A 144,179-nucleotide genomic window follows, 5' to 3' on the forward strand; every position below is an offset into this window, starting at 1 on the left:
AGTGATGAGGGACCAGAAGGCTAGCTGAGGACAAGCACAAGCTGACACCTTGCACCCTCCCCTCCACGCCCCTACCCCACTCCTGGGTGGAATGTGTGGGACATTCTTCCGGGAATCTCCCGTCTTATGTTAATACCTTGCTAGACTGGAAAAACAACCTTAACTTGACAAAAGAGAGGCCTCTGCTATCTGGTATCTTGTAGGTCTTCTTTAGCATATGCAAATTCTATATTGAAACCTCCCTTTTTCCTTACCTCCCACAACCCCATAGTATATAATCAGCCACGCCTCACAACCCCGGGTTGTGGGCAGCAGCTCTTCCTGCCCCGATCCTGTCTCAATGCTTTAATAAACCACCATTTTGCACCAAAAATGTCTCAAGAATCCTTTCTTGGTCATCGGCTCTGGACCTCACACCACCGAACCTCACTTATATTCTAAAACTTCATCACTAGTGTTGGGTCGGTGGCTCTGGGAATGCAGGAGGAACAATAGAAATGACCACCGGGCCGCCATCTTCCAGCCCCCTCCTCCCCCTTCCTCAACCCTTGACTCTCCCACCAAAAGGATGTATGCCCAGGTCACGTCATAGGTAACCCGATACCTATGGAGGAAACAGAAGTATCAGGAACCCCCACCCCATACCCTCTGATCACCAAATACCCTACCATATATGGATGTGAGCCCATGCCCTGCCTTGGCCAGATAAAAGACCCCTGCCAACTCCATCCCAGTGTGACTTCCCCGACTCCCCTTTCCAGAGTCGCAGAACCTCACCCGAGGGTACCCACCTCCTCCTTGCGCGACTTTCCTGGCTCCCATTCTCCTGAGCCCTGAAACTTTGCCGGAGAGTGCCTTTAATAAATCTTACCTTGTGCCTACCTTACCTGGTGTTGAGTTTATCTCGCCTATAAAACCTTACAACTAGTACCCATGAATGTGACCTTATTTAGAAATAGGGTTTTTGTAGACATAAGCAAGTTAAGATGAAGTCTTAAGAGGCGAGGAAGCATTCTGTCTTAGAGCCTTCACAGATAGAATGAATGGTACTGCAGAAAACGTGATTTCAAATATCTAACATCCCGATAAGACTGTATATACATTTCTATTCTTTAAAGCCATCAGCTGTTGGTGGAAACTTGTTATGGAAATTCTAAGAATCTGACATAATGACCATGCCTGCATTGCTTAGATTTGTAAAATTCTGTCTTATGTTAGAGTCACCAACCTCAGTAATTCCCTAGAGCCATAATGTGGGAGAGATCAGAGCCAAAACAGGTATTAGAGATGCCTGCTTTGTGAACTAACAATTGCTGTTGTCATATTCTGTGTCCTGGCATGTTCATAATGAAATCAGCACGTAAGAACCCAGAATCCAAGGATGGCAGACAGATTTCATTTTGACTGTCTAGTATCGTGTTGCATAAGATTCTGAAGATGCCTCTGAGCCCTTCATGCCATTTATTCAACAATTATTTATAGAATGCCTGTTATGCGACTACACCGGGTAATATTTTGGGTCCTAGAAATCCACTAAACACAAAAGAGCAAATTCAGCAATCTCTGTCTCCAAAGAACTGGCAATTCAAAGAGAACTGTGATGCATTCAAGACGTCACCCATAAACAGGGGAGGGAGGAACTGAAGCAGGTTCTCTTATACCTGCTGTCCTTCCAGATTGGATCTGATCATAGCATTGGCTTTTCTAGCAGTTCCCACAATATTGTGTATCTCTTCTTTGGAACTTACATAAACAACTCATTCCACTCATGTCTATTGGCAGCTCTTTCTTATTACAGTGTTGAAAGAACACAGTACTGCCAGACCCATTTGGTGAGGGGGGCTGAGTAAGTTTCACTGGTAGACCAAACAGACTGCTAAAGCTCAGGGGGAGAGTTGAAGACATTTCTCCTGCCTGAATCAGAGTCTCAAGAAATTCTGACTGGGCATCAATAAGGAAAGAACTTAATTCTTCATGAGACAGTAAAGCTAGATATTGGGAGATGTTACAGACAAGTAATACAATAGCTGAGGATAGTTTGTCCGGAATAAAGCTGGTGTAGGGTTGGATGTCTTTAGCCAAACTTCTGAGAGATAGTAGAAAAAAATGTAAGCTAATTTAAAGACTTAACCACTCCAGTATGCAAATACAAATCTCTCTCTCTCACACACACAGGCACACACACACACATTCAATTTGAAAGGTTAACTTAAAGTGTTCCCTTGATCCCAATCAAGCCAGTTCTAAAATTTGGTGAGAGTCAGGAATGGACTGGAAGCAGATGCTCTGTAGCCAATCTGTTTTCCAGATTAATCAAACTTCATCGTCTGTGACAATCCTAAATTCTCCAGGCTGTGTAGAGCAGCCATTTTGATATCAACATGATATCTCAGTTCCTGTTACACCACATCCTCTGACCATACCTGAGGTCTCTTTTCAGTTACTTCAAGAAAACTCATTTTCTTCACTGTAACTCAATTGCAAAAAGAGGAAATGGATTGTAATTTTGGCTGGAGACTGAGGAAATCTGGGGTCATTATGGTAGTCTCAGCGGGATACTTAGGTTCAAGGCAAGGTATGGCTTCAGTGTGGTTTTCCTGATAAATATTTTTTGGCAAATATTCTATTCTCCAACAGCTGGTAATCTGAGGAATATGAATCTTGGAGTTATTGATTTGATATTTGGTAATTACAGGACTGTGCAAATTTGACCTCTCTGGCTTGTGACATCAGTCAAGTCATTTAAAGCTACTGAAATCCTCCGGTCCTAAAACCATTACAGAGACCTCCAAGTGTGTTTAATCCCACTGCAGAGTTAGTGGGAGGAAAGTTGCCCCTACGTGACCTGAAAGTCCTTCTCAACTTTATAATGTGTTTTTGTGTGAAAAGGTCCTGAGGTCAGCCTAACCAGTGACACTGGGCACTGACTCTCATTAAGATCTTAGAGTATGAAATTGTCCAGTCAAACAATTGGTGACATCTGCATATACTAATTTATGGCTATTAAAAAAAAGAGTACGCACTTTCCCTTTGGCCACATAACCAATGGCACAAAGTAAGCTCTAAGGCAGGCTAGCAACATACTTCCCAATTCTCTCGAAAGGCAAGTCCCTTCTAGGTTCTTGTATAAAGGGAAATGTAAGTCCACAGACTCTCATTTTCTCTTAGGACTTTAACTTATTTATGACTAAATTACTGGGTGACCTATTAGAGGTATTTAAGTTTGGTATTTGCAGGATAAGTTACTGATGCCTGGGCATACTGAACATTTAAATTCAGTATCCTACTCTGAGGACCAGCTGACATGTTATGCTGTCTAACATGGTAGATTCTGACTATTTTGTTCATATGCATAATTTGAATGCCAGAACTCAGGAACTGATATAACACTGTGTTAAAACAGACTTCATTTTTAGATGTTGTTCATTTTGTCTTTCCATTCTAACTTATTATCATTTTAGCTACACTATTATCTGTCTGTCTAATTATTGTGGTCCTGTGGTAAGTGCTGTATATAGTGTGTGGTGATGCATATGGACATCAACAGTATTTTTGGCCTGTGGCCCACAATTTCTGTAATACTGGACTGTTATGTGCGTGTTATGTGGTTTCACTATGAAGCATCCATTCTACCATTTCTAAAATCAGAGTGCACCCTCTCTCTCTCCGTGTCTGTGGTGTGCATGTTTGTTTGTGCGCGCGCGCGCGCGTGTGTGTGTGTGTGTGTATCTGTGTACTTACTTATATAGTAGTACTTCTTTGTCTTCACCTAGTTCTTTTCTCCTTTGGGAAGTGGGAAATAGGTGGGGTGAGGGGCATGGTATGGGATTTTGGGTCCAGCCAAGGAAGGACACATTGAAGTCTGAGATATAATGGTATGGACTTGCATATAATGAAATAGAACAAGGTAGATATAATGTAGATTCATAAAAAAATGATACACTCAAGTTTAACATTTTAAGTCACACCATCTTTATAATGATATTAAAATGACTTCAACATTATCTTCCTTTGTAGAAATTTTCTACAAACATAAAGTAAGTATATTTATTTACCCTCTTCTCCCCTTATGTGAGGTATGCTCCTTCACAGAGATATTTTTAAAGAGACCACGATATGATCGACAAACAAGAAAACATTACTTGATGTAATCACATGCATATACATAAATGTATTATTTGTACAGTATCTTATTTTCAATGCATCCTATTTGCCCCATTAGAAAGAGACAGGGCGAATCCTCATCTCAATTATATTTGACCCTCAAAGTCACCTACCTGACAAATCATCCAACTGGAAAAAAATGGCCAAGTTTTCTGAATAAGCAAAGTTGGTACCTAATCTTTAAAAATTCCTTGATAATAGAAAAAAAATCCCTTTAGCAGTTGAATCCTTATTGGGGAAAGGAGGCAACTTCATATTTTACTTTTCAGTCAAGAGACTCAGCTTGTCACACATCATCCCACCACACAAAACATAATCATGTACAATATACTGTGACAGGTGTTTTTGAACATCTAGACTCTCAAATTAGAGTTGTACAGGCTACATGATGATATTGAGAACAAACACTTGTTCTTGTGGGAATGCATTTAATCACGCTGATGTACTTTACCATCTATTTAGAAATCTGAAATCACTCAGTGGTTGAGCTGCCACAAAAATTACTTTTAGACACAATACTTGTAAATGAATCATAGCTATGGTCTCCCTGTCACCTGCTACATATATCAGTAATGGAGTAAGAGACACAGCGACAGCATTCCACTGTAATGGGTTCTAAACAGTAAATGCACTTTTAGCATCAATCTATTTATTGAAGTAAGTAGCTGGGGAGAGATTTTTCTGGCATAAAATGTAAGTTCATGCATAAGTCAAGCACACATTATTTTTAGTTTAACTGGAACTAAAAAAGATATGTGCTCTAGAAGAGATTCCCTTTATCTTTTATTTTCTCTAATTAGTTTTGAAATGTCAATACAAAAATAAATCTCTCCATCTTTTTCCTCCATGTTGACAGGATTCTAAGGGAGGATGTTTCGATGCAGACAGCATACTAACACAGCAAGAGTCACTAAACACACAATGCCATTGCTCCCTTTATATCTGTATTCCTCATTTCTTCATGATCTGTCTCCAAAAAGTACCTATTTTAAATGAACTAAAATCAACTCTAATCACACTTTCACTTTTGAAATCTTCAGTATTTTTACATTGCTCTGTAGCTGATGTACACATTGCTCTGTAGCTGATGTAAAATAGTTTTATGAATATACAGATCTATGACCCTGGCTGGTTTATAAATTTTGTATATTTGTAATCATTACCATAGGATCGGATGAGGTTGGCACATCTCTCAAGCTAATGCTTCTTGGGGTTTGGTCTCAAAATTACATATGGGTCTGGTTATAAGGCAGATTCCTGAGCCACACCAGACCCACTGAGTTAGGCCATCTAAAGGACAGGGCCAAGTCATGTGCATTTTAGCCAACATCCCAGATGATTTTCATGACCATTACTATTTGAGAACTGCTGCTCTAGTCAGATGCAGGTTTCATCTTGATATATATCAACAGAGAGTAAGTTGTTTTAGAGGAAGGTAACTGGCACTTATTGTCTTCCATAGAGTATAGGTTACATCATGTAAGTTGCACACCAGTATTTGCAAGAGATATTATCCATATTTTACCAAAGAGGACTTGGAGCCTCAGACACAAATGCATTTAGAAAGATGAACTTATTAATAAATGGTGCTGAGAAACTGAGCAGTCATTTGAAAAATATAAAATTTGATCCACACATGAGTGAACGCGAAGAAAATTACAGACCTAATATAGAGAATGAAACTACACAAATGCTAGAAGAAAAAAGTGACCGAATTTCCCTTTACTCTTATTGTAGAAGTCTTTCTAATTATGCCTTAAAATCTCAAGGGAATGAAGGAAACAATTAATAAATTATACAACAACAACAAATACTTGTACAGGGAGAAAAACCACATCGTAATCCAAGCCAAAAGAGAACCGATGATACACTAAGAGAAAATATTTTCAACAAATATCACAGACCAAGGACTAACATCAGCAATGTACAAAGAACTCTTAAAACATGAAGGACAAACAAATAAAAAAAAAAAAAAACAGGAAAATGGAAAAAAAGATATAGAAGACAGTTTACAGGAAAAAAGGACATAAAATGGTCCTTAAGCATATCAAAAGGTGCTCAAAATCACTAACAAATAAATAAAAAATAAAATACTGAGATAATATTTCTTGCCTATCAGATCAGCAACTATTAGAACATAGGAAAACACATTCATGTGGCGAGACTTGGCGGGGGGGGGGAACTCTCATACACTGCTGATGCAAATGTAAACTGGTACAACCACTCTAGAAGAAGTTAGCAATTTCTAACAAAGTTACACATGCATTTGCCTTTGAGGAAGGGATCCTATGTCTAGGAATTGACACCTCTAAAACACAAAAATACACATGTACAGAGTGAGTCATTGTTGCATTGCTTGCAGTGCAAAATGTTGGAGACATTCAAAATCTCTACATAAAGGAGAGTGGTTCAGTAAATCATAGGATACCATGCAGCTGTAATAAAAAGGCCAAAAGAGTTATTTATGAACTGAAATGGAATCATTTCTAGGATATAACATTAAATATAAAAAAGCAAAATGCAAAATATCTATGCAATGCTATCTTATACAAGAAATGGGGTATGAGATAAAATTTATTTATCTGTTCATCTGTGCAAAACAGATACAGGAAGGATAAAACAAAAACTAATGAGACAGGTTACCTACAAAGGGTGGATGGGAACAGGGTAGAAAGAATGGGAGAAGTGAAACAGGAAAGAGGGGTGATCAGAGTGACAAGGTTCTGGGTGTACCCTTTCATAAACTTCTGACTTTTAGAACCATGGTAAAACATTACCATGTTATATACTAAATATTAATTTATTTTACTAATTTACTACTACAACTACTAAATTACTACTGTTTACTAATATTAAATATTAATTTATTTTAATTTTATTTAAAAAAAAATAAATTCATCTATATTGTGAAAGCAACCCCAAGTGGAATATGAGCAGTAACAAATATATCCAACTGTAATACAAACCAACACCATAATCACATGAAAGGGGTAGGGGAAAGGGACCTAAGTAACTGTAAAACAATATTTTCACAGTAATTCTAAGCCTAAGGACAAAAGGAACTATACAAATACAGTACTCCAGCTAGCAAATTTTTTTCACAGGATTACGGGTTAGAAATCTAAAACTAGGGGTACCTGGGTGGCTCAGCCAGTTAATCATCTGACTCTTGATTTTGGCTCAGATCATGATCTCAGGTGCATGGGATCGAGTCCTGCATGGGGCTCTGCGTTGTATGTGAAGTTTGCTTGGGATTCTCTCTCTCCTTCTCTTTCCTCCCCTACCTTCTTGCTCTCTCACATACTCTCTCTCTCTCTCTAAAAACAAACAAAACAAAAAAGAAGAAGAAGAAGAAGAAAGAGGAAAGAAATTCTAAAACTGTATGTATTTTAGGACTGAGAAAATACATAAATATATAACTATATTCTGGATAATAAAATCTGGGTTTCTCTCAGTGGAGAAAGGAATTGCAAAGAAGGAAAGGAGGAAGGCTAGAATAAATCCTGTGGTGTTGTTTTGGAATTGGATGAGGTATCATTTGTAAACTTATGGGTACAAACACACACACACACACACACACACACACACACACACATACACAGATGGATATCAAGTATCTTTACATATATTTATTAGCTCACTAAAAAGCTCTAGAAGCAATGAGATTCATAATAATGAGTACCTAGAAAAAATTCAATTCTTGGGTGCCTGGGTGGCTCAGTGGGTTAAGCCGCTGCCTTCGGCTCAGGTCATGATCTCAGGGTCCTGGGATCGAGTCCCGCATCGGGCTCTCTGCTCAGCAGGGATCCTGCTTCCCTCTCTCTCTCTCTCTCTCTGCCTGCCTCTCCATCTACTTGTGATCTCTCTCTGTCAAATAAATAAATAAATAAAATCTTAAAAAAAATTGTATAGAAAAAATTCAATTCTTGAAAAAATTCAATATCCATCATGATTAAAAAACTAAATTCCCATAGCAAACTGAGGAAAAAATAAGATGTCCTTAATTGGACAAAGATTGTCTGTAAACACCTATAACATACATTATTCCTAATAGTTAAAATAATGAAAGTTTCTCTTTCAAGATAGAACTTCTTGGGGTGCTTGGGTGGCTCAGTGGGTTAAAGCCTCTGCCTTCGGCTCCGGTCACGATCCCAGGGTCCTGGGATCGAGCCCCACATCGGGCTCTCTGCTCAGCAGGCAGCCTGATTCCTCCTCTCTTTCTCTCTCTCTCTCTCCCTCTGCCTGCCTCTCTGCCTACTTGTGATCTCTGGCTGTCAAAAAAAAAAAAAAAAAAGAAAAGAAAAGAAAAGATAGAACATCTTGCATTAAGACTTCTATTTCACATGTCATTGGAAGTCCTAGATGATGTTGTAAAGGTAAGAAAAGTATTATAAGGATTAAGAAGGAAGAATAAAAATTATTATTTATAAATACATGGTTTTGTAAATTAAAAAAAATCTAAAGGAACCAAAAGACATAAAGGGAGAAATTGACAGTTAATACAATAACAGTAGAGGACTTTAACACCCCACTTACATCATGGATAAATCATCTAGACATAAAATCAACAAGGAAATAGCAGTTTTGAATGACACGGTAGACCAGATGGACCTAACAGATATGTACAGAACATTCCATTCAAACTCAACAGAATACACATTCTTTTCAAGTGCACATGAAACATTCTCCAAGACAAATCACATGTTAGACCACAAAACAAGTCTCAGTAAATTTAAGAAGATTGAAATCATACCAAGAATCTTTTCTCACCACAAATGTATGAAATTAGAAATCAATGAAAAAAAATAATCTAAAGGAATCTAAAGTTACATTCTTAGAATTAAAAAGACAGCTGAGCAAGGTTGCAGGATAGAAAGGAAATATACATCAATTAATTTTCTTTCTAAATGACAAAATATTAAAAGTAAAATTTAAATAGAAAAAGCATTTACAACATTATAAATTCAAATAACTAGGGAAAAAAATCCATAGAAGTATGTTTAAAACTTCTGTACATACAATTTCAAAATTTTATGAGATAATCCTTATAAGATCAATACTTAGAAATAAATCTGCCAAAGCATATGCCAGACTTTCATAGAGATGATTATAAAACTTGCCAAAAAACAAAACCTAAATAAATAATTGATAAATATATTTTGTTTCTATATTAATCTAGAAATCCAATGCAATCCTCATGAAAGTCCCAGCAGAATTTTTGTTAGAACTTGAAAATCTATTTCTAAAATGTAAACGCAACAACAGGTGAAGAGCAAAGCCCTTCTTGAAGGACAAGGTGGAGGACTTGGTCTACTGGATGTTGTCTTTGTCCCTTTGCGCTGCTGTTAACAGAGCACCACAGACAGGAGAGCTTATAAAGAACAGAAGTAGGGGCACCTGGGTGGCTCAGTGGGTTAAAGCCTCTGCCTTCAGCTCAAGTCATGATCCCAGGGTCCTGGGATGCTGGGATCCTGGGATAGAGCCCCGCATCAGACTCTCTGCTCAGCAGGGAACCTGCTTCCCCTCCTTCTCTCTCTGCCTGCCTCTCTGCCTACTTGTGATCTGTCTGTCAAATAAATAAATAAAATCTTAAAAAAAAAAAAAGAACAGAAATATATTTCTCACAATTCTGGAGACTGACAGCTGAGATGAATATGCCAGCATAGTTGGGCGGGGGCCCTCTTCAGGCTGTAGACTACTTGTTGTAACCTCATATAGAGCTACAAGAAACAGAGCTGGGGCATTCTGTGGGATCTTTTATAAGAACACTGATCTGTTCATGAGGGCTCCATTCTTATGACCTAATCACCTCCCAAAGGCTCCGCCTAGTAATACCATCACCTTTGGGGATTAGGATATGAATTTGTGAGGCAGTGGGGAGGAGAAGAGAGGGGAGACAGAATCATTCAAACCATACCAAATGTCAAGATTCCTATAAATCTATAGCTTGTAATGTTGCATTTCTTGACCTGTATATAATGACTACATGAATACTTAAAATATACATTACCCTATTCATTTAGGTTTACTCCCTTGATTTTGGAACACTTTCTCCTGAGTTACATTTCACCATAAAAGGGATATCTGAACAAGAGGATTAAAAAAGAAGGTTCCCACTTTTTGTGGGTTTCATTCTACCATTCCAACCAAGATTTATTCATGGGTATTAAGTATTTGGACTGCAAATGTCTGAAAGCCATGTAATATGTGATTTGCTCAGTGGTATTTTGGCTAAATGCTCCTTGACCTGAGTAGACTTAGCTATAGAAATCTTAAGTATAGCAACATTATCTTGTAAGAATAGATTATGTAAAAACTAGGACTTTTACTAAAATCTCTCTTTCATATACAGATTGGGTCTGGTCCTTGAATTCAATTAAGTAACTACTGTTTATCAGAAAGCCTATTTAAACACGTCAGAGGTAGTAAATACTGTCATTTTTTGGCTGAACAAAAGATTTCCTAAGTAATAATGGGAGGGAAAACAATCTAGAAAAATACTTTGTCTATAATTGTCTATTTTAAAGAGAAAGTAGGTTTATTAAAAAGCCAAATAGCATGATCCTTTTACCAGAACATTTTTCTGCAGGTTTTTTGTTTTTTTCCAATGTTAGTAAAAGTGTGTTGATATCTAGGTTTGGTGCTTTCTCTTTAAACCTTTTAGCCTCTAGATTTGTTTCCAGGAAAACATATCCCATATGTTTCTCAAAGTGCTTTGGTAGCCTGCCCTCTCTTTCATTTTATCTTCCTCAATCACAATGATCTCTGCTTCTACATTCTCCTTCAGATTTTTCTTCTCATCTTCTATGGTTTCCTCCCTAGTTTTCTGAGGCCTCAGAAAACTCTGGGGGTTGGAAAAGAGTAAGATGGAGGTGAAATAAAAATCAAGTGATTATAGAAGGTAAAACCAAGAAAGATAAAAGAGAAGAGACATGGAAAGTTTAGTCTTGGTTAGGGAAGATGGAAGAGGAAGGAGAAACTCAAAGATAGTTTGAGGGAAATGAAATTTACCCAAGAGGTTTAACTGGGGTACAATCATCTATGCTCCATTCATCCAAATATAACTGACAATACCAATTAGATTGTCCTTCAACATATATCAGTCTTGGTATAAATGGATTGAATCTGAGTAATAGCCATTTTCCCCAACTTTAGGTTTATCATTTTAAAGAAAATGGTTTCAGAAGGGTGGGAACTAATACTGCATTTTCCTCCTGGATAAGATAAGGAATTCAAGATGGAGTTTCAGAGCATCCTTAGAAAACCAGAAAGGGCCAGTGTTTTCCCTATTATGTGGTTCCCCAGAGAAGAGGAGGGCCCTTAAAGTTACTTTGGAAATTTGAAATGGTCCATGATGATGACCTTTTCTAAATCAAAAAGCAACCAACACACAGAATTTTATTTCACCACAAAGGATACTTGACATTTTCTGAAACTTTTCTAAACCTACCCCCAATACTTCACTGTACATCATCAATGTACAAGAGAAAAATAAAGCTGAGTTTCAAAGCACAAATGTTTTAGAGAAAAATAGCTGTTGTCAAATGTAATTTTGTCTCCATGAATGAAATCAGGAACTTTCATTGTTAACAAGTTCCTACATCCACATGTCAACACCGTATCACCTGCTCCGGAAATGGAATATTCATACACACCATGCAAATGGCTTATCATGCTAGCAGATGTATTGCCAGAATATTGGCAATGGGAGGCATGTTAAGGAGACGCTCACTGAACCCTTTTTAATTTTTGAGAAAATGATATTGGGGAGTGAGGATCAAAATTATGATACTGATGCACATTTATTGTTTACTGTGTGCCACCAGTTTAAGTGTCTTAATTTATATTTAATTTGTTCCTCATAACAACACAATGAGGTAGGTACTACTAATACTCCCAATTTACCTTTTATAAGTAAGAAACTAGAGAAGGAGGTACTACGTAGGTAAATAATACTCTATTCTAATGTCAAATTGAAGTTACAGTTCATTGAGAAGATCCTCGCAGTATTTAAAAACCAGCTACTTTTTGTCAGTCACTGGATTAAAGCACTAAAAATGAAAGGGAAGACAAAAGACCTCAAAGAGCTTCAGTCGAGGGGCTAAAGGTAGTCAATTAAAGAAGCAATAATGTAAAACATTTTAGGAACCATACAATATGTGACATTTTGTGGGTACTTACTTTGCTCAATAGGATGTTTTCAAGGTGCGTCCGTGTTGTAGCATAAAACATTACTTCAATCCTTGTTATGCCTAAATAATATTCCACTGTTTGGGTATCTCACATGTTGCTTATCCATTCATCAGTTGATACGGAGTTCTAAACTCTGTAGAAGTACAGGGAGACTACACAGTAAGCAAAGAGCAGTCATATGTAACCCTGGTAGGAAAGAGTCAGTGCTAGGGAACAAGGCTGGGTACAACTCATTCACAGAACTGAAATCCAGAGCCCTGATTATTGGGCCAGGCTTCTTTTCAATACCTTAGACTGTATGTACTGCCTTGATGTACCTCCATTAGGAAAAGGCCCATCAGCCATTGCTACGGTCTACCTGCACTATTCTGTTTGGTTAGCACACAGTTATAGCCAACGTTGATGGTGTCCCAGCAAACAGAGTGCTTATGTACTTCAAGGTGGGTATTAGTTTCATTGCTTGGGGTACATCATCAGCGCTTAACCCAAAACTTGACTTTGCAAATTGAAGCACACGTATATTATGTCCATGATAATTATTAAAACATGACCCACATTAAGGGATATCTATTGACAGAGGGTAAAGCCAGCCCTAAATTAGGATAACGTATGCATTCTTAATTTAATTAATTCAATCCACAACTCCCAAATAATATGGGTCAGATGGTAAAACCCAATGAAAGACCCAGGCCTGTTTCCCTTATGTTAGAGCACGTTGGAGGACTACTAAGAATCATAACTGACCACTCAGTAAGGAGGCTATTCTCAAAAAGGGGGATAGGGACAAGCATTGGAGAGTATTAGAAGAAATTAGAACCCTCCTTCATTACTGGAGGAAACAGAAAATCAGGCCGTTGCTTTGGATTTTATTTATTTATGCTAGAGAGAGATCAAGAGGAGGTAGGGTCAGAAGGAGGACAGACTGCCTGGGATTCAATGTGGGGCTTGATCCTGGCACACTGGGATCATGACCTGAGCCAAAGGCAGACACTTAACCAAATGAGCCACCCAGGCACCCCTGGGTGGTTGCTTTGGAAAACAATTCTGGGTAGTTTCTCAAAAAGCAAAACATACAGTTACCTATGGTCTAGCAATTCCACTCCTAAGTACCCAAGATAATTAAAAATGTACATCCATACAAAAATCTGAACATGAGTATTCATGGTAGCATTACTCATAAGTGCCCAAAATGGAAACAAGTGTCTATCAACTGATGAATGGATTAGCAACATGTGAGATACCCACACAGTGGAATATTATTTAGGCATAACAAGGATTGAAGTAATGTTTTATGCTACAACACGGACGCACCTTGAAAACATCCTATTGAGCAAAGTAAGTACCCACAAAATGTCACATATTGTATGGTTCCTTGTATGTGAAATGTCTACCATGGGTAAAGCCATAGAGATGGAGAGCAGATTAGGAGTTGAAGAGTCTGGGGGAGGGAAGGAAAGGAGGGTGACTGCTAAGGGGCATAGACTTTTTGAGGGGGGTGGTGATGGAATATTCTAAAACAAGGGGCACAACACTGGCAATATATGAAAAGGGTCCCCACCAAATTGTACACTTAAAAAGGTTAAATTTTACAGTATATGAATTATACGTCAATAAAACTACTACCTAAACAATTATATCTAAGGATGCAATTTATAGAGAAGACATGAATATTAATATTAATATTTTCCTATATTTCTATCCACCCAAAACAAAGTATAAATTTGAGGAAAAGGTGAGCTAATTCAAGCCTCAATTACTCTTAGCATAAATATGCATCTACTTTTTGCAAGCATGTATTTTTCCATTCCACTGACCCTGTTCTCCACCTCATTTCCATTCGTGTAAATAAAGTGAGCGAACACCACTTTTCATTCTGACCTGGTGCTTTGGACTTTGGAATCTCTATCCATGCTCTCCTTGCAATTCTTCTCCCTGGCTCCACATTCTCAAACAACTCTTCCCAGTCTTTTGCGACTCAGAACATCCTTCTTCCGGGCTTGGTCCCGAGAACACTCGCCAAAGTCCAGCTACCACTCACAATATTGAAACCCCAAACACTTGAAGCATGTCTTCGCACTGAGCTGCTTCTACTTCTCTGACAAGAGGCCTGCTTGTCAGCATTTACCGTTGTCTGGCTGTTGACCTGCATAATTTCCACTCTTCTTGGTTGGATGGGCCTGGAGTTGTTAACCAAACAAAAGAAACCTGGTTCCTAAGCCTGGAAAGACTAAAGCTGTTCACCAACTGCTTCCTGTTTGCCCAGCTCAGTGTGGGCAGAGGGTAGGGCTGGGCCTCATTCTGCTTACGTCTGTTTGTACAGAAGATGAGGAAGGCTTTCTGCGTCTTGTTTTCCCAGACACACTCACTCAGAACTGCTTTTGGGATCCATCTGTGGTAAAATCTGTGAATGTGCTATGCACAATTACACAAGCAAACACAATGTCCCAAGACAAATATGCCCTATTAGTAAGCAGGCCAGAATTGAAGTAAAAACAGGTGTTTCCTATATTGGGTCTGATTGCCTACATGTGTGGCTACTATGAAATTATTTCTTAATTACTTTGAAGGGTTAGCTCTGGCAGGGAGGCAGAGAGGAAACTCCACAGGAATCCTGAGGGCTCTTTGGTCCTATGCCGAATCAAAGCTTAAGCAGCTGAATCCTATAATTACCTAATTTTTTTTTTAAAGAGCCATCATGGCCCATTTTTCTTGAAGCCAGCAAATTATATATTTCAACTACTATATTAAGTTTCCTCTTGGTATTATTTCTAGATGGTCATAGGTTTTTAAACTCAGTTACCCTTTTCATATGGACCTCACCTGACTCTGTGCCACAGGGGTAATATGCAAAATGCTCTTGAACTTGTGATCTATGTCATAAGTCCATAAGAGAAATGAATTCTATAAAAAGAGAGTATAAGGAGGCATTCTGCCATGTTTGTATTGCCAACACTAGACCATCCCAATCAGCCCCAGAAAGCAACCATTTACTGCTGATATGTAGGAAAGATGGATGATTTTATTCATCTCTCAACCTCAGTATTTTCTATGGATAAAGCAGAAGAGACAATGTGGGAGCCAGAACTCTCCATCAAGGGGACTAATTCTATAAAGCACAGGAACACCAAGAGATATATATATCTTACATATACTTGTACGTGTATATACATATCCCAGAATTCTAATAAGCCTGACAATCTAGAAGAAGCCATGCCAGAATTTTTAAAGGAAGTTGCAAAAATCAGGTACTTTGACAGTGCAAAGATAGCCGACAGTCTTGCAGCAATGGCAGAGAAAGGAAAATGTAAAAAGCAGTGGCAAGAGTTTGCCACTCAAGAGCACCTGAGGAGATCAGGTGCTTTCCAAATATTCTGTTTTTATTTAATTTCCATGGTGACAGCCCTGCCATGTGGAGGTAATGTTGAATCACGCTATGGAGAGAGTGGGGGAAGAGTGAAAAACATTACAGAAGGATTTCTTTCTGGAATGATTATATGAAATCAGGAGCTTAAGTGGCAGTCTTCATGAATTCAATCAGCAAATACTCAGGACTGCTTACCACATGTTCCAACAAAGAGATGAAATTCCCATCCTCACAGAGCTGACCTAGGAGTGTTAGCACATAGAAGGTGTTTCTAGCCAGATAATGGGATGAAATCACTAAGCTTTGTATCTGGGATATTTGCTTTACATGGGATATATATTCTTGGCTGATGTTGGGCAGGAAGGCCCTTGTTAAGTTGCCTGGATTTGCATTCTAAGGGGAAAGTTTCTACAGAAGGCGAGATGCTCTTTAGTTGTTATAACTAAGGAGTAGATAAATTACATTGTATTTCCTCAAATGAAACTCTTTTAATGGCTAGAACCATGATGTCCAGGTTTATTATCTGTATCTTTTTATAAATAGCTTGATCTTATTTCTGGAGATTATTTATACTTCGTCTACAATGAAAATCATTTATTGGTCACTCTGTGATCGCACCTACTTACTGAGAATGAGGCTTATATGAGTAATTGTTTAAATGTACAATTTCTTTTCTACAGAAAATAATTTTCCACTTCTGTTTATTCTTTATAGAAGAAGTTGGAGACAGATTTTCCTTGCAAATGAGCTGGGGAAGAGCCTTGTCCAAGGTCTGCTGCAGGATGACCTAAGACCCTGCCTGTTCTTTTTTGATTTTCAGTTAGCTTTCTTGCCCTATCCTTATATTATTATTTAACATGTATTATTGACATATGCCTGTATTATTAGATTTTTATTATCTTTATTTCAATGACTCAGTCTTTAGCCTAAATTCATTTTAGACAATTTATATCACCATGGTAAATGGAAGGTTAGAATCAATTGTCATAAATAGAGGATCCCCCCATCCCCCCAAAAATATTCTCTTGCTTGCCAAAACCTCTGAGAGAAATGCCTGCTTTCACTTTATTGGCAAAAGAGATTAGTAGGAGTTTTTAGAAGCATACAACCACCAAACTGAGCCATTCTTCTTGATGGTTGCTGTAGGATAGAAAAGGGAATACATCTCGGTTCAAGATTCCACATTACTTAATTCAGGGTTTGGTGAACCACCTCAAATCCTTTTAACTGTCACTGGTGAAACACTTGCGAGATAGGAAGAAATTTTCAAAGAAACAATGTCTGTTTGGGTTATCAAAGAGGGGGGCTAGATCTTCCAGTGTTTTCTGGGTCCTCTTAAGCTCAGCACAAACTGAGTGCAAGAGAGACAGCCCATCAGTGCCAGCTTGATGTCGATAACCACAACTGCTTTCCCCCCTTTGGCAGACATCTGCAAATCTGTTATTTTGATTACAAAGATTCAGGCACAGTGAGATGGCTGAACTCCGAGACAATAAAATCATAGTGCTGGGACTACTGACAGTGAATCACCAACATCTCTTCTGGGTTATATATAACTACCTAAAAGTAGCAATATAGCATTTTAAAAGGGGAATTAACTTTAAACCTAGGTTCAAATCTAAGCTTAGGTAAACTCACTAGTTTCAGACCTTGGCTAGGTTGTTTATGTATTTTCAGTGCCACTCGGAGGTGCCACGGCCCATCTGATGTGTAATAGGGCCAGAATCATCATCAAACCTTGCTTTTGGGAAAGGGTCTGGTGTCCTTGTCTGTTAAAAAGGGTCTCATAACACCTTTCCCATAGGAATGTTGTCAGGAGTAGTAAGGTAACATATACAATATGGCCATCACATAGTAGGGTCTCAATAATTTGGAGATGTTTTTGAAGATAACACAGATAGGCTACAAGAGTTCTAAGGCCTGAGATTTTATTACCGTCGAGAAGTAAAAAATTGCTTTTGGAGGATTAGCCGAAGTCAAAAAGTAATTTCTGTGGATACAGATTAGAGAAAAATATTGAGGGACTAATTCAGGCATTCCAGATTTAAAAATCTGCTCATTAGAACTAACCAAGGCTAGTTTGCATTGGCTTGTTTTTGTCTTGATTCATCTGAATAATTCTGAAATTCTTTCTTTTGCAGCATGGATATAGCACTAGCATGGAGCACAGACACACCACTTTGCTCATCCTAATTTCAAGGATATTTTTGCGTATGGAAAAAGACTTATTTTTAGCTTTAAGGTTTTTACTTGATGCCAAAGCATTTCTTCTGACTATGTCAATATACCAAACTTCTGATTGAGTTATGTTACCTGAAAGGTCAATGAATATACCCCATGTACACTCTGGAAACAATTACCCATGCCAACTTCAGCTAAAACTTTGCCCAGACCATCATCGTTAATAGAAAAACCACATGTGGGTCTCTTCCAACAGTGCTTTATTGGTGATGCTCAAAATATCTCCCGTAGCTACATTGGTATACTATTGTGATATACCCAGGATCATTTTCCTTTTTACATTGTTCCACTCTTGATTTCATAAAGAAATTTTATTCCCCGACATAGAGTTACAATTCACAGTTTCCTTTGCTTACAGTCCTCTTTCGAAGTACTCTGTTAAGTTTCATCACACATACGTAGTGGCAAAATAAAGTTAATCTGGAAAATAATTTTCCCGGCCAATTGCTTGCTTATATCTTTTCCCTGAGTCCAATAACTCTGCTTTGAGTCAATGCCAATAGGATTCCAAATTGGATCTGTGCATACACGTGGACGTGAAAACTAACAGAAAAGCAAATATTCAGTTGGCATTTGTAAATAGCTGTTTCTGCTGTGTTTTGAGATTCGGAAACAATATCTTTGAGGGTTTATTTTTCATTGTAGTTTGTAGACCTATTTTTTTTTTTTTTTTTTTTTGGTCTTCATTCTTCCTTAGCTGAAATAAACAGGTTCTTTTTTTTTTTTTTCTTTTCTTTATAACTGTTGAGGGTCCCATTTGTTCATTGGCTAAAGTCACTCCTTAGCTACTTGGGGTTTCTCTGACAGGATTTCTAGGAAGACATCCATTCCTTGGTTTCTTTCACTTATTCATTCATTCAACAGACATTAAGAAGTAGATAGTGGTAAGCACTGGGTTAGATTTTTGGAGGTAATATGTGCATGGTAGGGAGTACACAAAGATGTTTAAGACTAAGTCCCTTGGGGGCACCTGGGTGGCTCAGTGGGTTAAGCCTCTGCCTTCGGCTCGCGTCCTGTTCCTGTGGTCCTGGGATCGAGCCCCACATCGGGCTCTTTTCTTGTTGGGGAGCCTGCTTTCTCCTCTCTCTCTCTCTGTCTGCCTCTCTGCCTGCTTGTGATCTCTGTCAAATAAATAAATAAAATCTTAAAAAAAAAAAAGACTAAGTTCCTACATTCCAGAGGCTTACAATCTAAAATTATGTAGAGGGATGTCTGGGTGTCTCAGTTGGTTAAAGCATCTGCATTTGGCTCAGGTTATGATCCCGGGGCCCTGGGATCCCTTACAATGGGCTCCCTGTTTCTCCCTCTGCCTGCTGTTCCCCCTGCTTGTGCTCTCTCTCTCTCAAATAAATACATAAAAGCTTTAAAATAAAACTAAAATAAAATTATTTAGAATTCATATAAGCAATTAAATACATACCAAAGAGGGAAGTGATAGAGGCACTAGAGCTGCAGGGAAAGACTGGAAGAATCACAGGAGAGGACAGAGGTCAGATTTTAGAGAATTGGCAGAACATCATGTAAATGAACATGGTGTAGGAGGAGGGCATCCCAGCAAGAGACAATTTTATTAACATAAACTCACTCAATTTAGTCAGATTCAACATTATTGACTGAGCAACTGCTAAGGAGAAGATATCTGGGATTCAGAGAGAGAAAAATATGGATACTAGGTGGGTAGGGTGTGGTAAAATAGATAACGGGGATTAAGAGTACTCTGTGATCAGCACTGAGTAATGTATAGAATTGTTGAACCAAATTGTGCCCTGAAACTAACCTAACACTGTATATTAACTATAATTTAATAAAAAAAATTAAAATATTTTAAAAAGAACTTAATATAAAGCAGTTCTAGATTGGTAATTCTATATGACCTCCCATAGGAAAAATAAAAAAAAAGGAATATGAAGTAATCCCTGCCCATAAGAATGACCAGTCCAGAAGGTCCAGATCTAAATAACAGAAGTCCCAGGAAAAGAGAACAAATAATATTAATGGCATGGAAATGAGTTTATTATTTTTTGTTTGCTTGTTAAGATTTTACTATTTGTCAGAGAAAGAGAGAGAGTGCAAGCAGGGCGAGGGGCAGACAGAGGGAGCACAGGCTCTCCCCTGAACAGAGAGCCTGACGCAGGACTCGATCCCAGGACCCAAGAATCATGACCTGAGCCGGAGGCAGGTGTTTTACGGACTGAGCCACACAGGCATTCCAGGAAATGAGTTTCTAAGCTGTCCTTCAGATTTCCTGAAAGACATAAGTTTCCAGATTGAAAGATAAACTGAATGTCCAGCACTATGCATGGAAATAGACCTGCACTGAGGTACATCACTGTGAAGTTTTAGGACATTGGGGATAATTTTAAAAAGGAAATTTAAGACCCCCAGAAAGAAAATAAAGAAAACAGGAATCATATTAACTTTGAACTTCTCCACAAAACTTCTGAAAGCGGAAAGACAATGAAGCAATGTTTACAATATTCCACGAAAGATTATTTTTCCAAAAGGTAGTTTTAAATGGAACTAAACTGTCAGTCCAGCATGAGGGTAGATCTGCATTCGCAGATAGGTGCACTTTTTCAGGACTCTGTTGAAAGAAGCGCTCTATAAAAACAAGAGGCCAAAAGAATCAGGATCCAGAAAAGTGGTTCCAACTCAAGAGGGTGGTGAAGAGAGTCCCCGATAATGATGAAGGTACCCACAGTTGCACCAGGCATGAAGGACAGAATCCTGTCCAGACAGGCCAGGCCAGAAGGCTCTGGGAGAATGGACCCAGGAAGATAAGACTGATGGATTAGTTGGTGTATTTGGACATAACAAGAGGAGAATTTAGAGATGAAATGATGATAAATACATAGAAAAGTAACCAAAGAACACACATGACAAAGTGCATAAGAAGGAAAAGATTGGGGCGCCCGGATGGCTCAGTGGGTTAAAGCCTCTGCCTTCGGCTCAGGTCATGATCCCAGAGTCCTGGGATCGAGTCCTACATCGGGCTCTCTGCTCAGCAGGGAGCCTGCTTCCTTCTCTCTCTCTCTGCCTACTTGTGATCTCTTTCTCTGTCAAATAAATAAATAAAATATTTTTTAAAAAGAAGGGAAAGATTATCATGGTAGATAACATGCCTCAGGGGTGAAGAGACTTGACTTAGTCCAATCATGCAAAGTAATCATGAGTATATGTTCAAATAGGATCATGACATAATTACACAAAGAGAAAGAAGTAACCGTGCATGGCTAGGGTACAGTGGTGGTTGAAGAGATAGACATTTTTAGGCCAGATGATGCTTAAAACTGAAAAACATCATGAAAACAGAAATTATTATTTAGAGATATGGAAATAAAATGAAGGTAAAATACTAAAAGCTGAGATGTAGAAAGGGTTGTCTTGGAGGAGATAGAAGTTGGATAGACTGAGGAGGGCTGTTCAGGATAAGCCTAGCAGAAGTAGTTGATCTAACTATGTATACAACTTGCTATAAATAAGACATCAGATTTTTTTTTTAAAGACTTTATTTATTTGACAGAGACAGCCAGAGAGGGAACAAAAGCAGGGCGAGTGGGAGAGGAAAAAAGCAGGCTTCTTGCTGAGCAGGGAGCCTGATGCAGGGCTTGATCCCAGGACCCTGGAGTCATGACCTGAGCAGAAGGCAAAAGCTTAACCCACGGAACCACTCAGGCGCCCCAAGACATCAGATATTTTTAAAGGTACTATTTTTCTTCATGATTTATCTGAAGAGCCTAGGTCTACGGAATAGTTGCATTTTTTAAGTGATAGATAATCCAATTCAGCAGCAAAGAGGAAGTCTGTGAAGGTCTCTGCTGACCCACATTATCTGATCAGTGATATGACCTTTGTGTCCCTGTGTCTTAATATGAGTATTATATTATTCACATTATATATGTCTTATATTATTAATATGGTTATAATAATATTCACATTAATATGTCTTAATGTGAATACAATAACCGGCTAGTTAGTTTCTGGATTGATCCTGCTGGAGGGGACTGTGTAGCAGAAATATCCACAGTGCGTAGAATTCACGTAAAGATGTAACGGTCAGTACAGGACGGGCAAACGGTTTGTATACCAGCTCGCACAGTACTTGGTCCTTGATTAAAGCATAATAAACATTTGTTGAATGAATAAATGAACAAATGAATGAATGAATTATAGCCAGTTGCTTTTTGCACAGCTGACAGGTCTGCATAGACAAGAGTAAAATATGTGGTTACTTGCTTGCACTTCTTTAAATCCAGTCAGGCAGGGACTTGGATACACTCAAAAGCCCAAGGGAAATAATTAGAAACATTTTGTGCACAAATTCTCCTGTTCCTTTTGGAATTAAACCTAGGCCTTTAAGATTTATAGCCCACACACCAGTTAAGACATGTGGCAGGAAGTAGAGCAGTAGTTTTCAGAATGACTTTCTTTATAAAGGCACTCTGATTCCACAAAAATATTCGAGAGAGTTGTTCTAGGCTGATTCCGGGCCCTGCATCTCTGCAGTCAGAGACTTTTTTTTTTAAATCTTTTTTTTTAATATATGAGAGTTCCATCCAAAATAACATCTCTACCACTTAAGATGTTCGAAAACCACTGAAGTAGGAATGTGCTGCTCTAATAGAATGGTGTTCTACTTCTTGTTGAATGTTTTTTGGAGAGACTGGAAAGGATATGGGACCTCACCACACAATGGCCAGCATTTGAGCCACTTGAATTAGAATCTCAAAGGACAAGATACCTCCACTGACATCTAGGTTTTATATACATGTGTGCATTCACACACACACACACACACACACACACACACACACGTCCCTGATGAGGCACTCCATAGATAAAATACACTTTATTTAACAGAAAAATAATGTAATTTCCATCATAAACCCACATATCCTTTTAAAAGCAGAAAACTTGATAACATTTTACCAAGTAAACTCAGTAAAATTATTGCTTAGTTTTTTAAAATTTCAAACTCAGGCAAGGTATAAGATTCTGCCCTTCATTTTCTTCTCTAAATACCATTCAAATTTCAAAGAGGGCTTGTGCCAGTGTAGGTGTGCGTGTGTGTCGAGTGTAAATGGTCAAGGGCATTCTTTGCTCTCTGCTGGCGTCAGCGGTAATTTAAATTGCCTCGTCCACCTTTTGGAAGCTGCTCCTTATTCCCACTACCTCTTCTACTGCCGGAGGTCTTAACAGGAGTTCAAGTTTCTTAGAGTCTCTGGTGCAGTCTACTACGTCCAACCCCTGGGGGCTGCACGCTCAGCCGTCACCATATTAAATGGAAGTCCAAGAGAAACGCCAAGGTATCTCATGTTTTCTTATGCCTTGGCTCACTTTATTTTTTTTTTCACTTTAAAAAAAATTTTTTTTATTCTTTTTTATTTTTTTATTTTATTTATTTTTTAAAATCATTTTTAAAAATTTATTTTCAACATAACAGTATTCATTGTTTTTGTACCACACACTTTAATTTTTCTTCTCTCCTCACTGTCCTATGAAATGCATGTATGTACAAGGGTGCCACCACCCTGAATTCTCAAATGGGAATCCGGTATTATTCCTGGTCATGCCCAGGTTGGTCCAGATCTCTGTCCAGGTCCGTTATTTAGCCAACATGCACCTGAATGACCATTTGGATTGACCGGGCATCTCTTCTAACTGGCTAATATTTGTGCCCTTCTGGTTGTTAGATATTAGAATGCTGACTCTACTCTCAAATCCCCCAAATGACAGGAATCTCAGTCACCCAAGCTGAAGTCCCACGTCCATATACTGCTGTTGCTCTTTCTTCAGGGTGACATGTTCCCCTAGTCTAGGCAAACTTCAGCTAGTCTCCAGAACAGGACACGGTGACTCCTCACCTATTCTCTTTCCATTCTACCGTTTATGGTACAAACTTTAGGCCTTACTTCCTAGGGAGCTTGGCCTCCTGCAGATCAAAAGAAACTGAATCTTGAATATCAATACCCTTGACTTCATAGATTACCTTCTCTGCAGTGAGGTTTACATTTTATTTTATTTTATTATTATTTTTTTATTTCTTAAGTAATCTTTATGCCCAACGTGGAGCTCAAACTCCAACCTCGAGATAAAGAATCGCACAGTCTACCAGCTAAACCGTCTAGGTCCCCCTAAACTTTATTTATTTTTTTTAAAGATTTTTATTTATTTATTTGACAGACAGAGATCACAAGTAGGCAGAGAGGCAGAGAGAGAGGGGGAAGCAGGCTCCCTGTGAAGCAGAGAGCCCGATGCGGGGCTCGATCCCAGGACTCTGGGATCATGACCTGAGCTGAAGGCAGAGGCTTAACCCACTGAGCCACCCAGGTGCCCCTAGAGAGGACAATCTAGAGGAACAGAGAAACTGGTAATACTGTGTCTAGTACCCCAGAGCACCCTCAAGGAGAGCTAGTGACATGTACTAAATGCGTATACATGGGAGATTCCCAAATTCAGGTGTAGAATAAAGTATATCATATAAGTGTCTCACAAAAAGCATCTCTGGACCCAGAACCTGGACAAAGGCAGATGTCAGGATTACTAAACTACAGCATTTTTACCTTACATGATAGAATGAAATGTTTTTGGGGAATGAAACAGCCTGAAGAGCAGGAAAGAAACCAAGACTGACTGACCACTCTTTGCCCTGGGCCCCTTGGACTTGTCAAGGTTTCTCACCTTCTCAAGCTGCTGACCGCTGCTCTGTCCCTGGAGGAAGAAAAGGAACACTAGAGGCTATGCTTGGTCAGAGGGATCCTTGTCAATATTGTTCTCATACTGTTTTGATGTGTGGGGTAGCTTGTGGATAGAACGTACTGGTGCCTGTGAGTTCTATTTCTGTCATTTTTGACCCCGGTTCCAGTTTCCTCAAATCTGGACCAAAGATGTTGTGACCTTGAGCAAATTTCTTAATCTCTCTGAGCCTGTTTCCTTATCTATAAAATGGATAAAATAGTAGCTTCTTCACAGAATTTTGTGTGTGTGAGAGAGAGAAATTACATGGAAAACTCCATTATGGTCCTTAGCAGAATGGTGAGGATGGAAAAAGCTCTTTGTTAGCTACTATGATTAATGTTATTAACCTGCCACTTTCCACGAGGAAATCAATATGTTTCCAGGTCAATAACAGTATTCATTGGCATAATTTTTAACAATTGAAAAGTTTTCTATTATATGAGTGCCCTATGGTTTATTTAACCAATCAAATATTGGGGGTCATTTAGATTGTGCCTACTTATTTGGCTATCATACTTCCAAGTAAAGGGAGCGGATTAAATTTTTTTTTAAGATTTTATTTATTTATTTGACAGACAGAGATCACAAGTAGGCAGAGAGGCAGGCAGAGAGAGAGGAGGAAGCAGGCTCCCTGCTGAGCAGAGAGCCGGATGCGGGGCTCGATCCCAGGACCCTGGGATCATGGCCTGAGCTGAAGGCAGAGGCTTCAACCCACTGAGCCACCCAGGCGCCCCCGGATTAAATTTTTGTGCCTATACTTACTCCTTCCCAAAATCTCTCAAAAACTACAGTGAAGGGATTTCTTAAAAACATAAACTCAAGCACAGGGAAAACAGAAGTGGAAACAATAGCAAGAAAATTGTGGAAGCAGAAAAACAGTTTAGCAGACCTAAGAAAATGGAATTTATTTTAAAGAATAGCTCTAAAAGAGCTGGTTTTTGCTAATAAGGGAAAAGCTGTGTGAATGAGGAGCCCAGTGGAAGAGTCAGGTTGTAAAGAGAATAGGCAGCCAGCATGGGTGTAGAGTCACCTCAGGCTCAAGGGCTCACACTTGACTGAGCCTTAATTGTTTCACTTTCATCACCTCCAAATCCACCTCAGGCCCCTGAACAATTGTTACGAACGTACCTACTTCATATGTACTGGACCATACCTGCTTGATATGGTACCAAGAGCAGATGATCCAGGCTTTTTTCGCACTTAAAAAAAATATATTTATTTATTTGAGAGAGAGAGAGAGAGAGGGAGAGTGTGTAACCATAAGCATGAGCGGGATGGGGAGAGAGACAGACAGAGAGGAAATAGCAGGCTCCCCACTGGACAGGGAGCCCGATGTGGGGCTTGATCCCAGGACCCTGAGATCATGACCCAAGCTGAAGGCAGACACCTAACCCATTAAGCCACCCAGGTGCCCCTCACTTTCTTTTTTTCAAGATGGATGTATATGTGTTCTTACACAACTGAAAATCTATTGCTTTTACACATGACAACTTGAGTCAGTTTAAGACTCTCTCTGTTTTATTTTTTGTTGTTGTTGATTAGTAATGCAACATATTTCTTTATGAATTTTTCCTTTTTAACCTTTGGACCCCTTTCACCTGTTTCTCCTACCCTCCGCCTGCACCTCTGCCAACCACCAAACTGTTCTGTGTATCTTTTAGCTTGTTTTTGTTGCTGTTTTGTTTTCAGAATCCACATATGAGAGAGATTGTACAGTCTTATAATTCTCAGATTTATTTTACTTAGCATAGTGCCCTCAAGGTCCATCCATATGGACACACTAGCAAGATTTCATTATTCTGTATGGCTAAATAATATTCCACAGTATATATACTACAATTTCTTTATCCATTCACTCATTGATGGTCACTTAGACTATTGTGCCCATTATTACAATATGTAAATTATAAATAATGTTATTGTAAATAACGCTACAACAAACATGGGGATTCATGTATCTTTTCAAGTTAGTATTTTCATTTTCTTTGATTAAATACCCAGAAGTAGAATTGCTAGATCATATGGTTTTATATTTAATTTTTTGAGGAAATTTTCACAGTGGGTGCATCAATTTAGATCCCGATGAACAGTGCATGAGGGTTCCCTTTTTTTCCACATTCTTGCCAATACTTGTTATTTGTTCCCTGTTTGATAACAGCCATCCTAATAGGTATGACACAATCTTTCATTGTGGGTTTGGTTTGCATTTCCTTGATAATTAATTATGTTGAGCAATTTTCATATACCTGTTGGCCATCTGTGTGTCTCCTTTGGCAAAATGTCTCTTTGGATCCTCTGCCCATTTTTTAATCAGATTAGTTTTAATTGTTGTTGCTGTTGTTGTTGTTTGGTTTTACTATTGAATTGCATTAGTTCTTTATATATTTTGGATATAAGCCCTTTATCAGATATATGATTTGCAAATATCTTCTCCCATTCTACAAGTTGCCTTTTCATTTTGTTAATGGTTTCCTTTGCCATGCAGAAGGTTTTTGTATGATATAGTCCACTTATTTATTTTTGTTAATATTGCTTTTGCTGTCAAATTCAAAAAATTTCACTAAGATTTATGTCAAGGAGCTTTTTGCCTATATTTTTGTTCAGGAGTTTTAAGGTTTCAGGTTTTACATTCAAGTCCTTAATTCTTTATTTTTTTAAAAGATGATATTGGCTTTATTCAATGATTCATGTATCGAGCAGCATCCCATCTAACAGAAAAGGGTTCTGAGGAACTATACAAAATGAAAGAATTTTACAGCCAGAAGGAAGAAGCCTTTAATTCCTTTTGAGTTAATTTTTTGTGTATGGTATAAGACAGTGGTTAAGTTTCATTCTTTTGCATGTAGCTGTTCAGTTTCTCCAACACAATTTATTGAAGAGATTGTCCTTTCTCCATTGTATATTCTTGACTCCTGTGTTGTAAATTAATTGACCATATGTGTATGTGTTTATTCCTGTCTCTCTATTCTGTTCCATTAACCTTTGGTCTGTCTTTATTTCAATACCATGCTGTTATAGCTTTGTACTATAGTGTGAAGTCAGGACATGTGATGCCTCCAGTGCTGTTTTTCTTTCTCTATATTTCTTTCTCTATATTTCTCTATATTTCTTTCTCTCTTTTTCTTTTGCTATAGCTATTTGGGCTTTTTTGATGATACCATACAAATTTTAGGATTATTTAATTTCCTTGAAAAATTGCAACAGAAATTTGATAGGGATTGCATTGAATCTACAGATTGCTTAGGGCAGTAGGGACACTTTAACAATTTTTATTCTTTTGATCCATGAGCATGGCATATCTTTCCATGTATTTAGGTCTTCTTCAGTTTCTTTCATTAATGTCTTGTAGTTTTCAATAGACAAGTCTTTCACCTCCTCAGTTAAATTTATTCTCAAGTATTTTATTCTTTTTGATGCAATTGTAAATGGAATTGTTTTCTTGATTTCTCTTTCTGATAGTTTATTATTGGTGTATAGAAATGCAACAGATTTTCATGTATTGATTTTGTATCAATCTTACTGGATTCATTTTTTAGTCCTAAGGGTTTTTGATGGAGTCTTAAGGGTTTTCTATTGTTATTATAATCAATTTCTGTAAACAGTAACAATTTAACTTCTTCCTTTCCAATATAATGCCTTTTCTTTCTCTACCTTTCTTTTTTCCTTCCTCCCTCCTTCCCTTCCCTTCCTTTCCCTACCCCTTCCCTCCCCTCCCTTCCCTTCCCTTTCCTCCCCTCTCTCTCCCTCCCTCTGTTCCTTCCCTAAGAGAGGGAAGTTCTGGCTTGAACTTCCAATACCATGTTGAAATAAAGTGGTGAGAGTAGGTATACTTGTTTTTTCTTGATCTTAGATGAAAGCCTTCCAGCTTTTCATGATTGAGAATGATATTAGCTATGGCTTTGTCATATATGACTTTTTTCTTATGTTGAGGTATTCCCTCAACAATACCTCAAGTATTGGTATTTCCCTCTATACCAACTTTGTTTAGAGATTTTATCATAAATGGGTGCTGATTTTTATCAAATTTTTTTTCTGCATCTGTTGAGATGACCATATGATTTTTATCCTTAATGTTGTTAATATGGCATATCACATTGACTGATTTGTGAATGTTGCATCACTGGAATAAAATTTAAATAAATAAATAAACAAATAATTTTTAAAAGATTTTATTTATTTATTTGTCAGAGAGAGTGAGCACAGGCAGACAGAGTGGCAGGCAGAGGCAGAGGAGAAGCAGACTCCCTGCTGAGCAAGGAGCCTGATGTGGGACTCGATCCCAGGATGCTGGGATCATGACCTGAGCCGAAGGCAGCCGCTTAACCAACTGAGCCACCCAGGCATCCCTGGTGTATAACCTTTTTAATCTATTATTAAATTTGAGTTGTTAATATCTTGTTGAGGATTTTTGCATCTTTGTTCAGCATGTATATTCACCTGTAATTTTCTTTTCTTATGATGTGTTTATCTGGTATTGATATCAAGATCATTCTGGTCTCCTAAAATGAGTTTGAAAGAGTTCTCTTCGATTCTATTGTTTGGAAGAGCATAAGAAAGACTGGTACTAATTATTCTTTGAAAGCTTTGTAGAATTTACCAGTGAAGTCATCTGGTCCTGGGCTTCTTTTGTTAGGAGGTTTTTGATTATGGATTCAATCTCCCTACTAGTAATCAGTCTATTCATTTTTGTGTATTTCATTATGATTTAGTCTTAGAAGATTGTATGTTTCCAGGAATTTATCCATTTCTTCTAGGTTATTCAATTTGTTGGCATATAATTTTTCATAGTAGTGTTATGATCCTCTGTATTTTTTGTGGTGTCAGTTGTAATGTCTCACCTTTTATTACTGATTTCATTTATCATGGTCTTTTTTTTTTTCTTCTTGATGAGTCTGACTAAAGATTTATCAATTTTATTTATTTGTCCAAAGAGCCAGTTCTTAGATTCATTGATCTTTTTTTTGAAGTCTATTTCATTTATTTCCATTCTGATCTTTTTATTTCCTTCCTCCTACTAACGTTGAGCTTTGCTTTTTTTTGTTTTGTTTTGTTTTGTTTTTCCTTTTGTAGTTCCTTTAGCTATAAAGTTGGGTTGTTTATTTGGGACTTTTGTTGTTTGTTCAGGTAGGTATTTATTGCTGCAAACTTCCCCCTTAGAACTACCTTTCCCTGCATTCCATGTTTTTTTTTATTAAAGATTTTATTTCTTTATTTGACAGAGATCACAACTAAGCAGAGAGGCAGGCAGAGAGAGAGGAAGGGAAGCAGGCTCCCTGCTGAGCAGAGAGCCTGATGTGGGGCTCGATCCCAGGACCCTGGGATCATGACCTGAGCCGATGGCAGAGGCTTAACCTACTGAGCCACCCAGGCACCCCTCCACAAATTTTGATATGTTATATTTCCATTTTTGTATTTCTATCAAGATATTTTTGATTTCTCTTTTGGTTGCTTCTTTGACTCACTTTTTTTTTTTTAGTAACGTTGTTTAATCCTCACATATTTGTGAATTTTCCAGTTTTGTTCATATAATTAATTTCTTTTAAGGATTTTATTTATTTATGTATTTATGTATTTAAAGAGACAGACAGACAGAGAGAGAGTGAGCGAACAGGGGATGGGTAGAGGCAGAGAGAAAGAATCCCAAGCAGACTCACACTCCCAACATGGGGCTCAGTCCCACAATCCTGCGATCATGACCTGAGCTGAAATCAAGAGTTGATCTCCCAACAGACTGACCAGGGACCTCCATATAATTGTTTTTGGATTTCATACAATTATGGTAAAAAAAAAAAGATGCTTGATGTGATTTCAGTCCTCTTAAACTTTTTGAGTCTTATTTTGTGGCCCAACATGTGATCTACTCTGAAAAAGTTCCATGTACACTTGAGAAGAACGTGTGTTCTGTTGCTTTTAGACGTAATGTTCTGCATAGATCTATTAAGTCTTTCTGGTCTAATGTGTCATTTAAGGCTGGTGTTTCCTTATTGGTTTTCTGTCGGATAATCTATCTATTGATGTAAGTGGGATATTAAAATCCTCCACTATTACTGTATTTCTATTTATTTCTCCTTCTAAATCCGTTAATATTGCTTTACATATTTAGGTGTTCCAGTGGTGGATGTGTAAATATTTACAAATGTTACAGCCTCTTGTTGGACCGACCCCTTTATCTTTATGTGACACCCATCTTGGTCTCTTATTCCTGTCTTGTTTTAAAGTCTATTTTGTCTAAGTACAGATACTCCAGCTTTCTTTTGGTTTCCATCTGCATGGAATCTCTTTTTTCATCCCTTTACTTTCAGTCTGTATGTGTTCTTAACGCCTGAAGCAAGTCTCTTAGAGGCAGCAATACGGATGGATCTTTTTTTTTTAATTTTATTTTTAATAAACATATAATATATTTTTATCCCCAGGGGTACAGGTCTGTGAATCGCCAGGTTTACACACTTCACAGCACTCACCATAGCACATACCCTCCCCAATGTCCATAACCCCACCCCCCCTCTCCCAACCCCCCTCCCCCCAGCAACCCTCAGTTTGTTTTGTGAGATTGAGAGTCACTTATGGTTTGTCTCCCTCCCAATCCCATCTTGTTTCATTTACTCCTCTCCTACCCCCTTAACCCCCCATGTTGCATCTCCTCTCCCTCATATCAGGGAGATCATATGATAGTTATCTTTCTCTGATTGACTTATTTTGCTAAGCATGATACCCTCTAGTTCCATCCACGTCATCGCAAATGGCAAGATTTCATTTCTTTTGATGGCTGCATAGTATTCCATTGTGTATATATACCACCTCATCTTTATCCATTCGTCTGTTGATGGACATCTAGGTTCTTTCCATAGTTTGGCTATTGTAGACATTGCTGCTATAAACATTCGGGTACACGTGCCCCTTCGGATCACTACGTTTGTATCTTTAGGGTAAATACCCAGTAGTGCAATTGCTGGGTCATAGGGTAGTTCTATTTTCAACATTTTGAGGAACCTCCATGCTGTTTTCCAGAGTGGTTGCACCAGCTTGCATTCCCACCAACAGTGTAGGAGGGCTCCCCTTTCTCTGCATCCTTGCCAGCATCTGTCATTTCCTGACTTGTTAATTTTACCCATTCTGACTGGTGTGAGGTGATATCTCATTGTGGTTTTGATTTGTATTTCCCTGATGCCGAGTGATATGGAGCACTTTTTCATGTGTCTGTTGGCCATCTGGATGTCTTCTTTGCAGAAATGTCTGTTCATGTCTTCTGCCCATTTCTTGATTGGATTATTTGTTCTTTGGGTGTTGAGTTTGCTAAGTTCTTTATAGATTTTGGACACTAGCCCTTTATCTGATATGTCATTTGCAAATATCTTCTCCCATTCTGTCAGTTGTCTTTTGGTTTTGTGAACTGTTTCCTTTGCTGTGCAAAAGCTTTTGATCTTGATAAAATCCCAATCGTTCATTTTTGCCCTTGCTTCCCTTGCCTTTGGCGATGTTCCTAGGAAGATGTTGCTGCGGCTGAGGTCAAAGAGGTTGCTGCCTGTGTTCTCCTCAAGGATTTTGATGGATTCCTTTCTCACATTGAGGTCCTTCATCCATTTTGAGTCTATTTTCGTGTGTGGTGTAAGGAAATGATCCAATTTCATTTTTCTACATGTGGCTCTCCAATTTTCCCAACATCATTTATTGAAGAGGCTGTCTTTTTTCCATTGGACATTCTTTCCTGCTTTGTCGAAGATTAGTTGACCATAGAGTTGAGGGTCTATTTCTGGGCTCTCTATTCTGTTCCATTGATCTATGTGTCTGTTTTTGTGCTAGTACCATGCTGTCTTGATGATGACAGCTTTGTAATAGAGCTTGAAGTCCAGAATTGTGATGCCACCAACTTTGGCTTTCTTTTTCAATATTCCTTTGGCTATTCGAGGTCTTTTCTGGTTCCATATAAATTTTAGGATTATTTGTTCCATTTCTTTGAAAAAAATGGATGGTACTTTGATAGGAATTGCATTAAATGTGTAGATTGCTTTAGGTAGCATAGACATTTTCACAATATTTATTCTTCCAATCCAGGAGCATGGAACATTTTTCCATTTCTTTGTGTCTTCCTCAATTTCTTTCATGAGTACTTTATAGTTTTCTGAGTATAGATTCTTAGCCTCTTGGTTTAGGTTTATTCCTAGGTATCTTATAGTTTTGGGTGCAATTGTAAATGGGATTGACTCCCTAATTTCTCTTTCTTCTGTCTTGTTGTTGGTATAAAGAAATGCAACTGATTTCTGTGCATTGATTTTATATCCTGACACATTACTGAATTCCTGTACAAGTTCTAGCAGTTTTGGAGTGGAGTCTTTTGGGTTTTCCACATATAGTATCATATCATCTGCAAAGGGTGATAGTTTGACTTCTTCTTTGCCGATTTGGATGCCTTTAATTTCCTTTTGTTGTCTGATTGCTGAGGCTAGGACTTCTAGTACTATGTTGAATAGCAGTGGTGATAATGGACATCCCTGCCGTGTTCCTGACCTTAGCGGAAAAGCTTTCAGTTTTTCTCCATTGAGAATGATATTTGCGGTGGGTTTTTCATAGATGGCTTTGATAATATTGAAGTATGTACCCTCTATCCCTACTCTTTGAAGAGTTTTGATCAGGAAGGGATGCTGTACTTTGTCAAATGCTTTTTCAGCATCTATGGAGAGTGTCATATGGTTCTTGTTCTTTCTTTTATTAATGTGTTGTATCACACTGATTGATTTGCAGATGTTGAACCAACCTTGCAGCCCTGGAATAAATCCCACTTGGTCGTGGTGAATAATCCTTTTAATGTACTGTTGAATCCTATTGGCTAGTATTTTGGTGAGAATTTTTGCATCTGTGTTCATCAAGGATATTGGTCTGTAGTTCTCTTTTTTGATGGGATCCTTGTCTGGTTTGGGGATCAAGGTGATGCTGGCCTCATAAAATGAGTTTGGAAGTTTTCCTTCCATTTCTATTTTTTGGAACAGTTTCAGGAGAATAGGAATTAGTTCTTCTTCAAATGATTGGTAGAATTCCCCCGGGAAGCCGTCTGGCCCTGGGCTTTTGTTTGTTTGGAGGTTTTTGATGACTGTTTCAGTCTCCTTACTGGATATGGGTCTGTTCAGGCTTTCTATTTCTTCCTGGTTCAGTTGTGGTAGTTTATATGTCTCTAGGAATGCATCCATTTCTTCCAGATTGTCAAATTTGTTGGCGTAGAGTTGCTCATAGTATGTTCTTATAATTACCTGTATTTCTTTGGTGTTAGTTGTGATCTCTCCTCTTTCATTCCTGATTTTATTTATTTGGGTCCTTTCTCTTTTCTTTTTGATAAGTCTGGCCAGGGGTTTATCAATCTTGTTAATTCCTTCAAAGAACCAGCTCCTAGTTTCGTTGATTTGTTCTGTTGTTTTTTTGGTTTCTATTTCATTGATTTCTGCTCTGATCTTTATGATTTCTCTTCTCCTGCCGGGTTTAGGGTTTCTTTCTTGTTCTTTCTCCAGCTCCTTTAGGTGTAGGGTTAGGTTGTGTACCTGAGACCTTTCTTGTTTCTTGAGAAAGGCTTGTACCGCTATATATTTTCCTCTCAGGACTGCCTTTGTTGTGTCCCACAGATTTTGAACCGTTGTATTTTCATTATCATTTGTTTCCATGAATTTTTTCAATTCTTCTTTAATTTCGTGGTTGACCCATTCATTCTTTAGAAGGATGCTGTTTAGTCTCCATGTATTTGGTTTCTTTCCAAATTTCCTCTTGTGATTGAGTTCTAGCTTCAGAGCATTGTGGTCTGAAAATATGCAGGGAATGATCCCAATCTTTTGATACCGGTTGAGACCTGATTTAGGACCGAGGATGTGATCTATTCTGGAGAATGTTCCATGTGCACTAGAGAAGAATGTGTATTCTGTTGCTTTGGGATGAAATGTTCTGAATATATCTGTGATGTCCATCTGGTCCAGTGTGTCATTTAAGGCCTTTATTTCCTTGTTGATCTTTTGCTTGGATGATCTGTCCATTTCAGTGAGGGGAGTGTTAAAGTCCCCTACTATTATTGTATGATTGTTGATGTGTTTCTTTGATTTTGTTATTAATTGGTTTATATAGTTGGCTGCTCCCACGTTAGGGGCATAGATATTTAAAATTGTTAGATCTTCTTGTTGGACAGATCCTTTGAGTATGATATAGTGTCCTTCCTCATCTCTTATTAGAGTCTTTGGCTTAAAATCTAATTGATCTGATATAAGGATCGCCACTCCTGCTTTCTTCTGATGTCCATTAGCATGGTAAATTCTTTTCCACCCCCCTCACTTTAAATCTGGAGGTGTCTTCGGGTTTAAAATGGGTTTCTTGTAGGCAACATATAGATGGGTTTTGTTTTTTCATCCATTCTGATACCCTGTGTCTTTTGATAGGGGCATTTAGCCCATTAACATTCAGGGTAACTATTGAGAGATATGAATTTAGTGCCATTGTATTGCCTGTAAGGTGACTGTTACTGTATATTGTTTCTGTTCCTTTCTGATCTACTACTTTTAGACTCTCTCTTTGATTAGAGGACCCCTTTCAATATTTCCTGTAGAGCTGGTTTGGTGTTTGCAAATTCTTTCAGTTTTTGTTTGTCCTAGAAGCTTTTAATCTCTCCTTCCATTTTCAATGATAGCCTAGCTGGATATAGTATTCTTGGCTGCATGTTTTTCTTGTTTAGTGCTCTGAATATATCATGCCAGCTCTTTCCAGCCTGCCAGGTCTCTGTGGATAAGTCTGCTGCCAATCTAATATTTTTACCATTGTATGTTACAGACTTCTTTTCCCGGGCTGCTTTCAGGATTTTCTCTTTGTCACTAAGACTTGTAAATTTTACTATTAGGTGACGGGGTGTGGACCTATTCTTATTGATTTTGAAGGGGGTTCTCTGAACCTCCTGGATTTTGATGCTTGTTCCCTTTGCCATATTGGGGAAATTCTCTCCAATAATTCTCTCCAATATACCTTCTGCTCCCCTCTCTTTTTTTTCTTCTTCTGGAATCCCAATTATTCTAATGTTGTTTCGTGTTATGGTGTCACTTATCTCTCGAATTCTCCCCTCGTGGTCCAGTAGCTGTTTGTCCCTCTTTTGCTCAGCTTCTTTATTCTCTGTCATTTGGTCTTCTATATCTCTAGTTCTTTCTTCTGCCTCATTTATCCTAGCAGTGAGAGCCTCCATTTTTGATTGCACCTCATTAATAGCTTTTTTTATTTCAACTTGGTTAGATTTTAGTTCTTTTATTTCTCCAGAAAGGGCTTTTATATCTCCTGAGAGGGTTTCTCTAATATCTTCCATGCCTTTTTCGAGCCCGGCTAGAACCTTGAGAATCGTCATTCTGAACTCTAGATCTGACATATCACCAATGTCTGTATTGATTAGGTCCCTAGCCTTTGGTACTGCCTCTTGTTCTTTTTTTTGTGGTGAATTTTTCTGCCTTGCCATTTTGTCCAGATAAGAGTATATGAAGGAGCAAGTAAAATACTAAAAAGGTGGCAACAACCCCAGGAAAATATGCTTTAGCCAAATCAGAAGAGATCCCAAATCGTGAGGGGGGAGAAAGGGGATAAAAAGAGGTTCAGAAAGAAAAGAAAAAAAAAAAAAAAGAAACAATTAGAAAAAGAAAACCAATGAAGAAAGAATATAAAAAGGAGTATATATATATATATATATTAGATAAACTAGTTAAAAAACGTTAAAAAAGAAAAGGGTAAAAGTTAAAAAATTTTAGAAGAAGGGAAAAAAATTGAAAAAGAAAAAAAAAATAAATTAACTGCAAGGCTAAACAATCATGGGGAGAAAGCCATGAGTTCCGTGCTTTGCTTTCTCCTCCTCTGGAATTCCGTGGCTCTCCTTGGTATTGAAACTGCACTCCTTGGTAGGTGAACTTGGTCCCGGCTGGGTTTCTTGTTGATCTTCTGGGGGAGGGGCCTGTTGTAGTGATTCTCAAGTGTCTTTGCCCCAGGTGGAGTTGCACCGCCTTTACCAGGGGCCGGGCTGAGTAATCCGCTCGGGTTTGCTTTCGGGAGCTTTTGTTCCCTGAGCGCTTTCTGTAGAGTTCCGGAGGATGGGAATGAAGATGGCAGCCTCCCAGTCTCCGGCCCGGAGGAGCCGAGAGCCTGGGGCCCCACTCCTCAGTGCGCCCTCAGAGAACAGCGCCCAATTACTCCCGTCACCCTGGCCTCCGGCCGCACTCCGAGCTGACCGAGCCTGCGAGCGGTTCAAGGTAAGCCCGAGCTGAGAGCTCACTCCTCAGCTCTGTCTCTGTAGCCGGCTTCCCCATTGTAATACCTGTAAGCTCTGCGACACTCAGACACCCCTGATCCTTCTGTGACCCTGCGGGACCCGAGGCCACGCTGACCCCGCGTCGGCTTCACCCTGGTTAAGCCTCTGGAGCGATGTCCCTCAGCGGAACAGACTTTTAAAAGTCCTGATTTTGTGCTCCGTTGCTCCGCCGCTTGCCGGGAGCCGGCCCCTACCCCCGCAGTCTATCTTCCCGTCGCTTTGGATTCACTTCTCCGCCGGTCCTACCTTTCAGAAAGTGGTTGATTTTCTGTTTCTAGAATTGCTGTTCTTCTTCTCTTCGATCTCCCGTTGGATTTGTAGGTGTTTGCAATCTTTAGATAAGCTATCTAGCTGATCTCCCGCTACCTGAAGTAGTCTCAGCCTGCTACTTCTCCGCCATCTTGACTCCTCCCCACGGATGGATCTTTTTTAATCCATTCACCACTCTATGCCTTTTGAGCCCTATTTACATTTAAAGTAATTAATGATAGATACATACTTACTGCCATTTTGTTCATTGTTTACTGGCTATTTTTTGTTGTTCCTTTCTGTTCCTTTTTCTCTAGCTCTCTTCTTTTGTGTTTTGATGACTTTCTTCAGTGGTATATTTATATTCCTTTCTCCTTATCTTTTGTGTATTTACTATAGGTTTTTGCTTCGAGATTGCATAGATTATACGTAACAACTTATATCTCTGACAGTCTAATTCATGTTGGAAGCTGGAAGAAAAAGAAATGCTAAAATGAAAAGAATTACTTGAAAGTCTGTTTTAGAAGCAGCTAGACCCCTGGTTCCCCCATCACTCTCCACTGCCGGGAAACGAATCATTTGCTACCCTAGCCAAAGATAGAAGGTTTCTTCCCCAGAAGAAGAAGAGAGTAAAATTGGGATTCGCCAGGGATTCACAGTCACAGTTAAAGGTGGAAGTCTCATATGGAACTAAGTGAGGTCTAATGAATCCCGAGTTCTCCAGGCTTCTCTCGCCCCTGGCAGCCAACTCCTCTGCCTCCAGACTGAAGGTTAGCAAGTCTTCTCTGTAGGATGTGACTGACCTAAGAGGAATGATTTAAAGACCTGACTTCCAAATTCCCTCAACTCAATTATTTGGCTAGCCCATTCTATAGCAAAGCCTGCTGTTGTCAGTCTTTGTTGAAATGATCCCAGAACTTCTAATTGGCCTTTCCCTACCTGATATTTTTCTTTTAAAGACTTTATCTATCACTTTATCTATTTATTTGTCAGGGAGAGAGAGAGAGACAGATAAAAAGAGCACAAGCAGCGGGAGAGGCAGACAGAGGGAGAAGCAGACTCCCTGTTGAGCAGGAAGCCCAATGAAGGACTTGATCCCAGGGTCTTGGGATCATGACCCAAGCGGAAGACAGCCACCCAAATGACTCAGCCACCCAGGCATTCCCCTTACCTGATACTTAAGTAAGGCCCAGCAACCAAGGATCACCAGAGATCAGAGAAATGACTTTGTTATGACAGAAGGAGCCAAAATCAAACAAGAAAAAAATAACTTGGTGGGCAGCATAGGGGGAGGAAAGCTTCAAAAAAACAACAAAACCCCAGCCCCCAAACCTTGTATGAATATTCTCAAAGACATGGCAAAAAATATTACAACCATAAAAGAAAAGCAGGGACAAATAAAAAGGAATATTCCTAGGACAAACAGACAAAAAAGATCTCTTGGAAATAAACAATATGATGGCAAAAATGACAATGAAAAAGTCAGTGGAAAGAGTGGAATATAACTTAAGAAAAACTTCCCAAAAACAACAACAAAAGAAAAAGGATTATAAATGAGACAGAAAAGAGAATGTTTATGTATTATAATGATTTGATGAAAATATTGGAAAGAAAAAAAAAATAATATATAAACCAGTAGATTTTGTAGCATGAGATAAAATTAGAAAAGAATTTAATTTCTAAAAGGTTTTTAAAAAATACAGAAAAGCAAGCAATAGAACGCTATTAGCACTCTTTCTAAATTAAACAGATTTTGTGCCTGGCAGCAACAAAATTTAAAAAAAAAATCTGTTTTATAAGGCTTATTGGCAAATCATGACCTCAATGCACCTATTTTTGATGGAAACTGAAAAGGCCTAACCCAGACATGCAGATGAAGACAAAGAATACCCTCTTTATGTAAATCTCCCAGCTCGTCTTGTGTGCATGTGTGTATGTGTGTATGTGTGTATGTGTGTGAATAAACTCTCAATGCCTCTGGCTTCTCCCATGACTACTGTGATTCAGCCAAGAGAAATTATTAACCAACAGACTTAACTTTTTTTAACCTTCATTCTATATATTGTCAAGATTTATTTAGAATGTCTGTGAGGTTCTGTATGTTTTTAGGTGCTGAGAGTATTTTGACAAGATGAAGTATATGCTAGCAAAATAAAATAGAGAACTGAGACAATTAGGGAGACATCCTAGACCTAATATTTCACTTTCCCTAAAATATGCAGGAATGGAGACTAAAATGTTCTTAAAATTCTCTGCTTTATTTTACTTCTAGTCTTAATGTCTATAGCTTGCAGAGGGGTGCGGAGAGCAGGCAATTGTCAAGTAAATCTGATTCATGTAATTCACAGGCATGCATTTGGTGCTCAGTGGAATCACCTAGAAGGCTCCATGCCACACCAGTTCAATCTTAACCTCTGGATGTGCCAGCAGTGCTGCTTAAAATCTCTTCAAATGATTCCAGTGTGCAGGAAGAATTGACAACCACTGATAATAGAATCTATAATTGAAGCTAAAAAAAAACTTGGAAGCCTGTGCTTGGCACTGGCTATTTATATTTCTTTAAAAGTTGGCTATTGCCAAATGTCTACTTTTTTGGAAGCTGTAGCCATAATGCCCAAATAGGTGACCACACTTTGTTAGTTTATGTGGTTTCAAATTTGGCCCCGGGCCCTCTCCTCTAGTTTCCCAGCACTCAGGTACAAGCAGGTGGGGCTTGGGGTAGGAAGTGGGGACTGATTCGTCTTTCTTGGAGTGCTGGGCTGACTTGAAGCAGAAGATTAATATATCTAAGATTTCTGTTGGATTGCATGAATAAGGATTCTACATCTGGTTACGCTTCTTTATAGGAAAGATTTTAAAACTTATTGTCAAGGCATTACATTTGGGTCTAACATTAGTAAGCTCTGGACACAAACATGGGCTATTTTCCTCCTTGTGAGAGGGCTGGAACCCCACAGTGAAATGTGAGCAAATGATCACTTCAATCTAATGATTGTCTTTCTAATTGCTTCCAGGGAAGTTATATATATATTTTTTTCCTTTGAGTAATTACTCTGTATTTTTCCCCCCAGGTTTAGTGGCATTTTCTCTAAAGAGATAATAATAGAGCTAGCCTAATAGTGGAAAATAACCTCAGGCAGTCTATTTCAAATGCTAAAAAAAAAAGAAAGGAAAGAAAGAAGAGGAGGATGAAGAGGTTATGATGACAGGACCACAACAAAGGAGGAGGGGGGAGGAGGAGGAGGAAGAGTGGGGTTGGAGTGCTGGGCCAACTCCAGTTAAGGGACTTTTACATATTTCTCAAAACCTCTCAGGGTATTTGCTAAAGTCTGCAGAGTCCTAGGGCCTACACTACCCCCAAATATAAGAAGAGGGATGCTTAGGAATGTGCATTTTAAACAAGCTCTCCAGGTGAGGTTTATGCATTATAAGCTGAAAATTATTGGCTGACTATAGGCTGGGTCCTAATAGCAGGGATGTCATCCAATATAACCCATTTATTTTTTTAAAGCTTCCAGCCTTCCAAAGCAACAGAGGGCAATCATATTTTCATATAACACAAATCCAGGGACATAGCGCTTCTGGGATTAATCTCAGACCATGGGCAGTACTCTTTGATATGAAGCCAACAAAGTGACAAGAGAAGACAGACCAGTAATCATGACGGTCAGCCTTCACTGAGCATGTACCCTGTGCCAAACCCTGTCCTCAGTGACTGAAAGGAGGTAGTCATTTTGAGGTCTCATGAACAGGTCTTGGTAATATTTTCTCAACTGCACAGAGGAGGACACTGAAGTTTCAGGGTAAGCAAATTATGCTAATTAACAATGCCAGTAAGGGACGGAGGACTCACGCCCTCCGCCCTCCACCGCTCAGACTATGACGAGTCTAACTATCCGTGTCCGCAGAGAGAGCACTGCAGACCTTTGTCGTGGCTTCAGCTCTGTCAGAAGAGTTATGCAAACTCTGGTGGCCTCCCTGTCTGCAACTTCTTTGGTGAAATGAGATTGGGAATAATGGCGGAGTGAGAAGCAGGTAGCTGTGAAATCTTTGTATGAAATGTATCAAGAAACCACACAAATGCCTGCTGTTATATTCCGGTAATCGCAGCTCGTGTGAGCCAGATCTAAACCTTCCTGCACGAAGTTAGGAAATTAAAATGAAAGAATTGTGTGAGTGCTTAATCACACCAATAGAATCGCAGGCTGGCTCTAATATCAAAAGGACAAGGTGAAGGGGTACATTTTTTTAAAGGTGCTCCCTTTGTTTCCTTTATGTGCCTCGAGGTCTGACGGCCACTCTTAATATTGAATGCACTGACTCACGCTTCCACACGATTCCTTTCCAGCACATTTGACAACATTGAGTCGACAGAGTATCCTGCTTTTTTAAAGATGCCATTTTTATAGAATGTGTTTAGAAGGTGCAAGTCTCTAGGTCTTCCCATTACCTTGAACTCTGTCACTGTTTATCTTCCACCATGAAATCAAATGCCAAAAGTTCAAAGAGGAAGGATCTGCTATCCAAAGTTGGCTGTGGGAGCTGTGGGGAAATGACTTCACTCTTCTGCATTTCAGTGAACTGGAGCTAATCAAATCTGTCCTGCTTCTCTCAGCAGGCTTGTGAGAAAAATCAGCCAAGAATATGCAAGACTGTGATGGAAAGAAATAAAAGAGCAAGAGGAGCATGCTGGAAACTAGTGAGCAGGAAAAGAGGAGGGAGATATGAGAAGGGGCTGCCGGAGGTGGGCAGGTTTCAGTTCTGAAATCATCTCCCTATCCCATGTGCCACCGCAACCCCACAAGCTCCTCTCCATTTAAAAAACACTCTTAAAACAAACAGGTGTTTTCAGGGGGCTAGTTTCTCAGTAACAAGAACTGTTATTTATTTGCCCTGGAAAACGCTGTAGGTATGTTATATATAATAACGACACCAAGAAAGTTACTATTGTAGCCCACCTTTACAAATGAGGAAACTGAAGCAAAGAAGGCTCCAGAACACCTCCAAACATCCGCAGCTGTTAAATGGCGGAACTGAGATTCAAACCAGGCAATCTGGCTCCAAGGTCTGCTCTCATTTCTGTGCTTACTGCTTTTTGAAATAGTGTCCGTCTAGATAGAGTTTGGGCCCGGTTTGTCAAATGATGCCAATTTTACAGCGAATTCTCAACTAACCTTGCAAATAAAATTAAAGCGCTTGCTTCTACTGTGTCCAGCAACAGAGCGCAAGGAGAAGAGAAAATGGATCGCCAGCCAGGGTACCCCACAAAACATTTTGTCCCCAGCTTTCCCACTGCCAAACCACCACATTCCTGCCTGTGTTGGTGTGGCCCCACCCTAGATCCCTGATTAGTCTGGACTGCAGGGTCGGAAGAATCTAAATGGCCTTAAATTGACCTCTTTGCTTTGCTAACCTCCTTCATGCTCCGCCCCGCCCCACCCCTCACAGGCTCGTCTCTTTCCTAAATTCAGGGCCTGGGAATGAACTCTTGCCATCTGTTAGTTTCTCCCTGGGATGTAACAACCCAGACCTGGTTAATTCATGTTTGCTTAAGATACTGGACCAGCTGATCTTTTGCCTCTTTCCTGCTATGATAGGGGTACGGCATGGCCAAGGTTGAACAGTACAGGAAAGAGTCTGCAGGTAGCTCGGGGGAAAGGGACGCCAACACCAATATTCAGAGGAGACAGGCAGATACCATAACTGAGTGGAGTAAGTCAGGCTTAAGAGAATATTGTCTTCAAACACTTGGTTCCCTCTGCTGTGTTTTGTTTCCCCACTTTTGGTAGAGTTAAGGTTACCGGAACTCGACCATAAGAAGAAAAAAAAGTGGAGGGCAAACGTAACTGCAGAAATGGATACTTTGTCTTCTTGTGTGAGAATGATGGGGATTCCTGTGGTTGTAAGGGATCTCAAACTTATAGTTTCTAGATTTTTATGAGATATCTTTTGAGTTTGTCAGAAACCAGTTTAGAATTTTTAAAGTAATGTGCTGTGGACTGATTTTGCTTTCATGGGTTTGTTTTCTTTCCAGTTGGTGGTGGTCGAAGAGGCCCAGGAGGGGAAAGAAGAGATCAGCAGCTGAGAATTGAGTCCTCTGTGCTAAGGTGGGAGCAGATGAATTCCCCCCTGCCCCAGCATCCATTGGACTGGTCTTCTTTAGGTTTTCTTTCTAGCCAGGCTGCTGAAAGATATGCAACAATGGACTGAACCCAACTTTACCTTTGCTTCTCATCTCCCTCCTGTGAATGTGAATGTTGGAATTAATCTGCTTATTGTTTAAATAAATGCAAACCTTGAAGGATTGCACGGAAGCTGTTGTAAACAGGCAAGGAAAAGCAGGCCTCAAACAATTGTCTATAATTGTGTTTGAAAGGGTGGGCCAATCTTGATTCCAGATATGACAAGCAAGAAATACAATCAACAAGCCTGGAAATCAATCTCCTTATGTGCAGAGTAAAAACTAGTTAGGGTCATAAACATAAATAGCTGTGGAAGTGAAATTATTTTCATTTTATCTAAAAAATATAAATTTGGATATTATTAATATACTGTGGCTCTTCCTATCATTGCTTTGACAATTACTGGTATTTTTATATTGAGCACGGAAAAGAGATCTTTTTCTCCTTGTGTTATCAACTGGAAAGCACCTGATCCCAGAAGCACCAATAGTCATGTATTCACCTTGCAGAAGAGCCTGAGAAATGAGAGCTACAAAGATGTAGAAACTGAGAAATGAGGAAGAGAAAGAGAGAGAGAATGGAAGAAGGAAAGAGAGAGATACTCGCTAATGCTACTTAAGTCTCTGGGTATACTGTCCTTGGCCAGCTCTTTTTTCAAGCTTCCATTACACAAACCAATATAGCTCTTTTTTCCTGTTTATGCTAGTTTCAGCGAGGATATACCTGTTTGTCTTTTAAAACCAAAATAATTTTGATTCCAACAAGATGACTTTTGTTTTGATAGATGAAAATGTTGTCTGTACCAGGTGATACTGTTATACTACTACGACTTGCAGCTGATTCAAGAGGAGGAGGCAAGTAATATGGGTAAATTTCAATTCAAGAATTAATACATTCAAATAGGGAGACACCTGAACTTGGTGTCAGAGATCACTGAGGAATATTAGAAAGCAGAATAAGGATCAGTACTGAAAGACTGGAGATAGCCAAAAAGTCTCAGTTTCAAGAATAAAAAGAAGGAAAATTCCATGAACTAGATTAGTGGACTACCATTAATTTCAGAACAAATTATTAAAATTTTGGCTTCTATGACTCACAACATAAATATTGATCACTGGCACCTAGCATCACATAGAGCAAGTCGTACTAATGCCAGTGAGAATTAGTCCTGCAGTCACTATATATCTGGACCATCCTGTCCCGTGACAAGGTCTTTCTGCTAGCCTTTTGATATTTTAATTAGGTAAATTAGTAACTGTTTCTAATGCATAATAATTATTAAGTAAGTTAACTTGTAGGGAAGTTTCTGGTGGCTCTATCTTCTGTCCTGTCTGCAAATCTTTTTATTAATAGCCTGAATGAAGACACCAATGGAAAACTGACTATATCTGTATATAGCATAAAGCTAGGAGAGAATAACTGGATGATGAAATCAAGATTCAAAATATCCGGGTGCCTGGGTGGCTCAGTCAATTAAGCATCTGCCTTCAGCTCAGGTCATGATTCCAGGGTCCTGGGATTGAGTCCTGCACATGGGGCTCCCTGCTCAGTGGGGAGTCCGCTTCTCCCTCTCCCTCTGCCTGCTGCTCCCCCTGTTTGTGTGTGCCCGCTCTGTGTCAAATAAATAAATAAAATCTTTAAAAAAAAAAAAGATTCAAAATATCTTGAAAGGCTGAAATGAATCTTATGCTTAGACCTCTGCCCCATACATACAGATAACAAAAACACAGAAATTGTTCAAGTCTGGTGAAAATGTGACTCAGCAGCACATGTGACTATGAATAAAGATCCTAGTCGACTCTAAGTTCAGTAAGAAAAAATAAAGCACACTCAATTTTAGGCTCTAGTGGCAGAAGGATAGTTTCCAAAAAGAGGTGAGATTCTTGCTGTAATCGGCATGGATTTAGCCAACAGTACTACACCACACTTCACATGCCATGTATCAAAAAGTACAAAGAGATACTGTCCAGAGAAGACCAACTGGGATGCAAAATTGTTAAAAAGACTGAGGGTGTTTAACCTAGAGTAGAAAAATGGTAGGCAAGACATAATAATCTGTCTTCAAAGTCTGAAGAGCTGTCATATATAAAAGAGATTGAGACTTATCCGTGTGGTGCTATAGGGCAAAATTAGCATGCTTGACTGGAAGTAGGTAATGAGGGACGATTTATGTCATTACAAGGAAGGACTCTGTAATCACTTGAGCCAGATCAAACTAAAGAAAGGACTGTTTGGGGAGACCATGAATTACCTCGCTCTTGACAGGAATATTCCCAAGGAATGTCATATATCGGGGTGGGGGGTGTTTAACTAGATCAATGCTTCTCAGAATTTAATTGCATATGAATCACCAAGGACTTATTAAAAATGCAAATTCTGATTCAGAAGTTCTGGGATGGGGGCTGAGAGACGGAATTTCTAACAAGCTCCAAAGTAATGCCTATCATGCTGGTATGTGGACTGCACTCTGAGAACCGAGGAACTAGATAATTTTTAAAATCATTTTACACTACTGAAAGTCTACAATTCTCATCAAAAAATGCACTTCAGGAACCAAGAAAGCAGTTATATCTTGGACTTTCCATAAGAAAATGCCAGTGTTTGAGAGCATAAAGGAAGCAGGAGCATGCTTGGAAATGGAAGCAGGAATGCTCCAAAACTCAGTCAGTAAATGCACATTTTAAAATAACTGTTCTAGGGGCACCTGGGTGGCTCAGTGGGTTAAAGCCTCTGCCTTCGGCTCAGGTCATGGTCCCAGGGTCCTGGGATGGAGCCCCACATCAGGCTCTCTGCTCAGTGGGGAGCCTACTTTCCTGCCTCTCTGCCTACTTGTGATCTCTGTCTGTCAAATAAATAAAATAAAAATCTTAAAAAAAAAAAGAACTGTTCTAAAGAAAGAAAGATTGCTGATAAACAATCTTATATATGACTACATTTAATTATCAACTTTCACTAGAAACAACCGATAATTTTTTAATAATTGGAATTAATAGCACTTATTTCTTCAATTTTAATAATTCAATTCTATATTAAAATCAAAACTCTGTCTAGTTTATTCCACAAAAGTCCTTTGTAATTATCCATCCACTTCAAAGTCTTTCAGCGTACAGGCTGCTTTATTTTTCTCTTACCTCCATTTCTGTAGATCAGAGCTTTCCAAATGGAATTACAGATGTCCCTCAAGATATTTGTCTTCTCAACCATTGGAAAGTCCAGGCAAATAGCTTTATCCTGGGCTCCTGAGAAAAAGACCCAACTAGATTGGCATTTAGGCAATCATGATTATCACTCATTGGTCTGGCCTCAGGGCAGTGAGCTCAACCTAGCTGAGTGTCTATGGCCTTGGTAACTACTTCAGCAACTTGCTGCGAGCATGTCCCTTTTCATCACGAGAAAGGAATCTGTGGATTTGCTAAAGGAGTTCATGTTCAAAGTGCTTAATTAGCATAACATGCCTACCAAAATTTGGCCATAGGAGAATAGATAATGAGAAAGAAAGTCAAGAGCTCCTGGTAGGTGTATCTTTAGGTATCTTCCCATACATTAAATACTTTTACCCATTTGTGGCAATGTTGATGCATGATAGCATCTTTAAAGGACATGTATTTCCTAATTTAGAATTTCAATATTATTTTGTAATACTTGACATATAAAATTTAGGCAAATTTTAAACATCCAGAATCCCCATGAAATTCCAATGGTAAATTTGGAGAGGAAATAAAAGAATTGCTATATTAAAAATCAAATGTTGAAAAATTTTTAGTGGTTGTGAAAGTTGTTTCAAAATTTTTATTCCCTATTTGTACAAATACAATTTCTTGTTGACAGCAGCTATAAACAAATTTGAAAAGATCATTGATAAAGTGTCTTGATTAGAAGTTATATATAAACTTTCAAACATAAAAACTGAGACAAAAAGTTATATTGATGGAAGTATATTCATATTTCTAAATTTAAGTTTATCTACATTCACTTTTATATCTTTCCTTAAACATCCCATTTTATTTCCTTAACAAAATTGTATCACCGGAAGGTAATGTAATGAATCATTCCATTATTATTATTATACAGAATCCCAAACATATGCCTACAAATCTCCTCTAGTTTACTCTAGTTTGTCATACAAATATTGTTATTTTCTATATTGGGAAACACTGAAATAAGTAGATTTAGTTCTATAACATGTTCTTTTACCAAATATCTTTTACTTAATTTACAGGCTAATTAATTATAAACTTGTCATAATATACAGTTAGTGTTACTCAAAGGAAACAAGTAAGTATACATAACAACTAGATAAATGTTAAACCTAAGTTATTTCCTTGCTCCTCCTATGGTGCTTGAAACGGAATTGGGATATTGTTCAGAGGGCTAGCAATGTTCTTTTTCTTGACCTGAATGGTTACATAGTGTTCACTTTGTGATAAATCATTGCACACATTGTTTTGTGCCCTTTAGTGTACATATTTTATTTCATAGTAACAAAAGTTTAAAATTTTTTTCAAGATTATTTATTTATTTATTTGACAGAGAGAGAGAGAGATCGCAAGTAGGCAGAGAGGCAGGCAGAGAGATGGTGGGGAAGCAGGTTCCCTGCTGAGCAGAAAGCCCGATGTGGGGCTCCATCCCAGGACCCTGAGATCATGACCTGAGCCGAAGGCAGAGGCTTAAACCACTGAGCCACCCAGGCGCCCCAAAATTCTTGTTTTCTAATACTAAAAAGATATGGTGATTATAGCTCTCTGAGTATATTCTTACTTCCTGTTTATACTAGCCTTGGTTTTATTACTCTCCAAGAAAACTTAATAAATGATTAACCTTATCACTTGGCAGTTGGAAGCAGTCATGAAAGGCATAACACTCACTTGATAATTCATAATAGAAACAGAATTTTCTTCAGTTTATGAATCATCCTGTTTTCTATATAAATTAATCAGATGACTCCAGCACTATTAAAATCAACTTAAAGGTGATAATTGGCTCTTTTAATTCATAGTACAAAATACAACACTGGTGGGCCTGGAGGTTATTACTATGATGCACATAGTAGAATAGGACTAGCCCTTGATATGACAAAGATGAATTCTATATCTATTTGCATCTTCAGATTTGGCAAACATTCATTTCTTCTGTATCCCAGAAATTGTGGCAAATAAAGTCCATAAGATAAATTGAGACAATTTCAAAATAAATTACTGAGATTATATATATTGTTTGGATGAGAATATTCTGCTTTTGCTGTGAAAATTTAGTTTAACCTATTAGGCAAATCAGTCAAATGTTTACTCCAGGTTTGTATAGTGCTCCGTTTGACACAAATGCCTCATTAATGAGACACTCATTGCCAACACTCTGCAAACTGATTTACTTGAACAATAATAAGAAAGGGCAAATATATTCTTGCTCTAGCCATACTTACCTTTATTAAATATGTGCCAGGAGTTTCTTTTGTCTTGCTAGCACACAGTTAGCATTTGTCTGCTGTGAGAATGAAACACCCTAGAGAACTTGAAGCCACAACTCAGGCTGAGACACGAAAGGGAATAAACGGAAGTTCATCCAGCCATCAACACTCACCCATGTGAATTTACAGAGCAGACAGAAGAGCCGTTAATCTCAGCCCATTCCACAACATCTCATGGATCATGTGGCTTATTAACATTGACATTTGTTTTTGTTAAGAAGATTCATGTTTCGGGGCGCCTGGGTGGCTCAGTGGGTTGAAGCCTCTGCCTTTGGCTCGGGTCATGATCCCAGGGTCCTGCGACAGAGCCCTGAATCGGGCTCTCTGCTCAGCGGGGAGCTTGCTTCCTCCTCTCTCTCTGCCTGCCTCTCTGCCTACTTGTGATCTCTGTCAAATAAATAAATAAGATCTTAAAAAAAAGAAGATTCATGTTTAAAGAAATTATCAATCTAGTCTACATTCCTGCAAACATGAAAGCAAATGAAGAATTAGCACTACTCAGTCTCCTCCTCCACCAAGTCTTACTTGCTTCCTGTATAGTATATTTCTCGCTTCCTTTCTCCTCAATCTCATATGCCTTCTTTTCCAATCTTAGCCTCTTTCTTCTTTCTCTATAATAGTCTGCGCCCCCCGGTGGTTTGAAGTTTAAAAAAAAAAAAAAAAGAGGGAAGGAAGGATGGATGGAAGGAAGAGGGAAAAAGAAGAAAGAAAAGAGAAGAGAAGAAAAATCTTTCACAGACAAGACTTTTAAGCCTCCGCAATTTCACTTTTGGGATGAGTCCAACACGCTCCTGGGAGCTCGACGCCAGTAGTCACGATCAGGAACGTAACCACAGTTTCTCCCTGCAGTCAATTTCCTCCCTCCCCCCCGCCTTTTTTTTTTTTTTTTTTTTTTTTTTTTAAAGAGGGGAAAGACACAGATCAAATAAGAAACAGCTCGGTTAGCTGCAAAAAGAGAGCAGTTTCTGAGACTCAAACGGAAGGGCCGCTCTGGCCGCCGCCGCGTGTGGCGCTGTCCATTCTTTGGTGCTGAATACTCTACACTGGGGCTTTTCCAGCCAGGTTCAACTCTTGAGGATCCTGATAGCCTCAGTCAGCCAAGGTAGACTGAATCCATCTTTGGGTCTGTGTGGGGGTGGGTGGGAGGTGTGGGGAAGGGGCATTTAGACTTTTTGCTAATTCTATTCCCACGGGGGGAAAAACATTCTTCCACAGAGTGACATTGTGCATTTTATGGAAAAGTAATGGTACAGCTTCAGCTCAAAACCCAAGAGAGGAGCTCTACTGAATTAAAAAATGTGAAGTTCAGAATTAATAAAAGCCACTCTTTCTCTCCCTGATATAACACAAGTGTGTTTGGGTCCCAAGACCCCCTTGTTGATGGTTAAAGAAAGTAATTTTCTTTAAAAAAAATCATGTGGTTGGGGCGGCTCGGTCACTGGCTCAGTCGTTAAGTGTCTGCCTTGGACTCAGGTCATGATCCTGGGGTCCTGGGATGGAGCTCTGAGTTGGGCTCCCTGCTCCGTGGGAAGACTGTTTCTCCCTCTCCCACTCCCTGTGCTTGTGTTCCCTCTCTCAGGCACTCTCTCCCTCTCTGTCAAATAAATAAATAAAATCTTAAAAAAATTTAAAAAATGATTAATCATTTTTCAGATAAGCACAGTAAGGGGTGACACTAGGCTTTGCAATATCTAGAATAAAATTTTAGATATTGTTTTACTAAGTTGAGAGACACGAGGAACTAAACTTGTTTCTTTAAGGTGGTTTCAATGTTAGTTGAGAATACATTTTTTTAAAGTATCACTTTAACAATGTCTTCCAGATGAGCTTATTTTCTTAGGCAATTTAGATCAGAATCTGGGCAATAGAAGCTTCTCTCCTCTCTGCTCAGCCTCTGTCCGATTTCAGACTTAAGACCCCTGTTCTTCACAGCAGGTGCTCATCTCCACAGGGCTCTTATAAAAATTCATCCCCTTCCCTCCCCCCAAACCATGAGATAATTAAGTAAATGAAAAGAATGCGGGCAGGAGTGCAGCAAAGTGTGTGGTAACTCCCAGCCTTCGGTTCTTGGTAGTAATATTCAAATAGGGACACTTCTCTTTGAGAAGTGAAGGTGTTTCTCATGGCTACAGAATTTACAGTCAGTCAGGGAGCAGACTTAACTGATCCCAGCAATCGATTCCTTCCTTTCCTTAATCCTTCCCTGCTTATTTTAGCCGCTTCTCCACCCCGCCGGGAATACCATCCAGATCTTAGTCCAGGTAGATCTGACGTCAAGAGATGGCTTTCGTCGATTTGACGTGTAAACACTCATTTCCATTCCGGCTTGGAAGGGCTGGGGCTCCACTCAGCCGGGAGACCAAAGAGCGCTCGCCACCGCCCAGCCTCTCCTCGCGCGCCTCCTATCTCAGCAGAGCCACCGGGAGCGAGAAGTGGTCCAGAGTCCGTGGGAGAAAAGGGCTAGTGTTTCTGGCTTTTCTCCTTTCTTGCATCTTTTCTTGCTTCTTTCCCCCATCTCCTTCCGACTTGTGTGCAAGCGAGTGTGTGAGCCATGGAGCGAAGAGGCTGGACTCTGCAGTGTACTGCTTTCGCTCTCTTTTGCGCTTGGTGTGCACTGAACAGTGTAAAAGCGAAGAGGCAATTTGTGAATGAATGGGCGGCAGAAATCCCCGGGGGACCGGAGGCAGCTTCGGCCATAGCGGAGGAGCTGGGCTATGACCTTTTGGGTCAGGTAAGAGTTTACACTTTACAGAAACTTTCTGGGGCCCACGGGGACTGGCGGGGTTGACGCGCGATCTCCCAAGTGGGAGCCCCAGGTCGCACTCTCCTAAGCCCAGTGGCAAAGAGCAGAAGCTTCTGCAGCTCTCGCTCCTGGCGCGCTTGGAGAAAGAAGGCTTGCATTATTTATTGTTTGGGCTGGAAGCAGCCAGGCAGAACGAAGCCGCTGCAGCTGGGTAAAGCTTATTCTTGCTGTCGTCCGCTTTGGCATTTAAATCCATTCCCGCGTGGTTTGGGAGAAAAATCCCTCCACGCTTGTTCACGGAACTTGAGATGCATGTAGGCTCTTACCAACCAAGAGCTCCCGGGAGAGGCACTGCGTTCGGTCCCCTGGGACTCAGCTGGTCTCTGCGTCAGGAGCCGGCTGTTTCCTTTTTTTTTTTTTTTTTTTTCAATATGGCAGCATCAGATCTAAGTCCTGATGCAAGGGGTCAGAGAGGCTTGGTGATGTCCGCCCTCAGCCTTTCGGGCACGCCCAGGGCATTGGAAGAGCTCCAGAGGCCGGGCTCACGATCTAGAGGCTGGGGGCCCGCGGAGTGGCCTGGGGAGCGGGCGAGGAAGAGGTGCGCGAAAGACACCGGAACACTCCCCTCGCCTCTACCGGGACGTTCCGGTCTTCACCGGGAACTTGGAAAGTCTGAGCTTCACAACTTTGCTGGGTCAGTCTCCCTGAAGGGTCAAGGGGCCGGAATGACTGTGGGGAAAGCTTTTCTATTTTGTTCTCCAGCCAAATGCCTAATAGCTTCCCCGAGGGTGTCAGCTTGTGATAAAAACTTGTCTGTGCAAGGGAGAGCTGGTTTCATAGATAGCTGGGAGGAGGGTGTTAAGGCATTACTAGAGTGACAGCTTAGGTGTGCGATTCCCGGGGGAACCCCAGGGGGTGTGATTTCTAATCTAAGCTTTCATTTTCCTTGGCTCAGAATCAAGCCCTCGCCCCTCGCCTTGGAACTGTGCCTCAAAGCGGGGGAGGAGGGAGTTGTAAAACATTTTGGCGCGTTTTTTCTGGAGGTGGTTTGTAGAGATGCAGCTGAAGTCACGGATGAGTAATCGGCGTGGGCGTTGGCGATTCCATAGATCGAATCCTCTAGGGAATACGCCTCTCCTTGCCAGAGGCTTCATTCCCCAACTTGATGAGCCAAATTGCCTTTAAATGCCCAGCATAAAAATCAATACGCAGTTTGATTTCTCCGTGTCCCAGGAGCCGACTAAGGCTTTTTGCTTTGCCCAGATGTTGTTCTCTGCCAGGCTCCCTGTTAGGGGCTGAGGAATAATAGGAGGAAAAGAAACTTTCAAGGAATCAAGAATTTAGAGGAGATTGGTTTAGTAACAAATAATTGGAATTGCAGGTAATTGGTGTAATAGAAGTTGCACCTGGATTCTCAATATTTGTTGATTGAGGGATTGAAGAGGGACAGGAATTGAGGAGGAGTGTAAAAAAGACAGCCCAGTGGAGGAAACATTTGTAGAGGGTTTAGGAAGAAGAGACAAGTTGCCAGGAGAACTTGGTGAGATTGTAGAAGGCACTCAAGGCACAGAAAACAGATTGTAGGAAACAAAGAAGATACAAAGAAAGGAATTTAGAAGAAACTGAAAGGAATTGTTGGGATCTGAGCAGAGTGTGAGCAGTAGGTGGAATTGTACTGGTAGCTACTGTGGGCATCATGGAAATCTTCTGTATCCTATGGGGGAATAACTGGGGACTTAATCCTATAACCTTTGGGTAGCTAAATAGCACTGGTAACTATGTGGAAAGAGATTGGGTAAGAGAGCAAAAATATCCTTTTTTCTTTTTCTCACCTGTTAGCCCCAGGCCTATTTCCAAACCTGGCCATTCATTATGGGAATTGCTTTTAAAATCACAAATCCCTTTGCTCGCCTGGATGGCTCAGTGGATTAAGCCTCTGCTTTCTGCTCAGGTCATGATCTTAGGGTCCTGGGATCATGATCTCAGGGTCCTGGGATTGAGCCCCCGCACTGGGTTTTTTGCTCAGCAAGGAGTCTGCTTCCCCCTCTCTCTCTACCTGCTGCTCTGCCTACTTGTGATTTCTCTCTCTGTGTCAAAGAAATAAATAAAATCTTTAAAAAAATCACAAATCCCAAACCAAAAAACAGTAAATCAGTTTTCCTGATAGGATCTTCAAAGAAGGGTTGGAATGGTCACAGGAAGCTTTAAGAAATAGTGGGGTGGGGGGAAATCTATATTTACATATGATTTGCATATGCTATATTTTCTCTAGCTATTTCCAGTTAAAATGGCATTACTAACAAATATTTTAAATAATAATTCTTAGTAAAAGATTGATAGTGTTTTCTTGATTCTGTTTATTTCTCCCTTTGTTTACAGTGATTTAGTGTCACTACCCTGAGCTTCTGAAGGCCTCAGGATAAAGACAGAATTAGAGAGGTGACCAGAAGCAAAACCAATTGATAGCAGAGGAAGAGCTAAGCATTGATGACCTTTTCCCTCTCCCCAGCTCCACGTATGGAAAGCCTTGAACTAGTGGAAAGTCGAATGGTCTCTACTAGTAGCTTATAAAAATTATCACCATTGAGTCAATGGCTGTATTTTATAACAATGACAAATCATTATAGCTGAATGTAACATTGACCGTATAGAGTACCCAAAGGGTTTGCCAGCTTTCCACAAATTATTCTTCTCTGACAAGATAAATTTGATGAAGTGGGTATTTTTTTAAAGAAATGTCTACCTACACAATATTGTCACACAGAAACAAATTTAGTTCCTCTGAAATCTGAAAAAGAGGTATCATTAACCTCCAAGTATACGATGAGCCCAAGTGATAAAATTGTAAGCTCAACTTACTCAACGTAGTGACAAGGGAGCAAGGGCTTCCATCGGTCTCTTCTTATAAAGAATGGGCTTAATAAAAATTGCCTGCCTCTAAGTTACATGGGTTTCAGTCTAACAACCCATATAAATTTATTTTGGATAAAGTGGGTTTTTATTTTAATATTTTTTCTTTTATAGATTGGATCACTTGAAAATCACTATTTATTCAAACATAAAAACCATCCCCGAAGGTCTCGAAGGAGTGCCCTTCATATTACTAAGAGATTATCTGATGATGATCGTGTAAGTGTTGTGCATTTGTCTTCAAACCAATAACCTGACTTATCTGCCTTATGATTTCCAGCAAGAGCAAAAAGCACTTTGCAAATATGATTATTTTTTATTGTGGTCACAACTATCTGTCTGTAGTATTTCTTGTTATTTCTATAGGATTATAATTGCACATAATAATAACTGGATTGGAGTGGATAGATTGAGTTAAATAAATTTTACATATAATATATATAAAAGTATATGTTTAAAATACTAGCTCACAAATCCAGCTGAAGAGCACAAAAAATGAATATTAAAAATTAAATTGCAGCTCTATTAAAAATGCTGATACAATCAACTAACAACATTTTATTATACACCTATTATTTGTCATCATTTTAATGTCCAGTGTGAGGATGCCAAAGAAATTTACATGTGAACATTGATTTTAATAAATTTCAATATAACTGAAAACACCTTTTTCCATTTCTGTTTGGTTTGGTTATATGGGGAATTAGTATTTATGATTGAGTTTTAAATCCACATCTTTATGAGCCAAATGTTTTCATAAGTATTGTATTGTTTTGAAAGTATTGTAATGTTTGAAAGCATATGATCTCTTTTTATCCTTGTTTGTATACATATTCAATGGTGAGACAAGAGCAGGAAATGTCTTGAATGAATATAGGTAAATAGTGTGAGGACAATTTGAATGTATATCTAGTGTACCTATTAATTTTTGAAGTCTGTTTTCAAGATCAGCAAACATATCAATAGAAATGGTGACTATATTGGGAGTATTGAAATTTGTATACACAATGTTGCCTTTTCTTAAGAATGTGCTATACTGTTTGAAATTTATCCTGGCTGGCCTGTTTTCTGTTATCATGATTTCTGTTGCCTAGGACACTCCAGAGAATTATGGAAGCTTTGAAGAGATAGAATACATCCTTTCAACTTGCTAGAAAGAAAATATAAGTGACAGAAAGGTGATAAAACTATTGAAAGTACATGGAATTCATAAACCCTGTGAAATAATTTATTTATTTGTTCTGAAACTGATAGAATTTTTAAGTAAATTGGTAGAATTTTAAAAGCTGAAAGGAAAAATAAAAAGGCAAATTATCAGAGTAGGGAATGACTGGACCTTGGTTACCAGCAATCACACCTAGGCAAGGAACACTATATCAGGACCACGGACAGCGAACCACAACTCCTTGGCATCCATGGCTACTTTTACCCCGGCCAGTAGATACGTGAGACCAAAGCAGAGGCTCAACATTATTTGAAAAGTTTCTTGTCCAGTGAAATCTTCCTTTTGCCATCCCAAAGCAGATGACTCATTGTATGGGCTGTGAAAAGTAGGACAACTTCCAAGACTCTGGGCTAGGCTTAGTCCTTGAGCAAAGCAAGAAAGAGATTTCCTTGTCTGCCTAAATGCATGCCTGACATTAATGCATAAGGAAGTCAAACTGACCTCCCTTATCATCTTCACAGAAGAAAACTGGACAGAGTGGAGAAATACCTGTTATTATTACTAAAAGTATCTCACTAAAGTGAACAAATGACCCAGTTCTATTCTTTAGAGATTTCTTTGATAGTGGATTTGGGAGCAAAAAATCTCAAGTGATAATGAAGAAAAACTAAGAATTTAATCCCTAACATAACTTCATAAAAAAGGAGTCCGTATAATCTTATGAAAAATTTATTTTAGAAAAATTTATTTTTCTAAACTTTATTTTTATTTTGTTTTAGAAAATATCCTAGAACCCATAGAAGGTAGCACTGGGAAGTTGAGCTAGATGACCTTTAATGCTCTTCCCAAATCAAAAGGATTATTTACATTTAAGTACATGATACCTATTATATACATAAAAGAAAGATATCCCTAATTTCCTCTATTCTATTTGGTCTGCTCTTAATAGAGATTAATGTGGGATTTGGAGTTAAGGGCATTAATCATAACACTGTTTCCAACAACTGAATGTTTATCTGATCAGATGGAGGAGTGCCTCTTCTTATATTCCATTTTTTAAAAATTGCTTTTGATTTTCACTTTATTTTTCTTTTTTTTTTGATGGGGGATAATATTCTTTCAAAATAGCCTTCTGAAATGCAGCAATAGGCTATCTTTACAAGTATGTTAATGAAATCTCCAACTGTAAGTGACTCTATCAAGGATTAGTACTTGTTCCCTAGCAGCCAGCTTCCAAAGACCAACTCAGAGGACAGGCAGTATATTCCAAGCATTGAGGTACTTTAAGCCAAAACAATTAAGCTTGAACATACATGGCCTTTAAAAATAAATTATAATGACTAATGTCTAGGTTTCAAGTCCCTCCCAATATTTATAATAGGTTTGCCATAAATTTTCTAATTGAAAATTCAGGACATTCTTAGTGGATGGTTTTATCCTTTAGCAACAAATTATTTTTTAGTTTTTATTTTTGGATCGGACTCATGAGTATTCACACATTAACAACATCCCACCAGGCACTGGACTGTCATCATGTGTACAACAGAGAGAATATGTTTTGGGTAGGAAAGAGTCATGTTGCCCAGTGAAATAAGAGCATAGTATTATTTCATAATGAATATAACCACAAGGCAGTCCCTCACCCTCTCAGGGTCTCAAGTATAATAGGATTATGCCATAAATGTGGGAAAGGTAATTTTTGTATTGTCAGATCTCTTTGCATAATACATGAGATTAAATTAATGGTAAGTGTGCATGTTCAGTAGACTCATTCATCACCCTGTATCTGTTTCTCATATTAAATACTCTTAAGCAGGAGCTTGAAGCACAGGGGAGTCAGAGTTTTAGACTTGCAAAGACACAGCACCTCTCTTGTCTGGCATAACATCTGCAATTTCTACCTTTTGCATGTAAAGAAAGAGAAATTAAGCTAAAAGAGCACCATAACAGCAGTCTCTGGAATATCCCAGCTTGTTGACTCATTCCATGAAAATGGACAAATTTTCAGTTACAAAACCCTAAGACAGAAATAAAAAATCAGTCTTATGGTCCATATGCTGATGACAGGAGACTAAACTTTTACTTCCACTGGAATCATAGTATAAATAATTTGAGGGAATCATCACTTCACTGACTCCTTCTCCTCCCCCTAAAGGTACAGTTTACTGTAATAGAGGAAATGTGGATCTCCGCAGTGGGTAGTCCCTTCTTCTCACTGAGCTGCCAGTTTGATCTGCAGTCAAACGAAAACATTTTTGAACTGCCTCAACTGTGATGGGGAGGGTACTGGAGCTAGTTAGAGGGAAGATGGTTACACAGAGGTGACTTTCTGACTGCTGATTTTCTTGCTATAAAACTCCTTGTAGGTAATATGGGCTGAACAACAGTATGAAAAAGAGAGAAGTAAACGTTCAGTTTTAAGAGACTCAGCACTAAATCTCTTCAACGATCCAATGTGGAATCAGCAGTGGTACTTGGTAAGTACTTACAGAAGGACTGAATAGGATCTGGGCTATTTATTTTGTTACATCTGCAAAATAGATTTTTTAAAAAGATAGACAATTCAGTAGAAGGCCAATTTACCTGGAGATTAGAGCTGATGGGAACTTCCATGATCTGGATCTCCTGTTTTACTAGGTGGAAGTGTCTGAAACACAGATCTTAACTGCTATGAGAGGAAGGATTGTTACTTTTCTTCTCTTAAGCTTATCTGGAGCAAAGGCAGAAGAATCATGTTTTGCAAGAGTTCCAAAACAGTAAGCATCGCAAAAATCACATTTGGTCAGAGTTACTCTTGAGAACCTTTAAATCATCCAAAAGGCACAGTGAACATGATTCAGTATACACAGCCCTGAGTGGCAATTCTTACATGCCAACAAGTGAGAATTTCTGAACCAAGGAACACAAGGAGAGACAAAAGTCATCTACATGCAGATATGTAGACTTGCAAACTGATTTACTTTTAAGATACCGTATCCTCACTGATATGTGGGCATTGAGTAGAGAAATTTTTTAAAAAGATTGTTTATTTGAGAAAGAGACAGAAGAGAGAGAGAGAGAGAAAGCACAAGAGGGGAGGAGGGTCAGAGGGATAGAGAGAAGTAGACTCCCTGCTGAGCAGGGAGCCTGATGTGAGGCTCTATCCCAGGACCTTGAGATCATGACCTAAGCTGAAGGCAGATGTTTAACCGACTGAGCCACCCAGGTGCCCCTGAGTAGAGAAATTTTAAGTGCTCTTTCTTGCCTGCAGAGTCTTACTCCATGCCCGTCTCCCTTCCATTTTAATATGAAGCTTCTATGTCAGTAATACATGTTTATGGAAGTGGTATTTTTGTTGAGAATACTATAAAAGATAAATTTTCATGACAACCATGAGCTAAGGCTTAGATATCTTTGTTGCATAAAGGATGGGAAAAGGGATCAATTCCTCTTGACATTCTCTTAACCTAGGCAATACTCGCTCATTGCAGTAGAAGAGACTCATTAACATTTGCATATTGACTGTATGTCAAATACTATTCTAAGTGTTTGACATGAATGAACTCATTTAGTTCTCACATCATATTGTAGATACAATGATGTATGATACCCATTTGGTAGATGAAGAGACAGAGACATGGGCAAGTTTAGTAACTTGCCAAAGTCATCTGGGTACCTGTGGTAGGGTCATAATTCATGGCTCCAGAGGTCATACTCTTAACCACCACACTGTGTGATTGTTCTTGCAACTGACACAGAGGCCTTCTCTGGCTTTGGCCAGAAATCAATGTGTAGCTCCTACCTCCTAAATCATTTAGTTTCATGTTGGCCTAGTAAGTTCTTTTAAGAGTTTTCCCCTACTGGGGTGCCTTGGTGGCTCAGTCTGTTGAGCACTCAATTTTTGGTTTCAGGTCAGATCAAGATCTTATGAGTTGTAGGATCAGCCCCATGTTGGGCTCTGTGTCCCGTTGAGAGCCTGCTTGGAGACTCTCTCCCTCTCTACCTTCCCTCATTTTTATGTGCTCTCTCTCTAAAGTGAATGAAGGCATCTTAAAAAAAAAAAAAAAGAGTTTTCCCCTACTTTTTGAGGAGAATCAGTCGGGGGAAATTCATTCATTGATACTTTAAGCTGTTATTATTAATAAATTTCTTACTGTCCCTTTCACCAGAAACTGGCGCTTTTCTAAAGCTTCTCCCTCAAATGCTTGGAAATGTGCTCATCTCTCTATTTCCTTGGTGTCCAGCTCTTCTCACTTAGAGTCCCACACACTGTAACTATCAGAAAATTTATCTGAGAAAGAAAACTTCAAATCCCCTCTCATAGATATTTACTCTCTTAGATCACTCATACTTGGAAAAAAAAAACAACATCACTCATACTTGGAAATAGGCAATTAAATTGCAAGTCCTGGTGAGAAGGCATCCTCCTGAGTATTCCAGGTTCTGCTTTTAGAAAAGTTGTTAAAACATCCATGAATGACTACGGACCAGACAATGTAAAGTAGGCTCAGTGTGGCAAGGGTGGCTCAGGATTTGGGGAGAGATGGGAACATGCAACGCCAAATAAAACTTTGGTAGATAAAAACCTTGAGCATGTCATTATAAATGGATGAAACTTAGGGATGAACTTCTTAGAAGCTATGTAGCTCAGTGAGAAGGGGCGCAGGGTGATTCATCCTTTCAAGTGATTTTCCATTGGAACAACTGGGAAGAGAACAGCACTCTGATGATTCACTTGGCTTTACCATCAACTTTGTTTTTTATTTCACCTAATTGCTTTCTTCTAAAAAGTAGAGTGACCCTAGCAGGGGGAAAAAGATGGGTCTCCAGACTTGAGCTTCAGTTCTTATTTTGCAGCAAGTATATCATGGTTTTACCAATTCTTTGTTTTTCTTTACCAGCAAGATACTAGGGTGACTGCAGCCCTGCCCAAACTGGATCTCCATGTGATACCTGTTTGGCAAAAAGGCATCACAGGCAAAGGAGTTGTTATCACAGTCCTGGATGATGGCTTGGAGTGGAATCACACAGACATCTATGAAAATTATGTGAGTCTGGGCCCTCCCATGACTACAACTTAGGGAGATGTCTACAAACACACATAGTTAAGGCTTTCCTTTTCTCAAGTGGAAGACTGCTCTGATGTTGGCCTCAGGAATTAGGGCCAAGGTCTTTGCTCTTTCCTTCACCCTCCTGCCAGCAATATGAACTTTTTTGGTACCGTGAGCACTGAAAGAATTCAGTGGAGCCAAGGATTTCACAAAAGCGCGTGTGTTGAGGAAGTGGGGAGGCACCTATACCAGCTAAATTATTAAAAGCCATTCAGACTCTACATCACTTGGTACTTGGGGGCATTAAAACAAGCAAATCAAGAATAATGCCTGAGATCATTTTCACAGTCTTCTTCCTCACATCCTTTATAGGTGAATATCTTTGACATTGTGAAACTATGTGAACGAGATTCCTTCCATACAAATTCAAAATGTACACCCCTGGTGTAAAAATGGCAAGCTGAGAAAAGAAATGTTTATTATGAACGGAAAATAAGTAAATGATAACTGCTTGTCTGTTAAGTACTACATGATATCTTAGGCCTTTAGATCAGTGTTTCATCTTTAAGGTTGTCCCTCGTCTTTCTCTCATCCTTTCCATTCCTTCAAAATTCCCCAGCTAAAGAGCAAAGGATAAGGGAAGAAAAAGAAGAGATTAAAAAGATTAGTAGAAATAGGAGTTATTGAAAGATGTGGAAAATGTAGAGAAAAATACTGGTTAACAGAATTCCTATGTGGGAGATGTTTAAGTGGAGCAATCTGTTTGGAAAAGGAGGTGGGGTCTAGAAGCTTGTCTTCTATTTCAAGCACAGTCTTTTTAATTAAATTACATGTTTATTTCATGTAACTGGAAAGGCTGAAGGAGATCACTGCAGACCTGAGCCCCACCCCACAGTCATCTATTTGCACCTATAATTTTAAGAGAGATGAGTATCCAAGTGTCACTAACTAGCTCTAGAGCTTAGTTAAATCATTCAACCTCTCTGGGTCTCAGTTTTCTCTTTTAAAAAATGAGGTGGTCGAACTAAGTAAACTGTGATTCCTTCTGGTTCTAATATCCTATGAACTTCAGGGAATTATATAGGTTTGCTAATGTTCACTGAGAATTGGATGATTGCTCACTTTTCTGTGTACATCCTTTATGCCTGGTTTATGGGTATAACAACTGATCAACAACTGGGCCAGAAACTCTGAAATGCAGATTTCTGAGCTATTAGCCAGGATGGAGGGAAAGGGGCAAAAGGCTTGGGAAGTGCTACTTTTTTTTTTCTTTTTTAAAATGATGCTACAGGGTTATTTCTATTGTCTCTTTAGGATCCAGACGCTAGTTACGATTTTAACGATAATGACCATGATCCATTTCCCCGTTATGATCCCACAAATGAGAACAAGTGAGTAAATGTGGATTTGGGGGGAATATGTACTTTAAAATGCTTTTATCTTACTTGAGAAAATTACACTATAAATATGATCCATATTTCAGCTCTCATGCACACCATCTACACCACAATATTTTGTTGCTTTTAAAACAGAAACCAGTATTTCTATTTTTATATTTCTTTTGGCTTCCAGGACCACATTTCAATTAAACTTTCTTCTTAGGTTATGCAATGCTCCCCTCAAATGGTGCTGATAGTTATAGCTTTAGAAAGAATGTTTGGGTCTTAAAGAGCAAAATCCTACATCCCATCTTCTCCAACACCAATTCCTTTATGAATCCTTTCCTATTAGCAATTCCTCTATGAATCTTTTCCTATTAGCAAACATATTTGGTGTTAGTTGTGGAAATAAAAATAGATGACAAAGATAACAAATTCCCATGACTTCTTTTGGTGGCCACAGCCACGCTCACCATTTGCCTCAGAAAAGTATGGCCAGATACCAGACAACAGAGATGTATTCTGAGGCCTGGCCCTCAAATCCAACGCATTTTCTGGGGGCATTGGACAAGTCAGTAGTCTCTCCCCAAATTTTTGCTGTGTACTGTAAAACTAAAGGGAAGAGAAAAAGAGTATCTTCTGACTCCTGATTCTTGCTAGTAACCACAAAGTGTTGAGGGAGGCCAAGAGCCAGACCTGACGAAGCAAGAGGCCAAATAAAGAGCCAGAGGCAAGAGACTTTTTAACCATTTTTTCCTAGCTGCAAAGAGACTTCATCCTTTAGCCACATGGTCTCATGTGAGGAGCCTTCTTTTACAATATCTCCCAAAACTTCAAGAAGACTTCCATACTTCCTTCTTCATTTTCATTTTCTTCTTCATTTCATTTCTTCTTCTTTCATTTCTTCTTCATTTTCTCCACCCAGACTTGCCCCAGAATAGATAAAAACCAAGGCAAAATTGGAGCTTGTTGTTACAATTGGGATGTAAAGATTCTACATAAAGGGGTTCCATTTTCTCTCTGTATGGCTTTCTCTCTCTCGGACTATTACCCAACTTGGGTCAACTGAATTCTCTCCTGCTTGCTCTTTTTCTCCATCCTTCCCTCTTCCTTTCTTTCTTATTCTCACTCAGAATTCCCATGTGGTTGGTGGAGTAATGTTGACCGGAAGTTATTTCTTTGGATGGTTTCCCCCTCCAGAAGGCCAACAAACACCAGGAAGAGAGTTGAGGCTCATGCCCTTAACCTCAACTTCTGCATGTATATTTCCTCCTTGGGGAGAAAGGGAAGCTTGGGGAGGGTTCTAAGATATTGCTTCTTTCTGTACCATTTACTTCTAGGGTTTATTTCTTAAAGGGGTTAACTAGAAACAATACCTAGAAGTTAGAATACTCCAGTAACAATACAATGAGAACCACCAGGGGGTGCCCTTGAGGGAGACTGGGATATCTCAGGAACTTATGGCAGGAGCCCCAGACACATTTTCAGCCATATTTGTAAGTCACGCAGTGCAGGGGCAGGAGGAATGTGTGCTCCTTTGGAGCTTGACCTTGTAATGTTAGCCTGGCTGGTAGTCATGGCTTTGCCAATTATCAGTATAGAAGGTGACCTCGAGAAATTCATTGACCTCTCTCCCTGTCTCTATTTTTCCTTTTGTCTCCCAAAATGGGTGATAAGGCACTTGCTCTCTACCCTTCTGAACAGAACTTCTAAGGAAATGGCAATAAGTTCTTAGAAGAAAGGGGCAGTTTATTCTAAGAAGTTAGAATAAAGTAAAAATGACAACTTTCATTCTGTCCCCTTGGTCAAGACCAAAAGAGAAATCTGCTCTCAGCTGGATGGGTGCAGCTGAGGAGACTATTAGCTGGAGCTGTCAGCCTTCTTCCTAGGCCGTGTCCTCGAGGTCTGGCCCCAGGATCCAGTGTGGATGATAAATTGTGTGGTGGCTGCATGATAGCCAAATACTTGATAAAATGATAGTCTCAAGAGTTTCTCTACTCATGAGAAGGAAGGGCGCAGATTTCCCTTTCTTGTTCCCCCCCAAAAGGGGAGTCTTATATCCAATATTCATAATACTGGATAGCCAATTCAATAGCCACATTTCCCTCAATTTATAGGGCTCCAAAGCCTTCAAAGAAGTAGCTCATATAATGGTACTTACTTTGTGCCTGAATACACGGAGTTTCCAGAACAAAGCCTGCCATGGACCTCCCACATAGTGTCCAGTTAGTGTGACACAGACAAAGATCTAGGAGTATAGGATAGGCAGCTAGATTTGGGTTAAATATTAGCTTTACCACTTTAAAGTTGGGTGACCTTGAATAAATTATTTAACTGCTTTAGTGCCTCAGTTTTATCATTTATTAAAAAGGGATAATAATAATAGCTACTTCATTGGGTTATTATGGAGATTAAATGAGTTTATATATGTAATTAGCTTGTATAGTATCTGGTACATAGAAAAAATTTTGTTTGCTATGGTGATTATGATGATGATGACCAAGCCTCTTCATTTAGCAGCGAAGACAGACCTCCTTTCACTAAGAAATCAACATGACAAGAATTACACCATCTGAGAGGAGCAGTGACAGAGACAAGTCCATTTTCTGAGCCAATTCAGAATCTGCTCTTTGAAAATTACACAATAAGTAACTACCTCTCAGGGTCCTCTTGCCTAACCACCAAAAAGGGAGCATCCCTATCATTTAACAAAAGGTAAAATAAAAAATAGAGTTGCCCTTCTAGCATGTGTCAGAAATAAATCCCCGAGGTTTAGAAAATGAATGGCTCCATTTTGTCTTGGGCTTTATAGCAGTTAGAGACCTATTATCTCCCAATTCCAAGGGCATTATCTCTCCAAACTATCTGTGTTGCTGCTGTTCTTTATTACTATGTAAATGAGATTAATAGAAGTTGCATTTGAATTCTCCTCTGCAAATCAAAAAAGGAATCACTAAATAATAAAATCTCAAAAGTGCAGGTAACTCTTACTATTAAGCTGGCATGAATCTATATTCAGAATTTCAATACCAATTACAGATTACTTTTCTAGTTAAATAACATGTGTGACAAGGGTATTTTAACTAGGATAATAGTAGTCTTTAAACTATCCTGTGGAATAATTTTTTAAAAAATCAATTTGTTTAAATGCCAGTTACTACCATTGTTCTAAAATAATAAAGAGTTCTTTTATCTCAGAGCCTAAGTTAAGGAAAGAAAAAAAGCTGCAGGTCTACAAAGAATGACATAGTACCACTTTGATAAAGCCTTCCGTTTTTCTCAAGGTGTGGAGGTGGGAAGTGAGGGTAAGAGGAGGGAAAAGTATCAATCCTTTTTTGTACCATGATCCTACTGCACCTTTCAAGAAAATAATTTGCAGTATGTAAGGAGAGATAAATCACAGGTGTTGTCACTTTGCATCATTCTTAGGACAGAGGTGCTGTCTGTCAACAGTTTGATTCTATTGGCTCAGGCTGGACATTCTGCTATCCTGGCTCAGGCTGGACATTCTGCTATCCTGGCCCTAGGGAAATGGAAATAGAGGGGGTGGTGACTTCTAGAAACATACTTTCTGGAGGGTGACAACTCAGTTTCTCCTTCTACGAAAGCAAAGAGAGTTAACCCATCAAAGAAGCATAAGGCTCCTTTTATGAGCTCAATGTGCACACAATTCTCAGAGAATGGGTGTGTAGGTCAGGGCAGCTTAGGCTGCAAGTGAGAATCCTAATTCAAAGATGAAGTAAGCTGGGGATTTAAAAAAAAATCATCCAAGGGATGGTCTAGCTTCGGGCTTTCCAAGATCCAAGAGCTCAAATAATATGCTAGTAGGACCTTAATCAGTCTATCTCTTAGCTGCTTGCCTCCAATTAGCTACATTCTTAAAAAGAATTTTTTTTTTTTTTTTGGCCTGGCAGCAAAATCCACATGGGTCACATGGAACTTAAAGCTGTACATTCTTTTTTTTTTTTTTTTAAAGATTTATTTATTTGATAAGGAGAGAGAGATCTCAAGTAGGCAGAGAGGCAGGCAGAGAGAGAGGAAGAAGCGGACTCCCCGCCACGCAAAAAGCCTGATGTGGGGCTCGATCCCAGGACCCTGGGACCATGACCTGAGCTGAAGGCAGAGGCTTTAACCCACTGAGCCACCCAGGTGCCCCAAAGCTGTACATTCTAGAGAAAGAATAGAATTCTCTTCTCCAGAATATGCAACAATCCTTGAAAGCTGTCTGGGAAGAGGAGGCTCATGACAGAATCACAAGGAGTATGAGAAAGTACTTCCCTAAAGGAGGAAATGCTAGGAGAAAAAGAAGAAGAAGAAAAGAAGAAGAAGAAGAAGAAGAAGAAGAAGAAGAAGAAGAAGCAGATGTCCACTACATTAGGAAAGACCTTGAATTAAAAATAATTACATTGTTCTGACTTAGGATTCCTCTCCAGTATTAACATGAAGAAATAGAAACATCATTTAGCAAAAGGAGACCAAGAAATCATCTTTAGTACTTTAGGAAAAAAAAATGAGAGAGAGAAATGAAACAGAATTATTTTGGGTAGTCAATGTAGAATTTGTATATTCCTGCTGGGCTAAATTAACAGATGTCTAGTGTAGTAGTGCCTAAAACTAGGTGGCTGGCAGTGCTGCTGAGAGCTAACTCTTCCCTTCTTTCCTATGGCGGCTCCTGCAAAGCACCAACAGCCTCTACACTGCTCCCAGGGGCTTCCACTACGGGATGAAGCCATTAAATCACATTAAAGTTCTCTTGACTTACTGACCCTCTTAAGGTCAGAGGGTGGTGGGAAAAGATGATTATCCTCAGATTTTCAGAATTGATGCTTTGATGGTGGACTCTGCGCTGTTTTAGAGATGGACTTTTCCCTCCAGATACTTTGAAACCAGCAATTATCCTCTTTGCCTGATGGCAAAACCAGTCTTGTTCAGACTTCTGGCTCTGATCAGAGTTGCAGGATGACCCTGGTTTCCCAATTAGCTGGTAGTGTCCTGTGAAAATTTCAAACTCCCCCCGGTACCAGAAAACCCTCAGTTGCTTTAGCTTGGTGGAGGATGGTTAGAGTGGGGGGAAGAGGGCTTGAGAGGAGAATTCTAATCTATTTATCCTGCTAGGACTGGTCCAGGATAACCTAATTCAAGGAAGTCACTAGACAGGGATTGAGGAACAACTTCACCAAAATGTATGGAGCAGAAGCCATTTCTCTGAAACAGTACACTAGCCACCACTCCAAGTTCTCTACATGCAGTATGGCATGTGTTGTCACAAACCCCCGAGGACAGATGACTTACTCGAGGTCACACCACTGGTCAGGGGCAGAAGCTGGGAAGTGAATCACATACTTCAGCTCCAGTTCCTGTATCATCTGATACCTACACTTCATCTAAAACTGTCGGGCAGGAGACCAGCAATAATGTTGACAAAAAATTAGTATGGCCATGTACCAGGGACTCATGTGCAAATGACAGTTGCACTCATTCCTGTTTTATAATTCCTATTTTTCGTCTTCAGACATGGGACCAGATGTGCAGGAGAAATTGCCATGCAAGCAAATAATCACAAGTGTGGGGTCGGAGTTGCATACAATTCCAAAGTTGGAGGTAAAGCGGAGGGTTGCTCCTAGAGTTTTGAACTTTTTTTTGTAACACCTGGTGTAAATGAGGGGGGAAAGGGAGTTTTCAATAACCAGAAGGAGAAATGAATTCCATGTAACATGTGCTGTAGGATTTAAGTGTGATTTGAAAACAAATCAATGGCTCTGGATTCCTAAAAAAATGATAGCTGAATTTAGCCTATACATCTTCGTGGGGAGAAAAATGGAAATGTTGAAAAGCTTTTGAACCAAAGCTAATTTTCTCTGTGTGCTAATTTACAAGGGTTTGTTATTGAGTGCTTGCTAAGGGAACAGAAGGAGGAGGTAAATTTAGGCAAAGACTTTCCCTGCCTCTCAATTCTCTCATTCTTCATTTCATAGCAAATAATGGTCTTAAGAAAATAAAAGAATGCATACTGGTTACATGAAGAAGCCAAAGGTTATCTTTGACAGCACAGATTTAAAATCTAGTAGTTTCAGTCAGAGTCTTTGTGGAGAAACATATGGTAAATTCCATCGGGGCAATTAAATAGAGGAAATTTTTACAAGCCTTAAGGGAAATTATCACAATATTATACACCTGAAACTAATATCTCTCCTCTTTTCACTATCCCTATCTTGGGCTTTTACAGTTACGCTAGCAACTTTGCGTTTAGTTTGTTTTCCAACTCTATGCTAACTAACTGGAATTAAAATTAAAAACTTAAAAAAATAGTAAAGGGAAACCAACAAGGGCTAACAAATGAAAACAGACGTAATTATCTTTAGGCCTAAAGGAGCAAGAGGAAAGAGAGGTCAGTGGCAACAGAAGAAAGTTGGGGCCATGAGAAAGAACCACTGGACAGGAGCTATGACCTTGAGTGCAACAACAGGGCTTCCTCTAGGCGACGAGGATCCCAGCAAATGATTACCTCACTCTCCTCTCATCCCCCACCCTCCTGCTACGGTCTTCAGTTGACTGATGCCCATGGGAAGACAAGAGAACCCATTGACCCAGTCCATGTTCCTGTGAAGATGGGTGGATGGTGGACCAGCAAGGGCTCACATAGAATATAATCATTGTCTCTCCTCTTTTCACTGTCCCTATCTTGGGCTTTTACAGTTACGCTAGCAACTTTGCGTTTAGTTTGTTTTCCAAACTACAATTAAAAAAATCAATTGTAGAATATGCCAATGATAGTAAAACTCTTTAAAACTCTGCACAAGTATACATTGGGTTTGATTATTATTTCTTTTTAAGAGATCAAATAAACACACATCGTGGCACATATAATGAATCTCTCCCTAATACAGCACACTATTACATTTTGTGTCATTCCTGATTTCTCTGATATCAGCATTGTCAAAATGCTGTGTTTTTTCCCTTTTTTTAAAGCACTATGTTAATTAAAAAAAAAATGAAGGCAGAAGCACAAATCAGGTAATCACCTAGAGAAATACTTCACATTTTAAGTCATGATGAACTAGCTATAGTTTGCAAGAGAATCTTCTGATCCCTTCATTTTATAGAGAAGTAATCAGGAACAAAATTCTCAAGGTAACAGCTGGTTTGTGGCAGTGTAAATGTAGAAGTAAAACACAAGACTTCTGATTCCAAGTCCGCTGAGACTTTTTCATGACTCCACCCTTTGATGGTCTAGCCCCGAATGCATTTTTTAATAATACGTTTCACTTATTAGGCACCACTGACTCTACAACACATTACACGTGGTGTGCTCTAAGTTAACAGGCGGGATTTGGTTGTCAAATTTCTGGGATTCAAGTCCGAGCTCCCCAGTTTCAAGTTGGGTGGCCCTGAGCAAGTCATTCTCCCTCTCTGGACTTATAGTCCACCTGTAAAATGGGGGAAATTATGACATCTACCTCAAATCATTGTCCTAATGATAGAGGAATCTGTACCTTTAAGGCCTTAGCATGGTCACTGCATATAGTATATCCTCAATGCACATAAGCTGCTACCATCCCCATAAAGACTGAAGAAACTGAGGCACAAGATGTTAAGTGGCTTGCCCAAGATCACACAGCTAGTAAGTAGAGCTTGGATTTTTTTCTTTTTCCCAAAGTAAATTTTTAACCAGTTTTGTTTTAATCAATATGAGTTTCGCTAATTATGTTAATTACATGTTCTTTTACCTATGCTCCATAGTAAATAATAGCATGCAAATATGAGGCTGTGCACTCTACTACATGATCAGTCTGAAGCCAGGAATAACTGGGTAGCTGTCCGTATTTGTCTAAATTGCTTTTGCCTTCCTGGCTCTTGAATGCATGAGTCTGATGACAGGTGACAGCCTGTTAGGAAGTACAAAGAGCTACTGCGTCTGCCTTCTCCTAATGAAAAATGATTCCCCCTCAGGAGAAAAATCCACCGCAATGATTTCATCCTTGAGATTATTTAGAAGAAAAGGAAGCATGTTCCTTGAAAAGGTTTCTCACAAACACATAAAAGAATGGCCTCTGGGTTATTTTTAATCAGGGCTCAGAAACAAAAAGAGTTCTTTCCCTATTTGCTAGTTTCCTATTGTGGGTAGATCTTTTCAACCCACACAGTGTCCCAAACAGAATCCTTCGTGTGGCACAGGCTAGGCAACAGTCTTTCGTGGTGTAGTCATGAACAGACAGGTCAAGGGAGGGCTGTTCAATGCCTTTTTTCAAAAGCTGTCTTGTCATTTTCAGGCTGTTGGGACAGCAAAGGGAGGGGAGACATTTTGTAATCAGTACCAATCATGGTCACTGCTTAGTGCATAGAGTTATCTCTAAAGGGCAGATACCAAAGCTTATGGAGGCAGTGACTTGTATCTTCCGTCTGTGCTCATTAGCAGCCTGATCACAGGCACTTGAGATCCAGTGGTTACCCTGTTTTTTACTCTTTTGAGAGCCTTCTGTAAAATGAATATTAAGAAAAATAAAATTAATATTAAGAGCATTACACCATTCTACATGTACATGCTGACATCCACTTATGTGTTTTTTGTCTGATTTACTGTTCAGGCATAAGAATGTTGGATGGCATTGTGACTGATGCTATTGAAGCCAGTTCAATTGGCTTCAATCCCGGACATGTGGATATTTACAGTGCCAGCTGGGGCCCTAATGATGATGGGAAAACTGTGGAGGGGCCTGGCCGACTGGCCCAGAAAGCTTTTGAATATGGTGTCAAGCAGGTAAGATGCTTAACACAGATCCACCTGAAGTGAAACATGACCATTTGGATAGGAAGGAAAGGGACAAACATTTAGCTTATATGGAAAGAAATGGCTTTGAGTTTCTTGTCATTATTTACCATTTGAAATGCATTTAGAGAGCAAAATCATTCTTCAGAGGGACAGAAGTTAAGGGTCCAGAGAGTTTTCCCCATTTGGGTCTGACATGCAACATAGATTCTTTACTCTTAGAATAGTTACTTTAAAAAATATTCTGGAAATAAAATTTTAAAAAACTAAAAAAAAAAAGTAAATAAATCAGAAAAAATTTAATAAAATAAATTTAAAATAAGAAATACTCTGGATAGGTCCTTTCTCATTTTCCTGCTGCTTTTGGATTTGTACACTAGGGAAACTACTAACCAGACTTCTTTCCAATCTTTAGAAATGCATCCTTAAATAAAGCTACGTGCTACTTCTCATTTTGTACATGCCAGGTGTGGACTTGTGCTTTGGTGGTATTGCTCTGTTTACTCTACTCTTGCCAGGATTCTAAGGCTTCATTCTGCACAGGATCAAACAAAAGTAGGAACTTCGGAGAGCACAGACTGAGAAGTCATAGAAAGAGTAGCCTTGACGAGTTGCATTCAGCTGAAGAGTCCCTTTTAATGCAGCTGCAAAACAGATCTGAATAATGCCTGATTTTGTCATTCTATCAGTCAGCCAGAAGATGCAAGCAGCAAGAAAGAGAGGAAGTTCAAAGATTCAAACACGGTGACATAAGCCAAGGGAGGAGTGCAAAATTATGAGCAAGTGCTAAGGGCCAGAGTGCTAAGGGCCTGCACAGTGAGGAAAAGAAAGAAAAACTCTCCCTCAGACCCATGTCAGAGAGGGCCCAGAGGAAGGTAGCCTGGTAGAGTCCCAGCCCGGAGGCTGCAGCCTCATGAGCTTTCCCACAGGGAGGCCGGAGGACCCGACGTTGAAACCGACTCCAAATAACTAGCTCGGAGAACCTCTTGCATGTATTTGTGGGGGATTTCACTGGGGCATGAAAGCGATCCCAAGAGATGACAGATGTGATCTAGTCTGGCTTTTCCTTTAGGGGAGACAAGGAAAGGGCTCCATCTTCGTGTGGGCTTCTGGGAACGGGGGGCGTCAGGGTGATAACTGTGACTGTGACGGCTACACGGACAGCATCTACACCATCTCCATCAGCAGCGCCTCACAGCAAGGCCTGTCCCCCTGGTATGCTGAGAAGTGCTCCTCCACCCTGGCCACCTCGTACAGCAGTGGGGATTACACCGACCAGCGAATCGTACGTTGCTTTTGTCTGACTCCTCTGCTTAGGTAGGAGAGCGTGGCTCATGTCCCACAAGATCCTTGGGTCAGTACCTTGGGTAAAGTTGATTTGCTTAAGCTTGAGGGCTCAGCTGGAGACTCGCACCATACTCCCCTGAAAGGCCGGTGTATATTGGCAAGTTTTCTCTCTCAAGGGTAATGACATCTCTGCCAAGACAATGTTGCCTGTCGTTTTTAAACTTGCCCCTGAGAAGCCACTAAGCTGTCATTACATACAGCCAAGAATCCAAATGTCTATTCTGCTTGTGTGATGCCTCCCTGAAAATAGCCTTAAAGAAGATTTCAGGGTTGTAGGGCCTGTCCCGCCCTTGGACTTGTTGATCTTTAATAGCGGGGATATGGTCTGGCTTGCTCTTTAGCAGATGATAAAAATACAGAGCACACCCTAGCTTCATCTCCTAATAATGGGTGACCTGCAGGAAAATAACAGTCTAACTTTCCCCCAAGATGAACTTATTAGCTGCTGAATAAACAGCTCAGGAAGATTATATACCCAGAGAGCATCTCTAGCTCACACTTGGCTGTGCCTTCTCTTCCATGAGTCAGACTGCCAAGGGCAATTAGTGGATTTCCCTTGAAGGGCACATTGACGAAGGGTCATTCAGGGGATCTGAGAATGGAGAAAGGTACTTTTAATTCTAAAATGTCCCAAATTTAACTCCTGATACAGAAAGAACCAACTGGCTAAAGCATGTACATTGTAATCTCAGTGGAATAATAGGTCATGATCCAATTAGAGTGTGAGTGAACCCTATAATAGTTAGACGTTGGAATGTGTGTAAATTCCTATGAATGGCATCTCAAAACAAACAAACAAACAAACAAACAAAAACCAACACCTGTCAGTGCTCTTTTCCATAGAGGATCACTATTCTGGAACTCTGTTTCTGTAACTTAGTCTAGTTTAGATGGTAAAACCCTTGGCTCAATTTAGAAGCACTGGCCTCCCTCTCATGCCCTTATATTCATTACTCAAATAATAGATGGTGATGTTCTACCCAGAAATTGTTTACGGCAGGCCTATTTGATAGCCTTTGAAGGAGGCCTATCAGACATTTGTTCCCCTTGTGCTCAGAGACCCCTGGCTCTTGTTGTCCCTGGGGGTATCTAGAGTTGCTTTTCTGAAAATGGCCTGGTAGGCATTTCAGTCAGCATTTCACAGACTGGCCCTCAGCCGAGCTATCGCGCGTTGAAGCCAGAGGAAGTTTCCATCTTCGTAAAGCTCTCTCCTTAGGTAAATCAGCCAGCGGAGAAGACAGCTGGTGGATTCTATTTGAGACGCTGGCAATAATGTAGTCTTTGTCTTACGCAAACCAGGTCCTCAACTCAGTCAGCTCTGGGGGCTTACATGCGTCAGTAGGGAAAAAGGGAGGCCTCGCTTCCGCAGCTCTCTAAGGAGCAGTGCCACCATAACTTGCGAAATTCAGCGACTCCAAGTGGGAAGCCAAAGGAGGTGATAATAGAACAAATTATTTTTTTACACCTCCCTCCCACACATTGAAATCTCTAGCTAAAAATGATAACGCGGGAGCCCGGGTGGGTGTCTTGTTAGTAATTCTTTGGCCTGACAACTTGCTCAGCCAGCACCACTACGGTCCTTAAGGCAGTCTGATTGGAAGTCTTTTTGGTTTCTTGCCTTTGATTTCGTCAACCTCTTCATTAAGCTAAAATTAGCCCGGGTAATTCCTTATGTGCAGTAATATTGTGTAAGAATGCTTTCACAGACAGGATCTCATTTTGGCCTCAGCATCTGAGTCAGGATATGTCAGCCTCATTCTACAGATGGGGAAACCGAGGGACGTGCCTGTGGGGACACATCTACTGAGTAGCAGTTTTACGGTTTGAAACCAGATCAGAGTCTAACATACTTTTCAGCTGAAAAACACCATTCTCGCCGAAATGCAAATATGGACGCTAACTCAGGGCCATCAAACTATGTCAACAGTGAGTGCAAACTACACACTGAACACATTTTGTGCAAGTAGCTCAAATGGCCCAAGTCAGAGGCTTTCCACCCTTGTGCCGAAGAGGTAGTCAAATGTCAATCTCAAGGCAAAAGGGAATTTTGCATGAGGCAGAATTTCTAAATATGCCAGACTAGACACAATGGACCTGCTGATTAATGGGCCAGCATGATTCACAGTGATTTTGAAACTGTCCCTTCTTCACAGACAGCAATTCATTTGGGAATCTCAGAAGAGAAAATATTCATAGTGGGAGTACTTCATCCCCAGAAAAGGCAGCCTGATGCCAGAATTATAGACAAGTTGCATATAGAGGAGAGGGAACTAAAATATCAGCAGATGGCAAACATCCGCCTGTGGTTTAGAGGAGGAAGTAGGGAAGACAACCAGCTGAGTTTCCTGATCGTAGCAGATGCTGCCGTAGGTAGGGTTAACCCCCAGGGACAGGGGCACACTCCTCACGTGTTCTCCCGCATTTCTTTCCCTCCGGATGCTACCTAGACAAGTGCTGACCTGCACAACGACTGCACAGAGACCCACACGGGCACCTCGGCCTCAGCGCCCCTGGCTGCTGGCATCTTCGCTCTGGCGCTGGAAGCAAAGTAAGGCCCAGGAAACTTGTAATCACCTTTGCTGCCTTTCCTTCTTCTTATTAACAGCATGTCTTGTTTGCTGAATTATGCTTACAATAGAAAACTTAGGACATGATAAAAAATAATCATAAAAACAAGTTCTCTTCCTTTTAAATTTTAATGTAGATTTAACACACACACCTTTCAAAGTGAAGACCTCTGCACACACATTATTTTGTCATTTTTAAATATCTATCCTATAATCTTTTAAGAGCATGCTCTCTTGGCTAAGTCAGTGTTTCTTGACCTTTACAAATTCACGCTTTCCTCCCAATTTCCCTCCCACACAGCGGCAAGGCCTTTTCACTTCTGTTTCTTCCCACCAGGAACGACTTTGTGCAGATAACTTCCTGTGGGTAGTATTGGGAACAAAAAGCTTATAGAACTTCTTTTTTTTTTTTCCTTTCAGATTATATAAACTCAGTCCTAGAGCTGATCTAACATATCAGAGGACAGGAGAATTAAAAACAGAATTTTTATCTTTTTGTAGTATCCCATTATATTAATGCAAATTATATTAAGGTCTTCAAATCATGATTAGATGCCCACTCTTATCCATAAACATTGGTTGTCATCTCTGATAATTTCCTCAGGACAAACACACCTGATTAGAATTTCTGGATCAAAGGGATACATGTTTGTTTGTTTTTTAAAAGATTTTATTATTTGACAGACAGATCACAAGTAGGCAGAGAGGCAGGCAGAGAAAGAAAGGGAAGCAGGTTCCCTGCTGAGTAGAGAGCCCAATCCCAGAGGCTTTAATCCACTGAGCCACCCAGGCGTCCCAAAGGATATACATGTTTTAATGATTTTGGTACTCATTGACAAGTCACTGTTTAGAAAGATTGTATCATTTTATTTTCCCAACAGTGTATATGTGAAAGCACAAGTTTACTTACCAAAGTTACTTTTGTCATCTTTTAAATGTTTGCTATTGATAGGAGAAAATGGTATCTCAACTTTATATGCCTTCATTTCATTAGCAATGAAGCTCAGTATCTTTTATTCTTTGGTCATTTGTCATCTGTGATTGCTCGTTTATTACCTTGATTTTTTTTTTTTTAATGGCCTTAGTTTGGAGAAGCTACTAATGCTTGGTTAGTTTGACATTTAACTTTTAATTTTATTTATGTCTACTTTTTATTGCAATGAAGTTAGTATATATATAGTTATATTTGTCCATACTTTAAGATGTTTTCCTTTGCTTTCATGCATAGGAAAATATTTACAATCTCAGATTTGATAAACATTTATTTATATGTCTTTTATTATGCTTCATTTACCATATTTACATTTAAATTCCCCTGGAATTTTAGTGTATGATGTTAAAGAGGGATTTAACAGTATATTTAACAGTATTTTTTTCCTCATATTGGTTACCCAATAGTCCACTTATTGATACAGGGGAAAAAATTCTAACTGCTGCACACTATGTATCCACAGCTTTCTATTTGTCCTTGTTTTTGCTTTCTGGTGGTAAGAACACTTTAAACGTCAAGTCAGGCGTTATGTTTACATGACAGAGGAAGTGGTCAAATTTGTAAGTTACTGTTATCCTTCCTAATCAGAAGGTTATCCTAGAAGAATATCTATATTCTTTAGAGAGAGAACAAAACATTCTCCTCATGTCATATTCAGTAGACGAGGTTCATAAGAGCAGAAAAGTAGAACACCTTAGCCTCTGCCACAGGTGGAAAAACCCTGAAGTTGCTAACTCTTGGTTCTGCAGAGTCCAATGTAGATCTAAGAGCCCTGGGGCCACCTGTGGAGTTGTAGTTTGTCCTGGTGTCTCAGCCAGGAGATGGCCACAATGGCTAAGAAAGACAGACCTAGCAAGTTTTGTACCAAGAATTTACCTCTTTGGAGGGGCTGGGAAGATGTCTGGTAAGAGAAGAGCAAATCCAGTGACTCAGTCAGAAACAGGGGTGTTGGCAGCTCTGGTCCAGCAGTAGAGATGTGTTCAGAATGTGAGTTCATTTGTAACAGGAAGGGAATGGACAGGGGGCAGAGTTTATGAACACAAGGGAAGATGGCGTCAGCAGATCCTTGAATTTGGATTCAAGGAAAAATAACTTAAGCACTCATAAGTGTGAGGGACAAAGGACTTCAAGTTCTAGGCATATCACTAGCTATGTGACCTTAGGCAAATTAATCTCCAGCTGAGGGCTTAATTTACCATCTAGAAAATGGAGGGGTCAGAGCAGACCACTTTTTTCAAACCTCGTTGCTTTATAAGATTCTCTGATGTGATATTGAAGGTATCAGTGAATAAAGGTCATCCAACATGAATTGTTGAGTTTGGTGGAGAAAAGTCCCAAGTAGAAAAAGTAAGGTTCACTGAAGGCAAGCAGTTTCATGCAGGTGGTTAAACAGTCTTTCAATATTTATGATTTGAGGATATAAGCTATTAGTTCCAGGGAGCTGTTGAAAAAAAAATCCTTAAAATTTTAAGTCTTCTCTACCCAACACTTATCAGATGCATGTAAATATAACTAGCCAGGCCTAAGCGATCCTTGTCTAGTGACCAGAATAATAGAAACACCCATCTCATGAACAGATGTAATATTAATTTAGTATAAGAACTGAAAATTTAAAATTGTAACCTCTGATTTCTAAAATTTCAAACATTTTTCTGTGCAGGGAGAAAATGAGCTAAGAATGATCTAGCCTTATTGACTCGGTTAATTTTTAATAGGTCATTTTTAAAGCAGGAGCTTCATGGATTGCTCTGAAATAACATGGATGATTTTCCAGCAGTTCATGAGCTTCTTTGAAACTGGATGCAGAATTGCTTGTGTGCACAACATTTTTCTGAAGGAATGGTCTATAGGGTCTATCGGATTCTCACACTGTTTAAATTTAAGAGAGATTAAGACTCTGTGATCTCTCTGGTACATATGATAAGAATTAATTCCTTTCTTTTTGATTTGGGCATCAGTAAGATAGATATAATCTAGCTTACATTTCATATACTTCATGCCAAAGCAGGGAGAAATTCTTGAAGTGTCTGTTCTCAAATAGACAGTTTTCTGAACACTATTCAATTGTCTATATGGGAGATGACTATTCCAGAAACTCTCAAGGCCAGTTTTTCTAAAAGTGCCCCTAGATAATGAAGACTGGGAGAAATCATTTAACCAGGTGCTGCTCAAGGAACAACTATGGAGACTGAAGAACAATGGTGGGCTAAATTCATCAAGAATAACAATTTGTCAGGGTCTTCCTATGGGCTGGACACTGTGCTAACCTCTTTGTGTACAACACTAATTCAAATCCTTACCACAGCCCTGTGAAAAGGTTATTATTATTATTTTTATTAACATATAATGTGTTATTAGCCCTAGGGGTACAGGTCTGTCAATCGCCAGGTTTACACACTTCACAGCACTCACCATAGCACATACCCTCCCCAATGTCCATAACCCCTCCACCTTCTCCCTACCCCCTGCCCCCATGAAAAGGATATTATTAGTTGCATTTTATAAAAGAAGAAATTGACGCTAGAGAGGCTGAAGAATGTAACCAAGATCCCACAAAGAAATGCAAATTCAGGTCTGTGTAAGCTCAAACCTGAGCCATGAGCTACTGTCCCTCATTGCCTCCCATAGCCCTGCAAGGGGGAGGAGATGCTGAAGGGCAGTCTATCATCCCCTCAGAGAAAGCGGCCTTAAGAAGATCGATGCTGATCAAGGACTGCCATGACTCGTGTTCTCCTGCGTTTCTCATAAATGGTTCTTTGTCACAAGCAGATTACTTATTATGTTACATTAAAGAAGACATAGCTGGAATGCAGGGGAATGGGAAGAGGAGAAGGAAGGAGAAAGAATGGTTCCTGGCTCAAATGTGTATAGAGGAATACTTTCCTTTCCTGGAGGAGTGATTCTTAATACCAGCATAATCAATCACCTTAGGAGTTTAGTTAGTAGACAGACTCCCAAATCCAGTGCCAGCCATTCAGATTCACAAGCATCTGGTATGTGGCCTAGGAATCCCCATTTTTAACAAGTATCCCAGCCAGTTTCAATGCTGGTAGTACTGTTACTAAATTTCAAGAAACAACTGCTGTAAAAAGGTTTTTCTATAATCTCATCCAGCTGTGGTTAAGATGCTCGATAGGGCACTTAATAGGCATATTATATATATTTATAGATATATATAATGAGAGACAGGAATTCCTTGAACTAGTGACTCTGGCACCATTATTACTAAGTGGTCAGTATACTTAAGAAAGATAGCAGGCAATAACTGTAGTCTTATTGTACAGATGAACCAATTTTCTGTTTCCATGAAAGGCTAGAGGAAGGGAAATAGAATTTCAATGCTGCATAAAACCTTTCGATAAAGCACATCAAAGAAATCCTTGACTCAGAGTTGTGCAATGTTGGCAAGTCTCCAGTTTAGAAAATCTTTAATATCAAGGCTTACTTATAGGTGTTTAGAGGCTGAACCAGGTAGCCTGTAAGATTTTTCACATTAGAATTTTGTCTCCAGATTACTTTACCCACACTAATTAGAAGCAATGCTTAATTTCAGTGTTTAATTCCATAACCCTTATTTTCTATAAACATATCCTTGATTAGCAAGCTAATGCAGTTTTAAAAAATTTAATTATTGTGGATGCTGTTGAGCACTAATTAACAAAGGAAGGCTGTCAGGAATGGGATGCACTATTGTTAGCAGCTCCTTTTCATTTCTGAAATGCAATCACACAAATGAAGAATAACTCTGTTAGGAAAACAAGCTTAATTTTCCTAATTGCATGACAATGACGCTCCCTTGAATATTTTGCAAAGAATAGGTAAAAGAAAATAAAAATAATAAAACCTGCAACTAAATATAAAGTAAGTGTTCTTCTATAGAAAGTCTATTTGATTATTATAACTCTGCCTTCCTTATACCACCCTAGTACAATTCCTCTTCCTAACTTCCATATACACACCTGCTTGCCCTGATGGTCCAAATGGGAAACTAATGTTTCCCATTGACCACATTGATAATAGGCTTTTACCTAAAACTTCCTTTAAAAAACCGGAAGGAAGCAAGAATTTCAATAAAATGCTTCATAGAACAGAATTAGTTTCTGCATTAAGAAAATAGCCATTTCTGCTCAGCTAGTTAATTATTCCTTAATGTGGGCTGGCCAACATGGAAACACAATCTAAATGAGGTATTTATGATATTGGGCAAATAGAAATCTCGATTGTAAAGAATTCTGAAGATTATCATACTCAACCCCTTCATCTTACAGAGGAGTCACCTCAGGCCAAGGGAAATGAAGTGACTTGCTTAAGATCACGTAGGTCTTTGGTAAGATATGGTTTGCTGTGCTTTCTATTACTCCCTACTCTGGCCTCATGATTTGAAATCACTTCTAATTGTCTGAATTGGTTATATGCCTATATGCTTTCTTCCAACTCCTATCATTTTAGCTATGACGTAGAATTGGCTAGATAGTTTTTTGAAATATAAATATAAAAATCGTGCTCCATCCACAGATGTTTTGACACAATAGGTTTAGGATGAGATTTAGGAATTTTCACTATTTACATGATTAACAGGTAATTATGATGCAAGCCATCTGGGACTCTTAAGTCTATGCACTCTATCAGTCACTCCCCAGAGTTAACTGTTATGTTTGTCAGGAGCTGAGATGGAAGAGAGAGAGAACTAGCCTACCAAGTATCAGAAGAGCTGATTAAAGCAATAAATCAGAAATCAAAGAATTAAGCCTTTGTTAACTACAATGTTTTAAGCAAGAGTCAAAAATCAGAGATAATGCTGACGTCCCCCACCCCATTCCATTCTCTCCCATGGAAGAGTGTACAGTTGAAGGGGAGGTTGAAATACTGCAGACATGGGGGTCATGTCACTGTTGAGGGAACCCCAACCGAAAGCCCTGCTAGTTGTATTTACTCTGGGGTGAGGCAAGAGTGAAGAATGAGAGGAAGGTACAGGGTACTGAGTCAAAGTGGGTAAAAGTGTCTTCAAGTTCTCTTCTTCCTTTCCCCATAAAGAGGCCTTGGGCACAGACAGACACCTAAAGAAAACCTCTGCCCACCACCTTAGATAAGGTGACCTAGAAACGAAGGCACAAGGGGTGGGAATATAAATACGGGACGAGCTTGACTGGGTAGGGAGCCTAAGTCCTTGATGACAACTCCTTCCACAGACTACAGTGCATGGGCTGTGCACCCAGGCTGGCATGCGGAGAGCAGTTTCCCCAGAAAGCCTCCCAGGTAGAGCCTTTGTCATGCTTCTGAAGAGATCTGAAAATCACAAGGGGGATTTTAACCAGAAACCAGACTCCTCAATGTTTAAGAAGGTACACTGCCTCTTTTTTGTCAACAGGGGATTGCTTAACCAGCACATTTTGGGCTCTGGGGGAAGATAGCAAATTGAGCCAGATTCCCCTGATGGTTGTTACACAACTTAGTGCTAAGATGGAAAACCTAAAGACTACACACTTGGGTATTTATTTATTGAATAATACTCGATTGGCTTGATAGAAACAACAAAAGTCTCAAAGCTAAGGAAAAACTTGTGATCTTGAAAGAATCTAATGACAAATAGTAATAAGTTTTAAAATTATTGGGGCCACCTAACACTCAGGCATATTCAGTCATTCAACCAACCAACGTTTAATTCAGCACATACCCTGGGCCTGGCATTCTTCTGAATGGTACACACTGGAGAACTGGATAGATAAAAATCTCAGCCCTTCTTACAGCTAATTCTAGAAGGAGAGACGGATGTTACTAATATAGGAAACATATATATGAGTTGCACAGTAAGTTGGATGGTGGTAAATACTATAAAAGAAAAAAAAAAAAAGAACCAGGATAAGGGAGATCAGGAGTTTGTGAGGAGAACTGAAATTTTAAATAGAGTGACCTGGGAAGGGTGCATCTTCATTTTAACAGATCCAACATTCCCAAGTGTCTCTGACGTATCTTATATTGCTGATAAATTAATCTTACCAAGATTTCTGATTACACCATTTCTTGTTCAAAAATCCTTGATTCCCCATTGCCCAAGGGATACAGGGTAATCTCCTTTTTCTGGCATGCAAGGCCCTCACCATCGGGCTCAGTACTCTATCACCTTTTCCCTGCTCCCACCAACCAGACTACCCACTGTACTCCAGCCACATTCTACACTTTCCCCCTTGTAGGTTTGGTTCTCTCTTTTCCATCTCCCTTTTCCATCTCTCCACTCCCTAACATTCTACCCAGTCTTCGAAGTTCAAACAGAACACTTCCTTCCAGCAAAGCTTTCCCAGATCTTCCATCTCCAGAATTCTTCCTCCTCTCAATTCCTGTAATATATGACACCATGAACACAGCAGTCAGCAGATACATTAGAGTTATACAAAGGCTTAGTTCCTTTGTTGGATTGTAAGCTTCCTAAAGACAAGAAAGAACCACCTTCTTCAATATCCCCAAAGTATTCAGTGTAGTACCTTGCAAGAGTGATCTCAAGTAGCTAAGAGTTTCTTGACAATTTGTTTAAATTTTTAATTACTGGAATTAGTTGTAGTCTACATTAGAACTACATTAGAATGTCGTTGATGTACAGTCTTATATGAGTTTCAAGTATAAAATATAGTGATTCGACAGTTCCATGTATTACTCAGTGCTCAAGATAAGTATACTCTTAATTTTTATATATAAGGAAAAGAGGCAAAAGGATTTAAGGATAGGTAACCAGACTGTGTCTTTAAAATCTGAGTCTTCCTAAGAAAAATTCAAGGCCTCATCTGTGGGTACATAATGTTGAAAGTACCAAGGCTGTTAACAGATAGCAGAAGACTGAAGACATAAAGGAAGTGTTGGCATTTAAAATTTTTGTTCATTTAAATTTAAGTAATTAAAAATCAGGGGCCAAATCCCACATTTCTACTATATTGAAGACCAAATTTTACTCATAGTAGGAGCTTAACTTAGATGGGAGAAGTTTTCAGTATATATTTTAAATTCTGAATGAAAAGACATTCCAAAAGAAATACATACCAGAATTATACAAGTACACTTGGAAAAGGCACTTTATAATCTGTAAATAGAAGATGCTTGTTTCTAACACTTAATTTTACAAGGAAACATTTTTTTTGTCCCTGAAAAATATTCTGGGTCACTTCCCCTCCAGCCCAAATCTCACCTGGCGAGACATGCAGCACTTAGTTGTCTGGACCTCTGAGTATGACCCACTGGCCAATAACCCTGGATGGAAAAAGAATGGAGCAGGCTTGATGGTGAATAGTCGATTTGGATTTGGGTTGCTAAATGCCAAAGCTCTGGTGGATTTAGCTGATCCCAGGACCTGGACCAGTGTGCCTGAGAAGAAAGAGTGTGTGGTAAAGGATAACAACTTTGAGCCCAGGTGAGTGTTTCCAGGATTTTTAAAGAAATGTGTACCCATGGCAATATTTGATTATAATGTTTGTCACCCTGTCTATGTTTTTTCTTACCTACCCTTCTGAAGCGGATGGAGATAGCATTTGCCATAGTTCCCTGTGGGTCCATGGGAATCACTGAGAGATCGGAAATCTGCAAATCATGTTAGCATATTGCCCTTTTCCATTTCCTGGCCTACCTATATTCAGGTTAAGATGTATCATTGTTTTATATATCACTAAGAAAAATCACTGCCAATTAAACTGTTACCAATGATCAGTTTGAAGATTGATCCCAAATTCAAAGATATTAAGGTAATTTTTATTTCAAAAAAATGCATCTTAGAATTGACTAAATGCAATACTTGTCAACCAGAGTTATCCCAAACCTGTTTCCAGAAGATCCTCACTTCATGCCACAGTACTATGTGATTCATGATTTCTCTTCTATGAGATATTCTCTACCATACTGCTTTTATGGAGACTATATCCAGCCTACCAGATCTGGCCACAGAAGCAGAATCTAGAGTGACTGTTTTGTTGAGTCCATCAAGCAACCATGATTTTACTAAAGACCCACTCACACAAAATGTCTGAGGGTGGGAGCCCTGGGGTACATTCATTATGGAGATAGTATCATTTCTGAAGAGGGTCGATTAGAGCAGTAATGGACCACTTTTTGATGGGTTCAAGGCAAACCTGCCATTCGACCCCACAGCAAAAAGTATTGTATTCTTGTATCTGTGTTCCTTAACACCTTCTTTTCTATTCTATCTTACTGTGATAAGAACACTTAACATATGATCTACCCTCTTTAATCTTTAAGTGTACAACACATTACTGTTGATTCTAAGTACAGCTGTTATAAAGCTGATTTCTAGAACTTATTCATCTTGCTTAACTAAAATTTTATGTCCATTGATTAGTAACTCTATTTTCCCCTTTCCCTACCCCCACGCAACCATAATTCCACTTTTTGAATCTACAAATTTGACTATATGAGATACCTCATGTAAGTGGAACTATGTAGTATATCGCTCTCTGTGGCTTGTTTATTTTACTTAGCTTAATGTCTTCAAGGTTTATCCATATTGCTGCACATTGCAGAATATCCTTTTTTTTAAAGCTAATATTCCATTCCACATCTTCTCTATCCTTTAATCTGTTAATAGACACATCTTAGCTATTATGAATGGTGTTGCAATGAACACGAGATCCCAAGATCCTGTTTTCAATTATTTTGGATAAATATCCAGAGGTGGGATTGTTGGATCTCTTTTCTAATTTTTTTGAGAAGCCTCTATACTGTTTTCCATAGTGGCTGTACCACTTTGCTTTCCCACTGATTGTGCAAGGTTCAAATTTCTCCACATCTTCTCCAACACTTGCTGTCTTTTGCCTTTTTTGGTAAGAGCCATTCTGATAGGTGTTTGGATTTGCATTTTCCTGATGATTAGTGAAGTTGAAAAAAATTTTTTTCCATGTCAGCCATTGGTATGTCTTTTTTTAGATAAATGTCTATTTAAGTAGTTGGCTCTTTTAGGCAGGTTATTATTATTATTATTTTTTTTTTTTGCTATTGAGCTGTAGGAGTTCTTTATATAGTTTATAAATTAACCTTTTATCAGATATATGGTTTGCAATATTTTCTTCTGATTTGTAGGTTGTCTTTTCATTTGGTTGATGGTCTTCTTTGATATGCAGAAGATTTTTAGCTTCATGTATTCCCAATTGTTTTGGTTGCCTGTGCTTTTGGCACCTTAACCATGAAATCACTGCCAAGACAAATGTCATGAAGCTTCTTCCATATGTTTTCTTCTATACTTACTATTTTAGGTCTTGTGTGTAAGTTTTTACTCCATTTTGAGTTGATTTTTGTATGGCATTAGATATGTGTCCAGTTTCATTATTTTGCCTGTGGATATCCAGTTTTCCCAGCACCCTTTGCTGAAGAGACTCCTCTTTCCCCATTGAGTATTCTTGGCATCCTTGTTGAAGATTAGTTGACCATATACACATGGATTTAACTCTAAGTTCTCTGTTTTGTTACATTGGTCTATGTCTGTCTTTGTGCTAGTACTATACTGTTTTGATTATTATAGTTTTGAAATATATTTTCAAATGAGGAATTGTAATGCCTCCAGTTTTGTTCTTCTTTTTCAGGGTTGTTTTGGCTATTTGTAGTCTTTTGTGAACCATAAAAAGTATAGAATTTTTAAATTTTTTATTATTTTTTATTTTTTTAATTTCTATAATAACCTTTTTATTTTTATTTTTTATTTTTTTATTTCTGTAATAACCTTTTTTATTTTTATTTTTTATTTTTTTATTTCTGTAATAACATTTAGCATTTATACTTTATAGTTACTTCTGAATTGGGTTCTAGTCATTAACAGGGAGAGCTTAGCTGACTATCTAATCAAGACTAATGTGTATATATTTGCTTAAAATGCAAAGAAGAAATGATGTACTTTATTCAGTGATTAAAAAAATATATTTAGATCCCTGAAAGGTAATGGAGAAGTTATTATTGAAATTCCAACAAGAGCCTGTGAAGGACAAGAAAATGCCATCAAGTCCCTGGAACACGTGCAATTTGAAGCAACGATTGAATATTCCCGAAGAGGAGACCTTCATGTTACACTCACTTCTGCTGCTGGTAAACCTTTTAAAAATATCTCGTTTATTCTAAAGCATTTGTTTACATTTTTAAGAATATATTGAATGAATTTAAATCTATGGTTTTCTTTTTATTTATATTACTGAGTTTCCCAATAGATGTTTTTCAGGGCTTAAAAATGTATGCCTATTTTTCATTTTTCTTGGCATCAGAACTCTGCCTACTCATTCCCACTTGTCCTTCGATAAGCAGAGAATAAGGTCTATTCAAATAATATCAATTAATCTTTCTGGAATTATATATTTTAAAAATGTTCTCATTTTTATCATTCATTTAATATCATTCATTTCTCTTAGGTAACACATTAGTGAAAGTTACTCTGATAGTTAATAATGCTGACAGATATATCAGATACATCCTAGGTATCAACTGAAAAATTAGGAATTCTGATCCACGAAAGAGGACTGAGAAAACTAACAAATAGTCCATGATGATATTGTAAAGGCCATACGATATCATATACAGGCAATTACCCTTCCCTGAGAAAGTACTAACTCAGATGAGATCATGGATGGGGAAGAGCTTGTGAACCATGAACTATAATCCAACCAGGAAATGCTTCCTAATCCTCTTTCATGTTTTAGTAGGATTCACCTAACTAAATTCGATTGCTATAGGCTACGTATGAGGAAGGATGAGCTGTCTTTATCATCTCCTTCCAGGATATAAACTTCCTAGAGGTTTGGACTGGACTCTGTTAATTTTGGAGTAATGCTTTCTAGATATATTGAAGTTGGCCTGAAGTATGGGTGGGATGTTTTTTCATTGGTGGCCCTAGTATGAACTTGACCGTTTCATTTTGAGATATAGAGAGAGAACTTAAATTTGAAAACTTAGGTTTAACAATTAGTACTAATACTAGACAGGAAATTACTAAGTTGATATAGCTTTATTTTTTTAGGTCTACACTAAAACATATTTTAGATCTTTGACTCTATAGTTTATAAATGTAGTTCTATGGATTCTCCTTATTCAAATAAACCTTAATCAATATATTCATTCAATATTTTACCAAAATATTTATTGAGAACTTATTATATGCCAGGCAATATGCTAACTGCTATGGATAAAAACATTTTTTTAAATGAATGTCTCTATCCTGCTCTTATACAAAAAGGGAAAGTTAGGGGGGCTAATCTCTCCCATTTTTCATTTTCAGTTAGCAGATGCTAGAGTTTATCCTATTTTTAGAGTTGTTAGGACATTCATTAACTGATGTTTGTTGTATGAAAATAGGGACCAGCACTGTACTGTTGGCTGAAAGAGAGCGGGATACATCTCCTAATGGCTTTAAGAATTGGGACTTCATGTCTGTTCACACGTGGGGAGAGAATCCCATAGGCACCTGGACTTTGCGAATTACAGACATGGTAAGTATAAATGAAAAGATAGAGGACTGCAGGCTCACTTTCAAACATTTTGAAGTCCTTTAAGTTTCGTATCATCATTCATCAAAGCCGTAAGGAACTCTGGTCACTCCCTAGTAAAGTAAGGCAAAGGTGTAGTGTTTCAATCTCTGCCCACTTAGCTCCATAGATTGGTTGGATTGATTGACTAAATAAATAAATAAGACATATTATAAGAAAGAAAAGAAGATACATTGGTTAGTAATATTACAGTGTGACAAATCCAAGTGTTCCAAAGTCAGAACGCAGCCAGCCCTATGACATGCTCAGCCACCAGAATCACCTGTACTAACAAAGGTAGAGAAATGCTACAAAACCTTTGCTATGACATTCTGCTGGGGTCACACAAAGAAATTCTTACCAATATTTACTGCAGTGCTATTTACTTGTTGGACAAGATATCTTATTCAATATGACGTCTTTGTTTTTTTTTGTTTCAGTTATGAAACAAGCTGAAAAGCATTTCTCATTTCTCTTTCACTCTGTTTACTAACACTCTTTGGTATATTTCTAAAATTGTAACTCATGGTGACAAAAATAGAGTAAGGAGTGTCTGAACAAAAAGCCAAAAACATCTGAATTATCTACCTTTGCATCATTTCTCCAGCATTTTTAACAGCCTGAGCACATTAATGAATAGGGCTCTGGTCTGACCTTTCCCAAGATAGAAATGTTACAAGTATCAGCACTAGATTTCAAAATCTAGATAACTATTTTTAAAAAGAATTGATTTTAAATTTCTGAAGATCTCCATTTAATTAATACAAATTCTATAGTCATTGTTCCTTTTTTTTATTTGAGAGTACCTTTCTCCTAAAGACTGCTAAAATTGTAATTTAGAACCAGAATCTGTAAAATTCCTACTTCCTTAGAGAGAGCAAGAAAATATTCTTAGGAAATGGTCCTATTCTTGAACTTGACCTCTGTTCTTTAACTCAGTTTTTTTTAAGGTTATTTTATTTATTTTATACAGAATGAGTGAACAGGAGCAGGAGGGGCAGTAGGAGGGGCAGTAGGAGAGGAAGAGGGAATCTCAAGCTAACTTCTCACTGAGCATGGAGCCCATTGTGGGGCTTCATCTCATCACCCTGAGATCATGACCTGAGTCAAAATCAAGAGTCAGACGGTTAACTGACTGTGCCCCAACCCAATTTTTAAGAAAACCGAGAAAATATGCTTATCAAGATGAGACTATTTTTTATCAAGTCTATAAAATCTGACTTTACACTTGCAGACTTTTTTTTTTTAGATATTTTACATTTCAGCATATTATTTTTAGCATAATTGTTGAGCTTCTGAAAATCATTACTGTTTCCATAAATATACAGTTTTTAAGGGCTGGTTAATACTGAAGGCTACTCATAATGCTTGGTAGAGGCTTTTTTCCTCCCCACTGGAATGTTTCTACAAGTTGATAATTATTAAATATAATGCTATTTATAGAAGGTAAAGTCAACTTTCCAAGAACAGAATAGAAAAGAACATTCATGTAAAGAGTTCTGCTTTTTTAATCAAATGAAGCCAATAATCATGCTTTAAATCCTTCAACCTATAAAATGCCATTTTTCATGGCAACAGTGAATCCAGTGACTTGCTTCTATGTACATAGCGCTCTACCCATGGAATGTTCTGAATTTTTAAATTAGACCTTAATAGTTATTTCTAAGGAGTTTGACGTTTCTTAGAACACATCCTAAAATTATGTGTATGCTTATTCCTTAGTCTGGAAGAATGCAAAATGAAGGAAGAATTGTCAACTGGAAACTGATTTTGCATGGGACCTCTTCTCAGCCAGAACACATGAAACAGCCTCGTGTGTACACTTCCTACAATACTGTTCAGAATGACAGAAGAGGAGTGGAGAAGATGGTGGACGCAGGGGAGGTCTGTGGGGCTCTGTACCTGAGGGTTCTTGGCACACTCTTCTTTGAACCCTAGTCAAAATGTAGTGAGGGGAGCTAGATCTAACTTTCAGGCAGGGAGTAAATCAAACATGGGTGGGGAGGAAAGGGAAGGGAGGGCTAAACCATTTTCCATAAAGGTCTAATATTTCTTAAGTTTATTCTTTTGTCCAGAATTTAGAAATTAAAATCGCTGAATTCAAAATTATGAAATCCTCTGACATGACTTTTCTCCGTTTATGACATAACAGATTGTAAAGACGGCTCTCTTTATGCACAATCACACATGCCTAACATCTGTATTACACTTGGTTTTTGAGTTTTTGATTTGTTTTGTTTGTTTGACACTGTGCCATTTCATCAGTGACCCCTCTAACCTAGAGAAGGTTAGAAGGTTAGAAGGTTAGAAGGCATTAGTATGTTCATTTTCCAAAAAGAAAAACAAGGCTCAACTACCAAGTCTTATAGGCTTCTCTTTACTAATTCCTTAGCTGACATTTCTTGGCAGCTCCAAGGAAAGCTACTGAATCACAATTTCTCTGAGAAAATTTCATAGGATAGCTAGTCAGTCATTCCCATTCCTGTCAGTGTCGGTTCACTGAGATTGCTGGCTTCTCCCTTATCAGACAGTGGGCAGGCACCCCATTTTCTTTATCTCTTAATCGCCCAGCATCTAGCACAGAGCCTCAGATGTAAGAAGTAGGTTATCAGAATTCCCAGAATGAGTTTTCCTGACATCTGACTCAGTGATGGGTATTTTGGAAGATACAAAGACATAATATTTATTTAAGAAACTTATAAACTAGCTGTGTGAGGTCCTCAGCTCAGATTCTGCCTCCATTTGTATCCTGCAAAGTATCTCCCCCCTATTATTCCCCACCTTTCCAAGGACCTTCTCTTCACAATCCCAGAGGCAAGCTGACTTTGTGGGTATTTCTCCCTCCAAGATTCCTTAAGGGCTATTAATAAGACATAGTAGTTGTGAAAACGTTGAGATACTTCCACAATGGTTGACGAAGAGCTTCTTCTTTGCTCTATCCAGTTCTGCCCTAGCCAGTCCATCACCCTAGTCTCTCCCAAGAACCCTTTTTAAAACTCAGGGGCTGAAAGCGTAGCTCCTGACAGAACAAGGGGCCTCCAGGAAACTTCTTCCACATGCAGCACTGTTAGTGCCTTCTCTGGGACTTATTAAATATTTTAATATCATCCCAAAACATGGGCAGGGAGGAAAGGGAGTAGGAATGGTCAACTATTTACTTTCCATAAGATGAAGCTATATTATTTAAAAATGTTTTTCCTTTCATCCAAAATTTATAAATTTAAATTAACAAATTCAAATTTATTAAATACCCTGACATGAATTCTACTACAGCAGGCTGACAAATGAAGGAGAGCAATACATACATCATCTCATTCAGTCTTCAAAACCACCAGACATTAAAGTATTCTTGGTCCCATTTTATAGGCGAAGTTCAGAAAGATGAAACAGGTGTCAGGGGTATATCAGTAAGCACAAAAATTAAGACTGATCCCTGAGTTAGTATGTTTCTAAGCCTCATGCTCTCTCTGCTTCTCCAATGGTCTCCCATGGAGTAGGCAGTAGGCATGGGCCAAATCTGGCTTGCTTCGCTCTAAAGAGGACTTTTCTTCCTTTTGTCGGTGGCATTCTGTGTTTTAGGAGCAGCCCACGCAAGAGAACCTGAAAAAGAACCCCCTTGCATCAAAAAGCCCCAACGGTGGCAGTTCCGGGGGCAGAAGGGATGAGCTGGTGGAGGCAGCCCCATCGGAGGCTATGTTGAGACTCCTGCAAAGTGCTTTCAGCAAAAACTCACCCCCAAAGCAATCACCAAAGAAGTCTCCAAGTGCAAAGCTCCACATCCCTTACGAAAATTTCTATGAAGCTCTGGAAAAGTTGAACAAGCCTTCCCAGCTTAAAGACTCTGAGGACAGTCTATATAATGACTACGTTGATGTTTTCTATAACACGAAATCTTATAAGCACAGAGACGACCGGCTGCTGCAGGCTCTGGTGGACATTCTGAGGGAAGAAAATTGACATCCGTGTGTGGTCCTGAGTTGGAAATATTCATGCTTCCTCCTTCCCCTTAGATTTTTGCCTGTGTCTGAAGTGGTTGTTTTTGCCATTGGTTCTTATGCTTATAATATCCTTTGGTGGTACTTTTGCTTTTGCTTCCCAAACTAGACATGTAAAAGGGACGAGCTCAGGTTGAAAATCCCACTTCCTGAATTGATCATGGCTCCTTCAAAACACATCTTCCATGCGTGCACAAGTGAAATGTTGTGTTCTTTCTGGAGCCACAGTTTATTTCACTTATGGTCCTCACACCACACTAGAATGCCTCCTTGAGCCCTCCCATTTCATTTCTCAAAAGAAAAGGCATCCCCTGGACTAGAGATTAATTTGAAGACATAATCTGCAAAGAATGAGAACAAAGAAAACTGCTCTTATGACTTGTCCCTTGTCTTTGCCACGTGGTTCTTTGAGCTGTGATGCCCAAGTGGGTTTAGAAAATTTCTAAGTGAAAGAGTTCACAATTAGACCCATTCCCTTGGCTTTTCTACCTCCTAGTACTACGCATTCAGGGAGTGGTCATTTGGCCATTTTGGGAAGAAGGAGAGTCACTGAGATCTAGAAACAGTCCTCGAAATCTGTGTTACCCAGTTTGGACAGTTTTAGACCATTTTTCTTTGCTTAGTGAGCCGTGTAGAGGGCTCTGTGACTCTAAAGGTGTCCAGGACCTGTGTGTGCTCTGTCCCCTTATGGAGGTTCCCCCTTATGAAGGTTTTTGTTACCTATTTCCTTTTTCAGCCACAAGCTGAATACTGAGAGAACTAATCCATATTACTTTCTTAGAATAAAACTTACACTTGGGACTTGGCAAATTCCTAGTCATATTTTTTTTTAACAATACTAACAGGAAACCACTCATGACACAGAGAACCAATGTAAACAGGAAAATATTTATAATGGGGAGATTTTTCTTTTAAAGTATATTCATTCGAACAGGTTTTTCTGGATCTTTAAGACTGGGTGTTCATTCCTTGCCACTGAAGGCTCTTCCCCAATCTCACAGCTGATAGTATTCAATTGTTTACCAAATTGCTTCCAGGATTTAACTCAAGAGGCCACAAACTCCAGTCCACAGGTCCCATTTGTCCCTCAGGTAGATTTTGTTTGGCATGTCAAATGATTTCAAAATGTGATTACTAAAAATATGAAATTTCACATAAAGTTTGATTCTCAGACCCATTTTCCCTCCTGGCAACAGTTGGCTAGTGCTGCATAGCCGCTGCCCAGCTAGATTTGAGTGCCAGGTTCCCGACGTGCCCCACTCCGTGTTGCTCACTGTAGCAACCTCAACTCTACCGGTCGGCACCCAACAAGCATTCCATTTTTCCCACTGCTGCATGAAACAACACATACAAAGTGTAAATGCATTCAGAAAAAAAAAAAAAAATCATCTACTTCTTTCAGGTAAGATCTGTATAATCAATAACTATGAGAACTTGCCATGATGATCCGGTTAAATTATAGGTGGGGAAAAATGGCATTTGAGACCCCTAAAAGTACCTCTGAAATCCAGTTTGATATATTTGTTTCATCTCGCCTCCCCTGAATACCGTTTATACCAAATTCACGAGCTGCCAACCCCTAGCTTCCCAATTTCTAGGCACTCACAAAGGCTCCTGTCACCTACAAAGCTGGCATTTTCCCACTGCATTTGTTGTTCGTAATTCTTTCGTAAAGTTGGAACTTCAGGATGCTACAGATGAACTAGCAGAAAAAGAAGACTAGAGTCTGTCACTTGCTATGGTTTGAAGTGTGGTGGGTAAGACCAAGCTTCACCTCCTAGTCTACCACTTGTATTTGTGCACAAGAGGAGTATCTGCAGAGCAATCCCCGTGATGCTTCAAGGATGTTTCTCTCAAACAGCTGCAGTATCACTCTATCCTTAGAAGTTTCACATGTTGTTTGAGACAGAGTGTTGAAAATTACAGCACATCAAGAAGTACTAAAGCCAGAAAGAACCAGAGAGTTATTAGTTAAGTTGTCAACTAAAAAAACAAAGCTAAGGCCCAGAGAGGCCAATGAATGGTAATAAACAAAAACTCTTCTTTTCCCCTTTCCTACTCTCATGCTCACTGTATGAAGCTTTCTTTTTTATCCTTCTAACGTATCTTTTCCTGGTTAAGATGCCAACCAACGCATTGGATTGTAGCCAAAGTTTCACTCTAGAGAAGCTTTAATATTTAAATAAAGTCATGTTTGAATGTTCCCAACTTGGAGTATATTGTTCAGGCATAATATATTTTTGTCAGTCTTTCTCAGTGCCTGTGTGGATTTTTGTGAAAATGTAAAAGAGGAAACTTATATAATAATTCCCTCAGAATTTTAAACTCTATTTTCTTTACAGGTATTTATAATGTACCAATGCTTTTATCAGAATTTTAAAAGGCATAATAAATTATATTAAAGAACCAAAAATTTCCTGAGAATAAGAAAGTTTCATCCAATAAAATATTTTTGAAAGGCATGTTCCTCTGTCAGTGAAAAAAAAAGTATAATATGTATGTGTTGCGATATTAAAAGTGACATTTGTCTAATAGCCTAATACAATGTGTAGTTGAATTTAACATGTGTTGTCTTAGCATTTTTAAGGGAACTCCCACATTACACACTTGATGTATTAACCAGAATATGTAAAATATGCTTATACATAAGAATAAATGGTTTCTCACTAAGTCAAAAAGGAAAAAAAGCTCATGTTTCCAACAAAAACAAGATCCCCTTCTCTTACTGTGTTTTCCAAATGAACTGTAAAAAAAGAAAAGTTGAGGGTTTATATTAAGATGCTAATTTCTTTTGAGAAAAATGGGCTTTCTCAAAGGCAATTTAAGAATTTACCTTAATAAGTATTTTCATTTTCCTTCATAGCTCAGTCTTTTACTTTTTTCACAACATCCAAAGTTATAGGACTGAGCCTTCACTGAAGTGTTGAGGAAAAAAAGAACAAAAACTAAAGGACTGATTATGTGTGAAAGGACTTGCAATAGTTTGTAAAAAATGATTTCTTTATAGGCCAGCTATAGTAGCTCAACATTTGACTATCCCCAGAGGCCACTTCATCAGAAACTTCCAACTTCCAACTTTGATCTCCCATCCTCAGGTCCACATCCCTCTTCTGCTTCAAACCTCCATCGCTAGAATGACCACCCTACTACTTCAGAACCTGACCTCTTCCTCCCAAGGGGGTTGGTTTTTCCCCAGACTCCATTCCTTTCTCCCGAATCATAAATACTCAGTCAAACTAAAATAATTTTTTCAAGAATTCCAGAAGAACACTTCTATCTGGCTTTTGTCCTTGAAATCCAGCCATCTTCAAAGTCTACCCACTAGGAGAGCTGAAGATAGCTCTCTATTTTGCTTTGAATGCCCATGAGGTAATTTTTTAGATTAGCCATATGCAGGCTGCAAGTACAAATCCAAATACATATGAAGATAAATGTTAATTCTTAAATACAATTTCAAATCCATAAGGAAGAAGAATAATGTTTTCCTAACCACCTCCTAATTTTGCAAGGCTACAGTACTAATACACATGATGATGATGATTATTTTCTCCACTCCCTCAACCCCTGTGGACCGGGTGTAGTTTCCTGGGCCATCTATGTTGAGCTTGACCCAGTGATTAATTTAGCCAATGGATGTGATGCAAGCAAAGACCTTCAATTTGCCTGCACAGTTTGGCTTGGCTCTTGCTTTTCAGTGTTCCAGTGCTATGAGAAGAGTAAATGCCTCTGGGAACTACTGTCCCTACAGCCCGTTTCCAGAACAAATGTATATGGAGCAGATTCACATTATGGAACCAAATCCAGCCAACTCACAGCTGCCTAAATAAGTCGCACTTGTCACCATGGCAACTTAGGAGCATGAGAATAAATACTTGTTGTAAGCAACTGAGTCTTGAGGTAGTTTGTCATGCAGCCTTTCTGTGCCAACAAAACTGACTATACAATAAAAGTTCCATTTGTACATTATACTACCAATACCATCCATCCCTTTCAAATTGTGCCTTCCTGAGCCTAGAGCACACGCACAAAAAAGAGCTAATATTAAATCATACACCTTTTAATGTTGATCCCATAGCTAAACAAAGACCTTGTCCAAACTTTAAAATTGTCTTTTTTAAAGTTATGCCTTAGCTTAGCTCATCCTGAAACCAGAGCTAAGATAATGAATGATTTTTGTATGGGTAATTTATTTAGGAGGTAACAGTAGAGAGCAGAAGTGACTCACACATACCTGAGAGTCACATTAAGTGACACTGATCTAGCCCAGGACTTCCCAAAGACTAGAACTGGTGTTTCAACTGATAATATCACTGGTAGAAGATAATTCAGAACAGACCCTATGCTCTCCTTACTCCCCCATTTCTACCCCATCCAATGTCTTGATACTTCCATTAACCTCTCTCAGAAGTTAGATGCAACCCCAGGGCAAGGAAAGAAAACTTGATTGACTCAGATCAAGTTTACACTACTTATAAGAAAGGCAATGCTTAATAGAAACAAAGATCTCTCATAAAAAAAAATGAAGTAATTTTTACATTACTTTTTGGATTGCAATCTGTGTATTTATAAAGTCTGCATTACCTGAATATTGCTACATATAGATATTATGAAAGCATTACTCTAACATCAATTAATGACAAGGAGTTGACTATAGTTATTAGTCATAGCATGTCTGAGGGAAGCAGAAATCACATTCCTGGTTTCTTTTTTTTTTAAGATTTTATTTATTTATGAGAGATTGAGACAGAGTACAAGCAGAGGGGTGGGGCAAAGGGAGAGGGAGAAACAGACTCCCCACTGAGCAACGAGACTGATGCAGGACTCCATTCTAGGACCCTGGGATCACAACCTGAGCTGAAGGCAGACGCACTGACTGAGCCAGCCAGGCATTCCCACTTTCCTGGTTTCTATGCTGAGCCTCTACCAGGTGTGTTATTTCCACACAATCTGCAGCCTGGAACTCCATAAAGCCCCTCCACTCTCCTCCAAAACCTATGCACTCTGTACCTTCATCTAAGCCCATACTGCAAGTATCTTAATTGAATATTTACCTGAAGAGGGGGGCCACAAGCTCAAAAGGAGCGCTTGTTCATTGAAGAGTATAGGGGAAACCTTCTCAGATTTATTCCTGGAGGGATGTTGTGATTATTCCCTTCTACCTTCCATCCCTTCATCCCTGTCCCTAGGAGACCCGTTGACAAGGGATTTAGAAATCTAGGTGATGTTTTAAAGTAAGCAAGGTAGCCTTTGGGCTTTACCTTAAATCCTGTACAGTTACTTGTTGCAGCATCACTTTAAAAAAAAAATTATTTATTTATTTTAGATAAAGTGAGCACGAGCAGGGGGACAGAGGGAGAGGGAGAAGCAGGCTACCCACTGAACAGGGAGCCCAATGTGGGACTTGATCTCAGGATTTTAGGATCATGATCTGAGCCAAAGGCAGACACCTTAACAACTGAGCCACCCAGGTGCCCCACATATTCACTTTTTTTCCAGACACCGCCAGGGCCCACCCTGAAACTTGTTCTTGGAGAGGGTCTAGCACTTTCCCTACTTCATGCACAATTTCCAGTTTACAGCAGGTGTCACTTGGGTGCTCCACAGTAGTGTGCCAGTTTGTTTTGGAAGATGTAGTGATTTTTTTTGAAAGATTTTATTTATTTATTTGATAGAGATCACAAGTAGGCGAAGAGGCAGGGAGAGAGAGTGAGAGGGAAGCAGGCTCCCTGCTGAGCCAAGAGCCCAACGCAGGACTCGATCCCAGGACCCTGGAATCATGACCTGAGCCGAAGGCAGCGGTATAACGCACTGAGCCACCCAGGTGCCCTGGTTAGTACAAATTTTGAACCAAAATTTTTTAAGGGGCTAGAAGTGAAAGAGAAATGTATGGGCTATTTCTAGCTAGCTTATCAGAGAGAATCAGAATGAAGAAAATGCACTGTTGAGATCTTATCTTTTCCAACAGATACTTATCTCTCCCACAGGTAGATCGAGCTCACCCTGTTTATCTAAACGTTCACTCCGTGGCTCTGATCATTTCTTACCAGCATCTACTAAACATGAATGAATGGTCCTGAACCTGTTGCCACTTTGTTAATGATGTTCTTTTTAGTTACAGAAACCACAAGGCCCTATAAGCTTATCAATTGGTTGCTGTAAAGGATATTATTCTAATCATTAAAGGGCCCCCCAAAAGTCTGAAATTGTAATACCAACCAAAGTGGTGAGAGGTGTGGGCTCTCGAGACAGCCACAAGTGAATCTGAATCTGGGCTCTCTCGTCTCCCAGTTCTGTGCCCTTGAGCAGGTTACATCTCTCTGGGCCTTACTTCCTCATTTATAACAAAGAAGTCTACCACTTCAGGTTTGCTATTAGGATTAAATAAGATAATGCAGATAAATAATTTAGCATAGCTCCTGGACCTAGTAAAAGTTCAATAAATGTTAGTTTTTGCTATTAGTGAAACTGCTGCTCTTATTATTGTGGTGTCATGAAAAGAAAATGGATTTTAGAGCCAAACAGATTCGAATTTGTAGCTCTTATCTACAAATTCAATACAGAAGAAAATATTGGAATCAATGAAAAAGAGAGGAATACCATAAATTTTCACTGGTCAAGATGGTGTTGCCTGGAGAACTGTCATTCCGATGTGAACCTTCTTCTCACACTGGCATTGTAGGCAATGTGGAGTAGACTACAATGACAAGGAGTGCTCAGAGTGACAGCTGGCACTAAAAGAGCAGTTACCTTAGGCCAGGGAAAGCCAGAGATGACAAGTAAAGAGCAAGGAGGTATCAAGAAAAGGAAATCATTTGTTTAATTGTGTCTTCTGTCCAATCTTCTTTTGTGTAATGAGTTGTAATACCAGTTTTCAAATATAAACATTTTATCCAGCATTGAACATTAGTATTAAAAACAATGAAAAGCAATGAGTTTTTAACTATATGCACAGCACAGTACATTTTCTAACTGAATTTTCTTAAAGATTATACAACAAATAGGAGACAAATAATGTTATTGTCCCTGCATTGTACACAAGGAAGTTGAGGGAGTGAGAGGTAATGTGGTTTGTTCAAGGTCACACAGATACACAGTGGTTGAGTTGAGATTTTAACTTGGCAGTTATTCCAGAATCCCAGTTGTATACCTTATATTAGCAAGACAGAAAGGTGACATAATTTTAAAAGATATTTATAGTATGAGAATCTAATGAGCTCTGTGTATCTTATATGATCAATTCTTTTCTGCTATCTGAAATAATAGAAATAACTTTTATTGGATTATTACTACAATATAGTAAACACACACACTATATATTTTCACAAGGATGAGTTAATTCATAAGAATAAAACCTACTATTTCTAATGTTTGTATAATTCTGCAAGTGAAGTGCTTTTACAGATACAGAAACTGAGATCCAGGAAGGTTATATCATCTGCCCAAAGTCACATGGATAAGCCAGGATTTTAAAACTAGTCTCTCTGACCCCATCTTTTCACTATGCTAATGTGTTTTTAACTTTATATCTAAATTGTTTGAATTGATGCCTTAACGGGTAATTTCATGCTTCCAGAAACAGCTAGATAGATTTGATATTGCTTCTTTACCTCTAATTTTAGAAATCCCAATAAATCTGAAAGTGGTACAGGGTGTTGTCTTTGTCAGTCATCACTCCTTGACCTATCTTGGAATAAATCAAATTTCTTCTCTTAGGGGGACAACAGGCCAGCCTGACAGCTCAAGCATCCTTTAAATCAAAAATCATCCTCAGGGCACCTGGGTGGCTCAGCGGGTTAAAGCCTCTGCCTTCAGCTCACATCATGATCTCAGGGTCCTGGGATCGAGCCCCACGTCGGGCTCTCTGCTCAGCGGCGAGCCTGCTTCCTCCTCTCTCTCTCTCTGCCTGCCTTTCTGCCTGCTTGTTATCTCTGTCAAATAAATAAATAAAATCTTTAAAAAAAATCATCCTCATGAATTTATGTGTAGTGTAGACCCAGAGCTGCTAAACCATATTGAGAATTAGGACACTACAGTCTAGGCACAAACTCTCAGAGTTTTCTACTATGTTGGGACATTTTATTTGCCTTCCAATTCCTTGGCCTTCCTACATTGATGTTAATTTGCCCTTTGTTTCCCTGAAGTGTGTTAGTATGTTCTGCAGCATATTGATCAGTGGGGTCTGCGTGTAGGTATATGGGAGTGAGAGGAGAGAGAGAGAGAGAGAGAATGTGTGTGTGTGTGTGTGTGTGTGTGTGTAGTAAAAGGATTTCCTGGTCATGTACATTTGTAAAATGCTGAATTAAAAACTGAGATTTTCACATTTATTCATTGTATTTCTCAGAAGTCTTTTTAAAATACTAGAGTCCACTGTAATTCTCCAAGATGTGGATACATTTCTCCAGTCAGAATCATTTTTTTCCTAGACCATCATCCAGGACGAGTGTTAGTTCACTTGGGTAGACATTATCTTCTAGCTTAGTTAATAACTTCCCAGTTTGATTCCAGGTTCTATCAGAAGTAAGGCTTATGATCCCCATGTGCCTGATAATTTCTGTAATAAAGCTCATAGCTCGTGCCTTCTCCTCCTCTTAGTGCAAAATGCTGCAGTGCCAGTCAACTGACAGAAAACAGGTGCCCACTGTTGGCAAGAAATGAGTCAGAGCCCATCAACTGGTTACTGAGGGACAGCTGGAACTCGTCTTCTTGAGGGGCGGCTATAGAGATGTGGGGAAAAGAGAGAAACTACCAGTCATTTGTGTCCATAATACAGAGTGGCCACTGCCCCAATTTTGTTGAGGACAGCTCAGTTTATCTCTGTGTCTGAACATAAATTAGTATTTCAAAAGTATCTTGTTAGACAATAATTATATCTTGTTAATAGTGCATGGTATGGATGCCCTTCTTAACTTGCAGATAATGAATTTACCTAAATTGTTTTCTACCCGCCATAATCAGAGAGTCTCCAAATTAGAAAGCAGTTATCTATTTTTTCTACCTACTTTCCTACATTTCAGAGTGATGGGAAGGATTCTGGACAAAGTATTTTCCCTTTGTAAAAAGGAATGCAGACAAAGAAGCCTCTCTTTCTTCATCCAGACCTTGTTGCATCTTCATATGTTGTCCTGGATCTCCCCAGCTATCTAGAAACTTTTCCTTATGTAGTAAGTCCATTTCTAGAGGAGCTCCCTAATTCCATAAGCTTTGGGTCTCATCAAACCTGGATCTGCCTACTGTTCACCTTTCAGATCTAAGTCACCAAGTCTATAAAATCAATTTTTACCCACTTATCTCCATCTCCAATGCCACTATCCTGGTCCATATTACCATCTTCTTTCAACAAAGTTCTCACTGATCTCCTTTCATACTGTGATATTTCTAAATTGTGCATCTTATCACATTACTCTCTTCTCTAAAACCCACTGCACTTAGGAAAAGGCCAACATTGACTTGGTTTTGAAGCCCTGGAAGTTGTAGACCTAACCTGTCTCTATAGCTTCATGTCATCTTACTGCCTAACTCACTCTCTGGGTATAACACACTGGCCATTTTCCTTTAACTGTAATGCCCCAAAGAAGTCTTGGGGACACACTATTCTGCAAGAAATGAACTTTCTCCACTTCCTTTCTAGTTAATTCTGTTCTACTTGCCTTTTGGAGCTCAATTTATTTTATTTTTTTACATTTTTATTTATTTGACAGAGATCACAAGTAGGCAGAGAGGCAGGCAGAGAGAGAGGAGGAAGCAGGCTCCCCACTGAGCAGAGAGCCTGATGCAGGTGTCCATCCCAGGACCCTGGGATCGTGACCTGAGCTGAAGGCAGAGGCTTTAACCCACTGAGCCACCCAGGTGCCCCTCAGAGCTCAATTTAAAAATCCCTTCATTGGGGAAGCCTTTCTGACCAGTATGCCAGGTTAAGTCAGAACCTCTGACATACGCTCCTATAGAGTATGCATCTCAAGGATGATCTCATATCTCATTTTTTTCGTGTCTGTCCCTCTGGTTGGAATGTAAGTTCCACTAACATCTCTCATGTTAACTGCTCCAACCTCCTTAAGAAGATGGATACTCAAATACTTAGGGAATATTTTATTAAGCATTGGGTTTACTTAGGGAATATTTTATTAAGCACTGCAGGCAATGGTATGCCTTGAAAATTAGGAACAAAGAACTAAATCATACTTCTTGAGCAGCATGAGTAGCTAGCGCTAGCATTCCCTTCCTGGAGATGCATAGGTACTAGCTCCAAGGTGAATCAAACAGAGGTGGTTTCAGTTCTGATTCTGTGACTTACTACCTGGGTGACACTGGATGATTCTTCCTTTCCAAGTCTCAGCTTATTCACCCATAAAATGGTGAGAGTGATTACACTTACTTCATACGGTTGGTTGTTTGCTTATTGGCACATACTTGTTAAACATCTACCATATGTCAGGCACTCTGAGAAAGACTAGAAATAGAGTAATGTACTACAAGGACATAGCCTCCACCCTCATGGACATGTTTTTATCCATCTTTGTATCCCGAGCATTACTAGCACAATGCCTGGTATAAAATAGTTCAATATGCAACTGTTGAATGATGTGATTGAGTTCTTTATTTTCTCATTCATTTAATGCACAGTTGAAATGAAACTGCAAGGAGTAAAAGTGGAGAAGAATCATAGCTGATATTCATGGAGGACTCAAAAGGTGGCAGGCAGAACACTGGGCATGATTCATGCATTGTTTCACTTAATCTTCATTCAATGAAATAGATCCACTTATTATCCTCATTTTATAGAAAGGGAAATAGAGCACAAACAGCTAAAGTTACTTGATCAAGGCCAAGTAAATGGTGAAGATGAATTTGAGCACAGGTAACTTTACTATATTGGTAGCACCCTTCGGATATATTAAACTCTAGCTGAGAAAAGAGAGTCTCAGAGAAAAAGGAAATGAGAAGAGAAATTTAAAGCTCACAAAGCCAAACACTGACATCAGAAAAGCAGCAGGAAGATATCTTTCTTTCCTTTCTCTATTTTTACCCAGCTGTTTACTTATCAAGATCTTGTACAACCTTTACTTCTTTTGTTTTTATGTTCTACATTAGGTAATAATACTTAACTATGTTATAATGTAAAGTTGGATAAAACATAGTCTAAGATTCAGTGCTTCGACTGATGACATAAGAACGCCAGATAATTCCACTTATTTTGATAAGGAAATGCACTTAAATCCAAATTATAGTCTGCTGATCACTCCCCATACTGATTTCAAAGAATCCTGATGCAATCACGTGATAAAAAGTAGACAAAGAAACAAGTCATATGTCAGATGCATTAAACACAAGGGAGTCAGACAGATGAGGAGTATTATCTGAGATCAAAAAAGTGTGCGTGTGACACGGCAAAGCAAACAGCCTCCCTAGGAGACCAAGGCCCATTCACTGCCACAGGTCAGTAACCAAATCCTGGAGTCATCTGTGCACATGAACGAAGTATTAAGTAAACTTTTAAAGCTTTGATTTTCTTTTTGATTTCTCCTAATTATTATGTGACTGTTATTGGTCATTATGCCCAATTTTACGTTGAAATCTGGTCATCCTAATCCACGGCTGAATTTATTAACTTGCTTGGTATGGCTTCATGGTATTCATATGCAAAATTCCCCAGGAAGAATTTATTAGGGTAGTGATTCTTAAGGTTTTTTTGAAATCAAGTCCCCTATACATTCATTATTAAGCATCCCAAAGAGTTTTTGTTGATATGCATTATATCTATTGGAAAATTAAAGTGAGAAAATCTATTCATTTTTAAGTTATAATAATAAACCCTTTGCAAATTAATATAAATAACATTTTTATGAAAAATAACTATTTCCAAAACAAAAAGTTACAAGAATGAGATTATTTTATATTTTTGCAAATCTTTTTAATGTCTGGTTTAAGAAAATAAAATTAGACTATGTTATCTACTTCAGCATTCAATCTGCTACAAAATGATATTTTGGTTGAAATATATGAAGAAAATGTAACCTCGCATATACATAACTGAAAAAGGAGAGTATAGTCATAAATATTCCTTTTTGATACTACAACAAGGCTCAACAAGTAGTTTCCTAAAGAGGAGATATAATGAAGTCTCTGAAATCATATCAATAAACTTTTACATTCTTTCTCTCTCTCTGTATAAGATTTTATTTATTTAACAGAGAGAGACACAGTGAGAGAGAGAACACAAGCAGGGGGAGTGGGATAGGGAGAAGCACTCGCCGAGCAGGAAGCCCTATGTGGGGCTCAATCCCAGGACCCTGGGATCATGACTTGAGCCAAAGGCAGACGCTTAATGACTGAACCACTCAGGCGCCCCTTTACATTCTCTGAAACTAAAATCTAATGGTCTATCTTGAACTTTGAATAACATTTTTACCCATGCATAATTCTATAACACGATGCATTGTTATTTGGGAAACTGAATCAATGAGTAATGCAGATATTCTAAATGTTGACACATTTCATCACACTATGATATATTTTTTTAAAGTGCACTAGGGGCATCTTAGGGGCTCAATCGTTAAGCGTCTGCCTTCGGCTCAGCTAATGATCCCAGGGTCCTGAGATGGAGTCCCACATCGGGCTCCCCGCTTTGCGGGGAAGCTCACTTTTCCCTCTCCCACTCCCCCTGCTTGTGTTCCCTCTCTTGCTGTCTCTCTCTCTGTCAAATAAATAAAATCTTTTTTAAAAATGCACTAGTTAATGTCATCACCAGTCTCAGACAAGTCTTTAAGCATTAAGAATTTGTCAAGCACATTATGGTAGATATAAGTTTCCTAAAATTTTAATTTCCTCTGAAAGTTTAAATTTTATCATTAACAACAAATCCTACTAATTGTTATTTTTGAAAAAACAGGCTCTCTCTTTAATCATTTGCAAGAAAATTTCTGCCTCATAACCAGGTCAGAGTAACCACATTTTGTCGGTTGGTCATTTTTTTTTTTTTTTAGTAAAAATAGCATGCCATGAAAATAAAACAAGCCCCAAGTAGTTTAACTTGCATCTCAAACAACTGTACAAAATTTGTCCTTGTGACAACATGATAATTTGGTATACAGCAAAGTGCTTTATATAGATTTCCCATTTTGCCAACTGAATTATTGAAAAGGCATGTAATTCAATGGTCACTATTTTAGCCACCAGAGTATTCTTGAGTGCCATTGTCTTTTTTATTTTTGTTTTATTTTTAAACTATGAATGTGTGATGGTGAAGCATACAATGACTATTAGTACAGTTTGGGCCACTGCCTTGAATCTTGCTATTGTGTTGACCATTAGAGCAAATGTCAACAAAGTGGAAAAAGGCAAATAATGTAAGGATTATTAAGAAAATAGTTGTGACTTTGCACACACCCTTAAAGCGTGTCAAGAGTTTGAGGACTGCCTGGTGTCTGTGGACTATACTTTGAGAGGACTCCTAGAATTTCCAATACTATGCTGAAAAGAAGTAGTGAGAGCAGATACCCTTGTCTTGTTCCCGATCTTAAAGGAAAAGCTTTCAACTTTTCACCATTGAGTATTTTGTGGACTGTGGGCTTTTTACAGTTGGTCTTTCTTATACTGAGGTACAGTCCTCCTATTCTCAATTTGTTGAGTTTTTTTTTTATGAAAGGATGTTGAAATTTGATAAAAGCTTTTCCTGTATTTATTGAGATCCTATAATTTTGATCTTTTGATCTTTCAGTCTATTAATGAGATATATAATATTTATTGATTTGCATATGTTTAACCATCCTTTCATCCCAGGGATAAATCTCACTTGATCTTGGTGTGTGATCTTTTTAATGTATTGTTGAGTTTGGTTTTCTAGGATTTTGTTGAAATATTGGCAGAAACAAAGCTAGAGGCATCACACTTCCTGGATTGAAACTATACTACAAAGCCACAGTAATCAAAACACTATTAGTACTAGCATAAAAACAGATATACAGACCAATAGAAATCAACACACAAATATACAGTCAACTTATCCTGTTGGAGGCCAATACTCAATAGGGAAAACACAGTCTCTTCAATAAACGTTTTTGGGAAAACTGGGTTTTCACACGCAAAAGGATGAAACTGAACTCTTATACCACTCAAAAAATTAATTTGAAATGAATTAAAGACTGAAATCTAAAATCTGAAACCATAAAACTCCTGGAAAAAAAACTAATTAAAAAGCTTTCTGACGTTGGTCTTGACAATGATTTTTAGAATAGGACACCAAAAGCACAAGCAACAAAAGTATAAATCAACAAGTCAGACCACATTAAACTAAAAAGCTTTTGCACAGCAAGATAAATGATCAATGAAATAGAAAGGCAACCTAAAGAATGGCAGAAAGTATTTACAAATCACATATCTTCTAAGGAGTTAATATCCAAAATATATAAGACACTCATACAACTCAATAGCAAAGAACCAAGTATCAGAATGAAAAATGGACAAAGGAACTGAATAGACATTTTCCCCAAGAAGTCATATAAATGGCCAACAGGTACAAGATAAGATGCTTAACATCACTGACCATCTGCAAAATGGAAATTAAAACCACTATGAGATATCACTCCACACCTGATAGAATGGGTGTTAACCAAAAAGACAAGAAAGGACAAGTGTCAGTGAAAATGTGGAGAAAAGAATCCTTGTACACTGTTAATGGGAATGTAAATTGGTGTAGCCACTACAGAAAATAGTATGGAGTTTCTATTAAAAATTAAAAATGGAACTATCATACAATCCATCAATTTCACTTCTGGGTATATATCTGAACAAAATGAAATCACTGTCTTGAGGATATATCTGTACCCTCATGTTCCCTGCAGTATTATTTATAATAATCAAGGCATGGAAACCACCTAAGTATCCACTAACAGACGAAGGGTTAAAGAAAAGATGATATATGTATATTCAGCCAGTATTATTCAGGAAAAAAGAAGGAAATTGTCATTTTTTGATATTAACATTTTAATAGGTCCACTTGACAAATATAAAATCATGGAATATTATAAATGTCCCCTCCTTTAAAAACACAGAGACTGAAGAAAAGTCTTTATCATTAAAATCATCTATCCTCTTAATTATTCCTTGATTTCTAACGGTGTGGATGCATTCAAACACAGTTTGCATTTTACACAAATATATGGCCTTAATCCATTATTCTACTTCACTTTCAGATTGGGATACCTAGGAAGACCAAGTAGCCAAATATTTTATGTCAACAAGATTTCTGGCATCTCTGTACTAAACTGTGATCCTTGATCATTCTTTGATTACCATCATATCTAAGCAATGTCACACCATCAACAATATAAACAAGCCTTAACACTTGGAGTTATGGTTATCATCTGAATATTTTATTTCAATGATAGTGCAATAGACTGAATGTTTCTGTGTCCCCAAAATTCACATGCTGAAATCTTAAGCCCCAATGTGATAGCATTAGGAGGCATGAGCTTTCAGAGGTAATTAGGGTCATGAGAGTGGACCCCTCATGAATGGGATTAGTATCCTTATAAAAGAGACCCCAGATAGCTCCCTAACCCACTTTTCCACCATGTAAGGATACACTGAGAATTCTGCAATCCAGAAGAGGGCTCTCACTACACCCAACCATATTGACACCCTCAGCTCAGTCTTTCATTCTTAAGAATTGTGAAAAATAAATTTTCATGTCATGAGCCACCCAGTCTATGGTTCTTTGCTATAGCAACTCCAACTGACTAGGATAGGAATTGCTACCATTAAGTGGGGGTGGAGGGATGCTACTGTAACAAAGACCTAAAAATCTAGAAGTAGCTGTGGAACTGGGTATTGGGTAGAACCTGGAAGAGTTTTGAGGTGCATATGGAAATATGGACATTAAGAGTGATCCTGGTGAGATATCAGAAAGAGAAGACCTGAAAGAAAAGCTATCATCTTTCCAGATACGTAAATAATCCTCTAGAGAATGTTGGTAGTAATATGGATGACAAAGGTCATTCTCATGAAATTTTCAGTGAAAATAAGAAACATGTCAAGGCAAGGAACAAGCAGCAAATTCTGCCATTTGAGAGGATATGGATGAACTTTGAGGCATTGTGCTAAATGAAGTAAGTCAGAGGCAGGGAGTCAGTGAGAAGAGGTGGTTAAAGTGGTCTTAGAGGTATAAACTTCCAGTTGTAAGACCATAAGTTCTGGGAATCTAATGTACAACATGATGACTATAGTAAATAATACTGTATTTTTATACTTAAAAACTGCTAAGAGTAGGTATTAGAAGTTCTCAACACATGAACATGCACACATGCACACACATAAAGATAACTATGTGAGGCAATGGATGTGTTGAATAACTCTATCGTGATAATTGTTTCACAATGTATACATCTATCAAACCATCATATTGTATACCTTAAATGTAAACAGTTTTATATGGCTATTATATCTCGGGGGGGGGGGCAGAAGGAGCCAAAAATAAGTTACCCCAGATGATTATATGAGAACAATTTTTAATTTCTTCTTGCTATTTTACAAGCTCTTAAAGATACTCAAGAATTTCTCCCCATTGCCTTTCTGTTTATAACTATGGAGAAAGTGAAGGGGGGAGAATCCCATGTTTTATCAAAAACAAAACAAAACAAAACAAACCTTCCAAATTTGAAGACCTTTGAAATCTATCAGATTCTTTTATTCTGTGGACCCTGTAAATCTTCCATATCCAATGCCCATCTATTGCAGCTGAAGTTAAATTACTTCTCTATTACCATGTTTTGTTTCCATTGTTCTGGTCAGGAGTTTTTAACTGCAAATCACAGGATAATTTCTAACTAATCTAAGCAAAAGAGGATATATCAATGTACATTAGGAATTGATCATCAGAATCTCAAGGACCACCAGAGAGCTATATTTAAAATGCTAATTAGCTAGTGATAAAATACACAAGAGCCATGCCGATTACCTGTAGGGGAATTGTCCAAGTGAAAACACCAGGCATGGAGCACATGTGGTACTGGGTGCTGGACACACCACCACTTAAGCCCAGAAGACCCAGAAGCTCTTGCCCTCTACCAGGAGATGAATCTCTGTGTGACCATATCTTAACACTGCTCCCTTCCTCATCCATATCTTGTCTGGGTTGCATCTAAGTGGGGGTAATCTAGGTCATATGCCTTTGTACCTTAAGGAACAAGGGATTCTGATGCAGTCTTTTACATCATAGCTTAACAAGGTAAGACTCAAAATGTGGAAGGTATCAAGACCTAAGAGTGTTTTCAAAAGATGTTGAGCAGCTATAGGGGCCTATTGTATTCACTGACACAGGGATTACTCAGATTGAAGTAGATAATATGGTGAGTCACAAAGAAGGCTTGGACAGTGTTCTCATTGTGTAGCATTCCCACCTCTCCTCACTTGGAAAGGGCAAATCAGAAATTCTTTCAGTCCACAATGCTTCCCCATTATACCTTCTCTATGTCGAAAGTTCCAGAATAGATTCAATGTCCATATCCATAGGTATATAGAAGTTTTTCTACAACACCCTTTTCTAAAGGACTGGCTTGTTTTCTGAAAATAGATCTGTGTTACATGGTACTAAATATTTCCCTCTGTTTTCTCACTTGTAATATCAGCAAAAATCAGATAAATATAGGGGGAGAACATTCTGAATCCAAAAAATCCTGCATTTGGATTGGAAAACATATGGTTCAGGCAGACATTGCTTTGGTGCCATGGAAACTCATCTTTTTTTCCACCAAGTATATTTGAATAGCTGGCAAGCATCCAATTTTGTGGAACATAATGGGTTCTCTACATGAGGTGCCCCATCTTAGTGTTTTTACTGAAGTTTTACTGAGGTTTCATATCAACTTCATTTGCTAAATTGAACAGCACATCCTACTACGCATACTCAGAATAGGCAAAATATCCAATGCTTTTCAGCAAAAACAACCAATTTAAGAATATAGCGGGCAAGACCTATGGTTTCTGGTATCCTGACAGATTGAAATTTCATATTCAGGCTTCTTCCCCCCACAAAAATAGGAAAATAATCTCTCAAGGTACTTCCTCCAGTGAGTCAAAGAATGACAAGACTCCAACAATTCACATTCCACCAATCTGAAATCACATGTTCCATGTCCAATATAACCAGCCTCATAAATGACAAACTTGCTCCTGTTAGGTTTTCAAATATTATAATTCCTTTCTCAAATGTGAAGTTACTCACAAGTCTGTCTTCAAAAGGAGTAGCTGTTCTTATTCCCTTTGGAAATGTCCACAGGGATGCAAATCTTCAAGTATATTAAACAATTTTCTAAAAGCCCTCTACCTTACTAAGAGAAAAACCTGCTGTTCCTGAAAAAGACAAATATCTATACTCTGTGGAATATTTTTGGACAAAAAGAAAATATTAAGTTAGGGAGTTCTATTGCATTTGTCTACCTGTTTTGGCAGAGAAAAACAACTCATTGTTACAGAACCTGAGATATTTCCTGTCCTACCCTGTGCCTTACTTAAAGAGCATATTACCCATTATAAACAGTTCCTCGGTGTTCTCTGCCATCTCATTTCCAGCTCACAAGTAGAAATGATCCTGAAGCTTTAATTGCTTTTCATAGGTCATCATCACTGTCATCCAGTCCTCTTTTAGGAGCAAAATTTTAAAAAGGCGTGTAACGTAATCAACTGTCAGAGTGCTCAGCTTTTCCTTGTAAGACAATCCTGCCTGTCAAATGCAAAGTATTACAGTGGAAAGATACACATACCTGATTTCAAGCAGATGTTAAGGATTTTTTTAGGAGACAGAAAGCAAAGAGAATAGAGGACTAGCTCAAAAGAGGCGGTGGAGGGGGAGAGTGGTTCATGCCCCAATTAGCAAACTATTTCCTTTCTAGCTAAGCCTGGACATTTCACTACATAAATTCAAAATGGAAAACCAAAGCCAGTAAGCAAAGAACTGCTGCGTTCAGCTTAGGAGACAGATCAGAAAGAACAAAGAGAAGGATGGGCTGAAAGTGGGCTTTCAGAGATGGGGGGAACTGAGAGTAATTGTGAGCTTACAGGAAGCATCATATAGTGACTCCATTCTTGTTACCAAAACTGGGTAGAGACATAGACTGTCAGGAAACCAGTGAAGTTCTATTTCACTGGGTTGAGTATACATCTGTCAGACATCCAAGAGCTAATCTTCTAAGAGGATGATGCAGAAAGTGCTTTGTTTAGTATGCATTGAAATTAAAATTAAAAAAGAAACTAATCAAGGGCAATTTCTTGAAAGAAAAATCAGAAAGCGAGTTAGAGGAATTTATATACATGATAACAAAGGCAGCTAGGTATAATGCCTTAGTATTAGAATATAAAGTACCTTTTACCTCTATCTAAATTATAAATCCTGTTGGTTTAAGGATTTTGTTTCTGCTTGTCTTCATTTTAATTGTATTTTTAACCTATATAACTAGTGTGTTATTAAAAGACGAATATGGATGAGAGGGAGGCAAACCATAAGAGATGATGAACCCTAGGGAACAAACTGCAGGTTGCTGGAGGGTGGGGGGATGGGGTAGTTGGGTGATGGGCATTAAGGAGAGCACTTGATGTAATGAACACTGAGTGTTATATGCAACTGATGAATCACTAAATTCTACCGCTGAAACTAAAAAAAAAAAAAAAAAGACTAATATATATTGACCATTTAGACTTATGACTAAAATTCCTCACAATGCATATATAAAATTCATTCATAATTTCAGCCAGAGGGTATTTATTGAGCACCTACTACATGCTAGATAGATGCTATGATAGACAATAGAGACCCACTACTCAAAATGGTTCCTTCCTTCCTGAAAAGTATAGTTCAACAGATGAAAGAGTCACAGAGCCTCCTGACCTCAAGATGAAGTGACATGCTATTTCACACCCTGAGAACCTGAGAATCTGGTCACCTTATAAAATACTTCATCAGGATGTCACTGGCAAAAATGTTTCTGGAAGAAAAAAAGAAAAGATAGAGAGGATACAGTGTACCATGAGGAAATAAAATAAACGTGAACATGCTAAGTCTCTGACCCATACCTCATTGACATTTGACAGCAAACTAAGTAGACCTACCCTCTCCCAAAGGATCAATCAAGTATCTGCAGGCAGTGGGGATTTTATCGAACAGCCTTGTTAACGATGACCTTCCTGGAAACTTCACCAGAATGTCTGAGGGTTTTCCCCCCTCTACCTTTTGAAGCAATCATGCTTTATCAGCTTTTCTACATAACAACCTATGGAAATGAGCCAACCATGGAAAATGACTCCATTTACTTAGCTCTGAACTACAGATGGCCTGGTGAACACTGTGAGCTAATGGAAAACTAACACATGATGGTCCAGGTCAACAGCTGTTTCCATTGTAACTGCAGCCTGGGAGACACAGGTGTATTTCATGGGCCTTTAGGTAGACTGCCATCTGCTCAATAAATGTTTTACATTTCCTTTAAATACGAAGATAAATACCAGGAATTGGAAGAGTAAGTCAGTGTATTATGAACATCAACTTTGTTTCTTTTAGGCCTACATGGGTGGAGAGCCCTCCAATTTGATTTACATCATGAAGGTAAATCTGTAGTTTAACGCTTCAAGCTTTCTCACTCTTCTAAGGGAGAAACAGGAATATAGGCTTCCTTTAGTCATTTTGCTTGAAGGTTTATCATTCATATGCTAATAATTTTAGCACAACAAACCTGTCTGGATGGAGTTTCACATGGAGTTGCATGGAGTTGCACCATGTAGTAGAAGTTGCATGGAGTTGCACCATGTAGTAGAAGCAGCCTGGGTGGGCACTTATAATCCAAACTCCCTACTATACCCCAGCACAAAACCCCAGCACAAATATGGAGATGGCACAGACAAAGCAATGGTACTCTCCATTCCTGGGTCTACACCTTATAGTGAACCAGCACCCCTCTCCCTGTGAATTTCAGTATTATGCATACATAGGCTAGAGGCAGCTGTAGGGGAGAGAGATGAAGAACCGGTCTGGTCCTGGAGGGGTATTTGGTACTTCCACGTTGTTCTCTTTAGTTTATGGAGGTTCATATTGCCTATTGTCTCCAGTTTGGAGCCTTTAGCTAAAACTGAAAGATAATAAAAACAATTCCATTCAATGCCCTATTATCCTTCTTTTCTTGTTTCCACCCTCTCTTGTTCCAGAAATACCCAGCAGAGACCAGGTCTATTTTAGTCACAGCTTTAACCTCAGAGCCTTGAATAGTGCTGGTATCCATAAGATTCCGGTCCTGGTTCTATCACAGCCTCACATTGTGTGTTTTGGGGCAAGTCATTTAAATTCTCTGGTCTTGAGTTTTCTCACTATCAGATTACTTTTATACAACAAACTATAAAAGATATTTAATACCTCCTATAATCACTTCCCTATCATTAGGAAAACGTTGATAATCCCTAGCTGTTTGGCTCCTCTTTTATTAAATTTGAACTATATGGGGGCGCCTGGGTGGCTCAGTGGGTTAGGTCTCTGCCTTTGGCTCAGGTCATGATCTCAGGGTCCTGGGATCGAGCCCCACATCGGACTTTCTGTTCAGTGGGGAGCTTGCTTCCCCCTCTCTCTCTCTGCTTGTCTCTCTGCCTGCTTGTGATCTCTGTCTGTCAAATAAATCAATAAAATCTTAAAAAAAGAGTTTGAACTATATGAATTTGCATTTTAAAGGTCAAAGACAGTTGGATAGCAGACATTTTCTATGATTTAACTTATCATAGTTAAACTTATCACATAATCACATAACTAACTTATCACATAATTTCTTATGGAGCATCTTCAATGTACAAGGTATTTTCAGACATTGGAGATATGGGAGTGAACAAAAAGAGATAAAGCCATGTTTTCATTGACCCTACATTCCAACTGGAGAAGACAAAGAATAAACAAATTAACAGCTGAAAATAAGATGGGTCCCGCAGTAAAGAGTGCTAAGAAGGAAAATAAAGCAAGACAAAGAGACAGAGTCACTTGAGGGAAGGCGCACCAAACTGCAAGAAGGAGGACTTGAGTGAAACTTACCTACTGAGTGTTAAGTAGATAAGATTCTCAGCTATCTTCCCTTACTCCCAGATTTTTGGCAGTGGTGTAATTCGACCTCAGAAAGGAGATTCAAAGGGGATCTTTCTATGAAGAATATGATTACCCCAAAAGAAAATATCTAAAGAGATGTATGTTGTGTGTTCATTGAAATGGCTCAGCCAGGTTATATTAGAATGAGGCCCAGTCCCACAGCTTCCAAAAGAGGTTTTCAGTGTCCAGCACTTAAATATGAAAAGATATCTGGGACTGACAGATATTTGAGGGGAGCCACTAATCTCAAGGTTAGAAGAAAAAAACCAACCAGCAGAAACAGTACTTAGAGGAAACAAAGTCTTCACAAGGAGAAAAAAAATGTCAACAAATTTCAGTGTTCTCAGAGATAAAAGAAATAGATATGTAACTGTTTAAAACACAACTGGATAAGACAATTTTAAGAAATAAAATATATGCTATAAAAAAGGAAATAATCCAGCAAGAAGGTTAATGATAATCTTCTAGGAAATTAGAAGATAGAGAAAATACAGAAAAGTAAGCAAAGATGAGAAATCAGAAACAGAAAAAAAATATATAAAATATATATGTAAAAAAAGGACAATAATCTACAAGGTCAATATTCTAAATAATAAATAATAAAAATCTAAAAAGACAGAGAAGATGATATTGAGGGGAGATGAAATCAATTAAATAACTCAAGGAATTATGGACAAGTCACTGTGAAGTTTCAGAATCCTGGCCACAAAGAAAGGAGCACTTTCAAAAAAGGGAGAAATCAGAATTCACCGATCAGCAATACTGGATATTGGAGGGAAAAAAAAATGGAGCAATAGTTTCTAAATAGTAGGAGAAATTCTTTCTAGCTTGAAATTTCATACCCAGGTAATTAAATATAGCGGAGAATAAAATTATTTTTAGACATGCAAGCTTTCAAAACATTACATTGAAACATCCCCAGAAAAGTAATACAATGAGCTACACAAGGAAGAAAATCAGGAACGAACATGAGGATCCAAGAACAGGGATTGTTGAGAGAGGGACTGAGAGTTCCAGGAACATAGCAAAATATATATATATATATATATATATATATATATATATATATATGAAATATAGTGTATTTTATATATATATAGTGTATATATAGTGTATATATATTATATATATGAAATATAGTGTGTGTATATAAATACACTATGTGTATACACTTACACACAAATATGAATTTACATAGGAGTAGGTTATTCAGAGAAATAAAATTACCATATTTCTTCTTCAATTCTGAGAGACATTATCTTTTCACATTTCAACATCCCCATAATTAGAGTATGTCTAACCCACAGTGGTCACAGTGTAACTGGCAGCATTTGTTGCCTCATATAAACATAGCCATTGTTAATTTAGTGAAATGTGGTCATTATTAAAAGAATCAGACAGAAGAGTTCAAAGTGGCTGCCTCTGGGAGGAAGTAAACGGGGGGTGGTGGCGTTAAGGGACTACTGTTCGACTCTTTAAATTATGTATACTTCATTAAAAAAAAAAATCAAAAAAATCCCATTGGCTGCTTTGTGGAGAAGTATCTCTAAAAGGACAAGATTAGAAAGAGATGAGTAGGGGCTCTTGCTTTGTCCAGAAAGGGACTGGTGATGGCTTCATGGCTTTGACCAGGCTGAGAACTAGGAGATGGTATAAATGGTCAGAATCTGGATACATATTTAAAATAAAGGTGACCAAATGTACCAATGCTTTGAATATAGAATGTGAGATAAAAAGGAGAGTCAAACCTGACAGCAAATTTTTTGCCAGAGGAGCTGGAAGAATGAAGTCTCCATTTCCTGGAAATGGAGAAGACTACAGGAAGGCAGATGAAGGGAGGGGCAGACCAAGAGTGTGGGCAGGCCATTTAAGTTTGGATGTCTGTTAGACACCTGTGTGGAATTGCTTAGTAGGCAGATTACACACACACATCCAGAGGACTGTTCTACCTAGGCTGCAGATAAAATGTGGGTTTCTTTAGTTCCCTACCTACCCCTTTAAATACTGTAGTCATTTTACTTGCTTTTACAGGTAGTGATGAACTAAGTCTTGGTTTTTGTTTATGCACTCACTCCAAGAGAAGAGAAGTATTTTCAAGTGGTTGCATCTTTCTGGTATTTCAGCACATGCTGGCCATAGCTAGGCAAGACTGTATCTCTTCCCAGAGAACCTAAGCACTCCTTCCCTAGATTTTGGTTCTTGCAGGCAGAATTAATTCGATTTTAGGTATTGCCTAAAAAGGGATGTTATAACCTTGATGGAGAAAACAATTACTTCCTACTTAGAGAAAAAGCACCAGATCGGCTGTTGCAATGAACTTTGAAGTCCATATTTCTCATGTAATACAATTAAATAAGCCTCACCAACCCCTGGAAACAGTTGACTGGACATTGTTAGTCAATGACATTATGCATAATTCCTTGGAGCTCCTCTACATGCACACACATACACATACCCCAAAACAAAGAAAAATACATTTGAGTTAGATGAGGCAACTCATGCTTACTTTCTTCAAAGTAACACTAAAATCAGGCCCAGATTTTAACCTCTCCCTCAGACTTTTTTAAAAAGTGAGATAGAACTAAATTCTACATCTGAAACTGATAGTACACTGTATGTTAACTGACTGAAATTTAAATAAAAACTTTAAAAAAAGAAAGAAGGAATAATTTAAATATATATGCATATTTATAAAATATATATGTATATATATTTGCTTTTTTTGCTGAAAGAAAAGCAGAAGGGATAAATCTGTAACCCACTGACAACAATTATAGGTGGGACTTGTAGGAAGCAGGTGGGGGTGTATGGATAGGAAGAAGACTTCTCTCAGTCTACCTACTTATATGATTTTGACTTTTGAATTATGTGTATTTTTACATATCCAAAAGAGAAAAATGAATGAAAGGGTAAAAAATGAGGTAATTGACATATGACATTGTGTAAGCTTAAGCTTAATGCAAGGTGTTGACGTGCTACGTTTATAGATCGTTATAATGAACAGTACTGCATTATAAAATTCAAAATTGTTAAGAGAACGGGATCTTCATTGTTCTCACGCCATACACAAAAATGAATTGATAATTATGTGACATGAGAGAAGTTAGCTAACCCTATGGTGGTGATGGTATTGCAATATACACATGTATCTTATCAGACTTTTTAATCCACATTGACACAGTTCTCTTTGAAGAACACTCCAGAGATACGAAAGAAACCTTTTCTAACCAAGAAAACATATATCAACCTAATAAAGTCTTAAACTCCTTAGAGAAAAGTTCTTTGGGGACTTCTTTCTTGATTTCCAACCAGTCTTCAAGTATCACAGTTTGCCCATGGGCAATAGGTGGGTCTGATAGACTCCCCCGCTATTCCAGCTGAGGGGAAAGGATCCTCTAAGATCTGAGTAGCAGAGTGGGCAACACAGGCAAAGGCCAATCTGAAACGATGAGTCAGCAAAACACTCAACCAGCAGTTGTTTTGGTCTCTGTGGTTAGAGGCATTTCCGTTCATTCACTCTGCTTTGATCCTTTTATAAAATCTGGAGAACTTGCCATTTCTTTGTACATTTATTATTTTGAAATCCCAGTTCCTCCTCCCCCTTCTCTACCCCTAAGCACTTAAAACAAAATATTTGATCATTTTTATAGCAGGATGTAGTTAAACATAAAAGAACAAGTGGGTTATCTTCACCTATTTCTAGTGACAATTTAAAGACTATTTTCTACCAATTTTTTCTTGTTACACCCACACTACCTTCCCCCCCAGTGTTTCTTTCTTTTAAAAATGACTCCAGATATATAATACAGATGTGCAGTAGAAATATATACCATTTATCAGTCAAGATAGGTTCATTATGTTGTAGTAACAACTCCCAACCTCAGTGGCTTAAAGCAACAAAGGGTTATATCTTGCCTGTAATACATTTCCCTCACATGGCAGCTGAGGGCTCTACATCACTTTGTCCTCATCCAGGGACCCAACAAGAGAAAGCAGTCACTGGCTGCATTGTCAGTTGCCAAAGGACAGGCTAAAGGCAATGCTGCAAAAATGCACAGGTTCTTAAACTTCCACCTGGAAAGCATAGGTCAGTCACTGCTGTACATGGCTTTGACCAAAGCAAGTCCTATGACCAAACCTCGCTTCAAAGGTTCAGAGAAGGATAATATTTTGCAAATGGGGCACGGACTATCAGTAAACAGTCATACGGTCTATTGTACACACTCAATCAAGGGGTTCTAATGCATTCATTCTTATATCAAAATCCCTAATAATGGAGGCAATTTCTGTAACATTCTAGTCAGAGGCTGTTTAGAAAAACATCACTATCCTAAGATTCAGAGTTCCAAGTCATTGTCTCAACTTCACTCTGTATATTTGGTTAACAGCCTAATGGAGTCACATTTTGGAGATAAATAAAGGTCATCAGCTCATTAAATGAATGTGTTTAGATCACAGGAAAACGTGTGACATGGTTACCAAGGTTCTTCACTTATAATGAAGGTCTGAAAATGTCACCCAGGGAAACCAAGAGCCAATTTCAGGCTGGAAGAATCAGTTCCCATCATGATTGTGTAACAGTAATTATGCAATTGTTTCCCATCCCTCCTCCCTAATAATATGGATGTCGGAAGACAAGGGGTTCCTTCTTCACACAAATTCTACGTGGCTCAGAAAGCTATCTGGGGGCAGATGGGGAGGATGAAGTTGAAATTGGAGTAGTGAAAAAATATAAGGTCAGGAATCATGACCTTTCCAGCATCATATGGCCAGTCAGGCAGTTTAGTCAGCTGCCAATCAAGTGTGGGTTGTATATCCTCAGTTTATCCATCCCTATCACTGAAACTATGATATAACAAATACATATTTTGATCTCTGTGCTCAGTTTCTAGCATAAAGCTTCTGAAACCCTTGGAATTTCTTGAGTAAGAAGGGTGAAAAATTTCATCTCCAATGGCCAATAATTTAATCGATCATGTCTATGAAATGAAGCCTCAATAAAAAACTAGCCAAAGGGATTTAGAGAGCTTCTGGGTTGGTGAATGCTTGGACGTTTTAGGAAGGCAGGGAGGCTCCACACTCCTTCTTTCATACCTTGCCCAGTGCATCTCTTCCACCTAACTGTTCTTGAGTTGTATCCTTTTATAATAAACCGATAATCTAAGAAAATAAATCATTTTCATGAGTTCTGTGAGCTGTTCTTGCAAATTATCAAACCTGAGTTTGATAATTTGGGGAGTTACAGGAACCTCTAATTATAACTGGTCAGTCAGAAGCACAGGTGACAATCTGGACTTGAGACTAACATCTAAGGTTGAACAAGGGACAGTCTTATGGGACTTAGCACTTAAACTGTGGGATCTGTGCTAACTCCGGGTCATTAGTGTCATAAGTGAATTGTAGGACATTTAACTCATATCCAGAAAATTGAAAAGTTGGTTGGTGTGGGGGAGAAAAACCCCATATATTTGGTGTCAGAAGTGTTGAAACTAGAAGAGAAACAGGAATTTTTTCTTTTGCCATTTTTGTATTCCTGGTCACATGCGTAGATTAGACTCCTGCTACAGTTCACCTAGACTATTAGAGCAGCTTCCTACTTTCCCTTCACCTCCAATCTGTCCCTTTCTACTCCACCTTTCAGGCGGCAGTGGGAGTTGTCTCACGAAATTCCAGTCCCAATGGTGACAGTCACTGTCTTCCTTCAGCTCCTTAAAGCCAACCTACTGTCTTTATTGTTCAATCCACCCTCTCAGGTTTAATGAAGTATGCAATTAATAATGATGAGATTTCTCACCTGCACATATGCCCTTATCTTGAAAGATATGGGCATATCTACTCTTCTCTTTAAGTTTCTGTGTCTCTGTGACCCAAGTGATCTTTGAAAGACTCATGGTAGCAGTAGACCTTCTAATAGAAATGGAAGGCAAAAATATCTTTAGCTAAGTTTTGATGAACAGTTATATATGCTGCATTTACAAATAAATGTAGATCACTCAAAAATTACAGCAAAAAATTCAACCATGTCAGGGTGAGGTTGAAGAGAGAGAGAAAGGAGATGATTATATTCAGTAAAAATCACAGCAAAATGGTGAGCTATATTAATTCTCAAACATAAATGTATCTTTAAAAATAACACCTCAGTTTAGACCTGTGTAGCCAATAAATGTTAATTCCAGTTAGGCTTTATTTTAATTCAATTTTGCAATCCACCCCAATTGGCTTGCCTTGGGTAAGGAACAGTTTGTAATAATGAATAGAAAAGAATGGTGTCTTTATTGGTTTTTAAAAAAGAGAGAGAGATAAAGAAGACCAGAAAAAGAAATCAGAACAGAGTATTTTTGTTTGTTTGAGTAATGCTCTGGGTTTTCTCCTCTCTGACCTAATCCCTGTTTCAATGCTTGCTCTCAAGCTCCTCATTTTACTCTCCAGAAACCCTATTTCTTTGATAAACACTTCTACATTCTCAATTTTGTCTTTGCTCTACTTTCTGCTCATAGCTGAACCTAAATTCCTTTATAGCCCTTTCTAACAGAATTTGCATATTTCCTAATTTGCCAAGTACCTTAGCTGGGAAACAGGTCCATGTTTCAGACAAATATTTCCTACCCTCTGCAGACCTTGGACCTGCTGAGCCCCATGTTTAATACCTAGCCTTGCCACTCTCTATCCCTCTCATGGCTGTTGTCATTCACCCACCTTCTGTACACGAACTGAACTTTCTTCCAGACACTGTCCATCATTCTTAAACCTCTTACTTTCTCGAACTCATTAACTCTTAACAAATGACCTTCACTCCTACTCAGGGAAAGTAAGTCATCATATTGGAACTATATAAAACCTCAACTTCCCACCACCAAATCCCTAAACCATCCCTTTCTCCTCCTCCCTATTTCAGTGCAGCGATTGGTCTCTTACCATCAAAACCCATCCTTCCACCTAGGCTTCGATTGCTTTCCTCTAGATACTACTTCTCAGAAATCATGCACAGCCTCCCTCTTCTCACCTTCCCTCTTCTTCTCCACACCTTCCCCTCTTTCCTACAGCACTAAGTTAGGTGCTCTCTCTATAAATTTAAACAACTAAAAAAATCCTCCCTAACTCCATGGCCTCCCCATACATCATCTTATTTCCTTTTTCCTACCGTTATTATTATTTTTTTGCCTTTATTTTCTCCCTGCCTCCACTATTCATTCTAAATCTGGTTCCTGGGCCCACTGTCCTCTTTGACATTGCTGCTCTTGCCAAGTTCAAACTATGTCATTTCTCAGTGAGACCCCTACAACACCCTATGTGGCAGCAGCCTCCAAAATCATTCCCAATGATCCTCACTTTCTGGTATTCACACCATTATGTCATCCTTTCTCCTTTCACTTCTAATAAAAATAGAATACATGGAGGTTGCCTGGGTGGCTCAGTTGGTTAAGCAACTGCCTTTGGCTCAGGTCATGATCCCGGAGTTCCCGGATCAAGTCCCGCATTGGGCTCCCAGCCCCCAAGGAGTCAGCTTTCCCCTTTGACTTTCTCCCCTCTCATGCTCTCTCTCACTTTCTCTCTTTCAAATAAATAAATAAAAATCTTAAAAAAAAATAGAATACATGGGCCAATGATTGGGATGTCCCTTCTTAAATGGTTACAAAGAACTCTTTCATCTTGTTCTCTCTCACTCTCTCCTTTGCTCTGAAGGAAGCCAGGTGCCATGTTGTGAGCTGCCTATAGAGAGATCCAAAAGACAAGGAACTGAAGGAAACCACCAGCAAGGAACTGAAGTCATCAGTCCAAGTAGTCCATGAGGAAATGAAGCCTACCAACAGCCACATTAATGAACACAGGTGTGTCAACTCCCACACTGAGTTTCAAATGTGACAGCAGCCCTGGCTGACACCTTGAGAGCTGGCTTGTGAGGTAGGGGCACCCAAATTAGCTGGGCATGGACTCCTGACTGACATGAACTAAGCGACAGTAAGTGTTTATTGGAAGCTAATTTTGGAAAAATTTATGATGCTATAATAGATTCTGCATAAATCTCCCAACTGGTCTCCACTTGTACATTCCTTACCTCTTCCAATCAATCTTTTCACAAAAGCCAAAGTTTTATTTTAAAAGTAAAAATATAATTTGTGTCATTTTCCTATTTAAACACTTAACTTGCTTCCAATTGCTGTTGGAATTAAGTAAAAAATCCTTACTCTGACCTTTGAAGCACCCATGATCTGGCCCCACCTGCTTTTCTGGATTCATATCACAGTTTTCTTTCCCTCACTCACCCTGATCCAACTGCAGAGAACTTTGTCTAAGGGTTTTTGTTTTTTTTTTCCTTTCTTTTTGGTTCTTTGTTTTTAGTGTACCACATTCTTTCCTACCTCATATACACTGTTCCCTCTGCCTGGACTGTGCATCCCCTTACTCTTGCTCTGCTCATTGCTATCCTTCTCTTAGATCTTCCTCAGACGTGACCTCCCTCAGTAGGCTTCACTGATTCCATCCCAGACTAAGTTGAGCCCCCTGCTACACACTCTCCTTACTTATCATACCAACGTGACAAGGGCCAGGTGTCACTGTTCTGTCAGACTATCTTGCCAAACTGTCAACTCCCTGAGGGCAGAAAAGATAACTCTCCTGTTCAGATTGTTAACCTCAGTGTTAGCACAGTGTCTGCCATGTGATAAGAACTTTGTAAATAGTTCCTGAAGAAAGGGAATAAATGGTAAAATGAATGATAAATTATGCTAAAGAAACAGATGAAAGCCATTAAGAAGTACAAAATTCTGGTTACAAGATAAGTCACAGAGATCAAAAGTAGAGAGTAGGGAATATAGTCAATAAGCATATAATGGTGATATAAGGTAATAAGATTTAGTGACAGATGGTGACTACACTTATCATGGTGAGCACTGAGTAATGTATAGAATGAATCATTATCATTATATTGCACACCTGAAACTAATACAACACTATGTTAATTATACATCAATTAACAGAAATACCACACTCAGGCAAAAACTTAATACTTGTTTGGTAGGTGTTCCTTATAAAAAGTAATTCCATGTTAAAACCATTTTGTCTCAAACTGTTATTTAAAATGTAGACAGACAGGGGCGCCTAGGTGGCTCAGTGGGTTAAAGCCTCTGCCTTCGGCTCAGGTCATGATCCCAGCATCCTGGGATCGAGCCCTGCATTGGGCTCTCTGCTCAGCGGGGAGCCTGCTTCCTCCTCTCTCTGTCTCTGCCTGCCTCTCTGCCTACTTGTGATCTCTGTCTGTCAAATAAATAAATAAAATCTTTAAAAAAAAAACTAAATAAAATGTAAACAGACATTTGATATAGCCTAACAAAATGCATAGTAGTGAACAGAATTCTGAGTATTACCAGCCACCAATAAAACTAATTCCAAGCTTCAGAAATAAACGACTGTTTACAAAATTAAAAAAATAATCTTTCATGTTGCATTATGAAACATAGTCAATTACTTCAAATCACTTTAAAAATAAGCACACCAAAAGGCATCTAATGTTTTTCATGACAAATGTTTGAGACCAACCCTTCATGTGAATGCCTTTCAACCTATGATATGAAAGAAGTGTGAATTACACCAGATTTTAGACATTCAATTGCATATATTTGTTCACATACTCCTCCTCTGAACAATTATTTATGTAAAGTCTGCTCTGTGACAGGGAACTTTCTAAGTTCTGAGCATCAGCGATAACTGGGTTGGATGGTGGTGATCTTAACAGAGATGGAAAAGACTAGGGAGGGATGGCTTACGGCAAAATAAAAATACTTTTAATACATTAAAAGCATTATAAAAGCACATACTTTTGATTAATAATTATTCTTGTTACCTCTATTTGGAAGCCAATATCATTCTTTACCAAAATGGCAAGAAAATTAGAGTGGACAGTCCTGAAAACAATTGCAGAAAACCCGAGATCGACTTGTGACTGTTTGCCTTGAGCAAAACCCTTCCTTTCTTTTTGCCTCAAGTTGCTTATTTATAAAATAAGGTCTAAATGTCATAGAAGATCTCTTCTGGCTTCAAAATATTATTACTGTTTTGGCCTGAGCTCTATAAGTGCACAAACATTCTGAGTGCAGTAATCTAGATTCTATACATGTATTCAAGTTTCATGAGAGTTTGGAGAGTTTTGAAGAAAATGATAAAGCAATTGCAAATATAGAGTACCCTTGACCTAGCAACTCCATTCCTAGGTGCTTTCAGCTGCCTTGCAAGAAGATATGGGCCACACTTTGTGACTATCTCAGCAACAAAATGAAATTCAGCTTCATCCACTTCCTTGTGCTGGCCTGTAAAGCACATAGCTGTTGCTTTAAAAGGAAAGGCAGGGGGAGAAAATCTTGTTATGTATTAACATCATACTTCTGAATATAAAGAATATTTTAAATCACCTTTCCACCCAAGAGAAATGAAAACTTAGGCTCACAGAAAAACCTGTATGTAAATGTTAATAGTAGATTTATTCATCACCATGCAAACCTAGAAACAACCCAAATGTCCATCAACTGGTGAGTGGATCAACAGACTAGTACCTTCGCATGATGGAATACTAGCCTGCTATGAAAACAACCAAATAGCATGGACAAATTTCAAATGCATCATGCTAAGTGAAAGAATCTAGACTCAAAGATTACAGACAATTTAATGCAATTTATATAATGTTCTAGAAGAGGCAAAACTATGGGGACAGTCAACAGATCAGTAATTGTCTAGGGTTTGGATAGGGAACTACAAAGGTGCAGTGGCAAAGAAGACTTTGGGGTGATAGAATTTTACCCTCATTATGGTGGTTTTGTATAACTCCCTTCATTTGTCAAAACTCAAAGAACTTTTCACCAAAAGGAGTGAGTTTTGCTGTGCATTTTTTTAACTGTGAGAAAAAATATAACATATCCCAAGAGATATTGTACCATGCACTTGCACTGAGTTACGAATGGCAAGTGAAATGTTCGATCAAAGACAAAGCAAGATCATGGAACCCAATACTAAGTCAGAAGCCCTATTCAATAAGCCCAGAATCAACACATAATCTCACTGGCCCCTTTCCAGGGTCCCTTTCCCTGGAAAACTGGCATCAGTAAATTAGTACAGTTTAGGAATAAATGTATAATTATTAAGCAAGCATAGATTAAGGACTCTTTGAGTTAAGAATCTCTTTAGGGGAGAGGAAAATTTATGCTCATCAGTAATTCACTGAAGATTGCTGAAGACCCAGGGACCTGTGAGGCTGGGAAAATTCACTGTTAGGTATCATTCCCAAGGCAATAGCAGATCGATTGCATCTACGAGAGACTCATCAACATTCTCCACTGGAAAAGAAAGCAATGTGCAAAATACCAAATGAGTTTCATTTCCCTATCTACCTTCATACACACAAGCACATCAAGCCAACCGTAGAGCCGCAGAATTGAACAAGAAATGCAAGGCTTCCACAGACTCGTCTGTGTTGAAATGCTGACCTCTTGTGTCTGTAAGACATTAAATCATGTGATTCAGTGCTTGAACACTTGATCCATTTTTTTAACTTGCTTTGTGTAATAATGAAGGAACCAAGACAAACAAATTTCAAATATAATTCAGCCTGGGAAATCGTGCTTGCCACAGAAAACATACACTAGCTGCCCTCCAGTCATGTCAGCCTATCTGCCGTCCGCAGAGAGGCGATGCTAGGTACTAGTCACTTGTTCTTTCTTCCAGGAAGGACACAGTCAGCAGAAGCAAACTAATCCAGCATCTCCCCACAAAACCAAACAAAAAGAAATGAGGACATAAAGGAAAAGTAGACTATGATGCATTTCTCAGTAAGTCACACTCCAATTGTTAGAATATTTACCCTGCCCGCTACCGGGTTTTTGCTCATTCAAATCTGAATTCTTTTCGTCACATATCAGCCACGGCTCGCTTTCATGGATAATATATGATTTATTTCTCACACTGTTTGACTGATACCTTATTTAGCTTTGGAGGAGTGAGGAGACTAATATAAAAAAAAAAACACAACGGTTTGTGAGAAGAAAAAAATCATCATGGGAAAAATTTTCAAATGCCTCATTTGCTTATCCAGTCGTCAAAATAGTGAAGTACTGACTACATGCCAGGATCTACAAGAATATCCCTTATTCCTTCCTCATCCCAACACCTGCTGCCCTCCTGAGTAACTGCCTGCCTTCAGAAACCGGGGATATAAACCCTCCTGCTGCTTTAGAGCTTGTGGTACTCTTCCTTAATATTGTCCCTTGCCCCAACTCCCAATACCCCTAGTCTGCCTTACAGTTATCCCCCTGACCACACAGGGCTATTTGTTCCATTAAGGCCACAAAGATAAATGTTCAAAATCACAGACAAGTAGGAGTTTCAGTCCAACACCCTCAGCACGGATATATTGAAGACTGGTGCATCTAGGTGCTCAGATGAATGTTGAATCATACCTAAAGCAACATCTTTTGTACTTCACACTACTGTTTTCTGAACCGCTAAGAAAAAAAATAATGCCGATTAAACTACTGCATTGCCTAAAATGATAGTCTTGTGGCTTTGGAATTCATTTTGTATATTCTCAGGGATTTTGGAATTTCTTCTGCTTTCAACTGCAATGCTTAGGGGCTCCTGGGTGGCACAGTTGGTAAGGTCTGTCTTCAGCTCAGGTCATGGTCCCAGGGTCCTGGAATCAAGCCCCATATCAGGCTCCCTCGCTCAGTGGGGAGTCTGCTTCTCCCTCTGCTTGGGCTTTCTCTGTCAAATAAATAAATAAAGTGTGTATATATATATATGTGTATATATATATATATATATATATATATACACATATACAAACACCTCATCTTTTGGTAGACCGGTATCCCTGGACTGTGACCTTTACAAGTATCTTTTCGCCCTTTAAAAAAAACAAAACAAAACAAAAAACTGCAATGCTTAACAAGTTATAGGCCACACTTTTGTGTGTATCTCAGGAACAAGAAGAAACCCGGCTTCATCTATTTATGGGCAGCTTCCTTGTGTAGATGCATAATGCATGCAGTTGTTGCTTTAAAAGGAAATGCGGAAAAGGAAAAAAAAAAAAAGCCTGTTGAGTATTAACACCATAATTTTGAAATTAAAGGATATTTTAACTTCCTCGCCTCCAAAAATGTAGAAAAGAACTTATTTCAGAATACCAGGCAGAACTTTAAACTGAAAACATTTAGCTCCATTTTTAAAAAATGAATAAGTTGTCCTTACTTTCTCATTTTTCCATGGACAGCTAAAGAATTTATTTTGGCCAGGTGCCAGTACTGTGAGGGTCATTTGGAAAACTGCAGTCTAGAGCTGAGGTTTTCACAGTTTTTTGCTCATGTATCACCTAAAGGAATTTTTAAAATCTAACATGCCTTATTTTTAAGGTGAGATTAATGTTTTTCACCATTACACCATTTAAATAACTACAAACTATGTATGCGTGTGTTGTAAGTGTTGTTATTTAAAAATAAAACTTTTATCGTAGCTTATCTTAAAAATATGGAATTGCGATCATTCTAGGCAGAAAATATTTGCTTCAATACCAAATGTAAGCCCCATTGTCCTACTCCCACGCCTTTCTTCATCCACAATAACTTTTTGTTTCAATGCTTAATCACAATATTATAATTTTAAAGACAATTTAGAGGACACTGAAGTCCATTCATGTGGTACCCAAAATGCACCTAACTCATGAAGCAACAATAACTTGAATAACCAGGACTGGGTTCCTGCACACTCGGGCACCTGTGACGGGACCAACAATAACTGTAGAACATAGGCCAATTGCAGTGATGTAAAATTCCTTAGAATTGAGAAAATGTGTTTGGGTGACTCCAGTGAGAGTGAGACATGTGGGTAGTATGAGGAAAGAGCTGATCTCTGCTTACTTGAGAGAGTGAATTCAAACTCTTATTTATGATGCCCTATGCCTTTCCATTTTAGAATTAGGATCCGGCCCTTAAAGAGTCTCTCCACATACCTCAGATACGGGCCTGCTTCGAAGGAGGCAGGCAGGAGATGCCAGGCAGCAACAGGTCTCCTCAGGACAGTGGTTCTCCCAGTGTGATTCCCAGACCAGCAGCCCCAACCTCTTCTGGGAGCTTGTTTTGAAATGTAGATTCTCAGCCCCAACCCAGGCCTGTTGAATTCTGGGAAGGGGTCTAGCACATGGTGTTTTAATAAGCCTTCCAGGTGATTTCCATGTAAGCTGAAGTCTGAGAACCACTGCCTCTGGGAAACTCCAAAGCAACTATAAAAAGGAAGATAAAGTCATTCTCTGTATTTCCTTTTTGCTAGTTCATTTGTTTAAAAAGTCTTACTTAGGGGCATGTGGGTGGCTCAGTGGGTTAAGCCTCTGCCTTCGGCTCAGGACATGATCTCAGGGTCCAGGGATCAAGCCCCGCTGGGGCTTTCTGCTCTGCGGGGAGCCTGCTTCCCCCTCTCCCTCTGCCTGCCTCTCTGCTTACTTGTGATCTCTCTCTCTCTGTCAAAAAAAAAAAAAAGTCTTATTTAAACATCTAGTCTTTCCCCAGGTATCCTCAGAAGAAATAAGGAGGGAAGCCTGTGTTCATGCTTGAAGCAGAATGCCCCCGGGGGGTCACCTGAGGCATGGTGGGGGGCAGCAGCAGCAGATTGTGAGAATTCCCAAGAGGAAGAAGAATCTTGGAGAAAAAGAGCCCCAGGTCCAACATGGCTTCACTTGGAGGGTCATCCACTATCACCCCCAGCTGTTAAACTTAGGAGAGGTGAGGTGGTTTTCCTGAGGCAAACCTGTTTCCTCTTTACTAAGGTGAAGATAATGTGGAGTTGGGGTACGGTTTTAGTCTCACTAAATCACGTTGTGAGAAATTTCCTCCCTTTTCAATTTCCCTTCACTCCTATGTGTCTAGAGAAAGTATCCATTTGGTGTCTTCAACACATCTTTAACACTTGACCAAAAAAGAAGGAGAGAGAGAGAGAGAGAGAGAGAGAGAGAGAATGAAAACAAAAGAGAGAGACAGCCTTAGGCTCAATGCCTTGGTGAACTCCAGCTTTTAGCTAGATTTCAATAATGCTTTCTTATTTTCACCATTAATTCCTTTTGTGGTTATCACCTATTGTGGCAGGGGATACTGGTTTCCTAACTGAAACCATCATCTAAAAGTTTCATTTAAAGAAAGTTTATTTCAGTGAAAAGTGTTCCATTAAAAAAAAAAAACTAAGAAAATTATAGTAGAGATGATTTGAGGATATAGTGTGCAAAAAGGAACCACTGTATTAAGGATGGCTGTGGGTTGTTACTCTCGCACTTAAACTAATGAGACTTCAAATTCAGCTCCTCTCTTCAGAGAGATGATTTCTATTCCTAATTCAACCTTCAGGATGGCTTTCAGGAAACCACATACAAACATCTTTGTGCCCTACTCAGTGAGTTAGAACAGTTGATTTAAAACAACAATAACAAAATAAAAATAAAACAGAGCTAGAGGGCGAATAGGAGATTGTGACCAAGATTTTAGAATACCATTTTTAAGATTAAAAACTTGAATTAAGTTTATGGTAAACTACTCTTTCTAATGACAAGAGGACAAATAAGAAGACACAACTTTCTCCATTACCAGTAGCAATTAAAATACAAATAATCCCCACTGAGAATCATGATTATTTACATGCTGTGCACAAATTATCCTTCTGTATATAATCTTGTAAGCATCCGAGTCGAAAATATGGCTTTATTAGTCCTACAGTCAGGATTTCTCTAGTGTACTATTTCTGTTTTTGTTTTGTTTTGTTTTTTAATTTTTTAATAGATTTTATTTATTTATTAGAGAGAGAGAGAGTGAGAGACAAGGAGCACACGCATGTCCGTGTTGAATCAGGAGAGGGGCAGGGAGGAGGGAGAACGAGGAGGAAAGAATCTCAAGCAGACTCCCCGATGAGCATAGAGCCAACAACAGGGGGCTCGATCTCATGACCCTGAGATCACGATATGAGTGGAAACCAAGAGTCCAATGCCTGACTGACTGAGCCACCCAGGCACCCCTTGTTTTTCATTTAAATGTATCTTAAATATACTCACTAGTACTTCCCTTGGCATATGTGACAATGGTAACTTTCGGGGTCAAATTACTCACTACTCAGTTAAGTTCCATTATCGTTCTGCATAGGTTTAGCATCTACAGTTACAGCTATAAAGTAATTTAATTTCTAATTAGGAGATCATCATAGCAACATATTTAATACAGTTGGAAGCAAATCTTAAATGCTTACTGGTTTGGAAGATGTGGAAGTTCTCATAAACCGGGGTAAGCAGTAATAGAAGGGGCTGGGAACATCCTCCCTGGAGGGGTGATGCTTCAGTGAGGGCAGAGGTGGTGCGACTAGAGCTCTCTGGGCAACTAGAGAGGCTTTGACTGGATTCGTCTCTTCAGTTCTTTCTCCTACTGGGATCCAGTAACTACCCAAGTAAATAAACACACCGAGAATGTTACTGGATTTCAGAGCCTATTAAGAGCCAACAAGCTGATTCAATCCTTACTAACAATCCATGCTCCCAGAGACTCAGAGCCAGTATCATTGAGTTACGAGCTCATTAAAAATTAACAGAAACAAAAATTGAACCAGACTAGAGCAAACTCAGGACAAAGATGAAAAACGTGTTAACCACCAGGGGGAGCTGAGGGCCGCAGCCAGCCGCTTTTAGCATCAAGTCCTTCTACAAAAAGGCCTGAGCTGAAACAGAACTGTTTGCCAGAAGCTCCTAGAGATAAAGGTGGGCTCGTGCAGAAAATGTTCCACATCCTGGAAGTAAACAGCACAAATGAGATAATATTGTGTCCTCATTTAATTGTTGCCATTATGTGTTGCGAAATAAAACCTTGAGGCAAATAGCAAAGACTGTACCTTGCCTGAATTTCCTTCTTTTTCTTTGCACTGCTTAAAAGTCTTGCCCAGTCATCTTTTCCTGTTCCATAAAAATGGCCATAAAGTCTCTCTGTGATGCTTTCCCAGTTAAAAGGCTATGCGTTTGGACAACACTTTTAGTGGCTAGGGGTTGATGATAGGATCCCACTGCACAGAACTGGAGGCATTTTGTCCCTTTCTGCCTACGGCCTCCTTACCTGTCTCCATCAAGAACCTGGGGAGACTTCCCAGAGGGTCCCGTGCTCACTGCACCTGCAAGTCAATCGCAGGACCCACCTCTGCTCTTCTCCAAAGACAGAGAATAGTGTGACTCCATCTGCATTGTTTAACAAGGATAGCTGTGCAACTCGTCTACGTGCCTGTGGCTTCAGGTTCTATTTCAAGTGCTCTCGTCACTTAAACTCTGGGGCTTTGCCCAGATGGGACTATGTTTCCTGAAATCTGGATTTCTCTCTACTTTGGGATTTTTCCCAGGTCACTGTGTGATTTTTATTTTGTCATTCCACTCTTCCCTCTCCCATCTGTAGTACGCAATGTTACAACCAATAATTAGGAGACGTGAGATACTGCATGAGGACTAGCTGGTATCCTTCCCAAAACCCCAAAGAGGAAGGTTTGTTATGCTGTTTTCATATTTTGGTTCCATTTTATAGACACAGACACCGAGGCACCACCAAGATGCTTGCAGGACTTCCCTAGGATAATGTGTTCCCATATTCACTTGGCGGTCTGTGTTCCAAAGCTTCTGCTCGTGCTCTTCCCACATATACTATTCCAATCAAGATGTACAACTAAAAGTATTTAGCAGTGGTATCTGGCAGGAGTCAAAAACTTTAATAATCACCGTGCAAGCCAGAGACCTGGTCCTCATTGTTTTGGCAAGAATTAGGAAAGACGTTTTGTAATATTCTTGCTTAAGTCAGTTTGTGTTTCCAAGTTAAGTGCTTGCTAATCTTCTGTTGCTGCTTATGCCATTTACCGAGTGTCCACGGGCAAGCGCGTTGGCCAGGCTGCCCGAGCAGCCTTCACTGCCACAACACACACAAAACGAAACCTCGTGAGGAGCCAGAAGAGCACAGAGATGAAGACAGAAACAAAGAACGGGCCTTGCCAAAGTCCAAAGGTCTGGGCGAGGATGCCGGGAGCCAAATCTCTAGGGCACAAACAAGTAGGCAGAAGGTCTCCCAGGAACAGGATGTTCTGCTGCATTTCCAATTACCCTGGCCTCTGGGCAGGGCAGCTGCTGCTCCTAATGCACCCTCCTCCCCAGGGCTCTCCTCTAGGAAGAGCAACAGGATATACCACGGAAAGAGCAGGCAAGACCATTGAGCAAATCACATTTCTACAGACTGAGAATTCAGTCTCTTTTGACCGAATCTCAGAGCAGTTTTCTTTGAGGGAGAAGTGATACGAACAACTTTGCCCCCCACCTCCCACTCGGCGTTCAGTACTTTTCATTATCCAAATACACCGTTAAGTCTCGTGAGTTACTTGCATTGTGACCACACGCGGGGGAATTTAAAGTTCTATTAACTATGCAGTTAGTTATAGGGTTATATAGGTTATATATAACCTATAGCAATAGGTTATATATATATATCGGTTATATATAACTGATTATTATAAGATTATAAAGGAAGGGGGAAGAGGGATAAAGAATAATAAGTGAAAGCAAACCCTAAAGAGGGCAGACAAAGTAGCATGAGGTGGCATATGGCATTAAGTCACAAATCAGAGAATCCCATAGCAGCAAGCAAAGATTCTGGCCTTAACAATACTTGAAAGCAAATTTGAGATGCTTTTGAGATATTATGAGAGCAGGATATAACCAGGTCCTTGTTTTCTATTGTTATTTATTTATTTATTTATTCATTCATTACTTTCTTGGTGTTTTCAGCCTAACACTTGGAAGGTGATGCTGAGAATTTATGTATTTATTTTCTAAGATTTATTTATTGATAAATAAATATTTTTATATATAACTATATGTATTTATATATAGTATATAAATACATATATTTATATATTATATATAAATATAAAATATTTATACTTTAATTAAAATATAATTTTATATTTTAAAATATAAAATTTTCAGTAAAGGGTTCAGTAAAGGGAGAGGAAGAGAGAAACTCTTCAAGCAAACATCTTGCTGAGCACGGAGTCCATTGCAGGGCTTGATCCCAGGACCCTGAGATCATGACCTGAGCCAAAATCAAGAGTGGGTTGCTCGATCAACACAGTCACCCAGGTGCCCTGATGATAATTTCTTAATGATTGTGGTCTAACAACTGTTGGGCCACAATTCCCAGGAATAAAAATATGAACACTAGTAGACATTATTAGTAAATTCTGTTCACTCCCTTCATTCCTCATTGTAAGACTGTGCCTCCAGCAAGAAATTACGAGAAGACTAGGCTGAGACCAACCCCCACCCACCCACCTACCCACACACATTTTTAAAGGGTTCCTTAGCTATGCAATCGTAAGAAAGAATTTCAGGTAATAATGTCTTGTATGTGTTCAAAATGTTTGGGATAGTCTCTTTGGTATGTCCCTCTGATAATGCCCACAGGACTTCGTAAAGTTAGAGACAGTAACCTGATGAAGAGAGAGATAAAGTGATCGACTTGATGTCATAAATTGGGTCCAAGATAGATCAGTAACTGAAAAAGATTCTGTCTATTCAGGTTTTGGTGTCCTAACACAGCAGGACAGCTCTGAATTTGGCAGGATCTGTCATCTAAGGAGATGGATGCCAAAGAAGGCATTAACAATCTACTTCATGGAAGCAGCCCTATAAGCATAGGATACAGATGTGGTTTCCTGCACAACAGGAGATCACCTGGTGTCCCCAGGTTCCTCCAAGTATGGAAAGACTCACAGGAATGCAGACCTCTTGTCTCTCAGCTAGTGTGTTTCAGGCTCTGTGGCATCTTCCTCCCAGGGTCGCTATGAACACAAATGGTGTCCTAATTATTTTTCCCTTTCTTTAACGTACTAAGAAATTCTAAGCAACCATCTGCCGTTGTAAGATAATACATACAATTTTACCTATTGTCAATCATTATTCTGTAGATATACACAGATCATAGCTGGCTGTTATCATTAAATTAAAGACTTTCTTTTTCTTCTCTTTGTTGAAAATAGGGGAGGGGAAATCAGGCTAAAAGGGGTTTATACCAGAGCTTTATGGAAAATTAAAGTGTGTGTATGATTCATTTCTGCTTTCATACTGGAATAGACTCTTGGAAACCCCAGAGTAAGTTTTACTTTTAGCTCAGTTTCATTTTCAGGTTTTCATGGTATCAGTGTTAATCTCTTCCATTTAAATTGAAACCCCAAATGCTTTCCAAATTTCTTTTCAAATACCTTTCACTTAACTTTCTAAAGATCTAAATGTAAACAGAAAACTTCTGCAAAACAGCTCTGAGCCTAGTGCCTTGTATAGATTTAGTCTATGATTAATACTTCCCGATACTTCTGCTCCAATTATTCCTAAAATATACTTTCTGATAATTCCCATCTGTGGATGGGATCGTGCACACCTTGATTAACGGACGAGAGATCTAAGTTTGCAAACGTTAACGGGAAAAGCAGGACTAAAACTTGAGTCCCTTAATTCCAAATCAAGTGCTCTTTGAGGTGCATCGTGTATTTTCTCCCCAAACACTATATTGAAGTTGACTGAAAACATACGAATCAGAATTAGTGATCTGAAAAAGCACATTTCGGACAAATGGCAGTAATAGTAAAAAATCTATTATTTTTTTTAATAGTAAAAAATCTATAATTTTTTATAATAGTAAAAATCTATTATTTATTACAAAAATCTGCTTTACATGAGAAACTGCAGAATGCTTTCATAGTTTGGATTTGTTATGTTCCTTCCCTGGAAGCCACCTCTAGAGGGCAGTGCACTCTTCATAACAGATAGATTCTCTGGGGTTTAGAAGAACTCCCTGGAGTGAAAACCTAAAATGTTTGACATACTTATTAAGAGCTTTAAATCAAACAGGGCACACAAATATCTCAGGTCCAGTACCCTTTTTGGCCTTGTAGGAGAGAAAGACACTGAAATAGGTATATAACCTTGGCCTTTTCTCTTCTTTCCTCCTTCCCGAAGTTCAAAAGCTCTAATATAGAGTATAAAATGAACTTGAAGCTTCCTTTGTAAGATCAACCTAATACTCTAAAGTAAAACATTTAATTTTTTAAAGCAGAAGCAAAAAAAAGGGGGAGGGCAGTAGAATTGGATGCGTGAAGAGAACTATTGTTAGTTGAATATTGCTGGATTCTGAGTGGTAGGAGCCAAGGCCTGAGAAGTAGGCAAGAGAGGGCCACAGAGGGTGGTGCATGCCAGGAAAGGAAGTTGTACTTCCTCATACAGAATCCAGGAAGCCATGGAATGGCTTAGCAGTGAGAGGCAGGTCAGATTTATGTTTTAAATGGATCATTTGGGTAGCTCTGTAAAGAGCTGAATGGAGGACAACAAGGCTAGAAACCAGGAGACGAGATAGGAGGCTATTGTACTGTCCACACAAGAGAAAGTACATTTGACATAGGATAGCAGTGTTAGTAAGAGTGGCAGGGAGAGGCTGGATCTGAGAAATCCAGAGGAGAGGAAACCATGAGCATGTAATGCTCAGTTGGATGAAGAGGGTGAGAAAGAGAGAAAAGTGAAGGCTCACATTTTTTAAAAAAGTATTTATTTATTTACTTGAGAGAGAGAGAGAGCCTGCAAAGGAGCAGGGAGGGGGAGTAGAGGGACAAGCAGATTCCCCGATGAATGGGGAACCTGACACAGCGCTGGATCCCAAGACCCTGAGATCATGACCTGAGCCGAAGGCAGATGCTTGACTGACTGAGCCACCCTGGTGCCCACATTTTAAAGAGGGTAAAGAGAGGTGAAACAGTAAATAAAAGCCGAAGTTAGAGGGAAGTGCTACTTAGTTTTTGTGAAATCAAATCTGAAATATCCAAAGGGTACCCAAGTGAAGGTGCCTGAAAGATAATGGAGTTGGTGAGTCTGAAGCTTGCGGGAGGAAAATTGAGTTGGAGATTAAATCAGAGAGTCATTAGCATACAGATGGCAGTTGAACTCCCGAGAATGGATAAATTCACCAACAAGGGAGTCAATAGTGAGAAGAGCTGTGAGCTGAAAACAGACACCTGGGACCACTAGTGTGGAAATGGTGGACAGAGCGAGGAGCCCAGGGTTGAGAAGGGAAAGACGCAAATGAGACAAACTGGGAAAGTGTATCACTTTCGGGGACAATGGTGCCTATAATCAACATTGCCAAATGCCCCCCAAAGATATAGAAACACAAAGAAAAAAAATTGGCCATCGGATTTTGTGGTTACAAAAACACAGCCTGAACAGGAGAAGTAGCAGGAGGTGCAGAGGGAACACGTGGCCCATGAAGCGGTCACGTTGTGTACGGGTTACTCCTTTAAGAAGTTTTGATAACAGGAAAGAGGATATGGGGCATTTGCCAGAGGGACAGGAGGCCAAAGGTAGAGTTCTTTTCCAATGAATAGGAGGGAGCCAAATAAGCTTATATTCTGGAAGGAGCACACTCTTGCAAGAGGAAAGAATGAAGTTTCAAGAGGGAACATGGTTGTGGAGCCTGATGTTGGCAAGGAAGATGGGTGGGCCCAGAACCAAAGAGGGGTACCACATCTTCTCAGACTGGAGAAGGATAATGAGGGGAGTGGGTACATTTCAATTTGTAGGTATGCAGGAGGCAAGGAATCAAAGGAGCTTATGCTCAGTTGCCCCTGTAGCAGGATGACTTATTGAGAATTTTTTTTACATTACTCCTATTACTCTAGTAGTCTCCAATGAATGAACGAGTCAGCCTTTGTGTTGTGTTTTCCTGGTCTTGCCTGGAAGGGCCAGAATGACTTGTGCTTCTGGGGCAGAAAGCAAGTTTCTGGGATACCAGGATGGCAGCTCCTTCACAGGCTTTCCTTTGAAGTTGTTATTTAATTGGGATTCTACAAACGGTCATTAAACTTCCATGTGACTGTGTTCCTACCGAAGGGAGTGGAAGTAGAGGTGGCACTGAGGTTGAAGAGGGTGAGTGACAAGACCGTGGAGGTGACTTTTTTGGAATAGAGGAAGGGGCTTGGGGGCTGCAAGTTGTGCAAGTGTCTGAAGTCCAGGCCCTTCCCTGAAGCACGGCAGTACCTCTGAAGAGGTAACATATGGTTGTAAGGTCTCCTGAGCTCCCCAGTCATGAGGCCTGCGCCACTGGAGCTGAGTTGGGCCAGGGGTGAATTGGGGTGGGTGAGTTTGGGGATTAGAGACTCCCGCCATAGAATGGACCGTTCTGGCCCAGATAATAAACAACTAGGCCATGACCATGATAGACTGGAGAAAGAATGTCTCTCCTCAAATTTTTTTGGACTTAGCAATTCTCCTGGGATGCCTGACAGGAGAGAATGGGCTCCAGTAATGAATGCTACTAAGCACTGCCACTCTTGAGAGAGAATTTTGAACTTAATTTTCTCTTAAAAAAAAAAAAAATAAGCGCAGTATGACATTTCTTGCTTCAGAATATCATGGAGAAACTTCATTCCAATACATGTCTATTTTCTCGATAAAACAGAGACTTTGCTAATAGTGGGGAGACTATGGAATGAGTGTTGAATTGAGGGTTTGTGACACATAAAATCATTTTTTAAATGCGTAGTCTTTAGACTCAGATTCTTTGCTCTTTAGAAGCAAAGAATGTTGATACTGGAAGACACCTACCGAACTCCCTAGTCTAGACGTTGCTGTGTCTCTTCCGCACATAGATTTTATAGCTGAGAAAGCTCAGAGACGCTAAGGGTTGTATCTAAGGCCACACAGCACAGCAGAACTTCAGCCTGTTTCCCTTCATTCTATCCTCAGTTAAAGGAGTCACCCTTTTCAGCAGGCATGTGGGGCAACCCCTGAGCTGTACACACCCCCTTACCCAGGCCTTGGACTCCAGAGGCTGCCCTGACTTCAGGTCTCAGCACAAGAGGTAAGACCAGCTCTCGGTCAGTCCAGCTTCCTTCTCAGAGAAGACCTCAGGCAGCAGGACAAAGGCTTTGGACCTGTCCCAGGCCCAGCCTGACACCAGGAGTCTCCCTTGCCAGAACCAGGCAGATGCAGGTCTCAGCAGCGCACGGCAGAGGGGAAGGAGGGGACTGAAGAATCGGAGAGCAAGGCCTTGGGGTTTCCATTCTTCTCCCCCAGTTCCCTTACAGGAAGGGAACTGAGGCTTATGAGAAGCCCAGAGTCGTGCGCACAGACCTGGGGAGTCTAAATCCATAGGAAAAGTCAGATCATTCTGGGTTTTGTTTTTCCAAGCTCCTCTTCCAAACATATACAGCTCCTCGAATCTGACTGTGCAGAAAACAGCAAACGCCCCTCGGTATCAGAATCCCCACCATGAACGCCCTGTGTAGGTCAGTCTAACTCGGGCCCACAATGAATCCTGGAAGTGGTGACAGAGGTAAAGGAACCCTGCGTCCCTGCCGCCAGAGACCAGGCCACGCCCGCTTCCTGCTGAGGAAGGGGGAGGCAAAAGCAACACTTAGCGCTTAGCCCCTGGGATTTTAATGGAATCAAGGCCCTGCAAGGCAAGAAGCTATAAAAAGAGGAGGGCTTCCCCTATAAAATTGGCAGCCCAAGCCCCAGGTCCTTCAGCAGAATAAGGGCAAACAACAGGGACCAAAGCAGAAATCCACACTATGAGTGCTGGTGGCCAAAAGGAAACCACGCAGCTGAAGCCGAAGGCACAGATGGGGTCCTAGCCAGGAGACCAGGAGAGGTGGGGAAGGAGAGAACATGCTGGGTGGAGCCAGCCAAGGCCCACATCAGTTTGCTGTGTGAGCTGGCTAAATTTATTGGTCATCCTGTCCCTGATTTGCACCTGGAAATAAAACCACTCCATCGCTTTGCAAATTCTTAGAGTTTGGTGTCCTTACTCCACCCCCAAGCCAGTACCTATAAGCTGGAATTCAGTTTCTAAAATCGCCAAGACTAGGGCATCTCCAAGGAGGGTAAACATATTCTGAATGCAAAACAATTTTAAAGGCACACGACAATTTTTATTTTCATAGTTACGTGTATATTTTTTTAGTCACTTAAGAGTTTCCCTTTATTTATTTTAAAGATTTTATTTATTTATTTGAGAGAGAGAGAGAGAGGGAGAGTGAGGATGAGGGGGTAGTGGTGGAAGGGGAAAGAGGCAGAGGGAGAAGCAGACTGCCCCTGAGCAGGGGGCCTGACTGGACTGGGGTGATCCCAGGACCCTGAAATCATGACCTGAACCAAAGGCACATGCTTAACTGAGTGAGCCACCCAGATACCCCTAATTTTCCCTTTATGACCCCCCCAAAAAAAAATTCACTCCAGTTAAAAAAAGAAAAGTCAAAGTCAATTTAGAGAAAATTATTCTGACAAAAACAATGAAGGTGATATATAACAGCCTGAAATCTGGGAAATGCCGCCCAGGAGCATGGGCTCTCCTGACAAGGAGTAATGCCAGTGGTGGTCAGCTGCATCTCACTGTAGGCATGAAGCAAAAACACAAGGTTTGAAGCATCATGTTATAATCAACAGTGTGAATCCTCCTACCCAGTGTGGATATCCTGGAAGTTTGTTTTTCTTTTGTTTTGTTTGTCTTTAGGGGGCTCTTTGGTGACCTCTGTTCAAACTCCTCAGACAGGAGTACATTCCGCCCCCCCTGCCCCCCATTTTACAGTCTAAGTGACTGTAAAATTAGGAGAGCCATGAAAGGCTTCTGGTTCCTAACAAAGGCCTCCTACAAAAAAATGACAAAGTGACTGTTTTATCTTCGTCCGATGACATGTTGAATGCCAAATAGGAAGGCCACAATAATTTGCATGTGATAAAACATAAACTTTGGCCCAAAAATGGTTATACCTGCATCTTTCCTCTTCATTTCTTTAGCATTTATTACCAGAAAAGCAAAGCCAGTTAGAGGAGGATTTAGTGCATAGTGATCTATGCATTGAAAAACATTCCAAATCTATGACATTTCTGTCTATAAACCCAACCAGGCAGAGCTGGTAACTTGGTTCAGTGCTGGGATAAAGCTGACATTTAGAAAATGACATTGTCAATGCAATAATTTCCTTAAAGCACAGCCTTTGTTTTAGGTTGTTTCTTTCAGAAGAAAATAAAGCAAGAAGAATTAGACCTATTTCAGGGCTGGTGAACATGCAGAAATAAAGAGAATAAACTACAGTAGGGCATGAACTGATCCAACCAAAAAGTAAAAACATGAATGATTTGGTATTTTGTCTAAAAAAATGGAGTATTTTTTTCAACAAACTGACCAAGTTTATTAATGCCTTTGGTATAGTCTTTTCCTGCCTTTCCTGGTTGCATGGTTTAGAAGTGGGGATCCCACAAAACTCTCCTCTGTCAAATTCTTCTACCCCCTCCTACAACCTGGTTTTAGGGTTCCACATGTAAGAAAGCAAATGACAATGAGGCAAATAATCTCAAAGAAAGAGAGGAGAACTAGAAATGGAAATACTAGAACATAGTTTTAGTCACTCTCTAATTTGTGACTGGAAGTTTTATATTCTGGGGCAAGTCACTATGTCATCTTGGCCCTCAGTTTCCCTATATGTAAAAAAGATGGTAGGACTCCCAAGTCATGGAATCTTCACCAGACTCCCTAGGTTCTGGAAGAGCTGCCTAAAACTTCTAAGATAAAGCTCAAAATGTAGTGGTTATATAATTTCAGTTTCCTGGACAGAGAATCCATTATTCCATTATTTAGAGAATCATATTATTATATCACATTATTATAGAGAATCCAAAATCACATTATTTTCATGTGATTTGCAAATGTCAACAACTGTAGTCTTAGGTGACTTTTAAGGACACTTCCTGATCTCGTATTTTATTATTGCAAGAGGCAGAGAATCACAGGAAGCAATGAACGGGCATTGATCAGAGTGACAGAAGACAGACATGGAGGTTATTACTGTCCCTAGTCTTCCACCAATGCTGAGAACCTCTGAGTATTTTCACTTATTCCCAAAATCCCTCCAGGGTCTACACACCCATAAATAAGAGGCTACTTCCCCAGGAGAAGTGAACCCTATGTGCAGAATTAAAGGTGTACCACATTTGTTACTAAATAATAAAAGAATTTTTGGACATTCACAAAACAGATTGGCACACTCCTGCCACACATTATTTCCATTAGCTTTGTCTGAAAGGAAAATCCTTCATGACTCTATCAAGTGAAACTTTGGAATGACTGAAGCCACATGCTGATTGTTAGAGTCTTCCTAAAAGCATGGTTTTGATTGCCTTCTCAAAGTACAGAGGCCAATAAACTGAAAGGGAACTAACTGGCAAGGGCAGGGGTGAGAAGAAACAACAACAAAATGATGAGCTAGTGAAAAGATATGACAATTAAAAATCCTAAATTGGCACATTTGCCCATAAACTAAAGCCCCCTGGAGACACTATCACAATTACTCTGTATTCACGAAGCTAAGTGAGAGAGACAAACCAGCATTAACCCTCTCAACTTCCTTGTTGGCACAATAATGGGGAGAAGCCAGAGGAAGAGCTTCTTCTGTCGATATCTGAAAGCCCAGATAATGCTCACCGGACATGGGGAGAAAAGATGTCTTTGTGTGAACCATATAAAACTACCATCATTGAAAATTAAAAAAATGGTCAAATATTAGCAATGTCATATGGTGCATCCTAGTATACAGCATACCCCCAAAGCCAGGACATTCTAGCCATTTTGGCATTAACAAGGTGTTCCTGGCTCATTTCTCTCTTACAGAAATGATTAAGACTCTGGAGAAAAAGACAAGACAAGAGATGGATAATTCACTATGAAATCAAGTTGGCTCATTCTTAATGATTATAATAATCTTTTAAAAAGAAAGAAATGTTTAAATTCCAAGATATCTCTTAAACCAACTCAGGAATTAGAGTAATGCTTTTTACAGAATTCATTTTAACAAATCACTGTCCAGAGTCCAAATCTCTTGCGCAAAGCAGAGGTTGCTGCTGTAGGGACATTTGCAGGGTTTCATGGGATTCAGCTTAAAGGAAAAGAGAAATTCTTCAATAAACTCCGGAATCCTTTGTTAACAAAGAAAGGTTTCTGGATTCATCAACTTCGTCTCTGATATTGTTAGATTTTTTTTTTTCTTTTCAGTCTGGATATACCATAACTAATTCCCAATTTCCCCAATTTTGGGGTATGTAGGTTATTTTTAATCCTTTTATATTATCCATTTTTCTATAAATAATATTCAATACTAAAAACAGTAGGTTATGGCATAAGATTATTCTATGCAAAGGAGGTCTGACACTTATTAAAGTTTAAAAGTTATTTTAAAATTTCCTGTAAGTTTAGGAATGGATGAAAAAAGCATTTGGCCAGGCTGCTCATCCTCTCCCAAGCATGGAGTTTATTGGTTCTTCTCTAAGAAGTATCATCCAAGAGGTGAGACTAGAGAAGGTCTTCATCTCCTACAAACCCAAGGGAAAATCTGAATCAATAAGCTTTATAAACTTTTTATTCAAGCTTATTTTTATTTTATTAAAAAATTAACATATAATGTATTATTTGTTTCAGAGGTACAGGTCTGTAAATCATATTTTTTTAAATTATTTTGTAACTCAAAATTCCTAGGTTTTCCTTAGAGAATTTATCAGTTAAAAAGATCATTTTTCAAATAGCAACATTTAAAGTATTGGGTAGATTCCCCTGCCCTAGTTTCATGCAGCTATAACTAACACAGAACATTGTACTAGTCCAATGATCTGATATATGTATATACTATAAAATGACTACCACTGTAAGTTCGGTTAATATCCATCACCTCATGTAGCTTTGATGTTTTTCTCTTGTGATGAGAACTTTTAAGATTTACTCTCTTAGCAACTTGCAAACACACAATACAATATTCTATTTTTTTCCCCAGTGTTCCAAGATTCATCGTTTATGCACCATACACAGTGCCCCATGCTTAACTATGGTCAGCATGCTGGACATTACATCCCAGGACTTATTTACTTTATAACTAGAAGTTTGTACCTTTGGACCTCCTCTACTCATTCTTCCCCCACCCCCAGCTACCTCTGGAAACAACCAACCCTTTCTATCTATGAGTTTTGTTTTTCTAGACCCCACATATAAATGAGATCTTACATTATTTGTCTTTTCCTGACTTAGTTCACTTAGCATAATGCCCTCAAGATCCATCCTTGTTTTTATTTTTGCAAATAGCAGGATTTGCTTTTTTTTTTTTTTCAGGAATGCCAATCTTTTTTTTTTTAATTTTATTTTTTATAAACATATAATATATTTTTTTCCCCCAGGGGTAGGATTTGTTTTTTTTAACGACTGAATAATATACCATTTTCTGTATGTGTGTGTGTGTATATAAATAACATACCATTATATATATGTGTGTGTGTGTATGTGTGTGTGTGTGTATATGTATACATATAAATCTTATTTGTACATTTATCTGTTGATGAACATTTAGGTTGTTTCCATGTCTTGGCTATTATAAATAATGCTGCAGCAAACATTGGGTACATGTATCTTCTTGAGACAGTGGTTTATTTCCTTTGGATAAATACCCAGAAGTGGGATTGCTGGATCTTATAGTAGTTCTATTTTTAATTTTTTGAGGAAACTCCATACTGTTTTCTACAGTGGTTGCATCAATGTATATACCCAGTAATAGTGCACAAGAGTTCGCTTTGCTCCGCATCCTTCCCAGCAGTTATCTCTTGTTTTTCTGATGATAGTCCCTCTAACAGGTATAAGGAGATATTTCATTTCGGTTTTGATTTGCATTTGCATTTGATTAATGACAGTGAGGACCTTATCATAACACTTCTTGGTCACTTACATGTCTTCTTTGAGAAGAATGTCTATTCAGTTCTTCTGTCCAGTTTTTAATTGTTTTGTTGTTGTTGTTGTTGTTGTTTTGTTTGTTTGCTATTGAGTTGTATGAGTTCTATGAGTTCTTGATATATTTCTATGTTAGGGATGTGAGTACCCTTTAGATACGTGATTTGCAAACATTTTCTCCCATTCTAGAGGTTGACTTTTCATTTTGTGATAGCTTCCTTTGCTATGCAGAGGTTTTTTAGTTTGATGTAGTTGAAATTATTAAATCTTGACAGTAACCATTGCAGCTGTGTTGGGAGCAGAAAGTTTTAGGGGCATGAAGAATAGACCTCAACTTATAGTGTTAGCCTTGCTGGTTATTGGGCCTCTTAAAGAAAGGCAACAGTGTAATAAAGATAGGCTCTGCCTTTGTTATTTTTAGCTGCGGCTCCCCAGGGGAACTGGGCAGTGGAGCCTATGTTCTAGTGGGGTCACCAGTAAAATTTACAACCTCTGTCAGCAGAAGCAGGGCTCTTGTTGGTTGACATTCCAAGGAAGGCCCATCTGTTTGTTCAGCTTTTTCCTGAGGGAGCCAGTAAGGACTGCTTCAGTTTCATAAGCCGAAGTCCCTACTAAGAGAAAGCTTTGTGGTTGAGTCAAAATATGAAAACATAACATGCTGACATGCATACAATTTTAAAATTCACAGCTTTCACACATTTAAACATACCCATGCTATCACATTGTTTTCTGAGCATTTCTTCATTAAGTGTAAGAGTAAGGCCAGTTGCACCCCCTCATATATAACTGGGTTCAGGGACAACCCACAGTTTCCACTGGACCCTCAGTTATTACCAGTGAATCCACAGGTATTATTAATCATAATATTAATAATACATAGTAAATGGTAATAATAATAAACTTGTATAATAATTACAAGTCCAGGTAAAATTCTGTACCAATAAAGAATATTTAAGATGTT

General features: G+C 39.0%; 1 protein-coding gene across 1 annotated transcript; it reads left to right on the top strand.

Moving 5' to 3' along the window:
* The first annotated feature begins 51,137 nt into the window (after positions 1-51,137).
* On the top strand, positions 51,138-91,482 carry PCSK1 (proprotein convertase subtilisin/kexin type 1). Its single transcript, XM_032846096.1, has 14 exons — positions 51,138-51,627; positions 54,664-54,768; positions 58,081-58,191; positions 60,595-60,741; positions 62,059-62,135; positions 67,636-67,724; positions 70,709-70,881; positions 71,963-72,175; positions 74,685-74,785; positions 82,958-83,191; positions 85,706-85,863; positions 87,121-87,254; positions 89,013-89,174; positions 90,870-91,482. Exons 1-14 carry the CDS (start codon positions 51,448-51,450, stop codon positions 91,245-91,247), a joined length of 2,262 nt encoding a protein of 753 aa, XP_032701987.1. The 5' UTR covers positions 51,138-51,447; the 3' UTR covers positions 91,248-91,482.
* The last annotated feature ends 52,697 nt before the right edge of the window (positions 91,483-144,179 follow it).

Source organism: Lontra canadensis, unplaced genomic scaffold, assembly GCF_010015895.1.
Source record: "Lontra canadensis isolate GAN:19392208 unplaced genomic scaffold, GSC_riverotter_1.0 scaffold4, whole genome shotgun sequence".
In the NCBI taxonomy this organism is placed as follows: domain Eukaryota; kingdom Metazoa; phylum Chordata; class Mammalia; order Carnivora; family Mustelidae; genus Lontra; species Lontra canadensis.

What these genes read in the sequence shown, in the direction of transcription:
- PCSK1 (XM_032846096.1), top strand. Translation starts at nt 51,448, where the DNA reads ATGGAGCGAAGAGGCTGGACTCTGCAGTGTACTGCTTTCGCTCTCTTT. An exon ending in GCTATGACCTTTTGGGTCAG is followed by an intron (nt 51,628 to 54,663) that starts GTAAGAGTTTAC and finishes TTTCTTTTATAG; the next exon opens with ATTGGATCACTTGAAAATCA. An exon ending in ATTACACCGACCAGCGAATC is followed by an intron (nt 72,176 to 74,684) that starts GTACGTTGCTTT and finishes GATGCTACCTAG; the next exon opens with ACAAGTGCTGACCTGCACAA.